The sequence below is a fragment of the Sus scrofa genome, chromosome 7 (assembly GCF_054392235.1).
Source record: "Sus scrofa isolate SSC_HxYL_T2T_F1_AM1 chromosome 7, Sscrofa_HxYL_maternal_Yorkshire_Landrace_v2.0, whole genome shotgun sequence".
NCBI classification, from domain to species: Eukaryota; Metazoa; Chordata; class Mammalia; order Artiodactyla; family Suidae; genus Sus; species Sus scrofa.
Genome location: NC_139389.1, coordinates 118,873,058 through 119,017,236, shown reverse-complemented (window position 1 = coordinate 119,017,236; position 144,179 = coordinate 118,873,058). Strand labels below are relative to the sequence as shown.

The 144,179-nt window shown below is 40.9% G+C and overlaps 2 protein-coding genes and 1 long non-coding RNA gene across 5 annotated transcripts; 2 read left to right on the top strand and 1 right to left on the bottom strand.

The window, feature by feature from the left end:
• Nucleotides 1–25,182: 25,182 nt before the first annotated feature.
• On the bottom strand, nt 25,183–126,736 carry FLRT2 (fibronectin leucine rich transmembrane protein 2). 3 transcript variants are annotated; one of them, XM_084967048.1, is made up of 4 exons: nt 126,350–126,736; nt 79,255–79,413; nt 76,381–77,252; nt 25,183–32,754 (listed from the first exon to the last, which is right to left on the bottom strand). In XM_084967048.1, the coding sequence occupies exon 4, from the start codon at nt 32,357–32,359 to the stop codon at nt 30,377–30,379; it is 1,983 nt and encodes a 660-aa protein (XP_084823174.1). In that variant the 5' UTR covers nt 32,360–32,754; nt 76,381–77,252; nt 79,255–79,413; nt 126,350–126,736; the 3' UTR covers nt 25,183–30,376. The 3 variants fall into 3 exon arrangements, with proteins under 3 accessions (XP_084823174.1, XP_084823175.1, XP_020955246.1); XM_084967049.1 differs by having other exon boundaries at nt 76,381–76,510; XM_021099587.2 differs by lacking the exons at nt 76,381–77,252; nt 79,255–79,413.
• LOC146401875 (uncharacterized) lies at nt 122,408–123,702 on the top strand. The gene is made up of 2 exons (XM_084970574.1): nt 122,408–122,514; nt 122,848–123,702. Exons 1-2 carry the CDS (start codon nt 122,408–122,410, stop codon nt 123,479–123,481), a joined length of 741 nt encoding a protein of 246 aa, XP_084826700.1. The 3' UTR covers nt 123,482–123,702.
• On the top strand, nt 123,817–128,531 carry LOC146401874 (uncharacterized). The gene is made up of 2 exons (XR_014809334.1): nt 123,817–124,786; nt 124,929–128,531. It is a non-coding gene; the product is annotated as an uncharacterized LOC146401874 (long non-coding RNA).
• The last annotated feature ends 15,648 nt before the right edge of the window (nt 128,532–144,179 follow it).

Below are 144,179 nucleotides of genomic sequence, written 5' to 3'. Positions count from 1 at the left end.
ATATAGAATCCTGTAGACAAATTAGAAAACAAACACTTATTGTAAGCAACTGACCAAATTACATAGTCATAAAACAAGTCACGATAAATACTAAAGAACCGATATTTTCCAGGTCATATTCCCCAACTTAAATGAAAATAAATTAAGAATAAGTAATTAAAGATATACATAAAGCAAAAAAAAAAAAAATTGAAACATTCCAGATAATGTATGGGTCAAAGAAGATATATCAGTCAAAGTAGAAAAGTTTAAGAGCTGAATATTAATTTAAAATTGCATACTAAAAATTGAGAGAGGCAGCTAAATTAGTACTTAGAGGGAAATACATTGCTTACAAAGGAAAAAAAATTAAAAATTACTGGAGATATTATAGCAAGCTATTGTTTCCTATTTAGCATGTATAGAGAACTTGAACCAATGAAAAAAAAGAAACAAAATTCATGAACAGATAATAAATAAATAAAAAGAAGCTCAAACACACTAGGAATCGGGGAAATGCAAATTAAAATCAAAAGGAGAGACCATTTCCATTCCTAAGATAGACAACATTTAAATGTTTTACAACAGGAAATAGCAAGGATGTGGAAATGAGAACTCTTATACAATACCGGTGGTAATTAAAATTTGTATAAACACTTTGGAGAGCAATTTGGTAGTATCTACTAAACCTAAAGATGAAAATTGAGTGTTTCATCTAGCAATTCGAATCCTAGATATATATGCTTAAGGAATTCTCATACATGATAAAAGAGATTAACAGAATGTTCACTGAAAGAGGTTTTATGATACTGAGAAATCTAAAACAGCTAAAATGTTCATCAATATGCTAAAGTAAAATTTGAATTTTTATATATTTGTTAAATGTTATATTTGCACAGTAAAATACTATCCTGTATCGAAAATAAGGAAATGAAAACAACACGGAGACATTTCACAAATATGGTATAGGGCATAAAAAAGCAAAGTGCAGACTGATTCAGAGACTATAAAACCACTTAGGTATAAATTTAAAATGTAAAAAACACTACATCTGGTTTAGTTGTACATGTGAACAAGGTAAATACTTGAGAAAGGAAAGGGGCTAGTGTGATAGGTAAGGGACACAAGGCTTCAACTACATTTGTAATTTTGTTAGTGAATAAAAGATCCGATCACTTATATATGGCATCTAAAATAAGGCATAAATGAACCTATCTACAAAAGAGAAATAGACTCACAGACGTGGAGGAAAGACTTGTGGTTGCCAAGGGGGTAGGAGGAGGGAGTGGGATGGACTGGGAGCTTGGGGTAAGTAGATGCAAATTGTTACATTTACAATGGATGAGCAATGAGGTCCTACTCTATAGCACAGGGAACTCTATCCAGTCCCTTGGGATAAATCATGGTGGAAGATAATGAAAGAAAGGGAATGTATATATACATATGTATAGATGTGTGACTGGGTCACTCTGTTGTACAGCAGAAATTGGCACAACATTGTAAATCAATTATAATTTAAAAATGTAAAATAATTTTTAAAAATCTGAGTCAAATTTAGAATACTATTTATTTTTTTCAGCCTTATTTAATTAGAGCACATATGCCACTTTTGAACCAGACTTAAAGTAGAATCAACATGCTACACAAATACCTTCTTTTATTTATATATATATATATATAAATATATAATTTTTTTTCCCATTATAGCTGGTTTATGGTGTTCTGTTACTTTTCCACCATACAGCATGGGGAGCCAGTTACACATACATATATATATTCTTTTTCTCATATTATCATGCTCCATCATAAGAGGCTAGACATTGTTCCCAATGCTACACAGCAGGATCTCATTGTTAATCCATTCCAAAGGCAAGAGTCCTCATCTATTCACCCCAAATTCCCAGTCCATCCCATTCCCTCCCCCTCCTCCTTGGCAACCACAAGTCTATTCTCCAAGTCCTTGAGTTACTTTTCTATGGAAAGGTTCATTTGTGCTGTATATTAGATTCCAGGTATAAGTGATATCATATGGTGTTTGTCCTTCTGTTTCTGACTTACTTCACTCAGGATGAGAGTCTGAAGTAAGTCAGAAACAAATTTAGAATACTCTTTACATCACATGCAGCTGATGAGTACATGAATGTTCTATCACTCCCTTTACTTTCCTGTGTGGTTCAACAGGAATATTTTTCTAATAAAAAATAAAATAGTGAAGCAATAAGGATATAAAGCAACACACTGTATGATAAGCTAGTACAGAAATACTACATTCTTCCACAGAATATGAGAAAATATTCCACATGTGTGTGAGGTATATATTTTAAAATAAATGAATTATGGCTTCTACCCAAAATGTGATCTCTTCTTTGAAATTGTTGACACAATTTAAGTCAATGAAGAACTCAAAGTTGACACAAGAAAAATGATATAATTCATTAAATTTCATAATGAAGGAAAGTGTAGACAATACGAGAAATTTCATTGTGAAAGAATTCATCTTAAAATCTTTCATCTAAAACCAGTGTGTTAGAAACAGAATTCAGTTTCTGATGTTGAGCTTTCTGTTTGCTAAGATCAATCTGACACCATCCTTGCACATTATTCAAACACTTAATCCAATTATATTTTGTGGCACTGATAACAAATGTGGTTAAGGAGTTCATCTGACAAAACATTTTGTACAATTTTGAATTAAGTTCTGCCTTCGAGACATACATATCTGTCTTGGTTCCTGATTATCTTCTTGTTTTTCAAATTATTAAAGCACATAAACCAAAGGACCAATGGATGCAAATAGGAGTTACAGCATCTACAACAGATTTTGTCATCTGCTTCAGGCTAATTCTTCTGATATGAGCTATTAAATCATCAAAATTTGGGTCAAGTGATTTTTGCTCAAGTAAATTGTTACCCAAAATAAATACATTGGGGCTTTCTGGAGGAAAGAGAAGAATAGAAAATTAATAATTGGTACATTTTCAGAATCTTACATTATGTCTAAAATGTATACTTTTACATGTATGAGTCTGTAGCCAGACTTCAGGGCCATCCTGTCACATTGAGGTGATGGGGATGTGGGCAGGGACAGTAGGACACGCCCCCAGAGATACAGGAGTTCGGTCCACATCAATTGTGGAACATTGTCTGTGGGCCAGATATACTGCATAGGTGCTCTAAGTTCAAAGGAACTGCTAAGTCCCAAAAGAGAAATGCAAATTCTCTACCTGCTTGCACATGGAAATCTATTCATTCAAAAAAATTAATCATTTTTTTCAAAGTATAGAGTATATTTGTGATGGTATTTCTCCTTGATTAAAATTTAGATTGCGTTCTCTGTGTCCTTTTTTTCTTCTTCTTCTTCTTTTTAAGGCCACACCTGTGGCATATGGAAATTCCTAGGCTTGAGGTCGAATTGGAGCTGCAGCTACGGCCTACTCTGCAACTTACTGCCATGTCGGATCCTTAACCCCCTGAGCCAGGCCAGGGATTGAACCTGCATCCTCACAGCATCCTCACAGAGACCTCAGATCCTTAACCCACTGAGCCACAACAGGAACTCCTAATCTCTTTTTGCTAACAGATGCTAGAAAAGGCCAAACCTAACCACTGGACCCTCAAGTGGTCACGCAACCATGATTATCATGTTTTCTTTTTTATAAACCGACCATAAAGTTGAGCTTGGGCAACAAAATACCCAAGTAGAAGTTGAATATAAAAAGTGGCTGAATGCTAACATTTGTAATTTTTTACCATTTCAATGGACTTTATTTTACTGCATTGACACTTCAATTATACCTAGTTTCCAGGATAGAGCTAAAATTGGTGCTGCAGCTGCATGCCTATGCCACAGCAATGCTGGATCTGAGCTGTACCTGAGACCTACACTGCATCTTGTGGCGATACCAGATCTTTAACCTTCTGAGCAAGGCCAGAGATTGGTTCCTCATCCTCATGGACACTATGTACGGTTCTTAACCTACTGAGTCACAGTGGGAACTCTCAAGACCTCTTTTCAAATAAGTCTCATCCTTAAGTCTGGTCCTTCAGCCTACATATTCCAGTTGTAGGAAGAATCCAGCTCCACTGTCTCCACTGCTTTTGTTTTTTTTTTTTTTTTCATTGTTTGTTTGTTTGGTTTTTTGTCTTGTTTTGTTTTGTTTTGTTTTGTTGTCTTTTTAGGGCCACACCCATGGCACATGGAGGTTCCCAGGCTAGGGGTCAAATCAGAGCTACAGCCTACACCACAGCCACAGCAAAGCAGGATCTGAGCTGCATCTGAGACCTACACCACAGCTCATAGCAGATCCTTAACCTACTGAGCGAGGCCAGGGATCAAACCCTCAACCTCATGGTTCCCAGTCAAGTTTGTTTCCACTGCACCATGACGGGAACTCCAGAAAAGCATTTTAAGCTTATAGTTTCTTTAGTACAAGATGGAACCCAATAGGATATGGGAATGAATACTGAGTGTCAATTAGCTATATCGGTACAATGCATCTTTCAGCTACTCAAGACTATAACTTTAAAAAAAAGAGGAATTGCAACATGCAGCTGTCTAACATGTAGAAATTACCCCCTAGGCAAATAACATAGGTTTATCCTCTCCCCAAATGTTATCAGTCACTGTCACTGTAGCTCAGCTACCATCATCCCTCAGCTCCAGTGAAATTTCTAACCTGATTGTCTGCAATTTGAGGAGCAAATTATAAACCTCACAATTTATATAAAATTGTAGGGGAAAAATATAAAAAGGAAAGATAATAAACACACGACAGAACAAGGAAGCAAAGGCAAGTGGTTATCAACTCCCTGTTCTGCAGCTGGTCACAAAATCACAATTGTTGTTTATAGTACCTTTTATCCTCTTCCCACTCCACGTACTTCCCATTCCTCTGCTTCACACCAGCATTGTGACTGGTCAGTGTTCTTTGCTCAGTAGGCGACCCAAATACTCATTCCTGAGGGTTCTTTCCTCTTAATGTTTCTGCCTGTATTGGGTTGTTATTATTCCCTACTTAACTTTTGACAAAAGGGTATGGAAGTAGTAAGAAGTAATCCTAGAGTGCTTTGCGTTCACCTGTACATCTCTCTGCTTTGTAGAACAAGTCTATTTTTCTTTGATAATCAGAATCAATCATCTCAGTCAATGCAGTTAAGTGCCTATTGGCTCGGTGTCATGGAAACAGCAAGTTATCCAATAGTAACCTAATGGGAATCACTATTATGTCATCTTGAAGGGGAGGTGCTCCTCCTTTGAGAATTAAGTGCTCTGATCCATCATAGTCCAAAGTCATATGGAGGTAGAGATTAATATTGTGAATGATCTCTAGGTGAAAGATAAATGTCTCCTCTCCCAGTTCCATCTCCTGGTTTTTAGACATACATGTTGGCATGATTTGCATATGCCATATTGCTAGACAATATTCAATTCTGCTATAAGAAATGCAAAAACCCATAAGATGTGCAAGTTAGTAACCTATGAGACACATTAAGCATAGATAAGGCAAGTATGTCTTGTGTGTACTAAACATAAACATAAAAGGATGGGAAGACCAAGAGCCACCAAACATTTATAGTATACTGAATATACATGAGACACCTGAGGCACCAAGTATTCTCACCACATGATATGCACATAAAACATGTGAAGTATTCAAAATTTATGAGGTTGTGGATCAACTAAACATTAGTGACACTCATGTCAAACCCATGTTTCCTGTGCCCCATAAATTCCAATGAAATCCACAGCTTCTCTTTCAGTAATTGGCAAGCTATGGATTCAGCCAGGTGTACATGTTTTTTTGTATCCTAAATGGAGTATGTGGGCTCTGGACAACTTCCAAACCTTAAGAGCCCTTCCTTAACCTCAACTCTGATCTTTATAACCATGTCATCAGATGGGAAGGCTGAAGGCCAATCCATCCATTCAAGAGGCAGAATCTACAAATATGTTTGACTGAAGATTAAATACTATATCCCATCCAGCCCACTTGTACCTGATTCTAGGAAGAGTATTATCTGACCCCAGCTCTTTCCCCTTACTTCTCTTCATTTGTTTCCAGTTGAATAAGCCACCTGATTTGAACTTCTTAATTTGATTTGTAAACCTCTTTGTCCAAAGACCTCTGGGAAACTTAAGGTAATCTCCCCCATGATATTTAACAATAGAATGGGAGTTCCTATCATGGCTCAGTGTAAAGAACCCAACTAGTATCTATGAGGATGTGGGTTTGATTCCTGGCCTTGCTCAGTGGGTTAAGGATCCAGCATTGGTGTAAGCTGTGGTGTAGGTCGCGGACATGGCTCGGATCCCACATTGCTGCAGTTGTGTTGTAGGCATTGGCTATAGCTTCTATTCGACTTCTAGCCTGGGAACATCCATATGCCCTGGTTGTGGCCCTAAAGAAAAGACAAAAAGAAAAAAGCAAAAAGTGCCGTGTATTGGTCATGAATTCAGATCATATATCTTACTACAAAGGACAGTGCCTTCAACCTTCAGGTGAATCTTCTCCCAAGTGGTGCTATAACTGAGTCTTCTTTGGTTTACCACACTGTCTTAAAAGACCGATTGTTATAGGTAGCTTGTACCACATGATACGCAAGTGAATCCTATTGACTTGAGTCCATTTTTTAAAGTCTTCGTCCTGTGAAAGAATTCACTGTTCAAAAACAGTGTCACATGGGTCAATTTGATGATATCCCATTAAGTAAATCAACAGATGCAGAGGCATGGTCAGTCACAAAAAAGGCAAATCTATATGCAGAATAATTGTCTATTGTAAATGAATGGTGGCCCTTTCCATGGAAGGAATCTCATGACATCACCTGTCATCAGATAGATCCCCAGCGACTAGTGCAATGTGAGTATCAGCATTTATCCCTGAAGCTGGCAGTTTGGGTTCTCAAAATTGGCCATACCAAATAAGCCGTGTTGTTAAATGTGTGTTTAACTTACATTTTTGCTGTCACAAACTCTTTATTCATGACTCCATTGAGCAAGCAAAGGAAGGTAGCTGGTGGGGAAAATAATAATAATAATTGACGTTCATATAATAGGTCATTGTATTCATGCTATCATTGAGAGATTCCTCAACTACGAATGTCTTCTAAAGAGAAATCACTTGGGCCATTAACATTTACAAGGTTCTGACAGTCCTAAAAGGCCCTCCTAAATACCTCTTCCACATACTTCCATATTATCAATCCTCCAAACTGCACCCACACTTCGGGCAACATTTGTTTCCAAGCAAAGGGAGCAAGCAAATGTGCCACTCAAAGATCTGTGCATTGGAAGTTTTCTCTTCAAAACAGTTTTTCTGGGAAATAGGTATGACTGAAGTGGTAATGCAGCAAAATAAAATCCATTGAAAGGGTAAAAAATGTTCAAGTAAAAAATTTGAGCATTCAGCCAATCTTTTTTTTTTTTTTTTTTTTTTTTTGTCTTTTCTAGGGCCACTCCTGCAGCATATGGAGGTTCCCAGGCTAGCGGTCTAATTGGAGCTGCTGCTGCTGGCCTACACCAGAGCCACAGCAACGCCAGATCCAAGCTGCATCTTTGACCTACACCATAGCTAACAGCTCAACCCACTGATCGAGGCCGGGAATCAAACACGCAACCTCATTGTTCTTAGTCTGATTCGTTAACCACTGAGCCACGACAGGAACTCCCATTCAGCCAATCTTATATATTCAGTTTCCATTTGATGTAGGTGTTCTGTTGCCCAAGCTCAACTTTACGGTTTATTGAATAAAAAAGGAAAACAAAAAACACGATAATCATGGTTGCCTGACCATTTGGGGGTCCAGTGGTCAAGTGTTTGGCCTTCCTCAGCATCTATTAGTAAAAGGATCTTTTCATCAAAAAGAGATTGATAATTTCAAGAAGAAGACATGATTTTGCTTTAAAACCCCAAAGGTCTACATTATTAATCTCCTATCAGATTTGCAAGATTTTCCCCCCTGCACGGCCATCTGCCTCTACCGCCTTAGGCACTACTGAAATTGCTGAATCTTTATGACCAAGAGGCAGAAAGAACTGCTTGCACTACAGTCTGGATAAGCTGAAGAGTCTACTCTTGTTCTGAAACAAACTGAAGCCTCACAGTCATAGTGATTACTTGGTAAAAGAATTGGAGAAGCACATTCCAAAAGAGTACATGTTGCTTTCAAACATGCAAGAAACCTACCCCAAAACACTGGGCCTATTTCTTTGGATGAGATATCAAGATATGTCCCACTGAACTCCCAGAAATGTGAAAAAGATGGCAGGTCATCATGGGCAGGGGGTGGGGTGAGTTCTTCTATTTTCTGGAATTTATATGAATTACCAACCTGTCTAGGATATAATTTACTCCCCTCTTTCTAAAAGACTGAAAAATCATTTGATGTCATGAAATAACAGACCTGTGTGACATCTGGTATGGTGAGAAAATCAAGGGCCCTAGGAGTTATTTATAATATTGCAATGAAAAATATTAAGGTGAAAGCAGTCCATTTTGGTGTTCTTTGCCTAGTAAGATAAAAAAAAAATCTAGATTAATAGCTATGAGATATCACAGCCCAGTTGATATTGTTCCAGTAGAGACAACATCTTCCACAACAGTAGCATCGAAGTCACCACCTGGTTATGCTTACATTAATCTTCTCTTTCCCAAAACATAGTCAGTCACCTTCTTCATGCCTGAAAGAGGCAAGTTGAGTGGGCATATCATAGAAATAACTGCCCTGACACCTTAAGTCTGGGAATTGGGTAAGTGGCTGTGACACTCCATTGTGATAATTTGAGCCAGACTTCCTTTTGACACACATGGGCCATTTTTTTCAGTTGTACAATTTAATGCAAGTTAATCTAATTGAGCATCTATTTTATTCATAAAGTTATGATGAGTAATTATCCAGTCCTTGAAAATGGGTTAAACCATTTTCCTATTACTATCCTCTTGATGCTTATCATTATGTCCACCTATACCAGGTAACAAATGCTGTTGTTTGCTCTTCACTCTAGGATTCCATCATTTCTAATTAAACATGGAACCCATTTCAAGGGCAACATCTACACCTTCATCTGTTTCCAAGAGAGGAAAGTCCTCATCCACCTACTGCTAAATGCCTTGGTAAAAGAAATACACTCCAGACTAGCTTAGGTGATATAATTGGAAGGTAATGTGAGTCACAGGATAAATCGCTCCTATGTTCTGATCCCTTCAAGTCTCAGATTCTACAAATATGCCAAGGAATGTATTTCGTCTTAACTTCACTCGGAGTGAACTGCCACAGAGTCCAGGTTTCAGTCAACCAATCTAGCAAACAGGTATAAGCACTCTTGGCTTCTTGAGCAAGCACATTAGATGCAGACACTGGTACGTGCAGCCATATCGATTCATTTGGCCCAATATGTTGATGATTTTTCCTATTTAGTGCAGCCATACATGTTTCCCAGGTTTCTGCTGATAAAAATGAATAAACTATTGTCATTTTTTCTTAATGTTTAAGGTTTTTTTTCCTTCTGTTCCACACTTGGTGTTTGACCTCTATTCATACCCTAGGAACCAATTCTCAATCTAGAGGCAGTGAAGTGGTAAAGTCAGACTATGAGGAGAAATTGTACTTGAGTTATGTCTAGTGAGTTAGCTCTCCAACCTAATAAAATGGGGACTAAGGGGCCTCTGCTGGCAAGGAAGGCTCAGTGAAGGTGGACATTCAGCATGGTTACATAATCTAAATTCACCAAATGTTTCTATTCAAATTCTCTGGGCTCTCGATCTTTCTCAACCACATCTGTAACTTACACAGAGGAGGACTGATGAGGCTGTAATTCGGCCTGCATTACAATTCAGCAACAAACCAGATCGAATGCTGTGTACCTTCTTTTTTTTTTTCCAACTGCCACCCTAAAGCTACGAGATATGAAAGATCGTTGAGACGTAGTCATGGATGTTCCCTGAGCACCTGACTTGCCTTGAGCAAAGTATTTAAAACTCTGAGTTTGTTGTTTTCTTTCTCTGCTATCCTAAGGCCCGTCAGAGAGAGCCAGCCTACCCTACAATTATTATATTTATATTCCTACCATAAAATTCTATTGGAGAAATTACAGAACCTTGGTTTTAATAGGTACTTCTTTCCAGGTCAGGTAATAATTTATGTAGCTGGTTTTTTTCACTGCAAGCCAAGAATTAGCAATGCTTTGTTATGAAATAAAAAGTCTCCTCTTTCATACTCATCCAGGTTAGGCAGCCAAAACCAAATTTATATTCTATTCTTTTTTATTTCTTCTTTTAGGGCCACACTTGTGGCTGATGGAAGTTCCCAGGATAGGGGTCTAATCGGAGCTGTAGCTGCTGGCCTATACCACAGCCACAGCAACACTGGATCGGAGCCACATCTGCGACCTACCCTGCAGATTGTGGCAATGCCAGATCCTAAACCCACTGAGCAGGCCAGGGATGGTACCCTCATCCTCATGGAGATGATTTCAGGTTCGTAACCCTATGATCCACAGCAGAAACTCCCAAATGTATATTATTGAGTTAAATAGATCTGCAACTGGTTTTGGAATCAAATAGTTCATCCAACAGGATAAAATACAAGAAATGGAAATGATTTCTGTTAGTTTAAGCAGGAGAGGATTTGATACACATATGCGTTATGTACAAAACAGTGAAAGAGCCTAGGGATGAGGGGCTGGGGAAAGAAATCCAGGGCCATTACTTAAACTGTGTTATTCAAGGACATTCCAGCATGGCCTTTATCCAAAAAGCAGGGCTCTCCTGATGCTGCCTCTTGATCTCAGTGAAGTTAATGAGCAGACACTGGAACACTGATTATGGTTACCTTGCCTGACTTACAAGTAAGCCCAGACATCAAAAGACAGATAATTTCCACTTCACTGAGGCCTTGAAAATGTTATATAAGTGCACACAAAACTCGCAGAGCCTCATTCGCCTATAGAACCCTAGATACAAAGGCGTCCAGTAAATAGGATTGACTCCTTCCAGAAAGAAAGGTATCTAATAAATTGAGAATGACAACTACCAAACCAATCAGCCACATTTAGGTCTTTGTCTAAAAAATTTGACCCTCACAGCTTGCCACCCCTGAGTGAAACTCTATTTTTCTCTTCTTTTATCCTTGGAGATTGTTATGTTTTTTAAGAAGCCTTCTTTAGTATTAGTTTTACTTCAGTGGGTTTTAGCAGAAATAAATCATAGACTAAATAGATTATGGGAAGGATTAGAAGGTTGCCACATAGGTTGTGGAGAACTGCAGTCGATGTCATACATGCTTTCTATGTATTTAAACTCATCCAGTACTTACACGAAATCTGCAAGGAAATCGTGACTGGGATTTGAGCAACTTGCCTCGGGTCACATGACTGGTAAAAATCCAGGTCAGGATTTCCACACAGGCACCTCGGCTGTGCTGCAGAAGAGCCTCAGGTGGGATCTACGCTTTAGAAATATTCGCACTGGTTCTCTCAAGCTATTTGCGAGAGGGAGTAGGAGGCAGCTTCTATGGAAGTGTTTACCAAGTGGCTTACCTTTCTTTGCAGAGATGCTACACTCTAATAGAAAAGACGGAGCCTGACCAGTTAGAATCTGGAACGTGTGTATCGACATAGTAGTATTCACAAGGCACTTTTATTAAAAAGTAGGAAATTTATGGTAGCAAGGGATGCTGTAATGGCAAAGACTTTATGAGAGAACTTAGTCTTTATTATTACTATTATTAATGAATTCTGCCTCTTCTAATTTACTTCTGGAGAAAGAGCGCTCAGTAGCTTTCCTAAGGATTAAACAAAAAAAATTTCTCAAGATAGCTAATATTTGCTCTATATACTTTGGTGACTAAATTTTACTTCCCCAGGGAATGTGGATCATGATCTGCATTAAAAATCGTAATTGCATGACGCTAAATATAGCCAGCAGGACGTGCTTTGCTATCCTGATAAAACACAAGTTTTGGAAATAAAGTACTCAGATTGGTCATTTCTAGATTTCCTTGACTTTATGTGCAGAATAGTCCACCCCAAACCCATTTTGAAGGGCTTCATTTATCTCGTCTTTAAAACGGCTGAAGTACTCAATGATACCAACTGTCTAAAAATATGAATTCTCTCAATACACACTCTAATTTGAGCAAACACTCTCCAATAAGGTTGAAACAAACCTTTCATTACTATCATTCTTTGGGTGCATTAAAAAGTAAGTAGCCAAAAGTCTCAGAATTACTGGTGGGACTCCTTCATCTACTTACTATGGTTTTTTGTTTCTTGTTTTTTTTTTTTTTTTTTTTTTTTTTTGCTTTTTAGGGTCACACCCATGGCACATGGAGGTTCCCAGGCTAGGGGTTGAATTGGAGCTGTAGCTGCTGGCCTACACCACAGCCACAGCAACTCGGGATCCGAGCCACATCTGTGACCTATACCACTCTCACGGCAATGCCAGATCCTTAACCCACTGAGTGAGGCCAGGGATCGAACCCATAACTTCATGGTTCCTAGTCGGATTCCTTTCCGCTGCATCACAATGGAAACACCTACTTAATATTGCTGTGGAAAGTAAATGTGGTGCCTTGACTACTTGATGGTCTTTGATACCCATCCTCTTTTTGCCCATGTGGGTAAACTGTTTTGAAGAAGGGTTGCTTGCTTTAAAAGTATAAGCCACTTCATAAAAAGGGAATTCAACTTGCTCTTACTCCTGTCAAGATTTTGTCACCTTAATGAGAAGGCGTGCTCATAAACAACTTGCCATCCAGTTAACTGAATTTGCCAAGGAGTATTATGACTGGAAAAATGAAACAGGGCAGTGGTGAATGAGAGGCACCACTTTCCCAGCTTCTAGCCAAAATCTGGGGGATCCAGCTGGGATAGTTAGAATAAAAGGATCATAAGAGAAAAATGTTGCAGAGTAGAGACTGCCTGGTCTGGAAATTCTTTTGGTTTCAGTTTGGTTTTTATCTCTCCATAGGAGACATTTGTCTTAACAAAACAATCATTTTCATTGTCTTTTTCTGAGACATTTTTATTTTCAAAAAGAATTGATAAACTTGGTATCACTTGGCTTCAAAGAATTGAATATTAACTACTTTTGGGTTTTGTACTTTGTGTTTTTTAATGTTCATTTTTAGGGTGTATTAGGGTTATTCCTTTAACACTTGGCAATCATCGGAGAAGGTGAAAGGTTAAATAATTATTAACAAAAATAATTTAACCACAAACATGTAGCAAATTGTGGGCCTCATATATGTTTATGTATGCATCATTTAAATGCACAGAATTAAATCGTCAGAGGTTATAACATGAAGTTAATTTTACTTTACATTGTCCAACAGGTAGGGAACTGCTTTAAGCTTGGTCTCACACCCTCATAAAATTATAGTCCTCTCTGCAGTGAAAGTTAAACCTTGAGCAGAACTATGAAGTAGCTATGGCAGGTTGGGTTTCCAGGGAAGCATGGCAGATTAGCATGCAAGAAGCTTATTTGGAAGGGTTCTTGAGATTAACACCTGTGGAAGGAATGGGAAAGAAAGAGGGACAAGGTAGAGGGAGAAGTGAAGCCCTTATGAAATCTTAGCTGAAGCCCCTAAACTGAGCCAGCAGCCAATTTGCAAGATGGTGAATCTTTTAGAGCTGATCCAAATTGGAATAAGATGCTCAGACGTCCTACCTCCATGGTCATCAGTCATCAGGTAAGGGTGGCCTGGAGAAGATGATAGAGGTGAATACTTTCTCTTCAGCCTCAAGCTTTTGACCAATAGCATGAGAGCACTTTTTGGAATTCCAACCACACAGACATAGCTTGCTTTCTGTAATGTTGCTCCTACATTTGGGATTTCTCCTGGTAGCTGTCTATCCTAATGGCCTGTGCTCCAAACGCTTCCATTTCTCCACTCTCCGTCCACATTCAGTTGTCTCTTGTCCTATCCTTTACAAATATTCCCAACCCCCTTCATAATGGCTAGTAAACCCTTCACTTCTTAAAACTCTAGGTTACAGGTACTCATTTTGGTAATGATGCCTGGAATCAAAGGCATGAAGACACTGATGGCAATTCCAAGTAGAGAGGATGATGATAGAACAAAGACTAAGAACAACAGAGAATTTAAGCTTCTTTGAAATGACATAGCCATGGGGATGCTTATAGTTAACCTTATTGTCATGAGATTACATCATGAAAAATTTGCAAAAAGATATGCTTCACCATGAAAAAGTTGCAAAAGGATGTGCTTCACCAGCTCTCCAGACACATCCACAGAAGCACCAAAGGAAACCACTATATTTTAAATTTTAATTTAATTGAAGCAATAGATTCGCACACCCAAAATATGGCAGGATTGATGGGTCCTCACTCAAAGCTACCTCACTCCTGGACACCTGAGATAGCATCTCTTTGTCAGAGGATCTCGAGGAAGGGAAGACTGAGATATATATATTTATCACAGGAGTACAGGAAAGCACTTAGTTCTACCAGAATTGACAGCAAAGGAAAGAAAAGAGGCTGAAAATAACAACGAAGAAGGAGTTCCCGTCATGGCTCAGTGGTTAACGAATCCAACTAGGAACCATGAGGTTTTGGGTTTGATCCCTGGCCTTACTCAGTGGGTTAAGGATCCAGCCGTGAACTGTGTGCTGTGGTGTAGGCCTGTGGCTACAGCTCAGATTCGATCCCTAGCCTGGGACCCTCCATATGCCGCAGTAGTGGCCCAAGGAATGGCAAAAAGGCAAAAAGATGACCAAAAAAAAAAAACAAAAAAGCTAAGAAATTGGATGTCCTTACAGCTAAGCAACTGCAATGAACTAGGCACTCTGTTGGTAACTTTAAATAAACTCTCATACCAACACTGTGGTAGATGCTTTCATCATACCATTTAAAGATAAAAAACTAAATATTAAAGAGGTTAGTTATTTGGCTGGGGAATATAGCTGGTTAATAATGGAAATAATATTTAAACTCCAAAGCCAATGCTATTTCCACCATCTTATGCCATGGGGGTTCTTGAAATAACTTTTAATAATAGCAGTTTAACTTTCTTTTACTTGGAGGGTTAATATTTTAAATTGCATGTTCATGCTGTTAATAAATTCTTGGTCTATATATAATTTTTTCATATTTTCTAAACTAACCCTGATTATTTTAACTTGTACCCATGACACAAATTATTTATATGTTTAAATATATTTATTCCTATGTCCACAAAACGTGTTCCTTCTTTTTCCCTAAAAAAAAAAAAATATGGTGTGTCACACTACAATTTCCTTCCTGCACTTTAATGACATTTTGGTAAAAGTATGTCTTTTCATATTTTAATTTTATTTTTGTGTGTATGTTTTTGCCTGTTCAACTGTTAGCAATGTTGCAGAAACTCTCTTCTCTTCTCTATGCTAGTTTATTTCTTACTTTTCAGGTTACATTAACTTTTTAACAGACTCACTTTATAGTAATTCTTTCACTAGTAAAATCTCCCTTTACTAAAATAAATGATTTCAAAAGCATGTCTCTGAAATTTTGAATTTCTCTCACCATGGAAAATTAGTTAAGATTAATAAGAATTTTTTTTCCCTGAGGTGACTTCATCTTTGATTCTCTTGTATTTAAGCAGTATTGAGGATGTTCGTGAACTGCCAGACAGAATTTTAATGTTTAAAAAAATTTAAATAATATTTTAATATTCACTTGGATAAATTATTTTTAAAAGCTATTTTGGTCCTTTATACAGGGAGCATAGTACTTAGGGAATATAAAAAACTAATTACTTTTCTAATTTGGCTACATTTTATTTAATTCCCTTTCTAGGATTAAAGAAAATTTTTAAATTTCATAATGAAGAGCTAACAAGTGAGAATCAAAAATAAGAGGTTGTAAGAAAGGTGAATAGAGAGGGATACTTCAATACTTCATTCTGAGTCCTAAGGGTCACTTTTCAACCATTCATTTAAAATGTCAGTCATGGAGTTCCCCTTGTGGCTTGACCTGTTAGGAACCCAACTAGTATCCATGAGGATGTAAGTTGCAACCCTGGCCTCCCTCAGTGGGTTAAGGATCCCACATTGCTACAAGCTATGGTGTCATAAGCCACAGATGCGGCTAGATCTGGGTTGCTGTGGCTGTGGGTAGTCTGGCAGCTGCAGCTCCGGTTCGACCCCTGGCCTAGGAACTTCCATATGCCACAGGTATGGTCTTAAAAAAGAAAAAAATAGGGAGTTCCTGTCATGGCTCAGTGGTTAAGGAATCCGACTAGGGACCATGAGGTTGCAGGTTCGATCCCTGGCCTTGTTCAGTGGGTTAAGGATCCGTCATTGCCGTGAGCAGTGGTGTAGGTTGCAGACTCGGCTTGGATCCCGAGTTGCCGTGTCTCTGGCGTAGGTCAGTGGCTACCAGCTCCGATTCGACCCCTAGCCTGGGAACTTCCATATGCCACGGGAGCAGCCCAAGAAATAGCAAAAAGACAAAAAAATAAATAAATAATAATAACAATAATAAAATGTCAATCACTAGCCTGTTATAAATTATTGGAAGGTCTGTATCATATAAATATCTTTAATAAAACAAGCTATCATTATTAAATTCAGGTGTATGATGCAATCAAATGAAGCTATTATTTCCTGCCAGAGATTCTTAGGCAACCACTTCAAGGCTAAACATTTTGAAATTAACATCTTGTTGTTACCTGTTAAGCAGTGGTTTTATAAGTATATTGAAGGTCCCCAAAAGAAATAATTTCTAATTATTCTAAATGCTCATGCTCTCAAATTTCATTGATTAATGTTTTATAGTTCTCAGCATATAAATCTTTCACCTCCTTGGTCATGTTTATTCCCAGGTATTTGACTTTTTTGGGTGAAATTTTAAAAGGTATTGTATTTTTGTATTCCTTTTCTAATATGTCATTGTTAGTATACAGAAATGAGACTGATTTCTGAATGTTAATCTTATATCCTGCTATTTTGCTGAATTTGTTGATCAGTTCAAGTGGTTTTTGGGTTGTGTCATTAGGGTTTTCTATATATAGTATGTCATCTGCATACAGTGACAATTTTACCTCTTCTCTTCCAATTTGGATATTTATATTTCTTTTGTTTGATTGCGGTGGCTAGGACTTCCAATACTATGTTGAATAAAAGTGGTGAGAGTGGGCATCCTTGTCTTATTCCAGATTTTAGTGGGAAGGCTTTCAGCTTTTCTCCATAGAGAATCATACTTGCTGTGGGTTTGATGTAAATGGCTTTTATTAAGTTAAGGTATGTTCCCTCTCTATACCCACTTTGGTAAGAGTTTTTATCATGAATGGATGTTGGATTTTGCCCAACAAATTCTTTTTTGCATCTATTAAGATGATACTGTGGTTTTTTTTTTAACTTTTCTTTTGTTAATGTGGTGTATGACCTTGATTGATTTGCATATGTTGAACCATCCTTGTGAACCCGGGATTAATCCCACTTGGTCGTGGCGTATGACCTTTTTTATATGTTGTTGGATTAAGTTGGCTAAAATTTTGCTGAGAATTTTTGCGTCTATATTCATCAAAGATGTTGGTCTATAGTTTTCTTTTTTTTTGGTGGTATCTTTGTCTGGTTTTGGTGTTAGGGTGATGGTGGCCTCATAGAATGTCTTTGGGAGTGTTCCTCCTTCTTCAACCTTTTGAAAAAGTTTAAGGAGGATGGGTATAAATTCCTCTTTGTATATTTGGTAGAATTCACCTGTGAGGCCATCTGGTTCTGGACTGTTATTTGTAGGGAGTGTTTTTATGACATATTCAATTTCATTTCCAGTGATCTATCTGTTCAGTTGATCTATTTCTTCTTGATTCAGTTTTGTCAGTCTGTAAGTCCCTAGAAATTTGTCCATTTCTTCTAAGTTGTCAAATTTGTTGGCATACAGTTGTTTATAGTATTCTCTTATGGTTTTTTGTATTTCTGCAGTATCCGTTGTGTTTTCTCCTTTTTCGTTTTTTATTTTGTTTATTTGGGTTTTTTTCTCTCCTCTTCTTGGTGAGTCCAGCCAGAGGTTTGTCAATTTTGTTTACCTTTTCGAAGAACCAGTTCTTGGTTTTATTGATTTTTCTATCGTTTTTTGAATCTCTATTTTATTGATTTCCTCTCTGATCTTTATGATTTCCTTCCTTCTGCTGACTTTAGGTTTTGTTCTTCTTTTTCTAATTCATATAGGTGGTGGGATAAGTTGTCAATTTGAGATCTTTCTTCTTTTTTTGAGGAAGGCCTGTATTGCTGTGAATTTTCCTCTGAGCACTGCTTTTGTGACATTCCATAGATTTTGAGTGGTTGTGTCTTCATTATCATTTGTCTCAAGGTATTTTTTAATTTCCTTCTTGATTTTCTCATTGACCCACTGTTTTTTTAGTAGCATGTTTTTTAGTCTCCATGTAGTTAGTTTTCTCTCATTTGCATTCATGCCTTTTTGGTCAGAGAAGAAACTTGAAATAATTTCTACACTTTTAAATTTGTTGAGGTTAGCTTTGTGCCCCTATATGTGATTGATCCTTGAGAATGTTCTATGTGCATTTGAGAAGAATGTGTATTCTAATTTTTTTGGATGTAATGTCCTGAAAATGTTAAGTCTAGCTTTTCTATTGTGTCATTTAGGATCTCTGTTGCCTTATTGATTTTCTGTCTAGAGGATCTGTCCATTGATGTGAGTGGGGTGATAAAGTCTCCCACTATTATTGTATTCCCATCAATTTCTCATTTTGTGTCTATTAGTATTTGTTAGTACCTGGGTGCTCCTATATTAGGGGCATATATATTGACGATTATAATATCCTCTTCTTGACTGGATCCTTTTACCATTAAATAGTGTCCTTATTTGTCTTTCTTTATGGCCTTCATTTTAATGTCTATTTTGTATGATATGAGTATTGCAACTCTTGCTTTCCTATCTTGTCTATTGGCATGAAATATCTTTTCCCATCCCCTCACTTTTAATCTGTATGGGTCCTTTGCCCTCAGGTGAGTCTCTTATAGGCAGCAGATTGTAGGTTTTTGCTTTATATTCAATCTGCCACTCTGTGTCTTTTGATTGGCGCATTCAGTCCATTGACATTTAAAGCAATTATTTATAGATATGTATTTATTTCCATTTTAAACCTTGTTTTCCAGTTGATTCTGTGTTTCTCCTTTCTTTCTTTCTTTTTTTGGTTGAATGGTTTCCACTTATTTTATGCTTGAGTACTTTTCTTTTTAGTTTTTGTGAATGTAATGTTTGGTTTTGATTTACGGTTGCCCTGTTTTTTTAAGTATGTTAACCCGTTCCTGTAACTCCTTGCTTTAGCCTGATCATCATATGATGGAAAAAATAAAAATCATTATAAAATAAAAATAAATAAATAAATAAATGCTCATCCTTTTTTTTAAGACAATAACTATATACTTTTTCAAAGTTTAAAGATAAGAAATAGCAGAGTCAGTATTAACATCTGTTCTATGTCATCTAAAATAAATCATATTTATCAGTTATTGTTTTCCTGGGTAGTCATTCCATAATTCATTTTCTGTTGGATATTTAAAGTTTAATAGCTATTACATAGGCTATTTATTCAATATTTTAAGAAACAACCTGCTTTGTGCAATTATTTATTATAGGGAAATTTATCTTTGATACTTTTTATTGAAATAAAGTATTTTGTTTTTATGTTTGCTTAGTAATATTGCTTGAATTTCCCTGTTTTGAAGGCAAGGTAATTGAACTAATGAGTTTTGTTCCATTTGCTTCTCTTTTTATGTATTTGTAATTTTTCAGTCTTAATGGGTTTGAATGAATCCCAGTCACTGCGCTGAACACTGGAGACAAATTATCTCATTGACCACTCATAAGTTTTAGTACCCTATGTCATATATGAAAAAACTGAGGTTCAGGGACATGAAATAATATCACACAGGTGCAAACTGGGAGTTCTTTGAAATTCTGCAACTTCTGCTTTTAATGATGGTGCCTGTTGTTTCTCAAATATATCAAATTTACTATTTTTGTAACTAATGGGGGGACATGTCAGTCTTTACGACAAAGTTAACAAATCTAAGGGTTTGAATGCTTCCTGTTTTACAGTCCATACACATCTTTCTAAAAGGCATAAGATCATAGAACATAAAGCAGCTCAATTAAATAAAACTAAACTTCATGAAAAATTAACAAGGATGAGACCTAGAATTTTAAGTTTAAGAGAACTTAAGACATCAACAAAGCTGTGATGCTTTCAAACCTAAGAAAAAGACAGAGAGATGAATGGTCTTACTTGAGACCCAGGGGAGACACAGATCCCAACTTTTATACATTAATCCATGTATTTTCAAAAAATTACTGACATTTATTGATCAATTGGTATGTATCAGACATGATGCTATATTGTTACTGAGTGAGGTAAGTTTTGTATAACCCTTTGTACTGATGAGAACAATGAAGTATAACCTGTCCAAAGCCCAAGGTTAATATAGGTTTGAGCAAGGATGAATCTAGCTCTAAATAGTTTTCAACTAAGAATGAAAGGGATCCAGCATGTTGCAATAATTTAGCTCCTCATCCAATGAAAAGGCTGTATGGAAACTGCTGGTCTCTATCAGTTGTGATTGGCCTCCATTATACTTGTTCCCTTACTTCAGATGTACTAGAGGAGCATACTGTATTCCAACTAACAAGGGCCACTATGTAAAATATTTAACAATAGAAAGAGCTGGGACCAATCTATCAAAATAGGCAATGGCCCAAACAGAATAGAAATTGGCTATAGATCATGGGAATGGTAGTACTGACTTATGTCTGTCAAAGAATTGCCCTGAAACCAATTAAGCTCTGCAGCCAAGGACTAGAATAGAAAATATGTTTTTCCCTTAGCATCTGAATATCTGACCTTCTGTATTTATTGATTAAGGATAGATAATAGTACAAGGAAAATAATGCTAATATAGATCCCAGTGAGTAAACTGCTTTGAGACTATTTTAACTACCATGAGTAGAAACATACAGAAGGAAAAACAAAACAAAACAAAACACAACCCAGCTGAAGAGGATGCTTGTTTCTTAATTACAACCAGATTACAAAATCAAGAATGGTATTGATTTTAAGAAGTACCTCTGTGATAGCTGGTAGACTATCACGTCTGCATTGCAGAGCCATTAAAAGACTCTTCCATTGGGTTGCTACCATCCCCGCCAACAGTCAAGTGTGGATATAGATGCTGGGGTTTGCAATATAATAGAATGAAATAAAACTATGTCATTTAACATTACATACTTCTGAAACAGAAAGTTATTTCTTTATTTTTTTAAGTGTTTCAATTTCGCAATTTCTTCTGAACATTCATTCTGATACTCACCCATTTGATATATTTCCTGAATTAATTTTCAGCAAAAACCATGCCTACTGGTGCTCTCTGGCTGAGAGAGGCAATACACTATATTACAAAGAAGTCTATTCTCTTTCCATTCAACAGTGCTCTTCAGTGGCTCCCATGCACCAAGAGACAGAGAACCTGTTATCATTCTATGTTATCCTAGGGATCTCATGTTCCTTAACTGTTCCAGAGAAAAAGAATAGAGGAAATGGAAAATTCCCTGTCAAACTTGTCCTGATAACAGCTGCACACAGTTATGTGGAATTTTGGATGCTAACTACCTCTACATTGATGATTCCTACATATAATTCTGATCTTAATACTGACAAAGCTTGGTTTCATCATATAAAGTTGCAATATGTCACCGCATGCTTGTGAATTGTGTTTGCCTAAAACATACGTGGTGCTTGATTCATTTGCTCAGTCCCACCCAAATAATGTGTTAACTGCTGTACATGCCTTCAATTCTGACAGCCACCATATGTGTTAGTCTTCACTGTCTGTCTTTAGGGTAAAAGAAAATGATGATCCTAAAGTGTGAATTATTAACAAGGCAGGCTTGTGGACAAGTCAGGGGCTGAGGTAGGTTTCCACAATAAGTCAACTTGATTCAAGTCTGAGTTCTGAATAAACACCATTCTCCATTGCATCTTTCTTTATGGGAATACCATTTCTGGGAGAGGCTATTTATTCTTACAGTAATAATCAAGATAATACAATGTGAACCTTTAAATGATAGATGCTAAATTTTTGATATAGGATATGACACAGTGAATAATGACTGTGCTTTTTGATGTTGCTGATGGAAACAAACAAGAAAGCTACCTCTGCTTTTTACCTGTGAAGAATTCCTTTGGACTAGCAAACTGTCAGAATGTTTGACTTTGACTTTGTGTCTACCCATACTTAGCGCACTTTGCATGATGGTGACATTTTGTTGCAAGATCCCTTTTTATCTGCCTTTTGCAAGCTGGCTCAGATTGAAAGTTGTGTGTCAACTATAAAAAAGGATATTCTTCAAATCACTTTAATAGTTTCCTCAGTGTTTCCTGTGGGGGGAAACATATCTTGAGTCCATCTTGAGCTTTCAAATCAGATAAATGTGTGACTATCAGATAATCACAAATGCCAAATTTTCTGTAAAAAGCAGTAATGGGTAACCAAGAGATTTTAAAGAAAGTGTATGTTTTGTTTTCCATCGTGGCATTTGAACAAAGCTTATTCTGCGTAATTTACAATTCTACAGCTTTTTCTGAGGCTTAAAACAAAAATCATCCAGCCACAGATTGACAGGGTAGCTATTATCTGAGGTGCTGCTATGCATCAAGGGCTGATTCCACAGGGAGCCTGTTGTCACCACAGGGCTATACTCCAATCACTCTTTCCCAGAGAGCATGTATGGGGCACATGCCAGGGGCTGCACACCGTACCCAGCATGGGATGAGATATAACAGTTGACAGGATACATGTTCGTCTCCAGGGACCCAGAGTACAGACATGAAACAATTACAGTATGCAGGTGGCACAAATAAAAATAAACTTAGATTTACTTCAGAGAGGGGTCAGTTCATGGACAGGTGTGATTTAAGAAGTTTTCCAAGTGTTGGAGGGAGGGGCATTTGATTTGTATCTTGAAGGAGGCTCATCTCACCAGACAAGGAGCTTGAGATCTCTTGGAGACATGCTGAAAGATTTTCATTCGTTAGTTCATTTAAAATATATGTCTAATCTAGAGTACATAATGATTGAGGAAGAAATACTGGTCAGGAGTACCAGGGAATAATATGTGGAAAGACATATGCATCACACAGGAGTTTGATTTATCTCTCAAAGGAATGGTCATGGAATATTTTGAAATTGAGAAAGCATCACGTCAGGTATTCTTTATAGATTATCCTTTGTACGTAAGCAAGGTTGAAGTGGGAGCAGATTAGAGGAAGGATCTTAACCATGTTCAGAAACTGAGAGAAGAAAACACTTTTGAGGAAGCATGTAACTGCTGCAACTAGGATGGTTAGCTGATGATTTAAATATAGGTTCCTGAGAGCTCCAAGAAGTCAAAGAGGTGGGAAGAGGCGGGGCCATGTGTTGAATACCAGCAGCTGCCAGGAAAGATTTCTGATGATGCAAAGTTAAGTCTCCTGGAAAACTGTCTCACTCAGCACCCAAACTTATCAGGCCTCAGCAAATATTTGTTGAATGAAAACAAAACTAAACTAACAGAAGCTCATACTATCCAAACCAGTGAGTTCAGCAGACTCTGTGATTGATCACACTTTTCTATTTGATTAGAAAAAAAATGGCAATTTTTTTTTCCTGACCCTCTGCTTTCCTTTGGGTTTGGAAAGCATTATGGAGGTTTATTATGTCAAATGCTAAGAATCCCCCTAAGAGTAAATTGAAATCTTCATTTAGTTCAGGCTTCATACAAAGGAAATGGACAAGTGGGATCATCTCTTGGTGTGTGTGCTAAAATGACATCTGGTTTGGAGTTTAACACTAAAAATTGTCTGTCCTTAATTATCTGTATAACTAATGAAATAGAGCTTGTAGAATACCCTTTCAAGCACACTATCTCTATTTGTTTGAGAAAAAAAGGCGTAAACCAAGAAACCAGTTTGCTAACACCCTAATAGATTCTGACATATGAGCATCTTCAGCAGGATTTACAAAATACTTAGAGCAACCTCTCAAGTATGAAGCAAATTCATTACTAAAAATAACCTGACCGAAGCCTTTTTCATCATTCTCTCGGCTCTGGAGATGTGGACATACTTGATTCCATCTGAAGCTTTCAAATCAAATCGATGTGTAGGCATCAAGTAATCAAAAAAATTATTTAAACTACTATTAAAATGTAGGAATGAATGACCAAGGGAGTTCAAAGACATGGACATTTTGTAAAAATTGTAAAAATATGCACTTTCTTTGTCACCAACAACAATCCATGTATGCCTCCAGTGAGTGAAGCTGTGGTATCTCTATCTTTGAAAATCTTCAGCACTAAAAATTTGTCCTGAAGGGTAGTCAGTTTTAAGTCTAGTCTAATTATTAAGAGGCAAGAAAACATTTCAGAAGAGTCCCTAGAGTCAGGTGCTATTATCACCATTATTTTGGACTGACTTCCATGCTGGGTCTCAATGGGAATTTAAGATGTTGTCCCCAAATTTTCAATTATGTGGTGAAAATTTGAAAATTTAATTCTGTTGAGTTCTGATTTTATCAAGGCACTCTCACTTTGTTTCATCTATTAAACATCAAGATCATCTAATATCTCTCTCTAATATATAAATTTGATGCATTATCAAATTTACCAACATTTATGTACATCTCTTTTGTCATTTCAGACACTCTGTGGAATTTAACGAGGGAATGTAAGGTTATTATATGGGTTCTGAGACACTGAAATGCAGTAGAAAGACATTTATTACCCAATCTGTGGGCTTCTTAGCAGCAGAGCCATATTTTTTCTCTGAATCCCAATAGAACCTCAGAAAGTACTTTGTCAAAAATAGATGAGGAGTAAATACATTGGAGCAACAATCTTTAGGAACATGGTGGGGTAGAAGATACATTTGATTTAGCTGGGACTGTATTTTTTTCTTCTTCTTCTTCTTCTGTGAAATCTTTGAATTCAGACCAGTGCTTGGAACTGAGTCGAAAGAGTTTCATAAAACTTTTTGAATGAAATTTATTCCTTGACTAAGGGTCTGGTCTCCATAAAGTTTGTAACTTTTGGCAAAAGTAGCCAAGAACACATAGATACTATTTTACATAAGATCTCCCAAAGGTACTATGAATCCCCTGTTACCACTGTCTTTCATAGTTAATTCTCCAACAGACATTCTGCAAATCATTAATACTGGTAACTGAAGTGTCATGATTTTATTTCCTGATTCAGTTTCTGTCAAATACATTGTAAGTGAAATGGCCAAGAGGAGTTAGAGAAAGGGGTTCTGGAAAATCAGGAGGTTAATCTCAAGTTGAACTTGAGCATATGAATAAATACATTATCATGAGTGCTCATTGAAAGTATGAGTGGGTGAGCTATAAACAATTCTGAAATAGAAAGTACCATGAGAATTCTTAAGGAAAATTGACATTTAAAGCCAAGAATTTATATTATGAAATAGGGAAAAACATTATTCTGATGAGATAACTACATTGATATTTATCTATATTCTAAACAACACAGGTTTCACAAACACAAAATAATATGCTCAATGTATGTGTGCATATTCAAAAGATATTCAGGAACACACAATTGAGTCAGGAAATAGAAAAGAACATGAAGATTTCATATAAACCCTTCCCACAAAAAGGGTCCAATGGCTTTAAAACACAGACGTCATCTCCCAGGTAAGAGAAAATGAAAAATCCCATTACCTCCTTCATTCTTACCATCGTCCTCCATCAGGAAACGGCCCTCATTTCGCTTTGACATGAACAAAACAAGGATTGGCAGTGTCCCAAGGAACTTACTCAGATAAACACAATGTGGTTTCTTTTTAAAATAAGCCTTTACTGAATATATCAACAAAGTACTGTATAGTGTAGAGTGAAGTTTGTAGTCAACAAAGTGTGTGATCACGGTGGGTCTCAGAGGATGTGTGATGCAGAATCTTCCAGCCCCTTGCTGTCCCCCGCCAGTGAGAACACACTACACATAAACCAGAAGCAAGTCAACATATAGCTCAAACAATAAAAAAATCAAGATTTACTTTCGGTGAATGCATACTGGTCCTAGGAAGGACACAAAGTGGCAACGCCTTCCCCTTGTAAGTTCTAAATCTTACATTCTACGCATGTCTTTACAAATGCCCCAGTATGGTGCGTGCGTGCGTGCGTGCGTGTGTGTGTGTGTGTGTGTGTGTATGCAAGTGTGTGTTTTACGCTAGCTTAAAAATACCTATTGTGATGGTCTTGCTTTGTGCTCTTCTGGTGTGTGTGCGGCTAGAAAAAGAAAACACAAAAACTAGAGCCAAAGAATCTGATTTTTTTTGTTATAATGACTGTATCCCACATGCACAAAACTTTCTCCCCACCATCAGTAATAAGCATTCTTCATTATCAGCAAGTGTCTTTCAACCCCACTGAAGAAATTGGAGAAGGAGGTAAGCTACTGATTCCTACGTGAATATTTTTATTTTAAAAAAAGAGTATCAGGCAAAGTTGGACAAGACTAACAATGAAAGGAGTTGGGGGGTATCTTGTGCATGGATCTCTTTCCTTGGGGGGGTGCTCTTCTCTGCTTCACTTTGCCATAAAGTTGGAGAAGTCACAAGGAACACCATCATTCTCCCGTTCTCCAGTGAAAGTCAATGTCTTCCCTTTATAGAGTAGAGAAAAATGCTATAAATAAAGTAGTAATGGAAATGGATCACTTCACTGTTGAAAGTTGCAATGGATTCTGCAGGTGAGGTTTGCTAATCAAGCCACCTGCTCCCTGGGGCTAGCAACCACACTGCCTTGTGTTTGGAGTGGAGGCTCTGCTCACAACACGAAAAGCTGTTCCTCCTCAGTGGGGAAGGAAGTTCTGACTCCTGTGGAATGACCAAGACCATTCACATCTGCAGCAGTAGGAAACGGAGCCATAATACTAGCTGTTTTATTCAACCCTTTTAACCAGACTGGTCATGTTATACTGTTTTTTGTTTTGTTTTTTTAAATCTCAGGGAATATATCTAATGTATTTTCAACAAACATCCAGATAACTAGAAACTGTATTATTTCTCACCAGGTAGAATGTTTTCTACTTCATATACAAGAAAAATATGCAGGGGAACATCCTTTTTGTTTCTACCTTTGATTGTCCCATGTGATGGGCTCTTAATGCATTCTACAGTTTTGAGGGAAGTGCAGGGCTTCTGCATGCTCAAACACATCTCTCCAAATAAGTAAGTTATTAATGACAACCCCGGGTATTAAGAATGCTCAATAATATCTGTGTGATGGCAGCTGTGCCTTTTCCTTTTGGAATTTCCTCTGCACAGTGACAGTTACCTCGCTCTGAAAGTGGTCACATATGACCTGAAGTCACCTCATTTGGTCAGGCAGCATCAATTTCATGATAAACCAATAAGTATTGTTCATGGTATTGTCCTGCACCTTCAACTCTGACTCTTAACTAATCTCAAAAAACATAATCATGACAGCCAGAGAGGTCCAAAATAGACAGCTGAGTCGATATATCAGCAAAATACATTCTCATGACAAAAATGCCGATCAAAGCATAATCCACCACTGATGGTTGTTCAGCAGTTTTCCTAAGACACACAAGACATTTACAAATTTCATGATGTGCTTTCTATCCTGGTGTAGGTAAGAGCCCCAGATATGCTATTACAAATGGGAGACTGATCTTAATTTTAGCAGTCTTTGCCATGTGGTGCACAAGATCAGAATTAAGCCTAAACTAGGTTCTATCTCCTCAGGAATGCCTTCTAGCAAAGGAACTATTTCAGATCATCCTAAACATTTCACTTGACTAGGTCTCCATTATAGGACTTAAGCCCCAGATAATTCTGTGAATCCTATAAGACATTATAGAAACCTCTCCAACCTTGGTCTTCTTGGCTTAAAGCAAAGATGTTTGTTTTCAGCAGCCAAATAGCCTGCTGGAGGTTAAACACACAACACAAATAAATGAGAATGGTTATTTTGTGGATAAAAGGAAAGAACCCTCAAAAATCAAAGTCAAAGTACCATCATTTGAACACATAATTTTATCTACACAGCCAAGGAGAAAAGGACAGTGGAAAGGAACTATCCAGTTAAATACATAAAGCCCCATGTCATTGTCCTGCATTTGGATTGCTTACTGCTATGCTGATCACCTTCACAGATTGTCTCATTTCTTCACGGCGTGGACCTCGCTTTAAAAAAGCAACAACCCAAACAAACCCAGCTCACAGACTAAAATGGAAACCAAAGTCACTTTAGAATTAACTCAAATGAATTCGTAGCTAATTTCAGCTTGACTGCACAGTTTTGATTCTTGTGTCTATAACATTATAACTTCAGTTATATGTTCTGTTTATTCTGAGGGACAAGGGAGATTAAAACATATGAGCAGGGGATATATTATTGAAGAAAATAAATCTCTTACTATAAAGTAAAACTTGCATAGCATTTTATACCTAAACTTTTACAAAGAAGACACATCACAGTTCTATTTTGTTAAAAGTAAGAGGGACAGAGAAAAACAAAGCAAAAGGACTGTGACATTAACTTCATAGGTCCCTAAAATAATGACCAGTGACTCAGGAAATATGTAACACAGAATGAAGTGCTTAAATTTGATTTTAAAAAGAATTTTCCAAGGGTGTATTTTTTAAATGTATGTATGTATGTGATCGATAGCCCTTCTACATCTAAGAGACAGAAAGGAGTAAATGATACATGTTTTCTGAAGACAGACATTGCTTCGAAAATATCTAGAATTAAGCCTGGATGCCCCTTTTCTCTGTGCCCTCTGCTCTATGCCTTGCCCTGCCGAGATTAGGGGAACAGGCCTTCACTCTCTGACTTGTTCATTTTCATCTGTTATCCTGTTAATATATGATTGATTATCCCTCCACCATTCCCAAAAAAAGAGGAACATCCACAATTGAAAAGGAATAAATGAAATTTAAAACATGGAAGGGGATCAAAGACAGTTCAAGGTGGAAACTTGGTATTGCTTTTTTTAAAAAAATAATCATTTTGCCAGCTTTGATGTGTCCTTACAGAATTGTTAGCAGGGAAAATTAGTATACATCTTAAAGTGTGTGTGGACATTTTGTGCAACCAAGACTGGCGTCCATCATTTTCTTTTGAATTTTGAGCAGAGGGGGAAAAAAAACAAATGGAGCATAAACAGCTAATTATGAAAATATACGTGAGGTGATTGGAAGACAAGAATTTCCAAGGGGATAAAGGTATTAATTCAAGCTATTTCAACATGATGCTAAAAAAGTTAGTTGATAGAATATAGCAGAACCACTGGTCACTTGCTTATGTCTAAATGGTATCAATAATTTCTCGATAACAGGTTTAGTATATTCCAAACATGGATCCCTTGTTGGTGTAAATATCATGTTGATATAGCTGCAGTGAATCTACTCAAATAATTCTCATTATCAAAAATAATTCCATTCAATATAATTCTTCCCATTATTTTATTAGCCTCTTCTAAAAAAAGTATTCTAGAATATATCTCTGTTGAATGTGATTCAACCTGATGTATAATTTGAAGGGTAATGCTTTTAAAGGGACTTTTCTTGCTGGGACATCCTACCTGCCCCCAAAGATGACTGAAATCAGTCTCTGGTCTCTGTTTCACATAGGGTCGGGGAGCATGAAGCGTGATTCTTCAAGTTCCCAGTTAGAAAGCCAACCCCTGGGTGTTAAGGTCTTTTCAGATCTCATCTCATGTTCTTGATTCTGCCAGCCTGGGTTAACTTATCTCACAGGAACTGATTTCCTCGAGATGCTTCCTACATTTCCTGTCGTGGGTCAGATCAGGGTGACTGCTTCCTTTCCTAATATATTCTAGAAGTTTTCACTTTTCTTCCAGACCAGGAAGAATAGAAATAGCATGAAGAGATCTGGGGGCATTTATTTTTTTTTTTACACATATTACTTATCCCACCCTGATGAGTCTATCTTAACCTGCCCTTTCATCTGACCGCCAACTCGAGGAAAGGAATTTATTCTGAAGCTTCAACAGCAAAGTTGTGAATACATATCAAGAGGAAGAATCACTTGTTCTTTCACCTTGGCATTGGGTTCTCATCGTACAACCCTGTACAGTACTTCAGCAACTATTTTTTTTTTTTAAGATTTAAAAAGCAAAGAGTTACAAAACTGTTTGTAATTAACTTGGAATAGAAAAGATAGCACTTTTTTTTTAAATCCCATTATATAGTACACCGTATAAATTACAGAGTATTCAAATGCACAAATGCATCTGTGTAACATTTATCAAATGTAATTCGCGTGTCTTTATGTGCACACACGTGTGTGTTCTCGAGAGTCTTACTGTCCGCCTTTGGAACGCTGGCCCTCTGGCTGTCACGTATGGCAGTGCTCCAGGTCTGGCACACTGCTGTTGCAGTATCGCATGTTGTTGGGGATATGGCAGTCTGTGTAATTAATGCCCCCATTTGGGGTGTAAATGGGCTGCAGTCTGAAATCTCCTTTAAGGAGCTGATCGTTATTTAAGGAGACGATCTGAAAGCTGGTTTCTGTCATCTCCAGGATGGAGTTGTCCTTCTTGGTGCCTGCCTCACAATAGTCATCTTTCCGCCGGCCTCGGTTGTATTTCCACTTCTGGGAAGTGTAGCGCCCCTTCTTGTGCATGTGCCAGCAAAAGACGCTGAGCAGGACCACAAGCACAAAGATCACGGCGCCCCCGATCAGGCCTGCCAGCAGAAAAGGGGAGCCCATGCTGTGGGAAGTCGTCTGCTCGTGGCTGGAAGCAGTGTTGCTGCCATTGTTCAGGTAGGAGGCATGGGTGGTGGCCTCCGAACAAATGGTGTCTTCCACGGCTCGGTAGTTAAAAGCATCCAGCGGCACTAAACAAATCCGATACGTGGATCTGGGCTCTAGGTTCACCAGGCTCAAATGCTGCTTCTCACCACTGACGATGCGTTCCTGAACGATGCCCCCTACCAAACTGTGGCCCATTTTCACCCACGTGAGTTTGTACGCCATCACCGTAAAGACAGAGAGCCAGCTGACTTGAATGGAAGTGTCATTCACGAAATGGATAGACAGCTGAACCCGGTCAGAAAGGGGTGGCGTCACTCGATCTCTGCCATCCCAGTCAGGATGCGTGGGGACTTTTGACGCCGTTGGAGTCACCGGCGTAGAGCTTCTGCTCAGGGTGGGGACAGAGAGCGTGGGAGGCTGAGTGGGGGGAGAAGCTGGACTTGGGGCCAGGGTGACGCGAGGCAGGCCGGGGGTGGTGGTGGGACAGGACAAGAGATTCAGATTCAACTCCCGGACCGCCATCCCCCGGACCTGCTCAGGACCTTGGCACATGAAGCCTCGCACGTTGAGAGATGCCGGGATGTGTTTGAGCCATTCCGTGACCCATTTGATGCTGCAGTCACAGAACCAAGGGTTATTCCGAGCCGTGAGCTGCTTCAGGTTGGAGAGGTTGTCAAAGACCCCTTGAGTCAACACGCGCAGCTGGTTGTTGGATATGTCCAGCCGTTCCAGCTTCCGGAGGTTGGAGAAGGCCGTCAAGGGGATGTGGTTGATCTGGTTGTCCTGCAGGTAGAGCCTGATCAGATGCGTCCCCGGGAGGTCGGGAGGCGGGTGGGAGAGCGAATTCCGCACGATGGAAAACTCCTTGAGCTTGGTGAGATGGCTGAAGGTGCCCTCGGCGATGCCCTTGTTGGTCAGGAGGTTTCCGTCCACGATCAGCCGCTCCAGGCTCGTGAGGTTCTGAAAGGCCATGTCCGATATGACAGCAATGCGGTTCTCATCCACTCTCAGCTCCTGTAAGTCCACCGGAAGCCCAACAGGCACGCTGCTCAGGTGATTCTTGGACAGAAATAACAGTTTGAGGCTAATGGCCTCCCGGAAGGCCCCGTCTTCCACCCCCACGGTGGAGATGGAGTTGTCATCCAGGTGGAGCTCCTCCAGCTTCAAGAGCTGGGCCAGGGCCGCCCGTGAAATGGTCTGAATGTTGTTTTCCTGCAGGTGGAGGACTCGGACGTTCTTGGGGAGGTTCATAGGGAATTCATCCAGCTGGTTGCCGTACAGGTAGACGGTGTGCACCGACTGGACACTGTGCAGCTCGGCAGGAAACCCAGCATTATTAATTTGGTTGTTGTGGAGGTAGAGTACAGTGACGCCCTCCGGGATTCCAAGAGGCACTGAGGTCAAGCTTCGCTCGTTACAGTAGACAAAGTTCCTGTCGCAGCGGCACACGCTGGGGCACGCCAGCAGTTGCGACACTTGTGAGGAGAGCCCCAGGGAAAGGAGAAGCCAAGCTTTCAGGAAGAAAGCCCCCTGGCTGGGCCCCCGGGTGGTCTGTCGGCCCATTTTCTGAAGTACACCAATGAAATGCAAGGTGGTGGGGAAAAGGCAAAGCAAGAAAAAACAAAACCAAAAAACCCCAGAGAGAACCACCAAGATGACCGAACGGGGTTCCGTCAAAGTCCAGAACTCCACCTAGAGGCAAAGTCTCCAAGGCCCACGGTCACCGAATCTTCCTGTGGTCTCTGGTCTTTATCAGCCTGTGTGGCCCTCTTTGCTAGTGTCCTCCATGTGCAAAAAAAAATTTCAACAGAGAAGAGTTTTCCACCCAGGCAACAAGTGAAGCCAAGTTAGCTGCGGTCAACGGGGGCACAACTGGACAGGCCGAATCTCTTCTTCGGTGCTCGGTCAGGTCAGTGCGGATCAGCCTATGAACTTTGTGGTTAAGCTTAAGCTGCAATCTGTGGTAGGAAAGTAGAGAGAAAGAAGTCAGTTAAGGGTGGCGAATGGATCAAATGCTGATCTGACCGTAAGCCTTTCAAGAATGCTGGGACAGGGACTAAATGCCCAGAGGTAGGGAGTTAGCATTAGGTTATATGTGAAATAACAATCATTCAGTGGAAAGGGTATTCAAGAAATGAAAATGATTCCATGATCTTTATCATCAAAAGAAAATCTTATTGTGATCTCTCACTATCAGTGATTATATTGTGACTTTCACATGCCAGTCAGTACCTTCTCTTTCAGATGGATTTGCATCTCCAAACAGAGAGGCACACAGGGCACAGGGCTGAAGCCACTGAATCAATGCTGACCTGCAAAAGCAGCCGGTCACAGATTTCAAGATGACATGAGTGCCTGAGCAATGAGTCCAATGTAAGGCGGAAAAAAGGTGACATTCTTTCCAGTTATCAACAAATGCAAAATGGGGACTGGGAAAGTTATAGAGAAAGATGCACCCTTTTGATCTGACACCGTGATGAAGCAGTTGAAAGGTCATGCACAGAAGTGCAGGTGAAGGCAGAGAGAAGACTTCTCTTTTCTTCCCCACTCCCTGCCTCCTCATCTTTGTCTGCCGCCCAAGTAGCTCCAACTGGAGTCATCAATGAGAATGACCAAACTTTGGTCCATGACACATCACCACTGATGCCCTCTTTTGAGACCTCCAGAAATAGGTGAGAAACATCCCTGTGATTCCTTTGAGAGGTGACAACACAAGCTCATGACTGGGAATAAATTATTTTTCAACAACTCAACCTTCCTCCCATCGGCATGTGCTTTTCTACTTCAAAAAAAAAAAAAAGAAAAGAAAAGGACTTTCAGCAAATTTCAAAATGAGAGAAGACACCATTGGGGAAGTCAAGGCAATCTGCAGATAGTAATCAAACCTTTTTGCTCCAAAACTACTTCATCTATTTTTAGATTAGAGAAGTAAAGAAGTTAATTGAAAGGTGCCACATTTGATTTCCCTACAAAATAAGCTAACATGACAGGACACGGCAAGCTGGGCAACTCTTAATTCTCACCAATACATAGTGATGGAAACAACATATCTAAAAGCACAGAGGAGCTATTTGAGATTGTTCCCTAAGCTATCTTGAGAAACGTAATTTAAAAAGAAAAAAAGATTGTAATTGCTATTTAAGTGTCCAGAATATTGTAAATTTGTTCTTCAAATTAAAAGATTGTGAGCCATCTGAAAAATCCCTTAGATGACCAGAAATGGTAATATTCATTTTTTTTTTATTGTTCGGAAACCTTAAAAAAAGAGAAGGGAGTGTAGGGAGTCTCTTTCTAGGCAAAACAGATGGATGCAATACTTTATTAAAAATCGAACATTACTTAATTTGTTGAAATTTACAAATTTATGTTTTGTCATTGAACGGGAGCCATCCCCTCTAGCAAAAATCTCCCTATACGCTGAAAGAATAATTTATAATGATATGTAGGGTAGTGCAGGAAAAGTGAGATAATTGCACCAGCTCGATGCCATCCCTAGCTCAGGTTTCAAATTTTCAACATTCCCTAACTGCCTGCGACTCAAGTGTGATCTTTGGTCCAATAGCATGAACCTGACCTGGGAAGTTGTTGGAAGCACAAAATTTGCATATTAACAAGAGCCTATGGGGTGCACTTTAAAATTTGAGAGAAGCACAGCCCTAAACACAGTTCCGTCCAAGTTAATCATTCAAATGTTTTCATTTATTAAATGTAAAATCAATGCAAGAGCATGTGAAATGACTCATTTGAGAAGAGTAAAAGCATAAGCCATAGGAATCACTTTTGTCCCCAGGAAATGGTCTCAAATCACATCTTAGGTAAGTGACATCTTATAGGTAGAGTAACACAATGGCTAACTACGTCACTTGGCCTCAACAGACCCTTGAAAATGTATGTCTGAATGACAAGCACGAATGTCCAGTAGGAGCTTAAAGAGTTATTTGTAATGAAAAGGGCCCACTTTGGAGTTCCTGTCATGGCTCAGTGGAAAGGAATCTGACTAGGATCCATGAGGACGAAGGTTTGATCTCAGGCCTTGCTCAGTTTCTTTGTGCTCCTTGGGAACCCCACACAATAACAGTGCCATTAGCATGTACTCTTCAAAGCATGTAGGAAAGTGAGACTGAAAGAATAGAATCTAGCACATTTCTGAGTTTTCCACAGGAATCTTCAAAGTGTGATAGCAGCACATAAAGAAAAGAATTTCCCAAGGGTGATAAACAGCTGCCCCAGAGTCTTTGAGTTCCTTTGTAAAAAGGATAGATGCTTCTTAACTGCATTTACAAGCCGAGGTTTTTTTGTTTGTTTGTTTTATTTTTTCCCTTTCTTTTTCTTTTCCTTTTTATTTCACTATTTGGAAGTTCCCTGGCTAGGGGTCAAATTGGAGTGCAGCTGCAGGCCTATGCCACAGCCACAGCAACACCTAATCTGAGCCACATCTGTGACCTCCTCTGCAGCCACATCAAGGCCAGATCTTTAACCTACTGAGTGAGGCCAGGGATTGAACCTGCATCCTCACAGACAGTATGTTGGGTTCTTCACCTATGGAGCCACAATGGGAACTCCACAAGCTGAGTTTTAAGGCCCCAGAAACAACTAGCCAATGCTTAAGGATGGCAGCACATATTTAGAGAGTTTTTCAGGGAACAGCCTCAAGGCAATAACGACGGGGTGCTAACAAAGTACCCAAGGATGGACCTGGAGACTCACTGTGCATCAAATTACAAAGCTTCCACTTGCCTCCGCTGTGTCCTCTATAAGGAGAGCAGCAGCCCTATCAGCCAAGTCTTTGCCTGAGGCCTTGCTCTCCGGCAGGTGTATTTTACTTATGAGTGGCTCTTGTATAATTACATAAGAAGAGGATGTGATCCCGAAGAAAGCGCCTAATAGGATTACATGGGGCGAACTGTCACTGTTTATCCTCCTCAATAGGAGAAAAACCCCAGCTAGAGCACGTTGTGTTGATCAGCTATGACAAGTTCGATTTCGAATGAAAACAAACTCTCAGGGTTTCTTTGTGCTTCTTGGGAACCCCGCAAAATAACAGCACAGCGTAGACTTGTTCTAATCCTTGGATAGACAACAGCCTACCTATTACATCAGCCAATAGACTGTATCTTTGTTCAAATTAGAGCAAGTGTAAAACTGCAACCATCTAGGCAATAATGATTTTTCAAATTTTAAGTCGGCTAAAATCTCCTCCATGTTTGCAGCTGTAATTCCTACTAAATACAAAAGGGAGAAATCCTTTTAGGCCCTAAAATAGAGGCTGTACTTACACAGAGAGTAGTATAGTATAATAGCCAAAAGCTGAACCCCTGAGTTTTCATCCCAACTCCGGCACTTCAGAGCTGTGGGGCTATGGAAAAATTACTTAACCTCTTAAGTCTTAGCCTCCTTAGGTGACAAATGAGGAGACAATAGCTCCTAACTCAACAGCCCTGTTGAGAGGATTAAATAGGCTAACATTTGTGAAAAGCTTATATAGTGCCTGACACATGCCAAAAATGTACTAAATATAAGCCGCTATTCTCTGTGTACTTATTGTTAATGATCTCCAAAAAGGTGAACTCCAAAATGTAGAGTAAAATAAAGTCACCTTTGACCTGCTGAGCTCTCTGTTCTTACGCTTAGTCCAGGATTTCTCCCCATCAGCACTATCCAAATTTTGAGCCACATCATTCTTTTGCTGTGGAGCTGCCGTGAGCATCCAAAGACGTCTTCAGACACTGCCATGTGCATGTCCCCTGAGGAGGCAGAATGTCCCCAGTTGAGAACCACTGACCTATGTCATCTCATGAGTTCCTTTGAAGGTCAGTATTTTTATCCTGATTTTACAGAGGAAATTGAAGACATCTTTTTAATCAACAGAGCCTAAAAATGCTTTGTGCCACAGACATAAAAAAAAGCATGAAAATGCGGTATGTTTTCAGTCATTTATTCAGCCAACATCTATTGGGTACTAGAATGAAGATACCATCATGCACAACTGAGGTGGCTTTTGCCTTTGTGAGTCTTAGAAGTACAATGAGGGGAAGAAATGAATAAGCGGGGAATTGCGGTACTGTGTAAAGAATTCCAAACTCGGGGTGTCAGGGATTTAGGGACCCCTGTAAAAGTGCTAAACTAGTCCATAGTGTTTCAGGAAAAACACAGCAGGGGAAGGATTAGCTCTGTGAGGATTTGAAGGATGGGAAGGTGCAAGCCTGGGAAGAGATTCTAGAAGTTCTACTCATGGACAGTTGTCATGTGGATCAGGAGGTGAGCGCCAGCCTGGCTCAGAAAAGGGACAAAACATTGACTGCAAAGCACTTTCCCCCAACTCTGTGTTTCCCACTCAGGTAACCCGGTCTCTGGAAGATAACAAACAACCCATCAAAATCATTAGCTATTTCATTTATGTCTTTAAAAGTTGGGAATAAGAAGGTTTTGCTGTAATTTCAAGATGAATTTCAAATATGGAAAACAACAGTTGTGTTTTTCTTCTTCTTTCTTTCCTATTTGTTTGAATACTGCACCGAATATGCCTCCCCTTTAGGAAATGAGAGATCATGAAGAATGGCTTAAGGGAAGGTGCTAGGTAAAAGCAGAAATTTTCATTTAAAGGAGAAAACAGAGTTTCAAAAGCCTGAGTGCAAATCAACATGCAGCGAATGCTCTTTGGAGACAGCAAGAGCCTGGCCCTGCCTGTCTGTTAAAGATGACAGTAAGAGGAGCAGTTATGCCAGGCTACTTTAATTTAACTCTTTTCACAGGAACTGAGACTCAAAGGACATAAATCATGGAAAAGCTTTCTGCAAAGTGTTTCTCTCCTAGAGCTACCTAAAAAGTTTTTTGTTTTTGTTTTTTTTTAAATTAATTCCAGTAGCCTGTATTTCAGGAGAGCTTAATAAACTCAGACTTTCAAAATCATAATATAGGGAGTTCCCACTGTGGCTCAGCGGTAACAAATCCGAATAGGATCCATGAGGACACAGGTTTGATCCCCGACCTAGCTCAGTTGAGTTAAGGATCTGGCATTGCTGTGAGCTGCAGTGTAGGTTGCAGACTCAGCTAGAATCTGGCGTTGCTGTGGCATAGGTGTAGGCTATAGCTCCAATTCAACCCCTAGCCTGGGAACTTCCATATGTCACGGATGCAGCCCTAAAAAAATTTAAAAAAAAATTTCATAGTACAGAAAATAGAAATTGTCAATAAGCATTGCTAATTGCATAATATGACATTAGGACAAACTTAATCGAATCTTAATGGTTTTGGCTTTGGCTGGATTATGCCAGGACAGCATATCATGAGAAGTGATAGAAGTGAGAAAGCTAACCTGAAGAGGGAGTCCACTAGAAAAGTTTCCCTAAATACAGCAGATTTAGAGCTTCTGGAGACACAGAGGTGCAGAATTCATAGGCCCAACTACCCTACAAATGTCTTTGTTACAATCTGGAAACAGTAAAGCAATTTATAGATCTTGTGCACATTTCCACATCCCTCAAGATAGGTTATAAATACTGTTCCTACAACAATCAGGAGAGGTCTATAGTTAGCTGGCCAAGACATGGGGATTAGCAGAGGAATTTGGGGGAAAAGATAGCAATAGCTACCCCCTAACTTGAAACCATTTTACCATCCCCTTCCCTGAAGCTCTACCAAGGCCCTTGAAGTTTCTCATAAGACAAATATTTTTCTTTGCTAAATCAGAGAGAGAGAAAGAAGAGAAGCGGGAGAGAAGGAGGGAAGGAAAGAAAGGAACACATTATTTAAACAGGTGAATCTTCTGGCTCTAGTCAGTCTAGAATTGAAAACATTAAAATTGGACCAAAAAAGAAAAAGAAGAAAAAGAAGAAGAGGAAGAAGAAAAAGCTATTCTCCTGACAAGCACAAAATTCTCTAACACATTTGAAGCATCATCTTCACGAGGTTTCCAGTGAAGATGTTTTAAATAATAGGGGTAAGTTTAGAAGAAGCAACTGAAGTTATAAAGTCAATGTCATAAACATTGAGGACACCTTATTATTGCCTTATGCTGCTCTCAATCCATGAGGGAGCTCCCACTGACCATTCCCTGGGTTCATATAAATCTGCATAATCTAGGACTGCAAGCCTGAGTCTTCAGGGTATTTAGTAAGCCCAGTGGTGAACAGAGAGTAATAGAGAAGAATTTTATTGAGATAGCACCAATAATATATATGTATATGTATGTATGTATGTATTCCATAAAGGATCAAACCCCTACAGGCCATGTCTATACACTTTTTAAACAACTTCAAAGGGAGGTAGTTCAACCATTCATACATTCATTCATTTGCTCAACCAGATTGTGACCACATCTTGGCTCAGGCATTAAAAAATAGCTGATTTCTTAGACTCTGACCTTTGGAAGACATTTTCCCATCATCTTATCCAGTAATTCCCCATCCCCAAGGGTCATCAAAAACCCCTAGGGAAGATGATGAAAAATTAAGGTTTCTGGGTCCCATCCCTGCAGATTCTGGTTAGAGAGGTCTTTAAAGAATGTCAAGCAGGTACATTTTGTCAATTTTCCCAGGGTGTGTCTGATGATCAGTCACTTCAGGGTTTGACTATCCAGACACTCACTCTCAGGAGATCCTTGCAGGACATGGATACAGCTGGTCCTTCTCTCTTCTGATCAAACCAGGAAAGGAAAGGTAGAGATCAGGGGCCATGGAAAGAGCCAAGGGTTCGGAGTCAGAATTTGGTCTGGGCTTAGCTCACACCCATTAACAGCTTGACAAAGGGAGCTTGGCTTAACCTCTCAGAACTTCACTTTTTTCATCTCAAGAGGGGATAATAAGCCATGCTTGCAAAATTGCTGAGAAGACTAGATGTAGTGCTTGACTAGATGTAGTGTAATATAAGGTAACTAAAAGCGCCAAGTAGGCATGTGATAAGTTGTGATTTTAAGACAAAGTAGAGAGGGTGTAACGAGCAAGAGCCAGAGTCTGGGGACAGTTGGCCTGGACAGCTTCCCCACTCACTAGCTGTGTTGACTTGGGCACATTACTCATCTCCCTATGCCCCAGTTAACTCAGGTGCAAAATGGGGAAAATGAGAGCATTGATTTCCTATGGTTGTTGCAGGACTACACATCACACAAAAATCACTTAAAATGTTACCTAACACATGGAAAACATACACTCATCATGTGTTGGTCATTCCTATTATTAGCATTAAAATAATACTTTTAAAAAGTCCCCCATTCCAGGGAGCTTTTGTGATTAACTTAGTACGGAGGTGGTTCTTTTGAACTCATCAAATTTTATTTTCCTTCCACTTTCGTTCCCTATGTTTTTCCACTGGAAATGCACACATACAACTTTCCATCCATCAACCCTGGCAAATATGTGGAGATATTCACTGAGTCTCTGAGACCTTCTCCTTTCCTGTGTAAATGTCTCTTTTCTTTTTTTGCTCCAGAATCTTAGCAATGCCGATGCCTTCGTTGGTAATGCTTTTCTTGATATGCGTTGCCCAGAATCGAAACTAAGACTCACAGTGATCTGACCAGCATGAAGTACAGCTGGGCAAATAGGTGAGAAATAGTGGAAAATGCCCATTCCCAACCAGGCATGGAGCTGGTTCCTAGAAAGATAACTAGGACATGGCCCTTGGTATTGAGTCAAGGTTCATGCCAGATCAAAAAACTATTTGCATAAGGCTCTTTGTAATTCCAAAGCATGTTAATATGTTTCATTTCATCTAATCCCACAACAACCCACAGGCAAGATTTATATCAACCTCAAATGAAGACCATAGAGATAAAGTAATTTGCCCAAAGCCACTGACACGGTATGGACAGACACTGGTATTACGCATTTTCAGCATGAAAATGAAAGCTTCATGTATAATTTTATGAATGGTATTAGTTATAATGGCATTAAGGCCAATACCCACTTCCCTGCAGAAACTAAAGCTCCACCTCACTGTTCAAATTTACAAAATTAGCCTGGCGTTTAAAGTAGGTAATGAGGAGTTCCCATTGTGGCTCAGCAGGTTAAGGACCTGATGTTGTCTCTTTGAGGATTCACTCCCTGGCCTCTCTCAGTGGATTAAGGATCTGGTGCTGCTGCAAGATGCAGTATAGGACGCAGATGCATCTTGGATCTAGCACTGCTATGGCTGTGGCATAGGCTGTAGCTGCAGCTCCCTGTTCAACCCCTAGCCTTGGAACTTCCATACACTGTAGGTGTGGCTGTAAAAAGAAAAACAAAAAGGTGGGTTAACACTTCCAAGCTGGACTGGTGCATAAGTAAAGAGTAATTACATCACAGAACCCGTTATCTGCTCTCCTCACATACTCCAGGGCTCAGCAGCAATAGGCCATGGAGGGCTGCCCAGCAGATGGGCAGCCGCAAGCTGCCAAGGAATGGAGGCGTCTAAAGGACTTGATAGCTACTGATAAGTTGGTAGCAAGACAGACAACAAAGTCTCCTGGCCTCTTTCACGTAAAGAGCCCCAAGTTTGCTGCCACCACGTTCTCCACCTTGGGGAGGTCTTTATGTGGGGCCACTGGAAGAAAAGCTGTTGGAGGGATAAAACTAAATGCCAGCTGTCCAGGATTTGGCACCCTTGTGTATTCTAATTAAATGAGATGCTGAAGGTGTCATGAGTTCCTTAAACTCTGAGTAGAAAAAAAAATGTGTAGAAAGTGGGATCAGTAAGCCCCCAAACTGTAATTTGGGGGAAAACTGGCTACATCTGCTTTTTCTCTGCAAGAGACTGTGGCCAGGCAACCCCATAAGAGCACCTGACACCTGAAAGTCTGAAAGGTTCCTCCTTCCCTTTTCCACCCTATAACTCAAACAGGCAGTGCTCATTCTGAATATTTATGTCCCTTTCCATTCTGTCCCCCAACCAGCCATGTGCCCAAGTGCAACCTGCCAGCATCGACCTGGAGTCGATGAATGAGAATTCATCCTGTTTCCACACCCCTCCCCTCTCTTCCTTTTCAGGAAGGCAAGCTATGCAGGGCTAGAACAAAAGGTCTGGCTTAATGTTTAAACAGTTCTTGATCATTCAAGAGAAGGAGTAAACCAATAACTATACTCACATTATTCCCCACCAGGCTTCTGTACATTTCCACCCTGAGTTGAGATTCAGCCAAATAGTCAACCACCTACTGAGTGCTAGCCACGGCTAGTCTTGTGGACTGCCTACAGAGCTATGAGAAATAAGTCCTTATTAGCCCTAATTGACAAATGAGGAAACTCGCTTGGGGAAATCTGTGACTTATACCAGTTCAAACGGTAGTTTATCCTAGAGACAGAATTGCAACTCAGTTTTCATGGATGAAAAACAGCGCTCTGCCCGCAACATCACATTTCTCCCCTTGTCAGTTTAGGGTATACAATCTACCATTTCAAAAGTTCTGCCAACACCTCAGGGTCCCTTACCCCCTATTCTTTCACTGCATCAATCAAACAAATACTTCCCAATCCAATCAAGCAAATACTTCCCAATCTCACCCCACCTGAGATTCAGATTCCCAAAGAGAAAGTCACCTAACAGCATAGACTAGGTCCGCCTTAAGTACGCAAGCCCCTAAAGTGAGACCTCACCCCATCTAGCAGTCCTATTACACTCCTCTGGAAAGTGTCCTCTCCCTTCCCCTCAAAGGTGACATCAATCTTCCTCCTAGATCTCCAAGCCTTTTCCTTTTACTCTGCAGACAACCTGACTTTAGTCTGAAGATAAACAGAAGGCATCAGACAGGATCTCCCTTCTTGTTTTGTTTGTTTGTTTTTGCTTTTTTAGGGCTGCACCTGCGGCATTTGGAAGTTCCCAGGCTAGGGTCAAATTGGAGCTGTAGCCACAGGCCTACACCACAGCCACAGCAACGCAAGATCCAAGCAACCTATCCTACAGCTCACCATAACGCCAGATCCTTAACCCACTGAGGGAGGCCAGGGATTGAACCCACATCTTCATGGATCCTGGTCAGGTTTGTTAACCACTGAGCTATGAAGGGAACTCCCTCCCACCTCTTGCTGCTGCCAAATATTCACGTCTACCTTCATCTGCAAGCACTCTCTCTTCTTTACAGGTTAATCACATCGTCTCCTCCTCAGAGCCCTTGCTCTATAGGCCTCTGAGAAGACAACAACCTCCCCCTTCCGAGTGTGCATGATCCCTCTGCCTCAAACTGGATCCACTTTTAAACAGTCCCCAATATTTTCCACTAGAAAAAATCCCTTTGACCCCCAAGTCCTCCCTCCAACTATTCCCATGTTTCTCTCCCTTTAGCCAAATTACTGGAAAGAATTGTCCATCATCGACATCCCTATTTTCTCACCCCACATCCATCCCACTTTACCACACGCCACACTAGTTTCTGACCCTTCCCCTCCCCACATGCTTCTCTCACTTTTAACACTCAGCCCTGGACTGGAAAATCCATCGGGCTTCCTTTTGCCCGTCTTCCTCCTATTTAAGCTCACGACCTCATTTAGACTTGGGCATGCCTTTCTTGAAACATTCTCCTTCCTTGCTATGACATCAGTCTGCTGGTTTTCTGCCTACTCCTCTTGCCATTTCCTCTTTGGTAAGAGAAAGAGGAAGCTCTCCCTCTTCGATGCAGTCATTCAATGTGAGTTCACTAAGGTTGGGTGCAGAAACCCTTCTCCACTTCCCTTTGTAAGAAATGGCATCCAAGCCTCAAGCTTACGTGATCCTACATGCAAATGGACCTCCAACCTCTCAGCTCCTTCCCTGTACATTCAAGCCCCCATGTGACTTGATCACTTCGGTGTTTCAAGAGCAATTCCAACTTAGCATTTATAGTTTTAGATACTCCAGAAGAACCTTACATACACTGACTCATAATAAAACCATGCATTTTATATGATCATTACCTCCACAGAGGGAACGGAGGATCCAAGTTAAGGAGCTTCTCCAAGGCGGATCAGCAGAGAAGTGACAGGGATGGATTTGAACTCAAGCCTGGGCTGCAGGGCTTTGCTTCTAACCTGTGTTCTGCCACCCTGTGAACTCCACACAGCCAGAGGCTGCTCTGCTTTCACTCACTGTTGTCTCCCCAGAGCCTGGACAGCACGTGGCAGGCATTCAAGAAGTGTGTGTGGAATAAATGGACAAATCAAAGAACGACCTTCGGATGATTACTTTGTTTGAAGAGGCAGTCTGTAAAAACCCTTCAACATCTTCCATCTGAGGTCCCACAAGGAATCACCGGGATAATATTTCAGAACAGGCTTTAAGGGTTTTCTGCTACACTAACCTAACTGGAGAGATTGATGGGTAAACAGTCCCCAAGCACAACGAAATGAGATGACCTTAGTAAAAGACACAGAACACGCACAGAGGAAATAATTGTAATTACTACCGCACTGTTCTTGCTTTACAAACTAACTTCCAACTCTCTGCTCTTCTTCGGCAAGAATACTATTGAAAGAAGGTCAGTCTGATCTATTACTACAAACTCTGTTTGATGAAAGGCATGCCTGATCGCACTAGGTGCCTAACGCCTCAGTTCTAAAGTGGTTATGACCTGAATTCAGGTAAGTCTTTAGGGTTTGCCGCAGCAAAAACTGTGTTTGCACTCATAGATACTAACAGCTTATAAATATTTACATACATTCAACATGACAGTTCAACTGGGTTTTAATTTAATTGCACATCACTTTACCACTCCACATAGTTAGAATTCCCACAAAATAGGCCAGTATCGTTGAGAGCTGTAAAAATGCTTATGAAAAAAAAATAAACAAAATCCAAAACTACAAACATGGCCTTTTTTCCCACCAAAATACTGTACCCCATAGGTAATATACATAATGAAACAGAAAATCTTGTGTCTCCTTCACAAGGAGGATACAGATTTCAGGCAGCGATATTGATTAGGCGCGTGAAATGAAATTACATAGTGTGTATTTCCAGGTGAGTTATCTGGTTTTGAGTCTTAAAAAATGAAAACTTCATTGCTTAGGCCTATTTCGGTACAATAGGGATGGCTCTGAATGTAAATGGTATAAAATTTCCTCACCGAATAAATAAGTTTTTACAATGTACCTTCTCATCTTCAGAACACCTGTCATGCAGAAGTGTCAGGCTATGTTCAAGGGACTATTTCTGGATTGTAGGGGATGAGAAGGGACAAGAAACAGAAGAAAGATGATTATTTCTCATCCTTGACCCTCTCCTCCTCCCAAGGACGTTCTTCCCCCAACCCCTGCCCTAGAACATGACCAGATGTGAGTTAAGATTAAATCAAGTGATTTCTAAGACATAAAATAAGACCCAGATGAGAGGCATCGGTGCCGTATCCAGTGTGGTTACACACTGCACAGAAGGAACAAGCCAAAGGAAAATAATTTAAACACACACACACACACACACACACACACACACACACACACCAGATTTTCAAAAGTACCTTTAAAGAAATCTATATTGGTGGCTTTTCTCACTTGAATGAATTTGGAAATTTCCCCAAATACTGATGAATTTAAACATATGAGCCATTCCTTTTATAGGTTTAAACACAGTCAGAGCCTGGGTTTCATTTATGAACACTGTGGGTTTCCAACTTTACCCCACATGCAAAAAGTTTATTTTCTCAAGTTCCCATTGTGGCGCAGTAGAAACGAATCTGACTAGTATCCATGAGGGTGTGGGTTCGATCCCTGGCCTCACTCAGTGGGTTGGGAATCTGGCGTTGCCATGAGACGTGGCTTGGATACTGAGTTGCTGTGGCTGTGCTATAGGCTGACAGCGACAGCTCCTGATTTGACCCCTAGCCTGGGAACTTCCACAGTAAAAAAGGCAAAAAAAAAAAAAAAAAAAAAAAAAGAAAGAAAGAAAGAAAGAAAAAAAAAGTTTATATTCTCTTAGATACACACTGCCAATCAATTTCAAACACTTAATTCTTTGTTTCAAAAAGAAAGAGCTTCCATCAAAAAAAGAAAAATCAGGAGAATATGATAACTTCTTTCCTTCCTCCCTCCCTCTCTTCCTCTTTCCCTCCCTCCTCCTTTCTTTCTTTTTCAGTAAGGAAAGTAAAGCTACAGTCTGATTCAGTCTATGTCACCAGACCCGTGTGCACATAGCTGGCACCAGAGGGAGGCACCACAGCTGTAAGATGATCCCAGTAAAACACACACACACACACACACACAGAAGTCACATGAGAAGAAAATTTTGAATGGCTTTTAATCTTTGTCTCGGCTACTTTAATGGTTGTTCAGAAAAGATTTCCTATCTCCACTTGTAAAATAAAACTAGAAACTCAAGCTTTAGAGAGGAATGTGAAGTTTGGGATGATAGAGCCGATTTTAAAGACTGAGATTGATGAGGGGAGCATCGTATGTTTGAAATCAGATCAGATTACTAATTCCTTCCTTAGCTATATTTTCACGCTTGATTGAAAGGCAGAGCCCCCTGGTCCTTGGAAGTATCAGAGTGGGTCGAAGAAGGTTTACATAATAAATCATTACATCTAAATGGCAGGCCTGTTTTCTCTTATTAGACAAAACACTCAAGTAATAGAACAAGGAAAAGAACACGTGGGGGGGCAGCCATTTACTTAATGGGACATGGTTTCCCAACAGATCTCTGTTTCCTTAAAAACCCCTTTTTCCACCAGTTCCCTGACACTTCTAATTTTATAATTATAAACTAATTTCTTTGGACTAGAATGCTACCCTGTCCAGAAATCCAAAGAATCTTGGCAGACATTCTAAATCAAGTTAAGTATATCAGACTTTTCCCTAAAGCTAGTATTTCTCATGCATTGATCCGTCCAACAAGTATTGAGCAGCTACTCTGCGCCTGACACCGTGCAAGGCCCTTGGGAGGTGGAGATGACAAGACAAAGTCCCCCCAGTCCGGAAGGTGATTATGTTTCCACAGCACGACAGAAATGAAACGTCAAACAAAAACTACAAACTTGAGACGGGAAATGATAAAATTATGAGCAATGTCATGAGAGACACAAAGAAGTGTGAGAGAAAATATGGGGAGGCTGCACACGTGTTGGTTTAGATATGGGGGCAAGAACTGAAGAATGGGATTCCCAAAGGATAAGCCGCTGCTATCCGTGGGGCAGCCAGGACAAGGGGAGGATGGTGCATGGGAGGAAAGAGGCTAATGCAACAGTCCAGGTCTTGGCAAGAGCAGGTGCAAAGGCAGAAAGGAAGAAGAGTCTGATCTCTTCCAGGAACTAAAAGACCAAGGGGGCTGGGGACATTTTGCGAGGAATGACGTGAGTGGGGGTCAAGGGTTCTGATAGGCCTGGCCATGCGGGGCCTTAAGGCTTTCACCAGCCACTTGGGTTTTATTCTGAAGACAATGGGCAAGAGAGCCTGCAGTTAAATGGACTCGGGCAGGGAGGGTACCATGACGGATGGGAAAGATGGAAAGGGACAGCCTGGGTCTCTGCAGCAAAAAAAATGGAAAGATGTTCGGGGGAGAGGGAGTAATGATAAAGTAGAAGAGGACATTTTATCCAGAAGAGGAGCTGGGGAAGGAAAAGCAAGTACCACACTCCCAGCAGAATTTCCTCTTCAAATGTCCCGTTTCAGAGAGCCTCTCAAATACCGTCCCCTCACCCCCAACTCCCTTGTCGTCATCTGTCTTAAATTCTCTTTGGAAATAGCTGCTGTATAAATAATAAAGAAATACAGCTTCGAGTAAAGAACCTCGAGGACAAAGTGAGGTACCCACGCTGCATAAAGACAACTGTGTAATTAATGAGGAGGCTCTCCCCCCTTCTAGGTCGAGAGTGCTGAAGCCTGTCACCTTGCTCTGTGTCGTGTCCCTTCCACTGGGAAAGGCGCAGACCACCTGCTGTTCCCTAGCAGGTACACTGGTCCCTACCTATAGATTATTCTATGTAGTGAAGAAAAGCTTTGGCTTTTTTTTTTTTTTTTTTTTTTTTTTTGAGGCTATGAGCATAGCCTGGCAAACCACCATAGGTAATTTTGAAAAAGTGGCTTTTTGTGACCCTAGTGACAGAGGCATTGCTAGGTCCTTCCAGGGTTTGTCAAGGCTGTGTCATTTATGAGATGCTGTGCTGTCTCACCTGAGCATGCGGTGGTGGCATCTCTGCCCTGCTCTCTGCAGGTGAGCCTGTGCATTCTCTGCTGTTACCTGAAATCTGTTCACACGCTTTCAGACCTAAGTCTACTCACAAGGAGAGCAGTTGCTAAGTTGGGGGATTTACAGGGGCAGAAACTGTCGCTATTTAGGGTCAGGACTTAGTGAAGTGAATTTCCAGGTGAAACAGTCACTTCCATTGGCTACCTTTGAATGTGGCTGATCCTGGCCCCCCATGTTTTCTCAGAAGGTTCTGTCCCCCTGACCCTCTTGCCTACTCTTCAAGGAAATCAGAGTAAGGGGGTCATTTCAAAATGAAGGGGAGTTCCTGAAGGAGCTGAAACTGACCACAGGGGCACCCTCAGGCTGAGACCTGCACCCCCACTCCTACCCCATCGAGGCAAGAAGCACACAGGTCCAAACAGCATGACCATCTGAAGACTGTACAGCTTCTTTTGGGCTATGCTTTTTGTAGCCAGGGTCCAGAATTTCCTGCCCCAAACCTTCTCCTGGGTTCTGAGTGGGCTTCTTTCCTGGGTCTGTCCTATTGACATTCTGACATCTCTAGGCCCACTTATCTGGGTGAGGGTGCAGAGCTGGCATGTGTGGGAAAAGCCCCTATGGTCTGGAGTGAAACCCCTGTGGTTTGAGAGCAGTTCTCTCTATACTGCTTTCTATGCAGAGCCGGTGGACTTGGAGTTTTGGTTTTTTGGTTTTTTTGTTTGTTTGTTTTTTAGAGCCAAACCCATGGCATGGAAATTCCCAGGTTAAGGGTCAAACTGGAGCTGAAGCTGCCAGCCACAGCCACAGCCACAGCCACAGCAACACCGCATCGGAGCCACGTCTGAGACCTACATTGCAACTCATGACAACGCAGGATCCTTAACCCACTAAGTAAGGCCAGGGATTGAACCCTTGTCCTCATGGATGCTAGTTGGGTTTATAACCCTCTGAGCCACAAGAGGAACCCCTGGAGTTTGAGACTTTTAAAGTCAAATTTGCTCGGCCTTCCATGACATCCTGAAAGGCAGATCAGTCAGGGGTAGGACAACTGTCCACACTTTATAAACAATCTGTTAAGAAGACTGAGAGCTTGTCAAAGATTAGCTCTATGGCTGTCCTCTCACTAACTCTGGCTCAGGGGGCTGCAAATGTTTTGGGGGCACACCTGCTGATGGCAGGGGCTCTTCACATGATGAGAGGACCTTCCTCCATGAAGAGAAAACAGGTGCATCGTTTCCAAATAGCTATGAACATCCTCTTGGTATTTTATCCCCTAAGCATAACTTTGGGGTGATGGAAATACAAAAATTTTAAGAAACTTATTAATAACTCACAAGTCTTGCTAGAATTGCTAATTCTACAAAGAGCGAAATATATAAATAAAAATCCATTCAGTCATTTGTCATTTGAAAACTCAGTACTCAAAACCCAGGTCATGGATTGTTAAGAACTGAATCGCATCTCCTCAAACTCAAATGTCAAAGATCTAATTCCCAGTACCTGGGAATGTGGCTGTCTTTGGACGCAGGGTCTTTAAAGAAGCATTAAGTTTAAATGAGGTCATCGTGGTAGGCTCTAATCTAATGTGACTGGTGTCCTTGTGAGAAGAGGAGATTTACAGGACACAGACACACCCGGCGGGAAGACCGTATGGTGACCCGGGGAGAAAACAACCCCTTACAAGCCAGGAAGGGAGGCCTCCCTACTCTGATGACATCTTGATTTTGATCTTCTAGCCTCCAGAACCGTGAAAACATAAATGTCCATTGTTTAAGCCACTCGGGATGTGGTATTTTGTTATGGCAGCCCAAGCAGGCGAATACAGAAATAGACTCAGTTCAATAACTCATCATACAGTGGAAAACGAAGATACGTTAAGACAGGTGACTAAGAACAGCTCACCTAGGAGTTCCTGTGGTGGCACATGGGTAATGAACCCGACGAGTCTCCATGAAGAAATGGGTTCGATCCCTGGCCTCGCTCGCTCAGTAGGTTAAGGATCTGGGGTTGCCATGAGCCATGAGCTGTAGTGTAGCTCGAACACATGGCTCAGATCCTGCATGGTTGTGGCTGTGACATAGGCTGGCAGTTGCAGCTCAGACTCGACTCCCAGCCTGGGAATTTTTGTGTCACAGGTGCGGCCATAAAAAGCAAAAACATAAATAAAAATGAAAACTGGGAGCTCCTGTCACGGCACAGTGTAAATGAATCTGACTCGTATCTGTGAGGATACAGGTTCGATCCCTGGCCTTGTTCAGTGGGTTGGCGATCTGGCGTCACCTTGTAGCTCGAAGATGAGGCTCAGATCCCGAGTTGCTGTGGCTGTGGTGTAGGCCGGCAGCTGTAGCTCTGATTCAACCCCTAGCCTGAGAACTTCCATATGCCCTGAGAACTTCCATATGCCGAGGGTGAGGCTGTAAAAAGCGAAGCAAAACAAAACAAAAACAGAAACAAAAAACAGCTCACTTACAACCCATTCTCTGAACAAAATTACAAAGCAGACTTGTTTGTACACTGAGGGCAAGTCTTTCTTCAAATGTCCACTTTAAACCTCATTTCAGCTTCTGGGCCTCCCCGTAGGATTTCTCATTCTTGGATCTGAAAGTTTTCTTTTCCCAGGGGCTATGGTCATGCTCCTGGTAGTTCCAGGAACCCACTCACCTCCCACTTTTCAGGCCAACAAATAATGACTCCATACCTTTAATTCATTAACAAAGTACTTGTCTCAGGACAGAAATATCCACGGGGTAAGGGGACATCACTCTCGGGTTGAAACTTGCTCAATCCCATATTATAAAGAGCCAACCCCATTCTTACACAGTACCCTGATGCTTTGGGTTGGGGAGAAACACAATCATGTGAAATACAACAGGTCATGCACTCAACCAGGGCAATGCTCTCCCCAAAGGAGTGAAAAGTGAGCCCTTAGGGAAAGGAGAGGACAGCCATAGCTATTATGATAGCTTATGACCCTCCAAGTGGCCACAGTCCATAAATACAGAATACCTATGGTATTAAAATGAGGGAATAAGATCTTTAGGGAAAAAAGATCTAAGCAATCTCCCTAGGGGGACGATAATGACAAAAAGTATGAGAGACACTGTCACAGACTACCAAACAAGGAAATGAGAATAAGAGTTCACAGGTACTGAGTGTCATGTGAAACTGAAATGGACAACCATGTGCTTAAGAGTTACCAACTCATCAAATACTTATGGCAAGCCTGTGACACATGTTTTCTTATTCTTATTCTTATCATATTACCACTGTAAGTGACACAGAAACTGAGGCCTGACAGTTTAAGTAATTTTCCCAGGATGACATAGCTCAAACACACGGTAGCTGGGATATCTGTGACAGAAGGTTTCTTCCCAATATTCCATGTCATCCACATACCAGAAAGTTCCATGGTCTCATGTCCTCATGAAAGGCACTGACTGCCACCCAGCACATCGTGGGCATTTGCAGCTGCTCAGATAATCTTCTGGCATCTCCACACATGCTTTTGACTGTCGCGCTCTTACCAAGAGTTCCAAACTATTACTCCAACTATATTTTTGTGTCGTATCGCTTCTCGGCCTTTTGGCTAAGATCAAGGGGAGTATATTTTTGTACAGCAATTTTATAAGAAGAAACACTATGGTAATGCAGTGAAATAGGGGAACAAAAAGGAATTATTGTATGAAATGAGTACCTGAATGGCCAAGAAAAAAATCATTAAAGACAAGGCAGTTAAAGCTGCTGGCAAGTCAGGGCACATGTGGGTAAGGAGAGGACAGCAACTGAGAAATCTGGAACGATTCTTCACTCAGATTACGCTCCAGGTGCCCGAATAACTGTATTCCAATATAAGAAAGCAAACTGGAAATCAAAGTTGATGCATTTGGGGAGGGAAAACAGTATTAATACAATCAGTGGTTCCACATGCAGGCAATAATCTGGAACTTACATCCAAGGATTGGCAAATTAGTGTCTTTTTTTTTTTTTTAATTTTTCGGGCCACATTGTGGCATACGGAGGTTCCCAGGCTAGGGGTCCAATCAGAGCTGCAGTGGCCGGCCTACACCACAGCCACAGCACCTCGGGATCCAAGCTTCATATGCAACCTACACCACAGTTCATGGCAATGCCAGATCCTTAACCCACTGAGCATAGTCAGGGATCGAACCCGTGTCCTCGTGGATGCTAGTCGGGTTTGTTAACCGGTGAGCCATGACAGGAACTCCTAGTGTCCTTTTAAATGGTTGTGTATGTATGTATCAGTTCTTAAGTATTTTTATGACTTCTTAATTTAACTGAAATTACTATCCCAATTAAGTCTGATATTAGATAACGCTTATGTTATATACATTTTCAAATGCCTAATGTGTTTCTTTCAGCCCTAAAGCCTGGAACATGTGTAACTTATTGGGAGGTAACACATTAAGCCCAAGTGCAGAGCACCACCCAGTGAGAGAGTTACCATTATCAAAATACACGAATCTCCCTACTTCCAGCACTATCTGTAAGTTATCAGATGCGTAAAACAAAACCCAGGGCTTCCTAAATGGTCCTTCTTGAGGAAAAAGAGCTACAGATAGAGAGAGTGGTACAGGGTTAGAGACAGAGAGGTGCGACAGAGAGAAGGAAGCAGACGGAGAGGGAGGGAGAGACTGAGATTTTAATCAGATGGAAAGGAGGGCCTGGGTGATATTAAAGGAAAAGATGAAAAAGCAGAGTTAAAGTCTTCCATACCCAAGCACTTCTGACTCCTTGAATTATTTATCAAGTGCACTGCAGTTAGGCCCCCAAAGGGCTATGAATTCTTAGCGGTGTCGTCTTTGTGACCTGGGGTGATTCTGAACCTTCTGCGTCAAAAAGCCCCGGCTTTGCTAACCAGGAGAGGCTGAGAGGCCGCTGTGGGCTTCCTATTTCCTCTCCTACCCACCCCCATCTCACCCCCTCTATGCACACACCGCAGGAAGGACTAATTTCTTCCCCTTTCCTAAGCCCTCTCTGAAGGTATTTCTCTGGGACTGCTCTGAACTGCCACTATTCAGAGCAATTTAGTGTATCCCATCCTTTTCTTCCCTCTACCATTAGTCCAATTTCAAAAACAGGAAGGACAACAAAAAAAATTCTTCACAGTTTTAAAAAAACAATCCTTAGGCTTCTTCATCTTGCTGCTGCTTTTTTTTTTTTTTTTTTTTCTTTTGGTGGAGTTTTCCATCTCTCTCTCTATTTCTTTGCCCACAGCAATTTGTGCAAACAAATGCTGCCCACAGCAATCATTAATCCTTAAAGGGTGACCCACTGTGAATACTAATGTTCAAAGACTGGGCCTGGTGGTGAGAGGTCAAAAGAAGTCAAAGTTATGATCTGCCTCCTTAAAAAATGTACAATATGGTTGCATAAATAAAATGTGCACATTAGAGAAGATTTCCAGGGAACAGATAAATATGTGGAAAACACACAAGATAAGGGGCAAGTGAAGGAGGATCTGGGTAAGAGTTAGGAAATCAGGACTTTCCCCCTGAATGTGGCTTTAATACAGGCATTTCACTTCTCTTCTTGGGTATCCCATCACACATCCTTAACTCCCTTCCCACCCATCCCACCCCACCCCCAAATATCGGCCGAAAAACTCCACAAAAGTGTTTTTAAAAACTAAGAACACAGGACAGGATGAATTTAGTAGGATTGGCTTTGAAAGCCTTGAGTTAATGGAAATAATATTAAAGAAAGCAACAGATGCCGGTTTCAACCAAAGCGGTATGTTTTCGTATTGTTAAATGGGCCCATCGAAACACAATGAAAAGTCATCTTTTGTTACCCAGAAATATGAACAATTTTAATCTCTGATCCCTTCTTCATTCTTTATCCAGGTTTCAATTACCTGCCAAGATTTGACAACAAAAAAAAAGAAAAGAGAAGAAAAATAAAGAGTAGATGCTTCGTTTTCTATCAGAAGTCATTTATCTGTCCTTATCTTGTCCTCAGCAGAAAGCATCACTCATCAAGGAACAATAAGAGGGACATTTTTTTTTATATGCTGGTTTTGAGCTTATCAGTTATTCAGTCAATGCCGGTATTCTAGAAAGAATTATGATACAAGTCTCCCCCCACCCCTTCCTAATAATCAATGCCTAGAACCTCAACTTGACGCTTCCCAACAGATACAAGCAAAGTTGCCTCTATTTACTGTTCTCTGGCGTTTAACTTACTGGACCAACTACAGCAGATTCTAAATAACCACATACTAAGTGAAGGGCTCATACTAAGTGCCCTCAGGGAATTCAGAAATAAATCAGTTCAAGTCTTTGCCTGCATGTTATGTAGGCGACAGGAAGACAAGGAAGATGGACAAATGAAAAATTGAAGGCAGAAGGTCATAAATGCCATGACTAGAGGTAGCAATAAAATTATATCTGAGCAGAACAGCAAGGGAATATTTGATTGGAAATAAAAGGAAAGCGGCATCTGAGATTAGTTCCCTTTCTATCTCCCCAGGGAGTTGTAAAGAAGAAAACCACCTCACAACCCCCCCACTCCCCAAAATAAACCCAAGCACAGAAATGATCACTGATCTAGAGTTACAATAAATTTCCTCTGCAATATATCTTAAAAGTGGTTATTCGTTTTATTTTAAACCAGAATGAAGGGTCCCCACACAGAATTCACAAGCATCAACTGATACGTCATCCACTTAGGACATTCTAGCAACTTGTTTTCCTAATAAATAAGTTGCCAGATGGATTCAGCTACAGAGCAAATAATGTGATGTGAAAGTAAGGTTCTTAAAGCAAACTTATGCCCACCTTTTCCATTTCACTTTCTGTAATAACTGGAGCTTTTGCCAAATCAGAGTTTTCTGTACTGAATATAGAGCCCCCTTAAGCTACTCTCGCTTTGAAAACTCTAACTTGGTTTGGAGAAAACCCTGATGAAGACAAAGAGAGCCCAGAAAATAATCAATCCTGATTTCTCCAATTTATTCTCTGAGCTACAGGTGCTGTAATGAAATCGGAAACGTCATCCCCCTTCCAGGGGAGAAGGTGGGCGGGAAGAAAAGTCAGGAGTAGACCAGGAATGATTCTGCAATGGTAACTCTAGATGCAAGCCTGGAGACTACGCCAAGGTAGTTTTAGCCAGATGGTTACTTAGAGAAACTGGAATGGATGTATCATTGTTTGAAAAGACAGCTTTGTAGGAAAGAGCAGAGAAAGTGATGTAGTTATGTATGTATCATACAACACATGTGAATTTTTACATGCATTACAGAATTGTGTGTGTGTATATATATACACAAAATACATTTGTACTCACAAAACACACTTCACTACCATTTACTATAAACAAGTATGTAATAACAAACTTCAGAATTTTTTTTCTTTTTAGGGGCACACCTGAGACATATGTAAGTTCCCAGGGTAGGAGTCAAATCAGAGCTATACACCATAGCCACAGCAATGCCAGCCTATACCATAGCCACAGCAATGCCAGGTCCGAGCTGTGTCTGCGACCTATACCACGGCTCACAGCAACACCTGATCCTTAACCCACTGAGCGAGGCCAGGGATAGAACCTGCATTGGCGTGGTTACTAGTGAGGTTTATTACCACCAAGCCCCAACAGGAACTCCTTTTTTTTTTAAGTCTCTATTGCAGAAAGGGCCTTCCTCCGTCACTGACAATGAACTCTTCTACCTGACTTCCCAGAGCAATGTCTGCACAGCCTGGTATTCAAAACACTCCTTGGTGGACTCAAAGACACATCTCCCATTTCTGAGTACTGTGTGCCAGATACAATACTGGCAGTCCTTCTGCTAGTACTCTTTCTTAGCCATTCACATATCTGTGGCTTTACCAAGATAATTAAAAAAAAAAACTAATATTTGCATAGAATTTAAAATTTACAAAGTCCTCTCCCATGCAATTCATATGCTCTTCACTATGACAGACTAAAAAAAGTCTGTCATTGGCCCCATTTTGCAAAAAAACTAAAGCTCAGGCAGTTCCAGAGATTTACTCAAGCTTATGTAGACAGCAGGTAGCCAGGCTGGGGTCTAAGTCCTGGCGTTCTGATCTCAGAGTTGTGCTCTTCCCTGTGGGGTGGGAAGAGCTTTAGGGCTTTTCTCCCCAGGCCATTCATTCACTGCAGCCTAACGTTCTCCAGAATGGCAGGCTAGAGCAGCCTGCTGGCTTCTATTACCCAGAGGCCACGGTCTCTCTGGGGAATTGGTGATGTTGGGCATAATTTTAGTCCTGGCAGCCTGGCTGTGCTCTGGGACCTCTTTATTAGGATCACGCTGTGTCATTGAAAGTTCAAAAGGGCTTGTAAGCAATGCTGACAAAAATGGCTCAACAATGGTCCCTGAGCCAATGGCAAGTTCAAACCAGCCCCGATGGTTCTGGGCTGGCAGTTCACCGCCACAACCTGTCAGTGGGTCTCTCCCACCTTTTGCTTCCCTCCAATCTCATCCTGAACTCCCTTCGGCGCTTCTGACTCTGTACCTGCATTCTCAACACCTTGCTGAGCCCTGACTCCTGCCTGACCGTCAGCCGAAACGTCTTCTTTCCGAAGTTAACCTTATGCCCTTCCTCCAACCTCCTCCCCATCCTCCTCTCTGCTACAGAACCGTTCCCATTGAAGTGAGAGAACACTTTTCTTTTTCTCCCCGAAGGAGGAAAAGATAGATTTATTGCTTTGCCAGGCAAAGGGGACCACGGCAGGCTAATGCCTTAAAGACTATGCCCCCTGAGAGCATGCTTTTTGAATAGATAAAGTGAGGGTCATATCTATATTCCTGGTTTGATAAAATTGGTCATTCAACAAACATTTAATAAGGACCCAGGGTGGATGAGGCAATGTACAGCATGATGCAGGACTTGACCTCAAACTAGATCTTCTCTGATGACAAAGACGAGCAGGTCCCCACTACTCCGAACGCTTGTTCCCAGCACTGGGAGTCCACCAAACGTCCCTCCATCTTTCTCCGTGAATTCTAATAAGTTCTATTATCTCTATTTCTTACTCTCTGGCTCCTTAGAATCCAGCCTACACTATCTGAAATACTTTTGAAATTTCTCTCTAAAAAGTCCACTTTATGATCTCATAATCCAAAATCGAATGGTCTTTTTCAATGTTCCTTAACTTCTCTGCAAGTAATGATACTCATGGCCACTTTTCCTTTCCCTAAACTCTCCCCTACATCGTTTCTCTGACATCCTGGCAGTCTTCCTCTTGCTTTTCTAACCTCATTCTTTTTTTCTTTTTTTCATTTCTTCAGGTTTTATTCAAGTATAGTGGATTTACAATGTTGTGATAATTTTAGCTGTACAACAAAGTGACTCAGCTATACATCAACCCACATCCATTCTTTTTCATATTCTTTTCCAATCATAGAATCTTCGGTAGGATTCCCTGTGCTATACAGCAGGTCCCTGTTGGCCAGTCATTCCATATAACACAGTGTGCAGATGCCAACCTCAACCCTCAATCCACCCCTCTCCGGACCTGTCCCCTTTGGTAACCAGACCCCATCCGTTTTCTTCCTGACCCCTAAACGTAGACACTCCTTGCAGTTCTGTTCTCATGCACCTTCTCTTTGATGCAAGATGAAATGTTACTGCTTTAATCTTATAAAGCTGGATCCCACATCTTCAGCCCAGTTCTAACACCTGATTAGAGACCACATCTCTATACCCAGGGACATGAACAATCATTTCTCCATCTGGAACTTCGAACCAAATCTCTCAGGATCTTCTTCTGACTTCTTCATTTTGACCAGTGGCAGCAGCCTCCTCACAGTTACCCACAGCGAAGAGGTCACCACTGTTTCCTACTTCCTCCTCACTAACCGCCCAAGTGAGTCCCTGTTTGAGGTCACATCTTACTCTAAACCTCCCTCGTCACACATTTACTGCTAATCCCACGAAGACGCTTAAGTGAACTTGCCTCATGTCTCTCCTTGCCTCCCATCCCGTCTCTCTTTTCTTGCTGCTCTCACTACTTACAGATGAATATCTTGAAAGTATCATTCTATTACCCTACTCCAAACTTTATTTCTACTGCCTGCGAGGATAATGTCATTTAAACTTTTCCATAGCTGGATGCAGTCTAACTTTTTACTTGAGTCTTTGATTTAAATCCCAGATTTACCACGTCCTGGCTTATGACCTTGAGGAAGTTACTTCGACTTCCTGTAACCTGGTTTCCTCATTTGTAAAATATTCATTCATTTGTTAACTCGCTGATGAAAGAAAGCAAAGATGAATGAATGATTAAATTGAATGTCTACGGGGCAATTTAAGAAGGAGGGATTAATTTTGTTTTGCATGGAATTAAAGAGGGCATTAAAAACCTCCTTGATAATTCTTCAAGTGTTAAAACTGAATCATTAATCTTTAATTTTAATTTTGTTGGTCCAATGTGGTATGGAAAGGAAGATATAAACTTTACAGTTAGTGAAACCAGAGTTCAATTCCTAAATATTCTCTTGGGTAGCTGTATGACATTGTGAAAGCCATTTAACTTTACTGAGTCCTGGTTTTCTCCTGTGAATAGGAACAATAGTATCAACCTACAGAATAACTTTCAGAATTAGGAATAGCAATGCATTGTATCTATGGTAACCATCAATTTGATGGTAGTTATTAAGACTAGTCTTGAGATAGTCTAAGGAAAAGTATCCAGAATATGGTCATCTATGACCCTGGAAAATATTTTTAGTCCATGGAGTCAGGAGTATTTCATGGAGTCAAAAGCTCTTTGCATTTGTCATCTGAATATAAAACAAACATAAAATATTTCTTTATTTTAGCCTAATGCATAGCTGCATAAAACTTGTATATGATTAAATCTATTACTCAGCACTACTTTTTAACAAGAAGCTGTCTAAATAGTTGAAAGAAGTAAATCCATGGATTTGAGACCTGGGTCTTTGTCTTGGTTTTGTCTTTAACTGGATGTGTGGCCTTGGAGAAAGTTATTTCATTTTCTGGGTCTTCCTATTAAAACCACAACAGGAAGCATGTTTTTATAAAGCCTATGGTCTCTTTCAGCATGAAAACCCCATGAGTCTCAGGGATGGAGGGCTACCCATTGGGTCCAATTGAGAAGTGGCTTTAAGATTGGAGGGAACTTCTCAGAACATCTGAACATTGCCAGCAGATGCCAAGCCCTATGGTGAACAGAGTTGAAATAAAGTATTGATGAGGATGACAAAGACTTGGTTTCTTGATTCTGGTTCCAGTACCTGGTTTCTTGTAACTAACATCTGTGCACTGCAAGCAAAAATCACCTGAAAAATCTAAGGAGATTCAGAATTTCAGTAGAATATCTTCATTCAATTAAGAAACCTGCTCAATTCCAGGATGAATAAAGGCAGTCAGACAGACTTGTGTGTCTGAACACTCTCTTTGCCATTAATGAGCTGTGGCCAATATTCAGTAAATCAATTAACTTCTCTAATCCAAAACTCCCTAACAACATGGTTGTAAAGATTAAAAGAGAGCATTTAGGCAAAGCTTTTACTTAGTAAATGGCCTGAATGGAGTAAACGCTCAATAAATGGTGATCATTATTTTCATTATTCGACTTGGGCTGTGTCTATATGAAGTAACTAAGTTAACAGTTTTGAATGAAACAACTGAACTGAAATAGTGTCATATGTAGAGAAGCCAATAAAGAGAGTCTAAAACTCAGGAGATCAAGGGTTCATTTCCCAACTGTAGACAATTATGTTTATGACTGCAAATAAGTCAATTTTACTGGTGTAAAAGTCGTCCCACTCAGCAGTAACACTCTATCAGGAGATAATTTAAAGCCACACATCTTACTGTATAAATTCACCAATGTCTTTTAATTTCTGCAGAAGTAACTGAAGTGCAGAAGAACCAGGATGTCTTTGAGAACACACTGGACTTCTCACAAGCTCTTTTTAAATCCTCTAAATATCCTAAAGTCAACTGCATTTTGGTATCCCCAGCTTTCACTTCTAGCTATGAAAATAGTGCAAAAAAAAATAACCCCATAGGCTTTTGTCATTTAGCAGGGAATGGCAGCCAGCAAAATCCAGTAGAACAAATAAAGAAAACAAATGAGGGATGGCACCTCCAAGTCTTTTCCCATAAAGAGATCAAATATCTCCAAATGACTCACCTCATTTACTCACATATTTATATCGGTTAATAAGAGACTATGTACTGAGTACTATATATACATAAATGTAGTTCATGCCTAAATAGCTAATATTTCTTTTCATCTTTCTTTCATGCCCTGACACATTTTCTCTCATTTTCCAGCTCCTTGAACTACATTTTTCCTTATTATATTTTAATTGACTTTTCATATTAAATTTTGCTGGCAAGGATGACTGGAGTGCAAAAGCACCAAAAGTCATACCTTTCGAGCAAAGCCTTATGTCATAGTTAATTTGATATGAACTTCCATAGCCAATTCTGGTTTTCCTCTTTACTTCTTTGCCCTATAAACACAACACAATATAGTAAAGGCATAGCCAATAATAATAGCGAGGGGAGAAATAGTTTCTGTCATTCAACTGCTCTGGTTTCACCTTGAGTTTCACTCTCATGAAACTCTATCATTTTAAATGTTTGCTTGCTTTCTGAGAATCAAATTGTTAAAGCCATATGCCATCTCCCAGCTCAGAGTTCTCATTACCATTTAAAGTGTGCTTAAAATCAATTGAAAGTCAATACATCGCATAACAAGGCCCTGCTAGCATGTTCTGATCTGTGCAGCTGCATGGTAACTACTCACCTATGAAACAGCTGAATCCTCCCAGGTACTATGGTGATAGGCAGAAAGAGCTTAAAAGAAAAAAAAAAAAAAAAAAAAAAAAAAAAAGGCTTCCAAAAGATGATGGGCTCAGTTACTTTGGTTTCTAAAATCTGAAGTTCTTTTATCTATTTGCACATTGGACAAATCCAGAAAATATATTCTCACATGAAAGACCTATTCCCACTTTAAAAAAAAAAAAAAAAAGTTGCTTCCAAAAAAAAGAAAAAAAAAGCCTGTCTTGTGTTCCTGTCTAATCTTTGTTTTGGTCCATGGTTCTACAAGGTATAAACATGACAAACAGCAAACAAATGTGCTGGAGCAACTCAAAAAACAAAAAAAGAAAAAGAAAAAACAAAAAAAAGACATGAAAAGTGTGTGTTCAACTGTTTTAACATTTGCAGAAACGTCTGATGCATTTTAGGCTCCTTGCGAAGATGAGGGCTGGTGATTATTTAACTGACCCCACCTAAATCCATGAGGACAGGTTCTATGTCAGTCTCCAGATCTGGAGGAGAAGATAACGTGTGAAAACAAACGCGGTGAAAGTTCAGAGGCGTCTGTTTCCTGGCCCCTGGGTGAGAGGCAGCCTCACTGCCCTGTGCAGGCAGAGATTGTTTGTTTGTTGGACGCCAGTATTTGAAAAGGCCCTTCCTGAAGAGTCAAAAAAATGAACTGTAATTTCCTGAGAGAGGCAGCCACAAGCCTGTCGGAAGATGAATGAGCAAAAGCCCAGATCCGACAGCAGAAATCTCCAAGCCCTCCAAACCCTCCCTGGGGGACAGAGAGAAGTGGGATCCAGGCGACAGGGCACACAAGGCGCATGCTCACCTCTGGCCTGTCCACCGAACCGTTCTAAACCTGCTTCACGACACCATGGGAATATACAGGTGAATACAAGAAAATACAGCAAGTCAGATATGGCCTAGTTGTCCCACCAGGCCGGTTACCTGATATTGAGAACTTATCCCCCTATGCAAATAGCTATGGATTGCACTTCCAGGCCTTTCTGTATTAGGACTTCAAAGAAAATTCTGAATATTAATCCTATTGACGCTATTTGAACATGGAAGGCACTTATACCTCAGATAACAGCAGGACAGTAATTCCTAAGCTCTTTTCATATGGACATCAAAAGGTTCTTTCTTCCCTATCTTTGAAAGAAATCCCTGATTTCTCATAGCGAGGTGCATATACACATACAGAAATAAACAAGCATGGCTATGCATTTGAAATGTGTCTGCTGACTACGAAGGCGTTCTCAAGGCTGAGCACCTTGTCAGGCATTGCGCTACATCTTACCACGAATCCTCATAAACCCATGTAGGTCACCACGACTAACTCAATTTTGAGATTTTTTTAAAAAATCTAAATGCATGAAAAGTGAAATAATTTGTTCCAATTCACACAGACTGTAAACATCGGCTCTTGAACCAAGGATGATGCGATTCCCAAAACCCAGGGTCATTCTGACACACCCTCTGTCTCCCCTACCAGGGATGTGTATGGAACTATCAAGAAAAATTTAGATCTTATCAGGATTCTGTGAAAACTGAACAGGAAGACTTAGAATCAAACATGCCAAAAGATAAAAGCCTCCTGAAAAGGACTGAGATGGGGACAACTCTTAATGTCCAACTTCTTTTAGAGCTCAGGGCGGACATTCCCACATGTTTAGGGGGTGAGGTGAAGGACAGAGTGGATGCAATTTTACATAAGGCATTTGTGCTGAGACTTGCAGGAGGGAAGGGGCAGGACATAGGGGTACCCTGGGGGAAGTGATTCACAGAAACTCTGCTCACACACGTGCACACACACATCGCCACACTGGAAAGATAGGCATGCACGCACTCTCCAAACCATACACAACAAAGCCTGAATCCTCCTCAGTTGTAGTGGGCACAGTCCCATTTTTCCTTTTCTCCCTTCGTGGAGGGCAAACTTGAAATACAGACCAGACCTGAGCAAGACCCTTGCACCCACGCATAGTCACTCCACCACCACCTGCGTTTCCAATCTCCTGCAAAAGCGTGACTTTCACGAACAGACCTGTAACTTTCCTTAGGGTGAAGTTTTGACCTGGTGACATACAGAGGGTAGTTTGTGGGATTTTTTTTTCTCCTATTATTCCTTTGCTATCTCCTTTTAAAGACACCTCCTCTGCACTTATTCTAAATTAGACATCAACATCATTGTCCCATTTTCAGAGCTTATTAGTATTCGAAGGCCCCTTCCAATCAAGATAAACTTTTATTGTAAAATATATTCTTATCTGAAGAAAAGCCCTGGGGATCCAAAGGAAGGAAGCCACACTGACGGGGAACAGACAGTGGGCTGGTGCTGGGGGCAGGGCATCCAGCTGCTGCATCTCCTCTCATCAGTTCAGGTTTGATGTTCTCATCCAGAGGAAGAGGCTCATCTTGGTCACATCAAGACAGAACCTAGTCTATTTTTCATGTGACTGCTGAATTGTCTAGCTCTACCAGAGGCAATTTGATTTTTTTTTTTTTTTTTAGAGAAACTACTTTTTTAGAGGAGCTTAAAGCTAGAATTGGCTCATTAAAATATTCAGAAGACCAAAATTTGAGCAGACGGAAAACCTCATTATTGTTCAAAAGTTTAAACTTTAGCTTAGGTAAATTATTTTAGGTTAAAAACAATTGTGATCATCTACTTACTGTTAAAAAGTGTCATTACTTGTTTGCTTAAGACTGTTTAAGTATTAATATTTAACTAGTATATACATAATATTAAATGATATTGTTTTTAGATGATTTTGAAAACCCATTATTAACAGATACTTGTGACTGGAAAGTTCTAAATAAGCAGACAAATGATAGGATCCACAGTATATAAGGTGAATAGAAATTTTTAAAATGTTATTTTTAAAAATCCAGTGTTGAGACATCTTAAGATTTTGAACCAGGTGTAAAATTCTTTCAAGGAACTTTTAAAATATTATTTTTAAAACTCAAATGTTGAGATGCTTTAACGCCAGGTGTAAAATTCTTTCGATTCAAAACAAACAAACAAATCAGGTAACTAAGCTGTGTAAATAATGCTAAATAACCAAAAAGAAACAGTTAAGGGTTGGCAATGATGTAAACAGCTCATAATCTATAAAACATTATTAACTGGTTCCTAGTTAAACTATAAATATTCCTTGGTTCCAATCCCCAGAAAATACATGGCATATTGAAAACCCACTGGCACCTACTGATTTTGACTGAATACATTTTTATCTTGTCACATCAACAGTGTTTCAGTTGTATTTAAAAATATGAAAGGTATGGCAAGCCTTAAATTAACCTACTGGCCATGCAGTCAGAAGAGGTAAAAAAGAGTTTGAATATCACAAGTATGCGATGCATGCACTGGCCATGCTTCATGGAATTTCAAAAGAAGCACAGCATGGGGCCACACAGACACCATAGAAAAATTTAGAAATTTCAGGTAAAGTCTAAAAACTCACTAATTAAGCATTCAAAAGCCATACTCAGAAAATGAAAAATTAATCTAGAGATAGAATATAGACATCAAGGCAAATATCTTTTTTTTCCTTTCTTCTGAAGAAACATTTATCCTAAGTACTTAAAAGAACAGAATGTAACCCCGTGGCAATTATGCAGCATAAGAGGAAAAGAAAATGTTACCCATATCCAGATGTGAATTGAGATTTAGTGTAGAGTAGATAAAGTTGTATTTTGGGTATTTTCCACCCACTGATTTGAAAATATTATGCAAAATATTTACGTAATTTGCAAATAGCATGGAATAACTACAAAGAAAGCTTTGTGCTCATGGGACAGCCGAGGTAGCGAGTTCTGCAGGACGGGATCTCCCACAGCATTTGGCATGACATCCTGCATGAACAGGTGCAGAATTTCGTGGTTAGTTTTTGATCGAGCAAGTCATGCCAGTATTTCTTTTTATACACCAGATTCCATTTATTTTCAGAGCTGATGCCCTTTTATCACCAAAAGGGGAAAGGGTGTACTGATTCCTCTTACCTGATAAAGAAAGAATCAGGAAGATGGAAGTCTCCATTTACTGTGTGTCCTATAATTTGCTGCCCAATTGCTTTATGACTGGGTGAGACACCAGGGATGTGGTTACTGAGAGGTAGAGGGAAGGAAAAAAGGAGAAGCTACCTCTCTCCTTCTCTAGGGCCCTCTCCTTCCTTTTCTGTTTTGTCTTCCATCATCACACGCTATATCAAGTATCGCTAAGAAATAAGAAAGCCGTCTTTGTCTTTATCCTATCGTTGTTGCTGTTGTCGTTAAAAACAACACTTATTTTTGTTCTCTCTGAGTCGTATCTATTTTGATTGACCCCTCCAGACAGGATGAAATCAACTACTACAAAGAGAAATATTTAATTTGACACTTTAAAAAATCCATTTGCAATTCACTCGGTTATTTCAATTTATTGGAATGAATCATTCATTTCTTGACTGTTACATGTGTTTAAAACACTAAGATAAATGTGCATTAAATTTATATAGCTTTCTATGTAAACATAATGCCCCTTTATTTTCCACATCCATAAGAATCAGGGCTTAGCTCATGAGATATTTATTAAGCAATAAAAATGCTATATATTCAGCAAACAAAACTCTACCTCTTTTATAAATTAGGTACTCGTGTACACTTGTCACTCAATAAATCAAAAGCAATTAAAAAGAACCACTTACTTGCCTGCTAACCTAGATTTATAAAGATTTGTCTCAGGTATTTGATGTGCTCCTTGGCAAAAACAATTTGATGGGTCTTTTGGAGGTCCAAGGTGATAGGATTTCTGATCACCTAAGCGTTCACCTAAATTACCTTCCCAGAGCTACTGAAACCTGGCCTATGACTTGTTCAAGCAAAGGGGAGGGTTGTGGTCTGTCCCTTTCCTGTGTAACTGTGTGGTTTCAGCTCCTCAGAGTCCCAACACCTTTCTATGGCAGACTTTCTAACCTAGGAAATGAACTCCCACGGACAAAAATGCACTTCAAACACAGTGACAGAGGGCAAGATGTGTCCTCAGCTTCTGTGAAACAAAGAGATGACACCACCCCTGACTGTGTGCTTTGATTACCTTTCTCCAGAATGGTTTCGTATTTATCCAGATCCTCAGCTATGAAGCCTGAGAAAGTGTCTAAGCCTGAGAAAACCAAAACCAATGTCAGCTTAGGAAAGGTATATGTGGCTACCTCTTGGCTTTCTTCGTATAGTATTTTATACATCGATGGCTGACAAATGAACTATTTCATCTTGAAGGTTATCTCAGTGAATGATACTTTTATTTTTCAAAAATTACATTTATTTTTCAATGACCTGGATGTCTCAGAATTTTCCCTTTCAAAGTGTTCTGCAGTTAACACACCACTCTCCAAAGTGAAAGGTAAGAGGCATTGTCATAGAATGATGGTTCTCATTTTTTCAAAAAGGAAAAAAAAAAAAAAAAGAGGAAACATGACTCAGTGATTTGCTCAAGCCTGCTCAGCAATTCAGAGGAAACAGCAAGAGTCTGACTCAATGAACACATGATGGCTGCATATCTCAAACACACACTCAGCAAGGGAAGAGAGATGAGCAATTAAACACCAAATGGTTCTTCATCCAGGCTGTTATACGTACGCTATTGCCTTCAGGATGTGTAGACCCTATACCATTTTAGCTGACTACACCCACAAAGAGAATAGAAAGGTGTCTGTCAATGCACTTAGCCCATCACTGAGATGAACAAGCAACATTAATGATCACTCTCTAAGGGCTAAAACTACGTTCAGAAGAAAGAGAGAGGGAGAGAAAGAGACAAGAGCTTACAGCTGTAGCTATGTGCTGTATGAACAGGAAGAGGCAACGTGCAGTCAGAGTTAAGAGGAAAAGAATTAGTCTAAGACTTTCCCAAGTTCTGCCATATAAGTAGTGCAGTGGTTTTCAGAAGGGCCATTTTGCCTCCCCTGCCTAGGGATATTTGGCAATATTGGAGACTTTTTAATAGTCACGGCTGGGGGTGCAACTGGCATTTAGTAGGGAGGGACCACGGATGAGACCATAAATGCTGCTCAATTTCCTACAGAGTACAGCGTCCCACAAAAAAAAGAGCTATTCAGTTCGCGCTGACGGTAGTGCTACAGCTGAGAAACCCTGAACTAGGGATACAACTTTGAGCAAGTTATTGAAACTTCTGGAAATCCAAGTCTTCTTATTGTGTAATACTATTATTAATAATACAACAGTACCTATCTTGAAAGATGAATGGGTGGGGGTACCGCAAGAGATAATTCCAGCAAAGGACTTCATCGTGTTACTGGAAGCTTATAGAAGTGGAAGTATTTTTATGATTTTTATTAAAAAAATAAAGCCATGTCTTGCACTTAGCACATACAGAAAGGAAAATACATAAGAGGGCCCAATAATAATCATGTTAGTATGATAGTATTAAAAAATAAAATTCAGGAGTTCCCGTCGTGGCGCAGTGGTTAACGAATCCGACTAGGAACCATGAGGTTTTGGGTTCAATCCCTGCCCTTGCTCAGTGGGTTAACGATCCGGCGTTACCGTGAGCTGTGGTGTAGGTTGCAGACGCGGCTCGGATCCCGCGTTGCTGTGGCTGTGGCGTAGGCCGGCGGCTGCAGCTCCAATTCAACCCCTAGCCTGGGAACCTCCATATGCTGAGGGAGTGGCCCAAAGAAATAGCAAAAAGACAAAATAAATAAATAAATAAATAAATAAATAAATAAAATAAAATTCAGAATCAGTCACATTTGATTCCTTCTGGAATAATTTAATCTAATCCCATCACCACCTATAAAAAAGGAAGCTAAAACCAACAACCTCCCAAAACATTCCTCATCATTTATCTTATGAGAATTCCACAGATCTCCCTAAAAGGATGATTGAGACAATACAGCCTTATAGTTTTGTGGATAGAGTTATTAGTAAGGAGACATTTATGCTAAAAGGAATGTTTAAAATTATTGTTACTTTAATAGCATCTTTGAAATACGAGCTCTTATTCCAAGAATGATTTTTTATTTCAAGTCTTAAGGGTTTTGATTTCATTCTTTTGAACTGTCAACTGTGACCACATCTAAAGAGAGAGTTTGCATTTGTCTGCTGAACCTGTGGTTGGGTTGATAACACCAAAGTGCTCACTTAAAAAAAAAAAAAAATTCCACAGTCAGGTCCTCTAATTTGTTGAAATAGTTAGAACCTAAAAAAGCAAGTTCTAGTTAAAATGACCTAAGAATTGAATATGTTTTCCTACTTTAGGTGGTGAAAAGAGCCAGAAACCACAAGATTATATATCAAATGAGCAAACAAAACAAATCTGGAAAATCTCGGACAGCAGAAGTAGCTCAGCTCCTCCTTGGGAGTTCTTTGGAAATGTTGGCACATTGGTGTCTGCTGTCTGGGTCAATTAGACTGACCAAGATAAGCTCTGCTTCTTTTTCATTCCTTAGCCAGCTACAAACTAGATGACAAAGCAGTTTCAAGGATAAGATCTACTCGTGCCCATTTCCTGAAGTGCTGAGACAATGTAAATGCGTTTTTTTTTAAATATCATTTTGAAAACAAAGCAAAACTGAGCTTCCTCATTTGATGATAAAACTGAAAATTACAACACCTTTTCTGAGACAACCAAGGCCGAATAGCAAGTGAGATAAGGTTTATACAAAATAGTGTAGATTTCCCTATGGCCACACTGGAGAATATTGATCTATGAAAGAAAGCTGATTACAAAAATAAAAAACAAAAAACAAAATCCTTTACTTCTTTTAACACTCACATGCCACCTGGGAGTTTCCTTGATTTACCTCAACTCCAAGAGAACCAGCTTACCTTCCTTTGCTGATCTTTTGGATTTGAACATTTTTCCTCTGACTTCGAGAAATATCAGAGGCCCACTGTGCAAATGATGGGCCATTACTAAATTGATTCCATGTCCACCATGCTCATGAGAATTTGCCTGATTAGTGTTCTAACATCAACTGTTTAAAAAAAAATGTTAAACAAAGACCCCTTTTTACTTTGATATATTATATATAAAATGAAACACATATAGTTTCAATTTTTATACTGAAGAAGGATGGGCACATAAAGGTGAGCTTTACCGGGATTGTAAAACACTGATTTGGGGCATCATTTCATTTATTTTTTAAAACTGTATTTTATTGTGGTAAGAACACTTAGCGAGACTACTCTCAACAAATTTTTTAGTGTATAACACAGAATTGTTAATATGGGCACAATATTGTACAACAGATCTCTTACTCATTTTGCATAACTGAAACTCTAGGCTCCTTCATTAACATCAGTGTTATCAATACAGTAGGCAGAACAGATAAACGCAAGCTCCACAGCCTCTGGAGTTGAAGCTGGGCTCCACTGTTAAAGGCTGTGTGATGTGTGGGCAAGTTACTTGACCTCTCTGTGCTTCATCTTCCTCTTCTGTAAAAAGAATCAAATCATATACGTACATATATATAGGTACACACATACATATATAGGTATACATTTATATATATATATATATGTTAACTAGCACATATGTGTATACACGTATTAACTACGTATGTGTGTATGGCATGTAGAACCCATGCAAAGAAGATAAACAACGTAAAAATATTTGTAATCATTATCACTGACTACCAGTGGGGCTGAAGCACTGGCACCCTGAAGAACATCAAGAAAGGAAAATGAATTTCATTCATATTTGTCAGTTATTCCTCAATAAAAGTGTGTGTGGGGGGGAAATGTACCCACCCATCATCCTTGGTTTGCCAGCTCTTCACCTAGACCTTGCGGCAGGTTCCAGAACAAGATGGAATTGTCAAATTTCTTACAATTTAGATAAATCTAGAATGAAGAAAATAAACTTCATCCATCCTCAATCTCAACAAACTTTTATGTTTCAGAATCCAGAGGCTTATAACATATTAATCTGACACTTAATAAAATACCCACCATACATACTCTCATGCATTTATCTCTCACACGCGCACACACATACACACACACACACACACACACACACACGCAATGATTCTCTCTGTGTACTGAGATTATAACTGATGGCTATTTTACTCTTTACTTTTGGAGTTTCCAAATTGTCTACAAATAAGCTCACCTTGCACCTGTAATCAGAAATAAAAAGGTTCTCATTTTCCAGATGGGGATAATTTTAGGATTCTCATTTTAACTGAACATGGTTGAGCCTCCTTTGAGTGGGGAGGGCAGTGTTAACAGACTGATAATACAAATATTGCCCTGAAAAATGACCATCTGCATAAACCAAGAAGTAAAAAGAGTAAGAGAAATGGAACATTTGAGTAACATCTTGCGCTTTCAACTCAGTCAGGCCTGAGGAGGGTGTCTTGGAAAGGCTGACAGGCTGAAGATGCTTATTGAGTGTTGATGACAGATAACTTGACAAGCATTATCCCCCTCAATCGCATCTCCACTTGGAGCTAGATATTGGACCACCATTTTACAAATATGGAAACCAGGGTTCAAGGTCACACCCGCCATCGGCGGCCATGGTTAGAAGGCTAACCACATTACCTGGCTCTAAGTTACATACCCTTCCACCTCGCACAGAGGCCCTCATTTGCCTCTGGCCTTTCCTCAGCCCTCTCAAATCTTCACTCATTGCCTCTACCAAGCTCCCCCTTAAGCCCAGCCCCTGCCCTGCTTTATTGGATGCTGCCCTATTTGCAAGGACAAGTTAGCAGGAGTACAAAAGCCTCATATAGCTCCCACACAGAAGGCCTGCCTAAGGTAGGGCCAGGGAGGGCTGAACTGCTCCCCGCCCCCACCCCCACCCTCCATATCCTCTCCCAGACGTGCAGCTGCAGGCATGCACACCGACTTTGCAAAGCTCATAAAGCAGCTTTCAGCACCACTCAGAGCCCTGGGTCAGCAGGCATCTGCGGCGGAGGCCAGCTCCCACACAGTAAGTGATTCTCTGCTGAACCCAGGCAGGACTGCACGGGAGCCCAGAGAAGAATGTCTGTCCCCTGTGGCTCTGGAGGGCATATTGTCCTGCCTTGAAAGACAGGAAGGAGAGAGAGAGCTGCAGAAACGTCTAAGGAAGAACCTCCAAGTCTGACTGTGTCCAGTCAACCTAGGCACAGAATGGCTGCTGCTTGGCAGAAATACAAAATTAAGACATCATAAAAAAGGCCTTTCATGACTTTAATTGGCCCCCACATTTTTCTCATTGATACCTTCAGCTTATTTTTTCGAGTAATTTCTCCTACTTATTATTTAAAGAAGGCAATGAGTGCTGTGCCCTAAGTCAATACACCATAAGGCCTGGTACATCGTTCCTAAAAGCCATTTCCTAGTTCTATGCAAATACTAATCAAGGCTTGAATTTTGTGAGGCAAGTAGCTGAAGAGCCCTAGTTCACCAGTGCTTAAATACAGAGGTTAACACAATGGAGCAATTTAATCAGAGTCTTCCTAAGACTGAAAGCTTGCAGGTAAAGAGGAAGGACAGCCCACATTCCTGGAGTGATAAATAAATAAATCCTTATTGCAGGGATAAAGACAAACCAGGGCACTCCAGGAGCCCATCCATCACAAAAAAAAAAAAAAAAAAAAAAAAAAAAAAAAAATGCCAATCACCTCCTGTTCTTAAAACATCCAGAGAGCCTTTGTCACATTCTGATTAGCTTAGAAAAGGCTCATTTTTCTCTTCCTTCTCCCTGATTCTTCAGGAGGTGGCTGGGACCAGAGGAGTACAATCAACATGCCTCGTGCCTGTTTTATAAAGTAAGTTATGTTTTCCTCCTTGAACAATGCCTTCAGGAAATAGTCTTTAAGTGAGCCAGGAGCTCAGATCCTGACTTTATTCTGGAGGCCCCCTGGGATGTGTTTGGAGCTTCTCCCCTCAGCATTTACTGCCCGATACTGGGTGTACAGAGGGCTTCAAGCTGAAGTTGCCAAAATGGGGGTGTTCCACTCCCCCAAATTCATTGCTTTAGCCCACATTTGAATCCTCTTCCTGGGACAGAGTGCCCCTCCATTGCTCCATGGGTTAACTCCTTGAGGGCCACTATCGGAGAACTCTGCCCACTCCAGTCTTCGCACAGCAAGGATTTCAAATGGTGTATTTCTTTAGCAGTTACTGTTGTGGCCCAGAGGAAGTGAATCCTACTCGACTCGTATCCACGAGGATGTGGGTTCAAACTCTGGCCTTGCTCGGTGGGTCAGGGATCTGGCATTGTGCTGTGAGCTGTGGTATAGGTCACAGACGCAGCTCAGATCCCACGTTGCTGTGGCTGTGGTGCAGGCCAGCAATTGTTGCTCTGATTGGACTCCTAACCTGGAAACTTCCACATGCTGTGGGTGTGGCCCTAAAAAGGAAAAAAAAAAAAGTATTTGAGTTTTGATTTAACACAATGGACAGATTCTTTCTCACTACCTCTGCTTCTTTAAGTAGTAAGACAAACAAAATGAAACGAATTAAAATTAATTTCCAATAAATAAACATCCCTGAAGTATTTCCTCCTGGAATTACTGGGACAGTCTAACCTTCAGAGCTGATCCCTCCCAGCAATTTTCAGAATCTTAGAGAGATTATCGTTCAATGATTTTCTGCACACAGTTCCTAGAGCCTGAACCCTTCACAAGGACAACTTCATTCCTCACGTGGGCGTTTTCTCTGGGTTTTCTTTCAGATGGTTCCCTACTTTCAATAAGGTAGGGAGAGGGGAGGAGGGAAGAAGCTTAGCTTTTTTGACATCCGAGGTTGGGCACTGAAACAATGTGCAACTGTTATTGTGACAAAGTATGCAGAATATGATGGAAATATACACTAAAGCAATAAAATGTATCTAACATACACAGACCCCTATAAAAGGATGTCCTTTTTCATAGCTATTACTTAACTTCTCTCAGAATTAGGTGCTTTCACCCCATGTTCATAAAAACATCTATGAAATTAACACAACTTTGTAAGTCAACTATATTCCAATAAAACTAAAAAAAAAAATAGGAGTTCCTGTTGTGGTGCAGTGGAAATGAATCCGACTAAGAACCATGAGGTTGTGGGTTCGACCCCTGGCCTTGCTCAGTGGGTTAAGGCTCCGGCATTGCCGTGAGCTGTGGTGTGGGTCACAGGCATGGCTCGGATCCAGCGTTGCTGTGGCTGTGGCACAGGCTGGCAGCCGCAGATCCAGTTGAACCCCTAGCCTGGGACTCTCCATATGACACGAGAGGGCCCTAAAAAATAAATAAATAAATAGAAATAAATAAAAATTAAAAAATAAAAACAGCTAGACTGCATTGAGCACTTTCTTTGAAGGACAAATTTAGGCAGAACTCTCACATGTAATGCCCACGAGGACAGCATAAGATAGGACTAAGTATCATCTCCTTTCTACGTATCCTAGTAATGATTATAACAACAGCTATGATTTATCTGCTGAGTGCCGAACTACGTGTTAGACATCTTACTTAAGATATTTTCATTTAATTTGTGCAGTAGCATTACAACTTGGTTCTCTTGTCACTCGCATTGCACCGAGGAAGGAACTGAGCCCACGGAGGTTAGATAATTAACCAAGATCAATACTAATAAGTGCCAACATTTCAATCCAGGTTGAGCTTATTCTGTACTTCTCAACCACTTCGCTACGCTGCCTCAAACAACATAAAGGCCACTGAAAATGGAGCGGGGCTAAGACGACCTCTCTAAGTCTGTCTCCCTCCTCCTTATCTCCCCAACTCAAGCTTTCTTCACCTTCATAGAGGTTCTTAAATCAAAACAAACTGTGATGACCCTGGACACACGCACGTCACATAACCATAAGGCCAGGTTGTATATGTATTCAAAAAAGGCTCATCTTGCTGTTGAACAGAATTTCAAAACTCATTTTTTCGCTTTATCACCGCTAGCCTGTAGATCTTCATCAGAGCCTAAGCAGCATATCCTAAATCTGGCACCTCACATAGAGCATGGGATGGTAGCTGTCACTAAGTAAATATACTCCATTGTTAGAGTTACTGAGTTACAGTGCCCTCTTTTATTTTTTTTATTTTTTATTTTTTTAGTGGCCGCACCCATGGGATATGGAAATTCCCAAGTGCCAGGGACTGATCTGAACAGCGGTGGCTCCTCTAACCCACTGCACCAGCTGGGGATCAAACCTGTGCCTCCGCAGTGACCCAAGCCATTACAATCGGATTTATTATTATCATCATCATCATCATTAAAATATAGCTGATTTAACAATGCTGTGCCAATTTCTGCTGTAAAGTGACCCAGTCATACAGATACATCCATATTTTAACTCATAGTATATTCCTTCATGTTCTATACTAAGTGATTGGATATAGTTCGGGAGGACCTCATTGCTTATCCATTCTACATCTACTCACCCCAAACTCCCAGTCCATCCCACTTCCTCCTCCCTCCCCGCTGGCAACCACAAGTCTGTTTTCTATGCCTGTGAGTCTGTTCCTTAACCCACTATGCTGCAGTGGGAACTCCAAATAGCTTCTTCTTTAAGATGGCAGAGAAATTTCTTTTTGTACAATTTAGAAACATGAAAGCTTAGATTCATAAAAAGAATGATCAAACAAATATCTAAGATTAGTCTTTCCTCCAGTGCTGGTGCTCTTTCCACTATCGGATTGGATCAATACTGCTTCCCACTTGCCATATTTCCCCCCCCGCGCCGCCCCAAGAAAAAGCAGGCAATGTACATGACGAATGCCATGGAAAGAAAAGCATGCCCCTCACAAGGAAACACTTCGGTTAAAGCCAAAGTGCCTCTGTGTCCACAGGTATAGCTGTCCTCCTTAACCAAGGCCTCATCCCTTCAAAGGCTATGACCCCAAATTGAAATGAAATGACAGGAACTTATTTGTCACACATCCTAATTGGAGACAAGATATGGGCAAACAACACTGCAGACTGACCCCAAATACAAGTTTTTTGTTTTGTTTTTTTTTTGTCTTTTTGCCTTTTCCAGGGCCGCTTCCCATGGCATATGGAGGTTCCCAGGCTAGGGGTCGTATCGGGGCTGTAGTCTCCAGCCTACACCACAGCCACAACAACGCCAGATCCGAGCCGCGTCTGCAACCTACACCACAGCTCACGGCAACGCCGGATCATTAACCCACTGAGCAAGGCGTTAACCCACTGAGCAAGGCCAGGGATCGAACCTGCAACCTCATGGTTCCTAGTCGGATTCGGTAACCACTGTGCCACGACGGGAACTCCCCAAATACAAGATCTTTTCTCCTTCAAGGGAAATGTGGCAATGGAACTTTTGGACACTATCCTCAAACCTGCACCCTCCCAAACACACACATTTTTTTTCTGAATAAAAATCAAGAATTTCATTATTTTTAAAATCTATTTCTATAAATTTAAAAATAATGGCTATTGTAAAGCAAACTTTATAAAATATATGTAATGTCACCACTGCACAAGGAGACTCCTCAACCTTTCGCTGGAGAAGAAAATGAAGCCTTCATCCTGGGGTCAATCTTCAAGGCTAACGTTACCATGAATGCCCACTCTAAACCAAGGGTGAGAACAACCGCCATGTTGTTCCAAGAAGTGGAGACGTGGTAGAATTTTCTAAACCCTTTGAACTAGGATTCAATGGTACTGTCAAACTATTGTTTTCCTTTCTTTGACCACAAAATATAGAGGCCAGTCTTCCCTGGGGGTAAGTGGCATCCTATAATGAGCCAAGTGAAGCCACGAGCTTGTCATTCAAAGCACTGCCTGCTCTGTTCTAGAATCCTGGAATAATCCATGACGGCTGCAGCGGCCTCCGGACCATCTCCAAACAAATGGAAAGCTGATTTGCATAAGCCTCATTTCCATTTTATTCATCCCCTGCCCAAATCTAGATCAGAATGGTTAACATCATCCCCACTGTGGGAGGTCTCCTGAATTTAAAGGGCACTTGTGGTCAAGGATTAGAAGGCCTGGGTTCCAGAGTTTATATTTGAAATGAAAAGCAGAAACAGGAGAAAGCCTGTTGCAAGATACAGGGTGTGAAAAACAAAAGCAGCTGAAGCAGAAACGTGGAAGAAAGCAGAACCATTGCTATGGTCTTCCATTTCTACTGGTGAGCTGGCAAGTACCACTTAGGGACGCATAAGACGTACACCAGAAACTTTCCCTGCCTTTCCGCATGTAATTGTGTTTTACTCCAGAGGAAAAAGAAAATCAAAAGGCAGGAGGTTTGCTCAATGCTAAACATCCTCTAAGCAGCAGAAGCAAAATTCAAATGTAGTGTCTGACCACACAGCCCCATTTCTTCCCCCACCACCTCAGGTGACCTCCTTCTGTGGACCTACTGTTTTCAGACATTAGCCCCAAATACAACAGGAATGGATCCTAACAAGCATAAACAAAAACTTCAGTGATTCACTTGGTATTTGAATGTGTTCTTCTCCTGGATCATGAAACAGACAGAAACACACTGTTAACTTAAACAAAATTCTATTTAGGTACATGAGCCAGATTTTTCGGGCTGTGTAGATATTATTTTCCAAGAATAAATCAGTTCCATGTTATAATAAACATACACACACACATACAAAGATGAATGCACATATTTCTGCCGTAAACACAACCCATTAGAAGGAGAAAATGAAATTACTTTTGAAAACCCTGCACAAATCCTGCCACTCCAACACTATCTTCCTCGGCTCATTAATTCTGGCCTAAATTTGCTACTGTCAGGCAAAGCAGGCACACTGTCCAGCAGACACCCACCTGCTATTAGGCTGAATGTGCCTGGCATCTTGACATTCTATTGATTCCAATCCAAAGCTTATGTAAAAAAGGCAGCGCAGAGTCCAAAAAGGAATTTTAGCCACAAATACTTTGGGAGAAATCCAAACAACTAAAAACAGAAAGAAAGACAAGATGCAAATCTGAGTGATGAAACGGAGACAACCCAGACCAGACTGGTGGATGTTCAAGGACGAATCTACAGGGGACCCAGGCATCCTTTTCAATGCCTACTGGTTTTAGGAAATCCCAACGGGAGACATATACATTGAATAACCACCCTCCACTAATCCGGCATGTCGCTATTGATGCATATTTACACAACAAGATTCATTATTACTCCAGTGGTGTTACTTTCAAAGAGAACTCTGTCCATTTTTATCCTCTACAGCCCTATCTATACATATTCAACAGAAATGTACTGTGCCATAAATAGGATCCTGATAACGACAAAGGTTCGATGAACTGAAAACTACATAAAGGGCTTAAGAATACTACATCCTTCAGTCTTCCAAACAACCTCGTGAGCTAAGAGTTTCATTTCCATTTTACAGATAAGGAAAATTGAGGTTCTGAGAGGTAACTTTCTCCAAGGAGCTGGAAAATGAGATACGAGGGAAGAGCGAGCCTCAGGATTCATTTATACACTTTCTGATACCTCCCAGCTTTCCTCCCCTCCTGAAAAAACCTAAGCCTACATGGAATGGGTGTCCTTCCAATTTCCAAGTCCTGGCACGAGTGGCTTGGGTGGCAGCTGCTGGTTACAGTCAACTCTGCATAAACAGGCTGACTCTGGTGGTGTTCTTCAAACCCAGGAATAATTCTGTCTTTGCTTTCGCCAAGAGAAGATACGCCTTTCAAAATAAAAGTAAATATGTATTTTAGAAAGACAGAGAAGGAGAAACCTGGAATTGCAGGGAGCAACATGGATTTCAGCCGGCCCTCATTCCTCCCCTCCACCTCCCTGCTCCCATCAGCCACTGTATAGCATCCTCTGACTTCAAAGGCGGCTGGGGTGGGAGGGGGAAGCAAGAGGTTCACTCAGGCCAGCTGGAAGGGGGACCTTATTCCTCGGGAAGGTGGAGGAGTGGAGAGTCACTTCAGAGGTTGGTCAGCTCAAAAAAAAAAAAAAAAAAAAAAAAGAAAAGAAAAAGAAAAAAAAAGAATTCAAAGTGTTTCCAAAAGTTGATTTCTATCAAGGCTGCCAGGGCAGATCAAAAGGGAAGAGATTCCAACTGGGAGGGATGTGTTTCTGCTATTCAGATTCCAGGTTTGCAAGAAGATCCCAGGTATCGGAGAGCGAGACTGGATTTAGGGGGCAAGGATGGCTGTCCAGATGTCACTGAGACTCAATTTATTCCCGCAATGGCAAGGCAGCCGTAGGTCACCCTCCAATAAAGCTGTCTGTGATTTTGAGCATGTCAATAACCTGAAGTGATACTTGCAAAAGAATGCTCCTGTATTGCTGTATTGAGCTATATAAACTAAAGAGGTGAAAGAGCCAAAAACTTTCTTAAAACAGTTTGCTACATTCCTCAACCCTCACGTTCCCCGACTTTGCTGCAGCATCTATTTTCTTTGTTCCTGACCGGGGCTGGAGGCTCTGCCTGGAAGTCAGGCCAATGCCTCCCTCCTTCCCTTCAGCTCTGCCTCTGATTTACAAGGTGACTTCTTAGAGACAGCCACTTAGCCATCCATTCTTGGTTTATCATCCATCGGTTATCCTTGTTACTGCTGCCATTATTATTCAAAATGATTATGGACTTATAAAGATGTTCTCATCTGATAATAATGTTTGCAATATGCTTTTACACTGCCTAGTTAACACGGCGTGCCTGTGGATTTTTTTTTTTTTTTTTCCTGGCATAAATCACAAAAGCTGCTGTAGTGGAATGTTTTAGGAGCTTTCTGGTTACACATAGAATGGAAGGGAAAAAGAAATAGATGCCCATGTATATATATTTTTTTTAATGAACAAATTGGTGTGCTTTTGTGTATAGATAAAATAGGCAACACCACAAGCGATATTCAAACTCTCTGGCCCTTTCCTCCTCAACTCACAGTGTGACAAACTCTCTCAGGGCAGTGGTTGCCATTTTTGCTGAGAAAAGGCACAAGTCTGTCCTTGACCATCTCAGCCAAGTCCTGTTGACAGCAGTCGATATAGAACATGCATACTGAAGGCAGGGCACGGTCCTCAGAGGCTAATAAACTGAAAAATGGTACCCTGGCTAGAAAGCAGAATCTCAACGGGGAGCGCGGCTGCAGAGAATTAATAAAAATCTGTACATCTCTTTTTAAAGACAGCAGCACTGGGCTTGTGACTAGAATTCTCCTCTCCATGCACTGACTCCCCTTAATGTCAACAGGAGTTCTGTAAGAGCATTGCAGGAGAAAATGGATTCATACGTCATTTAAAATGAATCATTTCACTTCCTCTCCTCCCTTTTTATACCTATTGACAAAATATAAAAATACATTTTAAAAGAATCGATTCAGCTTTGTAGTTTTCTACACCAACAGCAAAAGGAGACAGCAGATTCAAGAGCCTTTGAATAATTATTTAAATGGGGTCACCCACAACGGCATTCCACAGGCCTCAGATTTGCCAGACCCAAATGAAAAACAGGCAATGTGTTACAAATCGCTCCTTATTTATTTTGAGATTTGAGTTTCCATTTTATTTTTAACAAGAGCTTCGCAGTTCACTGACAAATGTCCTGAGCTATATTTAGAGGCATAACTGTATTTAAGATCAGGAGCTCACATGGACAGAGCTGGCTTTTCATTTTTTCTAGACAGACATATAAAACATGCGGGCATTGTGTGAATTTCGTGTCAAGGATTCGGACTGACCGTCAGCAGCTCTCTCTGAGCAGTGTGTCAGTGCTCCTGGAGGTATATCTGGAACATTCTGGAAGGCTGTCGATGATGCCCTTTCTCAGATGCAAAAGTATTTCTACCATCAAGCAAGCAATTAGTTTGAATATGGAGAGCTGCAAATCTGAAATGCATCTGGAAACAAAACCAATACATGACTTGTTAGCGTACTTGCAAAAGGTACAAGCTGTTTGTGCTGCCATTGCTTTAGGAATTTGGTTTTCAGAAGTTAGAAAACACAGTCTTTGGTCTTCCTGGAAAGAATGCTAGAGGCTATATGCTGATTATTTTTCAAAGAAAGAAAAGAAGGTGTTGAAAGCTTTTAATAACATGGAATATTCTGAGTTTGCAAGCACTGAACCCAAAACAATGATAATGTTTTAGCACTTTCTAAATGTAAGGCACTCTCTCTGCTGTTGGGAAACAGTAAATACTTTTAGACAAATTATAACATCCCTGCCTCTATGCCCAAATAGAGGAAAACAGCCAAATACTTTGAGGCATTCGAAGCCACGGTGAGGAAAATACATGCTTTTGTCCCCAAAGGAAAAGAAGAAAATACAGATAATTCACACAGCAGCAAATCTGAAAGCAATCCGGATGACTGAGGGTTTGGTCATGAGTTTCTGAGACTGCCTCTCACAGCCAGAGTTTCAAATACAGCCCAGATTGCAAGAAAAAAGATCAGTTTAGCTCAAGATTGGTCACTGGTGACCTCAGTGGTAGATTATTAATCAGAGGAAGCTCAGAGTATAAATACACAGGGTCGTGAATAATCACTTAAAGCCTCGGTGCAATAAGCGTTCTTGCCAAGTCTCGAATATGCCCTCGCAAATAGTTTTCCAGGCAAGAGAGAATTAAGGTTTGCTGAACTCCTTGAAAGCCATGTCCCTCCCAGACACTGTGCTAAGCCCTTAACATATATTACTGGCTTTAATCTTCTGGCTAGCCCCGCCAAGTAGTGGTATTATCACTGCTTTACAGATGAACAATTTGACGCTCCAAAGTACAGGCGCTTAGCAGCGGAACTATGACTAGAAGGTGGCTCACGTGGAACAAAGGAGGCCTCATTCTGTCTTCCCTCCTGCACCCGCTCGCTCTCTGCAGCTCTTAGAGAGGCTTGAAATTGCTGCTGCAAGTCGTTCATTCATTAGCCCGTCTGCCCTGTGGGAAGAAGTATAGTCTGGGGTATGGTTTTCCATACAGGCTGTAAACTCTGGTTCAAAGCCTCAGGAATCCAAAGTGTTCATCTCTCTTTGCTCCATTTAGCTACCCTTTGCAGGGGATTTGCCATGCTGGAGCCGGAGGTGTCTGTCCCATCCCAGGGCGGAGAACTTTCATTTCCCCACCTGTGGCCTAACTTACACATGCTTAACAAAAAAAAGGTGAATCAATCTGAAGACACATTCCTTTCTTAAGCTGCAGAACCCTTCTGTCCATTCTGAAATAATGTTTTGAGGGGGACACAGAGATATTGGCATATATTTGTTGAACTTGAAGAAGTACTTCAATAAGAATAAATGGTTGGAGCTCCCGTTGTGGCTCAGTGGGTGAAGGACCCGATGTTGTCTATATGAGGAGGCGGGTTTGATCCCTGGCCTCACTCAGTGGGTTAGGGAAGCAGTGTTGCTGCGAGCTGTGGGGCAGGTCACAGATGCGGCTCGGATCCGGTGTTGGTGGTGCTGTGGCTGTGGCGAAGCCTGCAGCTACAGCTCTGTCTTGACCCCTGGCCTGCTTTCTTCCATATGCCATGGGTTTGGCTATAAAAAGAAAAAGAATAAACTGTCATCAATCCCAGAAAGTGGGAAATGGGGTTCTAAATCACAGAATCCCTGGTTCTACCCACGCGCACTCTGCTCCAAGGTACCCAGAAATAGCAGATGTACCCACTCAATATGGACCTCAGGCTGTTTAGACCCAAGGACTGTGTAGGATCATTTGAGTCCAGGTTTCTAGAACTCATTGAGATGGTAAAAATGCCCCAGATCAAAGGTTGGGAATAAACAACCTTCAGATGATGAAAAGCTTGGGTCCAGTCAGCTGAACTGTTTCCTTGGCAATCACAACCACCTATTAGGGGCTCTGTGCTAGTAATGCCATATTCACAAGACAAGTGTGCCCATTAAGAGCACAGAAAAACCACATCTGATAACTTATTCAATAAAAGCCAAAGTGAAAATATGTGCTGACCTAATGGCCACAGGTCTTTTCTGCTGTGTCAGCCTATACTAAGTGTGGGTGGTACCTGGAGATCAATTGCAGTGAAAGTGAAACTTGTGGTGTTGGCCACGACCTGGTCTGCTCTTGAACAGGGTCAAGGGTTTCATTTCCTACCTTAGCTGGTATGTCTTGGGTAATTTCAGAGGCACAATTCAGAGGCAGTGGAAAATATTCCATTTGGAAGAATAACTATTTGGGAAGACAACAAAGTAGTCAATGGGGAGGTCTTAGATTCCTCGCAAGTCTCATCAAAATAAAGTTCTGCAATTTAGGAGAAGGTAGCTGTAGCCACAAGAGAAACGTTGGAACAAATTTCCTCATGAAGTGATGGTTTAATAGGAGCTGTGTGGCTAGATTCCTTGGCACTTAAAAATAAAAGGGCTTCAATTTATTTTAGGGATAAAAGTGAATGCAGCATTGGCAAAATGCAGCATAAAGGGACAAAAAAATGAATGAAAGATAAAAAAGGCATATTCAAATTTCTTTCTAACATAATGTCCTCGAAAGTTTCAAGACAAAGTTAACGAGCAGTATCAAAGCCTCCACGAACCTCTTGTTGTCTCAGGATCCTTTTTGACCCCGTGGTATTAACACTCGTGACGGAACCAAGACTATTCTGGCTTTTTACAGCACAAAAGGCTGCCACGTAAAATAAAATCAGATATGAATAGTGCATGGGACCTATGCTGGCAAACAAATATTCACTATTTATCAGAAATTCAAATTTAACCTAACCTGGCATCCTGCATTTTTGTTTTATCTATTAATCCTATAATAGAACAATCAAGCAGGTATGAGCAAATTTCCAATGAACTACTGTTGCACTGGTCAAGGGTACAACCAGAGGTCCTTAATCTCTAGTGTCTTTCATGGTCTCCTGTGGAGCTCTTAGAAAATGCAGATTCCTGAGCCCCTCCCTGAGCGATCAGGTCTCCTGTGGGCCAGGTATCACTGTATTTACAAGTTTTCAGATGCATCTAGATGCATACACACTTGAGAACGTCTATTTTAACCTAGACTAATAAAAATATTGAGGAAGACACAGGAAGCCAGGCTTCTTTGATGGTTCAAATCACTCCATTAGGGCTTTAGAGGGGGCTCAGATGTCTTAAATCTTAAGATAGGGTTAACTTGAGAATGTCAAAAGGAGATAACATAAACCGAAATCCTGGTTAAGAAAATACCGTCACGGACCACTTCCTCATTACCCACATGAGGACACAGGGAAAATCATTCACTCTGAATAAGCAATCCAAAGGCGCAAGCAAGAATAGAATCTCTGACACCTGATGCCAGAATTCACCCCAGGCTGTCATGTCTAAACAATTCCTCCTTACATCCTGTTTCTTGAACAGCTGAAAGTGTTGGCACACCCAACAGAAGGAGCTGAGACATTCCTCTACCCTTAGCTAATGTGTAAACTCCTTTGCTACCATGTAACGGTCCAATCACAATCTACATCAAGAAATCTACATTTGAATCAAGAATTATCTCAACAAGTGTAAGCTGCTTCTTCACTGTATCAATAAATGCTAGCAAAGCCTTAAAAGCAAGTAAAGGAAAATCCAATCGTTCTTCACCAAAAAGAAAGCTCAATTACTGTTTGCTTCCAAGGATATGCTGTGTGTGTGTGTGTGTGTGTGTGTGTGTGTGTGTGTGTGTTGTCTGTGAATGCACAGGAATGATGGAGGAGGAAGTGTTTCCTTTACTTACCATCAGCAGAATTTCTTCTCGGCAATACACTAGCCAGTTACAATAACTCCCCACCCATCCTTCCATGTACAATTCATAATGACTGCCCTTGCACGGAAGCTATGTTTGACAATCCTGGGTCACTAACTATGAGGTCCAAACAACCAAAAGGATGACTCAGCCAAAGAAAGGCTTTACCATAAAAACTGTGGCTAATCAGTGATTAGGAAGGTCAGGAACTGGAAAGCTAGCATGGAAGCATGGATCTGCATGCAGCAGAAATTCAGTAAGGTGGAAAGTAGGGATGAGAGCTCTCTCTTGAGACTTACTCAGACCTACATTCAAATCCAAGTTCCATCTTGACTGGCCCTGAGACCTAGAGCAGGTTATTCAAACTCTCTGAGCTCTTTAGGCATCTGGCAAATGTAACACAGCTAACTCAGAAAGGGCCTGTAAGGATTCAATAAATGAATGTGTGTGAAGCACATAGCATAGGGCACAGCATCTGCTCACTACATGGGAAAAAGGAGAAGCAAGAGTGTGCATTTCTGTGGGTGCAATGGGTCAGACCATCTGCATATATTTGCCAATACTCAGCCACAAACTCTGTGCCTAGCCACATGCAGGAGAAATGAACTAGAAAAGAGTATCAAAACCTACTTACGGTCTGCACATAACTGTGTTATAATCAATGAACCAATATATACTTAAAAAGAACCCCAGCATGAACAAGGGACTCAATTAATTGATGCAGATAATACGAAACATTCTAAGACCTTCTGCCCTGATCACCATGTCTTAGTTGGGGATAGAGCACATATCTGCTTGAGAAAGAAGCTAATGGAAATGATGGTGAATAAGGCTGAATAACAACAACAAAAGGACAACATAAAATACAAAGGCAGTTGATGAATAGCTGATGAACAGTCAGACACGTTCTGGAACTGATAACAATGAGGATGAGCTCAGAGGAAGAGGGAACTGCCTGGGTTAAAAGAGGCTGGGAATTCTTCATGGAAGATAAGCCAGTTGAGATTGGCCTTGAAAGTAGGATTTAGATAAGCAGAGAAGAGGAAATCCTAGGTTTAAGATACAAGGATAGCCACAGAAATGAGAAAACATAGGGCTAAGTGATGACTTTGGGATTATATAGCACAGGATCCATGTTGTTTGCAGTACTGAATGTCAGGCACAAAAATTGGACCATTGCTTTTTAGGCCTGTGATTCTCAACATTTTATTGGGTGCTTCAGGACTAAACCACTGTCCTATAATAAAATAATCATTCTCAAGACTCCACTCAAAAAAGATTTGGGATTGCATAGATTAGATAAAATTGATTGTAGATTATATAAAGTCCTAAGAAATTGGCACTAGCATGCCCTGCTCCGCACACACACAAACACACACACACATATATTTCCATTTTACTGACTGCAAAACAATGGCATCTCTGGACATGTGGTTTACCTGGCTGCCTTGAGAAACAGAAGGCTCTAAGAACTTTGGCAAGCCAAATCAAGAGTCACTACGAAACAGAAACAGACGCATGGACACAGAGAACAGACTTGTGGTTGCCAAGGGGGAGAAGGGGAAGGAGTGGGATGGACTGGGAGTTTGGGGTTAATAAATGACACTATTACATTTAGAATGGATAATGAATGAGGTCCTACTGTATAGCACAGGGAACTATGTTCAATCTTTTGGGATGGAACACGATGGAAGACAGTATGAGAAAAAGAATGACTGGGTCACTGTGCTATACAGCAGAAATTGACACAATACTGTAAATCAACTGCACTCTAATAAAAATAAAATTTAAAAAAAGAGACACTTGATAAGGAAAGAAGATGCCAACTGTGGTCTTTGACTATCAAATGCACTGAGTCAGAGGAGAGCCCCTCCAAGGCTCTGCCCCAGTGGACTCACCCCAGTCAGCCTTGTCATAATTCTTCCCACTCCACGATGCTAAGAAAGTCAAGGAAATAGTCAATACCAGATGATTAATGACTACCTTTGATTCTCTTTTTTTAACCAATCTGTGATATAAGCTTTTCACATGTCAATGAAAGGGAAGAGCCCAGAGATTAGATAAACCATCCTTCCTCATGTCCCCATCAATCACCCCATCCACAGGGTTATACTTTTTAAACTGCCAAACATGTACCACTGAAGTAAAATCTCATACTAGGCACTATTTGGCCTCCTAATATTTCTTTTTCTTTCTTCTTTTTAGGGCTGCACCCACAGCATATGGAAGTTCCCAGGTAGGGGTCAAATTGGAGCTGCGGCTGCTGGCCTACACCACAGCCAGAGCAATGCCAGATCCGAGCTGCATCTGCCACCTACACCACAGCTCATGGCAACCACAGATCCTTAACCCAGTGAGCAAGGCCAAGGATCGAACTCACATCCTCATGGATACAAGTCAGGTTTGTTACCACTGAGCCATAACAGAAATTCCCTTTTTGTTAAAAATGTATATTTATAAGTGTGTTAAAGTTTGTGAAACTAATATATATGAAGAGGGTGATAGTTTCCATTTTAAAAGAGATTTTAGAATAGAAATACATTATAGTCAACCCTAAGCTAACATCCTGCTGTCTTTTAAAATTACGTACTCTTCTAGAGAAAAACCTTAGCAGACAGCATCCTGTGATGAAATAAAAGCGTATCTACTTTAAATAATTTCAGCCTTGAACAAATTAGATGAAGAAAAGCCCTGGGTTCCAAATCCTTAGAATGTCACCAGAGCCCAAGATACACTGTAACTACTTCATACCACCCAATCACAGTACTACTGAGAGCCATAAACAGATACTTGCCTAAGAGATGGGTCTTGCACACATTTGAAGCAACAAATGCTTCAAAAATCTAAACTCTTCACTCATTGCAGAGTGCAATGAAAATAAGCATAATGGACTACGTGAAGATACCAGAGCTGTTTTCAAGGAAATAATGAAAAGTGAAGGGAAAACAGAAGCATAAAGAATTCCTTAAAACCTTGCCCTTCACTCTCTGCTCTTTCATTAAATGCACTACATCAAAGCACATCTCTGCAATGTTTTAGAAAACAATTAACCTCTAAATGTGAATTCATTGTGCTCTTTCACTACTGTGGTTAGGTTGAGGTAAGAAAGTAAAACTATGAATCCTAATGCCTACAATGGAAAGCGTTCAGTTATTACACATTCAATGTTCTATGTATCTACCACATGGTTTACAACAGCCGCACATGGATTCCAACCTGCAGTTGGAGTTTGAAACCTAGGAGAACTAAAGGCTTTCACCTTCAATATTCAATGCAAACTTGGCATTGGAACAAGAGAATACCTTTAAAGGTGCCAAGGTATAATTTAGGTCAAAATGACAACTCTACTGTCCTGGGTGATGGCTGTCAATATCGGAAGCTAAGAACAGGGCTGGTAGTGATACATGGTCTTATTTGGTGTGAAAGCTTGTCATTTCCTGTTCTTGATTTTTTTCTAAGGTTGAAAGATGATATGCCCATTTGGAGAAAGCCTGTTTAAAGAATACAGTAGCAGATGAAATGGACATACCAACATCCTATAAATGCCACTAAGACTCTCTGTCACATTTAATTAGCATGATCTCAAAATTGAACCAGCCCAAACTTTTAAAAGAAGACATCTTGGTAACGACAGCACTCGTGAGGATTTTTATTGCTAATGCGAAATCTTTCCAAAGGCATGGGGGGGGGGATGCTTTAATAACATTATTGCAAGATTGGTATTCTGGCGTTGCCTCATTGGTGTTCAGCAAGATAAATGTATTTTTTTAGTAGCTCTGATAAAATCCAAACAAACTGTGGCAACCAAAGGGCTCAGAGACAAAATACACTTCGTGAAATTCTTCAAACACCCTCCTTTCTGTGTCTGTCTACAGAATTTTATTAGAAGTCCATGGTACACGCGCAACGTCCTGATTCCTACTCAATCTTTGTTTCTACTGTTTTTCTTTCTGGCTTGCTTGCTTTCTGAATAATATATTTTTATTTTTAATTTTATTTTTAATATATTTTTTTTTATTTTTATTTTTTTGTCTTTTGTCTTTTGTTGTTGTTGTTGTTGCTATCTCTTGGGCCGCTTCCACGGCATATGGAGGTTCCCAGGCTAGGGGTTGAATCGGAGCTGTAGCCACCAGCCTACACCAGAGCCACAGCAACGCGGGATCCGAGCCACGTCTGCAACCTACACCACAGCTCACGGCAACGCCGGATCGTTAACCCACTGAGCAAGGGCAGGGACCGAACCCGCGACCTCATGGTTCCTAGTCAGATTCGTTAACCACTGCGCCACGACGGGAACTCCCCTATTTTTAATATATTTTTAAATTATAGTTGATTTACAATGTTGTGCCAATTTCTGCTGGAGATGCAAATTATTACATTTGGAATGGATAAGCAAGGAGGTCCTACTGGGTACAGCACAGGGATCTATATCCAATCTCTTGGGATAGAACATGATGGAAGACAGTCTGAGAAAAAGCATATACGTGTATACACATACGCGCACACACACACACACGCACACACTCATATAAGACTGGGTCACTATGCTGTAATGTTTCTTTCTAAGAACTAAGTTAAATGTGTTCAGGGTGGTTTTGGCTACAGGAAATTATCTCATCCTCCTGCTGCCCTTGCCCTGCTCTGGTCTGCCATCTAGCACAGAGGACACCACAGTGGGTTCCACATTCCTTATTGCCCCTGATGCCATTTCGTAGTCAGTCCAGGAAACCAGAAGACCTTGGTTGGGCCCCAGTCTCCTTCCAGCCTAGAAAAGGGAAACCTGCCTTGACAGGGGTCATCTTAACAGAGGGTCTGCTGCTAAGGATGGGGGGTAATGACAGAGTGCTTTGGGCAGACGTAGTTCCTCTTTTCTTTCCAGAGGAAATCCAAGAACACGGCTCAAAGGCAAAAGGATTATCCCCTCTAGTGGTTGAAGTGCCCTCCTTTTTCCCCACAGAGCCCTCAATGGTTTGCCACAATGTCCAAAAGGCCCGCCACGAGTACAGTCCTTCCTTTTCATGATGTCCATAAAGCCCACCATGGATACAGCCCTTCTTTTCAGCGATGGGTTATTTCTGCTGGGAAGTTATTGTCACAATGTTACTATTTATTGCGATAAGATTTAGTCATCAATTAGTATCACAGCTGGAATTTCTAAGATAAAAAGATGGACCCGAAAATCCTTAAAACAACAGGCTGAGAGGATGGGAGGGGATGGAAAGAACGAGAAACAGAGAGAGGCCATTAGTACATACCAGGCACTGTGCTAGACACTTCCATCACATGCCCACTAACCTCGGAAGTCATCAGAGGCTTCTCCACTCTACAGACCATGAAAATGGATGTCAAAAGGTCAACTAACTAAAAGGAGAAAGGTAAAGAGCCCAAAACTAGGAGGAGGGAGCAGCCAAGGAGCGTCTCCACAGTGAGTCACCCTCATTAATGGAGGGGGGAGGGAGGGCAGGATCAGGACCCTGGATCCCTCAGGAAGTTCATGGAAACAAAGAAAAGACAAAAGAAGTGGCAGGTAAGCTACTGTGGAGCTCAATCACTGTCTTTTATGCCATTTGATGCAGAACTGCTCCAGGCTTCCTGAATGTGAGCATTATTTGTAAGGAAAATCTCAGTCTATACTATACAGGAAGGAAAATTAAATTCAGTTGGACACAGACCTAGCAATGACCATGGTCTGGGTACCACTGCCTCCCTCACACCTTTTTAATTACAGCATTCAGCCACCTCACAGTAAGCCCTTCCATTGTCCGAGCAGGGCAGAGAAACTCCATTCAGTAAGAAACTGAGTGACCTGCTGCGGGCAGGCCTGGAACAAAAACCAGGTGCTCTGCCTCAAAGGCCCACAGTCCTCCCCCAGCGCCCTCCTTCCCCAGGTCAACGAGGTTCTACAAATAGAGGCAGCACCTACTGCTTTTTCATTTCCTTGTCCCCCTGTAAAGAAAGGAAAGGGGTACCTTCTCGAAGGACCCACCACGAGGAGGACAGAGATGGCTAATCTCTGAGTAAGGAGTAAGACCCCTTGCTCTACAGAGAAACGGCACAAGCCTTCTGCAATCCACCTGTGAAGAGGAGGGTAAGTTGGGCTGTTCACAGACCTTAACTGAACCTTCCCCTGATCTTTGCAGGAAAACAAAATGTATTCAGTCATTTGCCCTGTGCTAGGCTCCCTTCCCAGCGCTGTACAGATATTAAGTCATTCGATTCTCACCACAACCCTACAAGCAGATAACATCATTGTCTGCATTGCATAGAGAAAGATACTGAGGCAGAGTGATAACGGACCTTGCCCAGGCTCCTAGGCAAGTAAGTGACAAGCCTGAGTTATGAACTCAGACAGTGGGTCTGGCTCCAGAATCCACGCTCTTAATCCACATAACGTGGCAACAGGGCAAACACACATATGACATATGGACAGCGTGCGTCTTCTTGGAAAGTTCTGTTTTGGTCTAAGAGACGAAGTATGTGGAAGGAAGCTCTGGGCTTCCAAATACCTTTGGCGTTTCTACTACGTGCAGGCATCAAACCAACCATGGGAGTACCATGATGCTCAAGACACTGCCCAGGTATTCATGGCAGTTCTGAGGGGACCTGGCACATGCGGCAGTTGAACTGGGCTGGGTCCAACCACTTCCGAAAAGTTCAAATCCACTATCCGGCTCCCAATTTATGGCTGTGTTTGCACACACCTTCTCTTGCTCCCTTAAAAAAGACTGCCACGGAGTGCAGGCATCCACACATTTTTTCGTTTAAATAGGTTCCAATAGATGTGTCCTTCCTCCAACTTCCAACGACGATGGTTGAATCATGAGAAATGCTGGTGACCTGTGGACACTCTTTTCACTTTTTGGTCACAATACAAATATTAATACTGCTAAAGTGCTGCACTGTGCGACCCTTCATCTGGCAGAAATGGACTGTTTTTTCCTTATGACTAATTCACAAACGACCAAACTGAAAAATGTTTACACTTGGCTCATGCCTGGAAAGCTGATACATTGAAGGGATCTGTTCCTTTTCAGTCATGCCAAAGATTTGATAGGATGCCACGTTGCAACTATTTCTCAGCCACCAGATGACATTTTTTTCTCCTTACAACTAGGCTAGGAATATAAACTCTGAATAGCCTACCATGCATATGGAACAACACTAAAGACTGAATTTTCCCAAAATAACGAAGACATACCCATCTTAAACACACACACACATACACACACACATCATGGAAGCGGTGGGGGCAGTTCCTTTAGGCTGAGACTTGAGAATTTACCAAGCGTTATCCTAAAGGCTGAAAAATCAAAATGATTCTCTTGAACGTGGTGATAATAATAACAACAACAACAATAATAATAATTCATGCAGTGAATACTGTCCTCCTTGACCCATGATGGCTCCTCAGAGTACTTGGGCCACAATACTTTGATTTTTGTTCCCTGTGATAAATCTAGAGACTGTTGCTTGTTGACGCACGTGCACTCTTTAGCGCACTCAACCGGAGTGAACTGGGCAAGTGCCAACAGGAAAGTGGATTTCTGTCCGGGTACATCCTATTTTGTCCTCTAGTCTCTATCGTATGAATCATTGGGATAATTCATGAGAAAACTACTGCTAGTACAGGAGCATTTGCAAATTTCCCTAAACTTAACATTTTCCTATCCTGATTAATTTGTCAGCACAGCCTAGAAGATCTGGCAGAAAGCAGAGACCCATCGTTCTTATTCTAGTGATTAGGGGTGGGGGAGCATCTTCCAAAAACTGGTGCATTTTGCTTATTCATCCTCTACTGAAAGTAGTAAAGTCTTTGTCTGGAGGACTAACAAAGCAATGGTTTTTCTCCCTTAAGATATGGCAGGTTGGTAGGCATTGTGTAATAAATTCCATTAGAGGTTCTAAACCTTCCCAAGGCCCCATGGATTCAATAGGTACGAATACATCAGTGTCACATGTCAAGTACATTTTCCTTCATGATCTGCAATGGCTCTTTCAATCTAGGAGTCTTGTGATGCTATTTCCAAGTGTCTTTTGAGCATGACAACCTCAAACAGCAAGCCTTTTAAAAAAGCTAACAGCCTGTGTTTAAAACCAATAACCTGAGCACAAGGACTCTCAAGCATCTATATCTTAATCTATCTCTGTGGGGTTGGTTCCTGAAATTATCTGAAAATTTAAAAAATAAACAAATTCAGTCGCTGGCTAGGCATGTACTGCAGAGGTGGTAATATTCCTGTTCATCAGATTAAGAAACTATTGGCATTTTAGATGCTATATGACCCTCTGAAGCGCTCCATCAAGGTCGTTGTTTTACACCCAGCCCATTAAAACAACTGCAGAAGCCACTTGTCTCATAGCCACATTTTAACTGCAAATGAATGTGACAGAGTTCTTACGAGAAAAGTAATAGCACACAAGTGATATTATGACAAAAGCTATTTTTATAACTCCATCCATCCTGCGAATATTAATATCACTTCTCTTATGCAAAAACAATACATGACACTGTGGGCTGCATGACATTTGGTCCAGGAAGAATTTTGTTATCCTCACCTCAATAAAAACACAAACAAACAAAACAATTTTTGAAGTAGGGTATCCCATTTCCTTTTTCCTAAGATCCCTGAAAGACATGGAAATGACAGTAGGGGAAGTCTAGTTTAAAATAAGACTTTTGGATTTCTGTGGCTTCGTACCTTGAATGTTCTATATAAAATCTTGTAAATTCTGTTCCTAAGACTGGCATAGTTCATAACTCCACTACTCTTTACTTCCTGTCATAGAAATGGTAAGAGAGAAACAAGATAAAACAGGAGATCATAAGATACATATATTATCTCCACTATGAAACAACCAGTGCATATTCAACCATTTCCCTTTTTACATCATATAAATTTGGTAGATCTGAACAATTCCAGAATTTGAATTCTCTTTAATATTGAGAAAGCAATATTTTTAAATGCCAAAGACTTGCTTGAATTATAAAATTAAATTGTTTGTTTTCTGGTAAGACCAGGAATGCAATTGAGAACTAATTCATGGCTATTCAGGAAATAGGAGAACAATTTTATTTAAACAAAAGGAAATAAATTTCAATGCATATTATTGTACGAACTTAAGACAAGACAGGATAAGCCACGTGAAATATGTCGTAATGTATGAACCACTTCACACAATCAGAATAACAGTCACCACTAGGACTTATACATGAATAACTGTCTTCAACTTGCAAATCACTTTTAGATAGAATCTCAAGCCTGATCACTACAAAAACCCTTGAGATCAGCACTATTATAATGCTCATCATATAGATGAAGAAGCTGATTTTGCACAGCTGCCCAGTTTAAGAACTATTACATTAAATTGCGTATCATTTGTGTCCATCATGATAGCTACAGGAGTATTTTTCTGCAGTAGTGTTACTCATGTCTACAAAAAGACACGGAAAATGGTTCCTATGACAAAACTTTACTTCCATATACTTTCTTTTTGTGTTACCTATGAGTCTAATGGCACACTCAGAAAACCAGCCACTTTTGCCAAAGTTAACATGTCTTCAAACAGATCTTCCATAAACACATTTGGCCCAACAGACATGTAGCGATTTGGGCTCTTAATTATCTAAACATGGAGTGATGGCTTTTGTTTGTTTCATTTTTTATTATTTTGTATATCTCTAAGGTAATCGATTTGTACCAAAATAAGGAAAACCAGAGTTCCTGTTAACACTCCCAAATTGGTACTCACCAAAGGGTTAAAAAAAAAAACAAAAAACAAAAAACCACTAAAGCTTCTAAACCTATCCCTCCAAACTCAAGCAATACATAATCAACAGCCAAATCAATCCATGAGACATGAAAAAAAAAGTCATGTGGCCATAACAGTCTTCATGATCAGGTAAAGAAGAACAGGTTGCCAACTACCACTTTGGCTTTCTGCCATGTAAACATGAGCCCAATTCACTGAAGAGTGAACCCTCCTGCCTGCCCTATACTTCCCATGATAACATCATGCCCTTACATCCAGCTGTCCATTCAAACATAGGAAATCCTTTTTTTAAAGACCTTTTCATGCTGGGATTATTATCTGTGTCAACCCCATCTTCCTTTTAACCCTACTATCTTCCTGGAGATTTAGAGTCAACTACCACCTATGCAGTCATATACAAATATCAGACACACCCTCCATCCAGGACAAAATGTAAGCACTATTTCATACCTTTTGAGAGAAAAGCCCGACTCTGTTCTTGTTTTTCTTTCCCAAAATCACATAAGGTACTAGGGTTTGGAGGTAACCGAAGATCTGAAACATGTCAGTCACAAATGAAGTAGTGACGGGGGCATTCAATGCATCTGGCATTTGTGAAAAGCATAGACTTTGGAAGCACACAGAACTGGTCCCATTCCAATCAAATAGCCTCCTGGTTGTATGACCCTGGTGACAAAGGCAACTGCTATGATACCTGGGCACAACTGTAATAGTTCATATTTCACAAGGCTTCTGTAATCATTAGGCGTTCCCTGGTGGTTCAGTGAGTTAAGGGCACAGCATTGTCATTGCAATGGCTTGGGTTGCCACTATGGCACAGGTTCGATCCCTGGCCCAGGAACGTCTGGGGGTGCAGCAAAAAAAAAAAAAAAAAAAAGGAACATGAACATATACATATACAATGATTAAATTGAACAACATTGTCTAAAAAACCATAATTCTTAAAAAAAAAAAAAAACAGCAAATGTTTCTCTTAAGGACTAGATGTTCTACCAGATGTTTCTGGCTAACTTTAAGTAAGAAAAAAACACATTTAAAAATGTTTTTTTATTATTTATCCTCATACTTAACACAGTTGAGAGTCTTTAAAAAGCAAACCAAGGAGTCCAGATTCTAGTCCACACAGCTTTTCAGTCACCTCTGGGTCTCTGGGACTCAAGAGCTTTCTCTCTTCTTGCAGGGTTCTGTTACAGTCCATTGATTTTCTCTCACGGTATAAAATTTCCTTGGTTTAATTTCATTGGGCCATTTCCCCTGGGTCTCTCTGACCGATTATCTTCCTTGTTGTTTATACTGTTCAACCATCAATAGATTTCATTTTGAAGAACATGATGCAATCATGTGATGGCATTCTTTCCTGTTATTGAACTGTTTTTGCCTAAAGAATGCCCTAAAGAACAGGGAAATAATTGATGCCCCAAAGCATCACAACCTTTAAGACAATTATGAAATAAATTAGAAAGCTCGCATCTTGATTTTTAAGAAATGGGTGGAATAGGGATGAGCTTTGAGCGTTGGGAATTAGCCTCAAGTCGCTGACATCATACCCCCATCTACTTTCTCCCCCTCTTCCATGTTTCTATCACCTCATCTGATTCCCTGGACAGAGCCATGAGTTGGTATTGTTCACCTTACTTTACAGAGGAGGAGACTATGTTTCCAAAAACTCAAATAAACTGCCTTACAGCCAAAAAAAAAATGGTAGAGACTGTTCTCAGACGTGGTCTTGATGCCAACTGCCACACGTCCTGCATGAACATCCAGGAATCACACAACACAATGCACACTGTTTACATAACATTCCAATCACTCTGGGTTTGAATTTCGGAAATATCCATGTCTATATGAAATGCAATGTTCCTTGAGAAACCTAAGTCAGATGGACTCCAGAAGCTGCCCGGGGGAGGGATAATTCTCAGAAGGAAATGACGCCTTTCTATTCTTGAATATTCTTCCCGGCTGTTCAGTAGCTGTTCCAAGCATTCACTGCAGAAAGGATTTGCCTTTAGGTCAAGGCTCTACTTACTGTTTTAAAATATAAAAACTTTCAAAAAACAAATATTGAGTATTGGTGTCAGTCATATTCACTAGAGCGGGAATGAGTTCCAACTTATCTTGAAACCAGTTTTCTTGGAAAGAGCTTGAGGACAGAATAGAAATATGGCCACGGAAGTGTCCCACGGAAGTGAGGATAGGTGTCTCTGGGATTGGAGGAGCACTAAGGCTGAATGACAACAACATACAAAGACAGTAAGAACCACAACTGACACAATTTTGTAATTTTACTCAAGGCTGGGGCTGTCAAAAGAACTGATGATTTTCAGGATTACATTATTATACATTGTAAAATAAGAGAAATTTACCATTCTACCTGGAAAGGCTTCCGACGTGAGGCTACGTGATCTCCCTCCAACATTTTCATCATATACTAGGTCGCCTTTCCCCAACTTTATTCGCTGTCAACAGTATCATCTGCTGTAATAACTGGAGAAAGAATTTCCATGCAGGCGAGACCCATGTATCAGGAAGCCTGTCTTCTACCTGCTGGGATTCTGGGAATGTTCTAGTATATTCCTAGCACTCATTCTGCACAATCTATAACCTAACAGATGGCTCCATGAAACAAGTGTCCCTGTAGTCAGTCTCATTGAAAATGAGGGCAAAGCAATGCAGAATGAAATTAAGTTGACAAGAATACTACGCATCCTTATTCCTTACAGTATGTTGACAATGGCTGACAAATTCCTCTCGGATATAATCTCACAGAACATGCACAGTAACGTTTTACAACAACAGAAACTGAGATGGGAAGATACCTTGATAAACAGCTACTTTCTCACCCCAGGCTGTGCGCTGCCTTCTCCAGACACTCACAGCTCCTATTACCATCAAAGAGCCAGGGGAGAATTACATACTGCTCAGGAGATCGCTTCTGAAACTGAGGAGATGTTAAAAAGCGGCACGGAAATCACGGGTGGTGAGGCACACACGTTAGACAGAATGTACTATCAGCTTCTGAGGCAAAGAAGTATCTATCGTGCAACAGAGAAGTCATGCGGAAAAAAAAAAAAATGTACTTGTTCTCTGCATCAACAGCAAGCCATGAACAAGGTAAAATTACCAAATATTGGTGCAGTTTGGAGCTTGCATTTTCTGTGTGGGGAATTATGATAATGTGACAAGGTTATCATTATAATTAGGAGAGTAATTAAGTCAGCAGCATAATTGCTCTTCTGCATTTTTTTTTCATAGACAAAAAAGATCTAATTGTAGAAGAAAAGGAGAGAAAAGAACATTCTTCATTTACTTTTTAAAATGTCTCGCAAGCATCTCAGAGCCCAAGAGCAGGCTGACTAGTCACACTGCATCTAGCACCTTTCAATTTTCTTCTCTTGAACCACTTTTTTTTTTTTTTTTAGCTGCTACAAATTACTTGTCACATAGCATAGAGTTGATGTGTGAAGACTGTCTTTATTAGGAGTCAGTTTTTGGTGTGTGTGATATCATCTCTAATTCTGATGGGTTAAGATGCTTTTCTCCTTCGTGCTTCCTGATCCTGGATATTGTTTCAAGGAACTGTCTGTTCACACTGTCTCACCTCTAAAAATGAGGGAAAACAAAGTCGTTACACTCAGGCGGGTACAGACCCACATTCGGTAGAGATGTAAAACCCAAAATAGAAATGGATAAACCTACCCATCCTCTGAGGAGTCAGAGCTGGGACAGACAAAACTGGCTGTCCAGCAGAAGCACTTTGGGGTACAGAAATGAGGAAGCAACACAAAGAGATCTGTTTAAATCCCTGTGGAGAGAAGGGGGCAGCTCTGGCCAAGCTGCAAGAAAGTCAACATTTCTGCTCAAAGCATTAAGGGCTTCCTGAGACAATTGGAAAGATTCACATCATTCAACATGAAGCGAGAGCGATGGAGACAGGAAAGCCACTATATGCTGCTGACGCTGGGGAGGGGAGCCTAGGATCTCAGATCTAGCCTGTCACCTGCCCTCTAACCTCACAGTGGCAATGGGCAGCATGGACCTGGGGATGCAGCGAGTCCCAAGACATCCCTGGAGGGAAAAGGAATCACATGATCCTATGCAAGTGACAGCACTTTGTGAGCCTCCCATTCCTTACCTGAAAACTAAAGATCCTATCCCTCTAACTCGCTGAGCTGCTAAGACGTTAAAAAGAAAAAAACAAAAGGTGTAAAATGATTTTATAAATAATGTATTTATTATTTGCACTTGAATGTACAAATATTTTGCACATATATGTATACATACACAAGTATTAAATATCACATATACTCTTTACTATCTGCAACTATGGTTTAGCTCCCTGGCTCCCCTTCCTCCGGGCAGTGCATTCCAAGGACAGCTGAACTATTTGGAAACAAAAGAATAAAACTCATATTCCATTTTGGTGTAAATTTTAGCCTCAAAGTAATTCCTTACTTCTCCTGGTAGACCTGAACTGCTTATCTGCTTGGCTGATTCCTGTGCCTTCATCGAAGATCAGCTCAAAGGTGACATCCTTGTGGAGCCTTCCCAGGTTCCCAGAGGTGAAATGAGCCCAATTTCTAATCTGCTTCAGACCCCCCCCCACTATCACAGCTTGCCCTTTTGTCCATCTATCAACAGATCCTGAAAACTTGAGGCAGAGGCTGTGTCCCCTGCACCTCTGTACTGCTAGGCTGAGCTCCTATTCAAAAAGCATGTGTCAGCTGGGCTGGGAACCAAATCTTCAGCAGGAGAAACTATGACATTATATGTGGGTGTATATGTGTAGGCATAGGCATGTGTACCTGTCTGTGTGTACGCCTATGTGTGTACTTATCTGGCCACATAAATATGCTTTAATATATTTAACACAATATAGGTTTCTTCGATGAAGACACTAAACTCTTAGGAAGCCACTAGCCACCCACATTACCAGATCCATAAAATGTGATGGGAAGGACTAGTTCCCTTAGTTCAGATTACATTATTTCCCAAAGGCTGTTAACTGCTCTGGCAATAGCAGCATCACAGCAATCACTCTGAAGAAACACTCCAATATACAAGATACAAAAGTATTTGCAAAACAAAATGTTGATCTAGAGGGGAATCAGGTAGCAGGAACTCCCTGGTGAATAAACACCTCAACACTGATGCCTGCTGCTCATCTGAGCAATTGCATCTTCCCTCTCTTTTGCGATGTGATTTTAAACTGAAAGGAGGAGGTAGCAAGGAGCACTGTAATTAAAGCTTCAAACAGAAAATGATTGAAGAAACGCTGAAAAAGACTTCTCCTTTGAAAGTGCATTTCAATTCTCCCTGTGTCTCTAGGAGAGAAATGCTTCTGACAGTCTATATTTTACCACTGTTTCATTTAATAATGCATATCGACATTTATCCAGGAACATCGGCCATTGTTTTACTTCTCCTTTTAAATCAGCTGATCACCTGCCCCTTGCCATGACTCCAGTTCTCTCTTTCTACCTACTCAGTTTGTTTTGTTTGTTTTCATTTACTTATTTTTATTTTATTTATTTTATTTTATTTTATTTTAATTTTGCTTTGTAGGGCCGCACCTACGGCATATGGAGGTTCCCAGGCTAGGGGTCTACTGGGAGCTGTAGCCACCAGCCTACGCCAGAGCCACAGCAATGCTGGATCCAAGAGCATCTGTGATCTACACCACAGCTCATGGCAACGCTGGATCCTTAACTCACTGAGTGAGGCCCGGGATCAAACCGGCAACCTCATGGTTCCTAGCCAGTTCATTTCTGCTGCACCACAATGGGAACTCCTCATTTACTTATTTTTAAAATTCACTTTTGAAGTAAGGGTATGTAAGCTGCAGGGTGAAAATACAAATTCCCTGAAAGACTTGAGTATAATCCTTGGGGCAAAGAGAGCTCCGAGCCTCTTGTTCTGCTTACAAAATGACGTCATAACCTAACTGAAAACACACACATACACACACAAAGGACATACACACTCCAAGAGCAAAACACACTACCAGACTACATGGAGTCTTTAGTCTTATGGTCTGTGCTTAGAACACAGGAAGAGAGAGTTCCTACAAAAGTCAGTGATATCCTTTATTCCCCAAAAAAAAATTCCAGGTCAACTATTTCTACAACCGTCATTTTCCTTCTAATATGAACTAGTGATATGCACAAGTTATTCTGAGAAGTGTCTTTTATGTTCTGTTTTTACTTGTATACTTTCTGGGTCTGTGTAGGGACAGTAACCAGCCCATCTCCTGTTTGAATACCTAGGTACCTTACTAATAATACCTCATCTTCATAATGATATAAACTGAAGGACAAACTCATTTAAGCAAATTTATTCATCAGTTCATTTAATACTTGGTTAAGAGTTGTGGAGCTATTTTAAGATGGATATGATATGAACTCTGCATTCAAGGAATCATCAAGCTAGTAATTGAGTATTTGCAAAACAAAATGTTGATCTATTCTTTTTCAAAGCATTTTTTAAAATGCTTTGAAAAAGAACACTAAGTTAGGTTTTATGATTCCAAATGAATAAGAGGCTCAGTGGGGCTTTTCAGGGGGAGTATCACTTAGGAAACAAGAAGAGTTCACAAAGTCATTTACTCGGTCAGTTATAAATGATAGAGAACTTGTGCTAGTAAAACATCATTTATAACTAAGAGTAATGACTAACACTCAATGAGCACACACCACATGCCAGGCACTGTCCCAAGCACACTGTTCATATTAATTCGTTTAATCCTTCCAACAACTTTATTCAGTAGACATTATCTTCGTGCTCTCGGTGAGAAAACTAAGGGACAGAGAGACAAGTAATATATTTAGGGCCACCAAGTACAAGGAAGAGACGGGATGTCTGAACCCTAAGGAGTGCAGGCTCCAGGACTAGGTGAATCACTTTCTACAACTGCCTCTAAGCATCAGTGCACCCCTGCAGAGCAGAGCATATGCAACATACTGGGCTGAAAATGGATCCTCTCCAAGGAACATGTGTGGTCCCTAGACCAAGCTGCAGCTCTGAACCCGTCTTTAAAGCTACAATATTTTTAGCCATAGAATTTTATCACTAACATTTTAAAATTAATAGAGCACCACTTGAAGGCCAATTTAAAGGAAAAAAAGCAGGGTATTTGGGATATAGGTTAGAGCTCACCAAAAGGTAAGCAAAATACCTAAATTAAGCTCTTACCAATAAAATTACTAAGCCATGCCCACACCCATGTACACATAATTTCCGACAGCCCCGTGGGCATTCTCTTAGAATGCAAATACTGCAGGTGACATCCATACAGTTGTTTCTAGGATGCCAATTAAAAACAACAACAACAACAAAGTAAATGTCCAGGACAGAACTGCCTATTATTGCTTCAATTTAATTTTGAGAGAATCATCTGTATATTCCAGATGTTTTTACGCAAGTACAAAGCATCTATATTCACAAGACTGAACTGATGGACTTAAGAATAAATTTCTTAACTACATGCCTTCTATCTATAGTGTATTAACATTTCACTGCTAGAAAGTTTTTTTAAAAAAGCATACACCTTTCTATTTATTTCTTCCTCTAATTATTTAAAGTGTTATACTCATCACCTTGCTGATGTCTCATAGTTGGGTTTCTCCCCATTTTCTTCTCTCCTTAACAGTCATTCTAAGATTTTAGATAGGAAAGAAATAGTTAGGTTGCTGACCTGTAGCATCTCACAGTAATCTGAGCATATTCTGATGTACAGATTGGTTCATTTCTGAAGGTACAGCAAGCTTATTAGGGACACTACCCCTCTTTGGCCTCTGAGGTCAAGATCAGAATCTACTGTGAAATGTGGTAAGAAAAGTCTTCAATACCTGGTCACTCTTAGACTTTCCCTCTCTCTCTCTCTCCTTCAATAAAGACAGCTTTTACACAAAGAGTAAAATCAAATTTCTGAGTTGCATACCAAGTCTCTAAGGACCAAAATTACATTACGAGAATGATGCCTATCTCCATCAGAAAGGCATTATTAGATGATGTTATAGGTATTTAATCTGCATCAGTGCATTCTTCGGGCGTGATGTATACCCAAGGCGTGAGGGTATGAGAAGCTGACCAGGTACAGAGAACCCCCTCTGACTCCACCGGACAGCAACCCACCTTCAGGAGAAAAGGACCTCAGAGTCAGGTCTTACTTAGCATCCAGTAGTGATGCAGAACTGTTCTTTTAACCGGGCCGAGGTGATGGAAATCTGTAGCAGCAGCTCCCCCCCCCTTTTTTATTTTTTATTTTTATTTTTGTCTTTTTTGCCTTTTCTAGGGCCACTCCCTCGGCATAGGGAGGTTCCCAGGCTTGGGGTCGAATCGGAGCTGTTGCCGTCGGCCTACACCAGAGCCACAGCAACACGGGATTCAAGCCACATCTGCGAGCTACACCACAGCTCACAACAACGCTGGATCCTTAACCCACTGAGCAAGGCCAAGGATCGAACCCGCAACCTCGTGGCTCCTAGTCGGATTCATTAACCACTGCACCACGATGGAAACTCCAAGCAGCTCCCTTTTTAAAAAAAAATTCAGAAAGGATTGGCTGAAGAAACATAACCATTCTTTGATTAGGTTAAATGCCACACTCATATTCACAATGCTGACTGCTTGATCAAAATCAGTGAACTAAAGTTTACAAATAGAAATATCACACTTTTAACACAGAGAGTCTCAGCCTGATTAGGTGGGTTGAATTCATTGTCAGCTCCACTGGAAAGTCAGGATTCAGTTAAGGAAAGAAGTGGAAGATTAGAAATAGGTATTCAAACCACACAGAAGTGGTCTGATAAAACCTCAGCATCTTCCGTATGCCACTGGCGAGCCTTGAAAAAAAAATGAAAACGTGGTACATCCGGGACTGTATTTCTTAGGTGCACTGATATATCAGGAAATGAAGCCCATAATACTTCCACTCTGTAGGAAGGGCGTCTGCACCCTGTAATCGCTCACTGACAAATGTTTGTCTTCCGAAATGCCTTCTTTTGCAAGATGACAGTTTATTAAATCTCCCAGGAAGAACACTAAACTAGTACTTAGAACTCGGGTATTTGGGTCTCCAATAAATACTTTTTGATTGCTGGCTCAATCATGCATCTTTTTTTTAACTTAAGTATATGTGGGGTCTTGCAGAATATAACAAATCCCTCTAATAAGTTCAGCTCTTTGAGGAAGGAAAAAAAAAATGTTTCACCCTTTCTTCTACAGGAGAAGGAAAACAAGAAAGGAGACTTGTCTTCTTGTTCCTGATGAGATTTCCCTTTCAATTAGAACCCTCAAAATTACACTTGAAAATATCTGCCCTACTATTTTTTTTTTCTTTTTTAGGGTCATACCTGCAGCTTACAGAAGTTCCCAGGCTAGGGATCGAATCAGAGCTATAGCTGCTGGCCTACACCACAGCCACAACAATGCCAGATCTGAGCTGTGTCTGTGACCTACACCATAGCTCACAGCAATGCCGGATCCTTAACCCACTGAGTGAGGTCAGGGATTGAACCTGCGTCCTCATGGATGCTAGTCGACTCGTTTCTGCTGAGCTACATCAGGAACTCCCTCCGCCCTACCTCTTAAGCTGATGAATATAAAACTGAATCAATCTATGCTGTCTTTATGGTAGTTAGGACAAGTATGTGAAGCAGATAGGCAGAGCTGTGATAACGCACCCCAAAAGTCATCTGTTACCCTGTGTCTTCAATGGGACCCAAAAGCTCTTTTTCCAAAACTACAATGCTGGACTGCCACCATCACTGACAAAACTTCTTATAATCACCTGTTGGAGGTTAAGCTGAAATCGCCTTCCTTTTTACTTTCTCCCTCAATCTTTCCTTCCTTCCTCCTCCCACACTCCTTTCCGCCACAAATATTGGTTGAATCCCTATGATATCACTGATCAGTGCTGGAATCTGAGGATAAATACATGATTCAGAAGCTGTCATCCCCAGGGGTTCAACGAGCAGAAATGACCCTTCAGGGACCCCAGTGGCAGAGCCCACTGAGGAAAATGAAGAGACAGCTTCATGGGTCTTGGGGAGCATGTGTTCAAAAGTTGGCCACTACTACCTACACTCTCTGCATCCTTCAGAAGATCTTACCATCACATCTTATCTTGACCCCATGTTTTGTGGCCAATAAACCTTCAGCGCTGCACTATCCACTGCATCCTTTTGCCCTGTCTGAATGCTGCCAAGGAGAGCAGGTGTGTATTTCATAATGGTGACCCATGCAGGCACCTGTACAATTTTACCTGAATCAAAAGAAAAGAGCCAACAGGTGAAAGATGGCCGCTTCTCACGATCCCCTGCCTTATTCACTATTTGTGGTGCCTGAAAGTATTAAATTTACCAAAAATAAAAAATCAAAAATCCCATAGTTAAAACTTAATGGGAGCATCCTGGACTGAGCACTGCATCAGAAATGCCACTTCCCCCAACAGTCTAGAGGTCAGGCGGATACATTTTTCAGAGACTTAATGCAGGAGGAGAAGCATCCACCAGATGCAAGACTCATCAGTTACAGCAACGCAGGCCTCCTGGAAGGATTTCTGGAATAGGTCCCTCACATCAAAGATTTCATGATCAGCCATCCAACTGCACCATAAACCGCAAGGTCTTCATGTCTTATCTGCCTACACCAGGAAACTCCACCCCATGGCAGAATCATCAATAGTATCGTTGTCGGACATGGGCTGAGCTCCTAGAGGGAGCTGGAGGGACCATATCTCTCACTGAAGAGGCCTGAGGGACGTTCCTCCATGATCTTCTGACCTTAGTCACTTTGAAGGGCATGACTGGGGCTGCTGGGTCAGTAACACAGGGACATCTTAATGTCTACTGCTTTTCAAAAACTTCAGTGGTACTTGCCATCCCGTTTTTTGAAAAAGCCACATTGTTCATCTTTATTGAACACATAACTGCATCAGGTACTATGCTAAATGCTCTATGTGTATTAGGTTATTTAATCCTCATGGTAACTTTTTAAAGGTTTTAATTTTGCTATTCCCACTGCACAGATGAGAAAAGTGAGGCTTGTATCGATGAAGCACCTTGTCTAGGCAGCAGGGCTGTGAGGCAGTGAAGGCAGCTGCACACCCAAGCAGACAAGGAGCCTAACTCCTAACCACCAATGCTAGGTTCCTAACTTCCAAGAAATTGAAATTTACTGAAACTGCTCAGTCTTAAACAAATGAATCAACTCAAGGTCAAGAAAGTCGAATAATCTGACAGAAATCAGAGGTTTTTTTGGGGGGGTTGGGGGAGACTGCACAAAAACGAGAATTCAGACCTTCTTCTCACCAGCCTGTTGATCTTTTGATTACTCCACACTGCTTATCCAGTCCAATCCAAGGCACCAACTGCTGAAAAGATGATTCTTTGGTACATAGGGACACAAAACAGAAAGGGACATGACCTTCACCATTTCAATCTCCTCTCTGGGACTCTAGGAGGTATTGATAATGGCACATACCCCACCTACTAAGGGAGACAGGAAAGTCATATGATATAACCAAACTGAAAGCTTTAAGAAATAAGAGAAATGTGAATTACAAAAAAAAAAAATACAAAGGATTATGGAAAATGGTTCCCTTCTTCAGGTTTCCATTTCATGCCACACTTTCTCCCTGGTAATAATTACATTAAATCTTTACTTATTCCATTTGGGCCCACTGCAATCTAAAATAAAAGGAAACTTTTAGGGATTTGAAGGCAGAACATACATACGCATCTATCCATGTATATGTACTCACCCAACCATTCCTTCCAGAACTTAGGAAACAGTGGAAATTAGCCAAACACACATAAAACTAACAACATACTAAGATCCTACTATGCATAGTATTTTGCATAACTTACTTCACTTAATCTTTATAGCAACTCTATAAACTATGAATGTCTTCATTTTATACCAGAGGTGGAGATGAAATGTATAATTTGCCCCAAGTTTCACTGTCAGGTAAAAATAGAGTTGGGATTCAAACTCAGACTCAGCTGATTCTCACACTGAGCCACCATGCTGTACTTGACATCCTCTCCACCTGCAGTCATGTTTGGATGTGCCTATGACCGACACTTCCCACTCCTTCCCGCTACACACGACAGGTGGAGGGGACACTGGAGCATCTGCTGCTACCACTTTGGCTCTATAGAGGTAAGTCAGAGAATGACAGGCACAGAGCAAACTGCTCTTTTTAAAAATGAGTTCTCAGGAGGAGTTCCCGTCGTGGCGCAGTGGTTAACAAATCCGACTAGGAACCATGAGGTGGTAGGTTCGATCCCTGGCCTTGCTCAGTGGATTAAGGATCTGGCGTAGCCGTGAGCTGTGGTGTAGGTTGCAGACGCGGCTTGGATCCCGTGTTGCTGTGGCTCTGGCGTAGGCTGGCGGCTACAGCTCTGATTCAACCCCTAGCCTGGGAACCTCCATATGCCATGGGAGCGGCCCTAGAAAAGGCAAAAAGACAAATTAAATAAATAAAATGACTTCTCAATAACTACCCACTGGAGAAGGCTAAGAGTCACTGTGCACAGAAAAGTAGATTCTAGAAGGTGATGTCTGCCAGGGACACACTGTGCTCTTAAACTTCTGCCCCACCTCTGTTTCCGAATTTTTCCACACACTCCCACTCTTTATATATCTCTTCAATTATGGTCGAAAGGTCCTGTTCACCACATCTCACAGATGCCAACTCCCAGTCCCCCGTCAGCACTGTGCTCCACATTTTGAAGAAAGAAAGAAATGGGAGTTGCAGTGTCAGATCCTTTCATCTTCTTCTTAGGGGTCCTGGTGAAAAAGTGGCATCACGCTCACCCAGAGTACCATTAAATAAAATGAGGGGTTTCTCTCAACATTTCATTACTTATAAGTCTATCATTAAGGAAGAACAATCATCTGAATACTCATTACTTCATAAAAATATCTGCTATGTATTTGCCTAGAAATCCCACTAATTATCTAGAAATAAAGAATCTTGAAACAAGAGGGGGGCAGTGACAAGCCAGCTTGTTTTCACACCCGTCATAGAAGGCCAAATTTAGGCTAAACTACCACGATAATGATTCACGTTATTTGAAAAATCACTAATAAAGAAAATGCTACCATGTCGCCATGAAACCCCTGCCAAATTTCCAAACTAGTTTATAGAGGAAGATCAATACTTCCCCACAAAGAAAAGTGTAATCAAAGGTAAGCTCTAATATTGGTTTGTTAAGAGGAAAAAAAAAAATCATGTAAATTCCTTCTTTACCTTCTAACATGTGTTTCCAAACTGCAGACAAGTCTTGACACCGAAATCTAGGCGAAGCTGAAACAACATTGACTTTTTACCAGAAAATAAGTCTGCAAATATAATTGTGCATGGCTGTGGGGTTTGGATATGAAAAACAGCTTCATAACTTGGGGTGACACTAATATCAGGAAGAAAAGGCAAACATATTCATTAGCCAATTCTAATTACATTGGTCATTCATGCTCAGTGAAAGGTGTCCCACAAACCACTCTATTTTCCACAACGTGGTCTGCAATAAAATGACGTGCTTGATTGGCCTTTTTGCTTCCTCTTTGTAACAGCTTTCATTTTGTTGCTTACCTGTTTCCTAAGAGACATTCCCTAGGGTTCTTGAAGAGTTAATGTTCATTCTTAGAAGCTCCTACTTGAGAATTTCAACTAGTGGGAACACTCACAGCCTCGTCCCCACAGAATATATTATGAGCTTTGCTATTTTCACGTTTAGTGACAAGCTGAAATTGAGTCAAAAAATTCTTTTTTTCTGCCTATTGATAAGCCAGACTCCTCTGCAGGCAGTTTTAAGAGCATTCCCTTTGGGTAATTCCTTTCTAATAATCCATGATACCCACTGTTTTTGAGGCTGTAAGACTGTTGGAAAGATTTCTTTTTTTTTTTTTTCCCAGAAAGCAAAGGGATTTTAAGAGTGCTTCAATGGGAAGTATCCTAACTGAAATAAAGTGATGACTATTTCTAAGGTATTGTATCCTCTTTTGGACCCCAGAAATACTGTTATGGAGAATCTGAGGAAGAGGTACCGTGGGCCCACAGAGGGATCCTTTGGGGAAACAGTGACACACTATTATAGAACTGCCTTATCTAGGCAGGAAAAAAATAGCAGAAAAACCACAGCATTCATGTTCTTCCAAGCTGGAGTGCAAAAGGGAAGAGAACTAAAGCTTACGAGTACTCACTGTGTGTCAGGCACCACCTAATCTATTAGTCACAGTGATCCTATGAGATATGAGTTATTTTTCCTTTATTTAAAAATGGAGGAAGTAAACACTAAGATGAAAAAACATGTTCAGGTTACCCTAGCTGGCTGAGGCAGAACCAGATTCAAATTCACCCATCTGGATCCAAATACCACAGCCTTCCCATCTACCCCCATCCCCTGTCCTTACACAGCTCGCTTTTCAAAAGAATACAATTATGGAGATAAGAAAAAGCATGTGATTGTTGTATTTTTCAAAATATCCAGATGCCTTTAAAGATTCCAGCAAGCTGGAGTCTATGGTTTTGCAATATTGCAAGCGTCTCTTTCAGTATAAACTAGCACACCACTAATTTTGGCGATCAAGCCTCAGTTATAAGAATCCAATTCAACATAATCAAGTCTAATGCCTCTGATTATTTTGATTTGCTCTTGCCTAGAGGCCTGGAAAGACTACAGATTTTACAAATATAAACAGAGGGCTCATGATGCTGTTGGAATGTTCTACCTTCCTGTTTTCAAAGCAAGAGTGCACTGCTTTGACAAAGTGTTCCACAGAGGGAACAAAGGAAGCTTCTATTAGATGACAAAATTTGAATACATTAAGAGTTATCTATGCAGACTTTGTTCATTTGAATTTGCTCAAATGATGAGAAGTAGTATATGCAGAGGGAGATACAGACTTTTGCTATATGTATGTATGTAGAGGGAGTTACACACTCACACCAAAAGTGTCAGAAGTAGGTTGTGGTCAGTTCAGTTTAGCTCCTCGAACATTTATTGGGCACAGCCTTTGCCCTAAATGAACTTACATTGGACACAAAGCACCAGGTAACATTTTACACCACAATGAGACTCATATAAAGATAAAAGTAAACTTAATTCAGAAGAGAAGGTTAAGTCTCTTTAGGAAGATAAGAGAAAGCTACAGAAAGAATGACCTTGAGTGTCAGGCTGAGAAGTTGAGACTTGACCTGTGAGTGATGGAAAGTCGTATCATCAGCACAGCAATGAGGAAGAGCAGCCGCCGGGGTGCAGGCCAGTGGGGGAGAGAGGTACTTGGGTTTAACTACAACAGAGCCAAAGTGAACGGGCAAAGAGGACAGAATTTTTAAAAGATGCATAAAACTAGTGTTAGATATAAATGAAGGAAAGGAAGTCATCAAAGATAACTCAAACAAGTGGTCCTAAACAGCATACCACTTTGTTTCATTAAAAAAAAAAAATATGAATTCAACAGAATAGGACTTGCTTAGAATGACTATTCATTATAAAACATACCAACACTGAAGCCCCTGCAGAAAATCCAAGTGAGCTCAGTGCTCAGAGTGGAGAGAGAAGAGCGACCCTGGGTCCCAGGCCACGCTTTGAGAAATGCACGTGGTCCAGGCAGAGCAGGCAGCCATTTCCAGCAAGACCAACACAGGTATGTTTCAGTCTCTTTCCTGTGCCCTGATCACGTCTCAGGTGCAAACAGCAGATGGTAAGTGTTTTTGGTTCCACCCAATTCAGCTAGATCCCACTGTCACAGACAGAAATAACACAGAATTCATTGGAAAGCCAAACAGAGCTGGTGCTTTCACGTGGTCATGGAGCTGACTGGCTGGAGAGCTGCTCACCACGCTGCCACCACACCTGAGCATAAACAACCCCATCAAGGAGCCCATCCAGACTGATCCAACTTTGAAATCATCTTATGCTGCCCCATCCACCGTAATTTCATGACTGATAATGGGCACACAGTGATAAAAGAACATAGCCACGGTCTGCTGCCTCTAGGGAAATGGAAGAATGAAGCAAGGGATCATTTGATTTAGGCAGAATAATATTTATACAGAACCGGGAAGGACAAATAAATGAAGGGCCTTAATTACAATCCCTGGATTCATAAAGCACACCTCGGGTGCATGCAGCAAGGAATGCATCAGCAGAAAGGGTGAAAAGGGAGGGATTGTCAAAAATCAAATTCAGCTGGGTGAAGACTTGCAAGCACTGTGCTCACGTTCACATTAGCAACGTGAAACAGCCCACCTCTGGTTCGTTTTTTCACCCAACGGGGTCTACTGCCTGAGCAATTACATAGATTTAGGAAAGGAGAGTATCTGACCTATTTATAACACAGTCAATTCTCCATCATTTCCAGGCTCTCAGAAGCCTCTCATTCTAGGCTATTATCTGCCCTCTGGCCACTCCATTGTCCATTATCACCTCCACAGGGAAAAAGAGGTGAATCTCAGATAAATGCATTTAACTATTTATTAGTAGTGCTGGTAAAAGGGTAAAGACAAGAAATGGTGCTTTCCAAAAACTGACTCCTTAATCACTAGCTACTTCCCCAGGGACTTTCTTTGGTTCTGAAAACACATTAAAGTTGTCACACTTATTTCCCAATTTACGATATTTTTCTCTCTCTTCCCATTTACCAGAAATACACAAACAGACCCAGGAATTGTTTCCAATCAAAAATGGCTAAGAGCAACAATGACGTCTTAGGGAGTTCTCTCTTAAACCGTCAAGCATGGAAAGCTGGACCACAGGGTGCCCAGCAGACAGTGAACAATGACCCCAGAACTTGATTTTATTATGTATTTATGTATTGGCCACACCCATGACATAATGGAAGTTCCTGGGCCAGGCACTGAATCCCACCTACAGCTGTGACCAATGCCACAGCTGCAGCGGCAACGTCAGGTTCTTAACTCTCTGCACCACAGGAGGACCTTCTCAGAATTTGATTTTAAGGCTTGGAAAAATAAATTTAGAGTGGATTTTGGAAATCACCCAGTGCTCCCTGACCCTATAAAACTAATTAACAGCAGCTACAAAGGTAAAATAAGCAACCTGAGGAATTCTCTACTTCAGTTTCCCTGGGTGTAAAATGGGTTTATTAGCAATATTACTAACCAAGACCTCCTACCAAGGGTTTCTGTGAATACTCAAAGATGATAAAATACATGAACGGCATAAGCAGCACTCTAAGTAGAACTTACCTACAATCAACACAATTACTGTTAATTATTATTACTATTATTACTGATCCCTGGCCTTACTAATACTTGGTGTGACTCAAGAATTAGGAAAGCAGGAGTTCCCGTCATGGCTCAGTGGTTAACGAACCCGACTAGCATCCATGAGGACGTGGGTTCGATCCCTGGCCTTGCCGAGTGGGTTAAGGATCTGGCGTTGCCGTGAGCTGTGGTGTAGGTCACAGATGTGGCTCAGATCCTGTGTTGCTGTGGCTGTGGTGCAGGACAGCAGCTACAGCTCCAACTTGACCCCTAGCCTGGGAACCTCCATATGCCACGGGTGGGGCCCTGAAAAGTAAAAAGAACAGAAAAAAAAAATTAGGAAAGTATATTGTTTCTAAACAGCCCCATAAATTAACCCTATAAGATCCTAAGGGCGGAGTTAGGATCCCCTAGAATTCAAGCAGAGCAGCTGATCAAAAGTCGCCTCAGCTGTTACCCCATGGGTCACGCAAAGTGCCACCAATGTACAGACAGCCCAGAGCGGGCCAAGGGTGGAGGTGGGGACACATCAAATGTGTTCCACCATCTTCCACTCCTTTTAGCCACTGAAAACTCTGCCTAGAAAGGGGAGGAGGGACCAGAGTGTGTTTGTATGTGGGCACACATCCCCCACCTGCAAGCCAGCCCCCTCTGTCCATCAACTGACAATCCAGCAGGAAAGCATCAAGGTGTTAGAATCATTTCTTGGCCACCTTAAAGGCCCTTACTTAAGTCCAGCATCGGTCACCATCATGATGACATTTAAACCACGCAAGTTCAGAATTTACTGTAACCTTCTCCTTGCTGTATTCAATGTGCAAACCCTAAGGACAAGGGTGGATCTGCTTTGTGGAGACTGATTAAGGATCTAGGATTTCTAGTCTTCTTTTCTCCTTTCTGGGGGGCCCTCATTCGTCTCAGAGATCTCCGTCAGGGACTGATGTGCCTAAGATAAAATAAACAAAATGAAAACGAAGAGCACCAAAAAGAAAAAAAAGAGCGCAAATATACAAATGTCACAAGTTCTTTGTTTCGCTCGCTCGCTTTAACTCTGCCAGGAACGATACGGAAAGTGAACACTATGACTTAAATTTCTCATTTTATGGAAACCACATCTGCGTGAACATCTACTTAACTGATGGTCTCACCCGGTGCCAAGACAGATATTTCATCAAGCGAAGTTATGTCTTCTTTAAACAGATCTTCCCGTGTGGCGTGTGAAAGCGCCTGACGTGTGGTTTGGAGAGCTTGATGCTGATCAGAGTTGGGTTAACCAGCAGGCTTTTGCCTGACAAACCTGCTTAGAGGAAGGCAGAGTGGTGCTGGCTGGAGTTTTACCCCATGGGGCAACCAATCTATAGGAAAGAAAAGGTGCTCAAGAGGAAAGAGCCCCTCTCTCCAGATTATGAATCTTCCTGTTTTCCAGGATTGTCCAGCACATTTATGTCCTTATTCATTTGCTTACATTTATGCAGAACCTGGAGCCCTGAGCACATTATTAGCCATGGGGAGATGGGATGACTGAGCCAAGGTTCTTGGAGTCCATTGGGAGAGGACGGACAAGTGAACAGGTGCCTTACAACACAACAGCAACAAGGGACTAACAAAGGGACAAACAAATGGCCATGGAAACCCAGAGAAAGGAATGCTTCATTCTGACTGGGAGGGAATGTGCCATTACTGGGAGTCTTCAGGGAAAAGCATTTGTCAAAGGGAGAGTGAGCAGATGATGGTCTACGTAAGGGGTAAAGAGTACGGCAAAGGCTAAGTATCAAGAAGCCAGGCCTTGCCATCATTGAACATGGTGCGGTGGGGGAGGTATGCTGGAGAAGGATGCCTGAGTGACAGTTTGAGACCCAGGTTGTCATGACACCAAGTGTGAATGGGCTTTATCCAGGGGAGCAGGGAATCCAAGCATCAGGGGACTGGTACTATGGTGTGATTTGCCTTTTGAGGGAATTAACACTGGGGATGCCAAGAATGATATAGCACCATGGTTTCATGGGGACTGATAGACTGTGGGAGAAGCACCCAGGAGGCCATGGCGACCAAGGGTGAAACCAGCCCTGACATCTGGTCCCTCTCCATGTTCTTCTAGAAGAGCTGGGCTAAATGGAGCAATATTTCCTATGTGGCAAAATACAGAGAAAAAATACTTTCAGAGATTAATAAATGACTCTAAACCAGACAAGTATAAAATCACTGAGTGTCTAGGTCAAACGAAATTCTAAAAATGATCAGTTGGTGATCCCTAATCCTGGGAACTTTTGAACACCCTCATTCCCAGGCTTCATCACAGACTTAACAAATCAAGATCTCCAGGCCACAGGCCCAGGAACCTGGATTTATTGCCAGCTTCTCCAGTTACTTCAGATGGATGAGTCAAGTTTGGAAAAGGGCGACTCTGGGTCAATCCATCCGATTTCTTGGTGAGTAGGGAGGAGGTCTCCTCTGAAAGACTATCCCAAATGCTCAGCATAAAACTTAGCATGGTGCCTGGCACATGGTAAAAAAATCAACCTTTGTAAAACCCCCAGTTACAAGCTTGTGACTTGAACGGATGTCTGCCTTGCATTCCTCTGGGACTCAGAGATTATTAGAATTGAGCTTTAAATTCCATTGCTGTCAGCACTATTGGACTTGTTCCTTACCTATTTGGGTAAAAAAAAAAAAAATTATTTTAAATCATTTCCCAAAGAATTTTAATCTCTCCTACATGTTCTAAAGCAGAAAAACAAAGTCTTATTGTTTCATGTTGGGTAGATTGTTCAGAAGCTACTTACTAGGATATTAAGAGCTTGCAAAGTTCACTCTAGTACCTGCTTCTCTCTGCTTCAATAAATATACTGATTAATGCATATATTGATACATGTGTATATTAATCAATGTATGTATTGATTTTATACACATATGTATGTATGTGTGTGTGTATATATATATATATATATATATGGCATATGTATTATGTTATTTTAACAGAAAAAGCCTTTGTGTTTCTGAACTTGGAAGTTGAGGGTATCTAACATCTTGTTAAATACAACTTTCCTTCATCAATTTACAGACTCAGCATGTCAAAAAAAAATAAAAGAGAGAAACAAACCTCAGGTGTTGAGTAGAATGCAAAAAATATACTAGGGGTACAAGCAATCAAAATAATAAATGAAAATGAACCCAGTATTGTGTATTTCGACCAGTGCTTCTGAGTGCTGTTCAGAAGTGTGTGACAAAGAAGCAGTAAGACGCTCCCTAACTTCAATGAACTGAAAATGCCTTTCTGAAAGAAGTACTGCCACACAGAAATGATAACCCAAGAGCATCGTTTTCTGATTTGAACATCTATTCTTATACAAGCAAGGCCTGATCATTCTATAAGCACAGAAGCAGCATTACAGAAATGTAACAACAATTTACATGTTAATCTTCTACAATGAAATATTTTCTTGACTCTGCCAAGAATCACGTGTGAGATGAATTGTGTGAAGCAAGTGCTTAAAATTCACCCTGATAAAAATCTCTGTAGCTCGGCAGAGACATCATAACCACAGCTCACTATGTCCAGTGGCACTGTCCAGACATGGGATTTGCTGCAAGTGGCAGGTGCTGTCCCCGTGGAAGGGTGCACAGATCTGAGTAGGGGTGGTGGTGTGTGTGTTTGGGGGGGGCAAGGCTCTGTTTTCCATGACCGAAAAAACTACAAGTTAGGCAGGATCCAGCTGACACCACCTTCTGATTCCCCAAATTGAGATGAGTCCTCTCTTCTGTCCTCTGTCCCTTCTCTCTGTGCCCTCTCACACCAAGGGCCCACACTAAACCCCACTACTCCTCACTCCACCACTGCGTGGGGTGCCCAGTTCCTCTGGTGGCCTCTTCATGCTTGGGTATGTGCATGAATAACAAAATGTCATTTTTTTCGGAAGAGGCTGTATCTTGTTAGTGAACAGGATCAAGGGGTCAAAAGCCTTCTTTGGGATTCCAGAGAAATGCGAAGGTATTTGTAGATGGGGAGAGTAACATAATGAAATCATTATCATTTCAGAGAGAGAAGGCTCTGCAGTCAGCATTTATTAAACCTCTACTGTGTGCCAGACAGGCAGACGTTTTAAGTAATTATCTCAATCCTCAGAAGAACAGCTCTGTGAGTAGAATTTCCTCCCCATTTTTCAACTTGAGGAGGCAAAGACTACAAGACATTTTAAAGTGTGCCCAAGTTTACAAAACTAGCAAGTGACAGAGCCAGCATCAAAACCCAAGACCATCTCTCTTCAAACGCAAAGCTCTTTTCATTAATACTATGTATTCCTGGCCCAGTCATCAGGGCTGACTGCACTGTCTTCCATCACTTATGAAACTGCCATGCAGGGAGTTCCTGCTGTGGCACAGTGGGTTAAGAATCCAACTGCAGTTGGTCAGGTCACTGCGGAGACATGGGTTCTATCTCCAGCCCCGCATACTGGGTTAAAGGACCTGGCATTGCAGCAGCTGTGTAAGTAGGTCGCAGCTGCGGTTCTGATTCCATCCACGGCCTGGGAACTTCCATATGCCTTGCGTGCAGCTGTTAAAAAAAGAAAAGAAAAAGAATAGCAACTGCCATGAGGTTAGGACTTCTGTCTTCTCTCTCCTCCCCAGCCTGGGTGGGCTCAGCAGGGGGAGCCTGCCTCACCTCTGTTTGCCTCCTTGGTCTTCCTCCATGTGTGGTACCTGGTAATCGGTCAAAATATCTCCTGAATGAATGAAAAAGCTCATCATCTGCTGGATGCCTTCTGCCTCTACAAGAACAATATCTCCTTCATGAGTACAAAAGTATAGCTGCCTCCTAGTCCATTCACACAAAAGCAGAGTCACCTCGTAGCAATGTGCGTTTTTAACTATTTAGAGCTTCCCTAACACCTATTTGGAAAAGAAACTTTCCAATTAAAAATAAGTTGGGTTATCTCATCACTCTATTCAACTGGGGACATAAGGCCTGTATTTGCAGCACCTAGCAGAAGGCTACAGCTGTACTCCCATGCCACAGTATCTAAGACAGATATATTTGCATGTTTCAAAGATGCACACAAACATATACTAAGTCTCTACATTTCTATCTACAGAGTCTTCTCATTTTGTTAGCAGAACTCTTTGGGATAGTTGCCAACATTCTCTTTCTCAAATATTATATCATTCAGCACTGCCGGAACAAAACGTATTCAGATTAATTTCTCCGAACGATGAAAGTAATTTGTCATGTAAAAATATAGTTCTGACTGGGTCAGTCTGCTGTACAGTAGAAACTGACAGAACACTGTCAACCATGATGGAAAAAATAAAATCATTAATGAAAACATACAGCTCTGTGGCCTGATCCTTTACACTGTACCATTAACATACCAAACAGCTTTAAATTTTCTTTTTTAACACGGGCAAAGAGTAAATACAGAATTGAAAAGAATAACCATACATTCAAATCACTGATAGGAAGATTCTCTTCTGATCAAAAAGCAGGACCCAAATATCTGTTTTATAAATACACACTTCACGTATGCATATGCATACATCAAGTAACTTTAAAACAATTAAAAATTAATCTTTACAATGGGCCTATGTGTACACAAATCAGGGAAGTGAAATAAATGTGCTCACTCTCAGAACATTTAAAATTAGAAGTAGCTCAGGTTCGACAACCACAAAAATACAACTGAACAAACCATGGAAAAATAAGTTGTCAAGAACTGTTCCAGGGAGTACCCCTGTGGCTCAGTGGGTTAAGATCCAGTGTTGTCACTGCTGTGGTTCAGATTCCATCCTTGGCCCAGGAATGAATGAGGAATGAATGAAATCCTGTAGGTGTGACTTTGGCCTGAGGTACAGCCAAAAAAAAAAAAAAAAAAACTGTTCCACAAGGGTTTTGTGACACTAATGAGTCAAAATAAGGCCGAGATTTGGCAATTATGTTGTTTCTTAATAAATGAGGCCATTTATTGGTAACGGGCTCAGGAGGTTCCCAAACTACTGAGAAGATAGACTTTTGCACTGACCTGCATTATTGTGCAAAATGAAAAGTCTGAAAAATCATCACAGAGTCTAGTAATGACTGTGTTTTTGCAAAAGGTTAACGTGGCTGGCTAAGGTAGAAAAGCCAGCCAAAAAGAAACAACCTGACTTCAGGGAACTCAGGGAACATTGATGGTTTTCCTCCCGAATGATCCTCCGTGGAACGATTTGTGATAAATTCTGTTTCCAACATCAAGGCAAACCAAACCACGAAGAAAGGAAGGTGTGGCCCCTTGCACCCAATTCACCTAATCAGAATACCTGCATGAACACAGAGCCAACCTACACAAAAAGAGATAATGCACCAGTCAATGAGGGGGGGAAGTGACGCAGAGCCACAGACACTTTACTGGTTGGGTGGTAACCCAGGGCACCTACGAAAAGCAAAAGCTCCTGGAGGGCAGGACGCTGTGTTTGGTTACCCTTCTCTTTATATAAAACTGAGACGTATCCTGGCACATGACAGTCCTGCAGTGATAAATGTTATCAATTTGAATAATGCCTCTGTATGGGAATAGAAGACTGAATTGTTATCAAGGTATTTTCACACACATTCATCTTATCTGACCCCACGACAACCCTGTTGAACTCTGCACAGAGGAAATTAAGTCTCCAGAAGATGGAGTAATTTGTCCAAGGTCATCAGTGTAGAAGGGAGGGTGCTGACATGAGAATGTAGGGTTTCTTTACAAAAATACATCTTTTCTTCCCTCCAAAACAACTTCATTCTCAACCCATTTCTCATTCCCCATCACCGAACAGTCCCAAATCACAGTCTGTCTCATAAAATTACCCTCATTGTAACTGGCAGAAATGCATTTAGTAAAACGTGGGTGAGAGAGTGAAATGCTATCAATGCTAAATATTTACAAGATTTCAATACTTTTTATTTTTTATTAAAGTATAGTTGATTTATAGTGTTCTATCAATGTCTTCTGTACAGCATGGTGACCCGGTCACCCAGTGACCCCCCGACACACACGCACATGTATATATTCTTTTTTTTTACATCATCTCCCATTATATTCTAAGAGATGGGATGTGGTTTCCCATGCTATACATTAGAACCCCATTGCTTACCCATTCTAAATGTTACAGTTTACATCTGCCAACCCCAAACTCCCCGTTCATCTCATTCCTCCCCTCACCTCCCACGTGGTAACCACACGTCTGTTCTCTATGTCTGTGAATCTGTTTCTGTTTTGTAGATGGGTTCATTTGGGCCATATTTTAGATTTCAGTGTTTTAATGGTTTTAATTTTAAAAATCTGACTCTGATCGTTTTGGGTGAATCTGCAAAGAAGGAAACTTCTAAACTGTATCAGAATTTGCCATCTGGGTAAATAAAATGTCATGTTCATTACTTTCTCCAAAGCCAGGTGGTTTAAAGGAGGACTCGGTGCAGGCTCAGGTAGGCTTCGACTTGTTTCTGGCTCCCGTTACCCACTGAGAAGCGAGGTGAGTGTGGCTTTCTCAGAAGGCTCAGCTCACCTAAGAGGCCCTTGTGAGGAATGAATGAAATCCTGTAGGTGAGACTTAGGACACTTAAAGGACGAGGGGCATGAATGAGGGAGATGAACTTGTTTTAACATCAATGGCCTCCCAGAGGCCCTTGATGCCCAATGCTCATCCACTCTACTCCCCCAAACTTCACCTCCCCTTTATCTTCTATCTCCATGGAATATGACAAGTCCCTGCAGTATTTCCTTCTTCAAAATATTTGAGTCCAAGCTCTGGAGCAAAAGGGGAGAGGAGACGATCGCAGAGGCTATTTTGGCCCTGGATTTTCAAGAAAGAGACACCCACAGGCAGCTGGGCGAAGAGTGACACCAGCACGTGGGCCTATTTAGGGACTGACAGGAGTCTAATGTTTTCCATTCAGCCACATGACCTCTGTTGACTTCCACGGACCCTCTATTTGTGAACCAATTTTAGGAGCTGCTGTTCTTTTACTCCCTGTGGAAAAGGTTTCAATGTTCTGAGGCCTAAAAGCATCGATGAACTTGGAGACCTGATATTTTTTGGTGGGTTTCAATCCAAAAGCCCTCAGGTTCTTAAAAGGGTCAGATGGAAGATTCTTTTATCGGTGTCTTGAAAGCTCTAATAAAGGGAACTGAAATATAACAGGTGACCTGTGAACTGAGGGGAAGAGCGAACCTTTTGCCAAGCTTCTTGCACATTTCCCTTAAAGACAACCTGGAAAGAAAGGGAGAAAAACTGCCCAGTTCTAATGAGCGAGGAATGGGTAAGAACACCGAAGATTTATTTTGTGAATGCTACCAAAAAATGGCTGAGGTCTTCAAGCACTGAACTGCAGAGAAAAAAACTGGGTGCCCTTTTTGAGTATCTGCAGAACAACTGATTGGTGTTTAAGAATCATGAATGTGGCCTTTTGACTTCCCAAATTATACAAGGATATTTTCTTTGACCTTCCCTTATGACGGATCCCTAAAAAAAAAAAAAAACGACACGGCTTTGTGCAGGCAACACATGGTGCTCTAGACCTCTGCAGAAACACATCCCACATTAAATTAAGTTAAAGGTGGTATTTGAAAAATAAATAAATAACGGAGTTCCAATTCACTGCAAATGGTACAGGAGGCCAGTAAGTGGGAAGCCTGCAAGAGAAGGCCTTCTTTTAGAAAGATGTTTTACAGGACTTTTTCTGCATCATTAACTCCTCTGGAATCCTGAACAGAACATGATGAATTTTCCTAAAAAAGTAGCTACTGTTTAATTTTGAATCACTTCAAAGAGCCACAGCAGAAGGAATCAAAGAAAACCAAAAAGACCAGTAGATGCAAAATTCACCAAGGAAAGAAAAAAAAACCATGAAGGTTCTAACAGATTTTGACCCTGTACTGAAAATACCACTGATTATTTTGCTAATACAGTGTTTTACTGTTCCATGTGACTGAAGTAAGTCTCTGTATTCATCGGAACACAGGATATTTTTATTACAATATTTGTGTCATAGCCCTTTAAAAAGAAACATATTGAAAACCTTGAAAAGGATCTCTGTCTTAAAATGGTCCTTGATGTGTATGTGAGTGTGTGTGGTTTACTACAAACAGATATTTAATTGGAGGTCACATGCTGAAAGGAGTAAAATGATAATCCCATCTTCAACATGTACTTTTAGAAGAAAACTATAATTTTTTTAAAAAGCAAAGCAATTTGGAGGGTGGGGAAAAGTAGGAACGTTGGGATATTATAAGAGTTGTATAACTTTAATAATAATAGTAATAATTGGTCTTTTAAAATGTCTTTGGTATAAAACCTGCCCAAGGGAAAAGAAAGAAAGCCTTCTAAAAATTCTATATCCCCAAATACCAGGAGATCAAAAACCATCTGGAAAATGTCAGATAGTGGTATCCGCCCACCTAGCAAAGTCAGTAAACTTTGTCTTCAATTACCATTTAGGATAATCGACTCAAATGGAAATTTCGATTTGAAAACGCTCAGAAGACAAAGCTGGATTAGGAATCAGATTTTAAAAGTCTCCTTAAGAGACCATCTGTTTAAAGATACCCCTCTCAGATCCCTCCTCACCCTTGATCTGTACCATAAGTTCACAGTAGAAGCACAGCTGAATTTAAAGACATATATGCACAGCTACTATGAAGTCTCATTCCCCACATATATGTTCTGGGCATGTCTCGAGTTTCCCTTGTTAGGTAGCACATCAGGGCAATAAAACTTCACTTACATCCAGCAGTATTGTGAGTCTCAAAACATCAGTCTACTTGACTGTACAATCCTTTCATTGGCAGTGGATCGCACTGGTGTTTTATTTATGCTGGATCATATTGTAGATGCTACATGGAATAAGCATTTAGTAGCCTATTAGCCTGTAACATTTTTATTACCACTGTTAAATATCATTACCCATGCTGAAGTCTGTATTAGAAAAAATCAAGTTCGAAAATCTAAATATTCAGAAAGAACTACAGTGCTGTTGGGGTTCCCTTCCACACATATAATGTGTAGATGCTCATGAGAAGAAAGAAAAACAATGTGCTCACTTCTCACAGACAGAGGTCACTAATGGCCTGAATTTGAATCACTGTGGCAGAAACCTCAACGTGAGTAAAGTAATCCAGTGAAAAATGAACTTGAATTGAAATTAAAGATACCAAAAGACAGTTATCCAGAAAGGTCTGACCTGAAGAGAAAGAAAATTACATCACCTTGACCTTTTTTCAATCTTCTAAACAGAGCCAAACCGAGGGCTGCCCATCACCCTTGCTGTTTTTCAACTTGAGACAGTGTGGATCGCAGAAGTGGCCATTCCTCCTTGTAGAGCACAAAGCTGAAGAGTCAGACTAGATCAAATGTTCACACTGGGTCTCTACAGAAGAAGGCTTCTGCACTTGTACATACTTGAGACTTCTTGAAACCGCAGCTTCAAACTGGGAAGATATAAGGTTGCCTTCGGGAGATAGGTCTAAATCCTAAATCAAACTCTCCAGCAGGCCAGAATATAAATGTAACGGGTATCAGAGGAGGTTCAAATTAGATCCAGGCGGTCAAAGTCAAACTTGGATAAGATCACATCATCTGAAACCTAGCATACAGGAAAAACCCCTGCCTGCTCTGGGGACCACAAGGCAGCCCAGCACGGTGTCACTTGGGAATTTATTTTCTTCTGTTAAAAGCATCCCTTGGAATTTCTAAAACTGCAATGAAACTACTGAAGTATTAAGACATGGGCATTAAAAAAAAAAAAAAAAGCATTCCGTCTATGCTAGGTTTCTAATAGGTCTGCTACAGTACAGCTAGCTCAATTCCTTTTACAATTTCTTGTACCTACTGCCAGAGACATAGAATAATGTTTGAAATTTCATCTTCCAACCTCCTCCAGTCACAGATATTTGCAACTCAACATGACAGTATGGTGTTGCACTGTCACCAGAGATTATTAAAAATCCATAAATGGTTTAACCCTATCCTGTTATGGGGCTTCTGCTGCGGGGAGGAAGAAAAGTTGCATTGGAGGGACTAGTGACATTGTGAGGGGAAAAAAAGCAACTTTTCAAGGTATGCATATTATCCAAAGATTGAGTCTCATCTAATATGGTGGCCTGTGGATCTTATGTATCTGGTGCATGTTGCTCAGGGATTTAAAAAAAAAAAAAAAAAAAAAAAGTCCGGTTCTGACACTTCAGATACTGACCTAAAATTTTACATTCATACTGCAACAATCAAATACAATTCCTGGACAAATGCCAACCTGTTTCTATTTACCTCAAAATGTTTAGGGGATTCTTTCATTGGTGATTTAATAAGGTCAAACCGCTTAAATCCACAGACAATATTGGCACCGATATGGAGGGTAGCCTTCATATTAGCTTTTGGCTGGGAGAAGTTAGACATAATAAATTTAGCAATAAGCCTGTGAGCCAGTGGACGTGCCCCAAAGCTCCCTGACCCTATGTGATTAAAGAGTCTCCCAGTGGAGTGGGGAGCAATAGCTCCCATTTAGAAGAGGCTTTGCATAGCAAATGCAGCATGTTAAGAAATCTAATCAGCACCTTGCACTCCTGCGCAAGCATTTACACGGATTTGTGCCTAGCACTTGATTAGCTTACTGTAAGCTTTACAAGAGATTCCCTCCACTAAAATTAATCAAAGGCTCTTCGAGGCTGATTTCCATTTATAAGAGAAGGCACGATGAGTTTCCAAGTGAATAAATAATGATCATAATAAAGATGATAGAGCAGCAAACGTTGAGCTGCTTAGAAACTCAAATCCGACTGGGGGGAAGGGAACGTTGGGGAGTTGGGGCTGGAATCCTTTTGCTCTGGAGCGAAAAGCAGGAGCTATTTTACCAGCGTAAGAAAGCCTGCTGTTCAGGAAACCTGACTGTCTTCTCTTGGCTGTGCCTGCCTCGGTGCACACACAAGACCACTCACTGCCCCCCCCCCCCAAAATAACCGTGCGCTAGGCCACGGAGAAAAACTGGCTTCTCAGCAACACCACTAACCCCCACAATTACACAGACATACATACACAGGCAAATGGTCACTGCAAATTCACGCCACCAATGGTTAACACTTTCCAGCTCACTCCTCAATCAAAATGACTCCTAAAGTTCCCATTTTATGACGCCAGAAGGTGAATGGAAGGGGTGGGGGGAGGGCTCCGGGGATGTTAAAAAAGGGAAAGGATAAATTTTCCCTTTTGTTTGAAATGTTCACAACTCCCCTCCCCATCTGCTTTCCTGCACCAGCTAAACTGAGTGGGCGAAAGAGTGGGTTCGTATCATTTTTTTTTTTTTTTAAAGATACTAAATAAGGGTGAGAGAGCGGAAGGGTGAAGGTGGGAATGAGTGAAATCTAGGTATTATTCCCCTTGACTGAAGAATACTAAAAGCTACTGAATAAACAGTCAAAATTTCCTGAGAGCTACAAGAGGAGGCACCAGCTGGGGCCGAGGGTTCTCACCCATTCCCGGGGGAGATGCGCCTCCCTGCACAGCTGCCCACCCGGCGCACAGACGCGCCTCGGATCCCCTAACGATACCATAGATCTCCCTGTGCTAGACGCCCTTCCGCGGGATCTTGAACTTCGCCTCCCTCTTACTTTCAGCGGGATCGGGCGAGCGTCCGGAAAGGCTCTGGGAGGGAGCAGGAGCCCAGCAGAGGAGCAGAGAAGGAGAGGGTTGGGGGTGCGAGTTACCTGCGAAGGTTCTCGAGGTCTCCTTCGAGCCCTGGCGGTAAGCCCTCTCAGCGCCGCGTCCTCCCCCAGATCCAAACTTTTGCTCGGTCCTCCGGGTGGTGGCGGCGGGGACGGTGGCTGCTGCCGGAGCCCGGGCCTGTCGCCCGCAGCGTCGGGGCGCAGGGGAGCGGAGGCCGGAGCCTCAGAGCGGCACGCGCCTCCCCGCAGCCGGCCGGCGCCCGGGCGCCCCGCTCGCCTAGCTCGCTCTCTCCTTCCTCCCCTACTGAGCCGCGGCATCGTCTTCCCCCTTCCTCCGCCACCTCCGCCTCCAGGGCTCGGGCATGCCACTTCCTCGCGGCTCCGGCCGCCGCGGCCCCCGCCTCCTCTCCTCCTCTGCCTCCCCCTCTCCGCCTCCACTGAGCCCACGAGTCCCGAAAGAAGGCTGGCGGGCGGGGAAGGCGGCGGAAAGCAGCCCCGCGGTGCCGGGGCCCCTCGGAGACGGAGGACCCCGGGGGGCTGCGAGAGAGCCGGGCGGGCGCGACTCCGACGCCTGTGCGCCAACTGAGCGGAGCCGGGCTTGGGGCGCTGCGCGGGGTACGCGGGGGCGGCCGCGGGGCTCTCTCCAAGTGCAGAGCCCGCCCAGCGTGGGTCCGGAGGCGGCTCCGACTTCACTGCTGCCTCAGTCCAACCCGGCCGGGCTAATGTAGACGCCGCGGCTCCCACCCCACCCTCCTGACACCCCCAGGAGGTGTTTACAGTAATGAATTCGCGGGATCGCCTCCGCCGCTCCCGCGCTCCTTCTCTGCCTCCGTCCCACCCGCTCTGGCGCGCTCCCCTCCTCGAGTCCTCTTTCTCTCCCTCCCTCCCCTACTCCCTCCCTCTCCGAGTCCCTCCCACATTTCTGGTTTAAAGAATGCTTGGGAGGCGCGGCTGCAACCCAAAGCTTTCCAAGAGGCAAAGTGAGACTCGGCTTTTAACCCTGTCCTCCCTGAAGAGAGTTGCTGAGCGGGCGCCGGGGCTAACAGCCCGGATGCCACCCGGACCATGCACGCTTTCCGCTCTCTCTTGACTCTGCACCCTCCCACCCCCAACTCCAAAGGGTAGTGCTACCGTCAGAGCGCCAAAAGTTGATATCCCCCTGAACGCCCGGGGTCGTACTTCTAAACCAGAAAATCTATTACTGAGACACTGAGATGTGATCGAAACCTGAGATTAGAGGGTCAAAATATAACAAGTCTCTCAACCAAGATGGCGTTATTTCAAACGCAGGCAACCTTGGTGATTTTCCCCCCATCCCCACCCCATCACTACTTTCCTCATCCCGAACCTTCGTAAATAACTTAAAAGGGAAAATAATCTGAAGTTTAATATAACTATTATATTAAACATCCCATTTTCTCCCTTCACGCTGGCACTGAAAGGAGAGAGAGCGTTGTTCACTTTCCCTATTGATTAGGAGGAACAACCAAATTCAGCCTCAGATTCAGGAAACAGGTTTGACAGCGGGGGCGGGTGGGGAAGAGCCTGATTTGCATAACAGGCTACCTTTCCACTTCACAATCTCTTTGCAAAGGTTAAAGAGCAAGGTAAGAAAACCAGGTGCACGTTTCTTTCTTGGGAAAAAAATTTTTTTAAGCTTCTGGTTTTCTCCTCTCATTTCATTGCCGCTCCTCCTGCCTCCAGTAAAATGCTGTCATGTTTTAACAAGTCTGGAGAGAGGCTGAATCTGAACAGAAGAGGGAGAGCGAGTTCGCGTCGAGCGCTGCGCTGAGAAGCGCCGTCGGTGGGGCCATGCGGGAAGCAACCCGAGAGCTTGAAACTAGCTCAGGACCAACTCCCTAAGGATCCACTCGGCTATCGCAGCAGAATAGTAAGGCAGGGGCGGTGTCCACAACTGGCTAGGGATAATTTCCCTGTCCTCAGTTTAAAGTCTGAGTCACTTGGCGCCACTTTCCTAATTGTTTTTATTTCCTTCGCATCCCTGTTGTGTCTATCGCCTTCACGTTTTTGAGCGCCTAAGACGCGTTAAGCAGACTTGGAGAAATGCCCAATTTGCCTCCCGAGCACAAAACACGCATGGATCCACCCAGACGCAAGCCCGAGACGCACGCTGGCACACGCGTGCACACAGGCGCCTACGCGCCCCTGGGGTCGTGCCCACCGGTCGCTGTTCCTGTTGCATTTTGAGAAGCTTGCTGGGGAAATGCTTTGACTTAAAGGTAACATGCCGCTCTTCTCCCCACATGTAGCGTGTGACTAATAAATATCCAGAGGAGGCGGCGGAAGGTTGGGGGAGTTAATTGGACCGGGACAGACTGTGAATGCCATCTTGATGGGAGGTTCCAAGAGCAAAGCGCCAGCGACGACAGCAGCGGTGCCCTCCTTCTCCACCAGCAGCTGCCGTGGCAGGAGCCCCAAGAGCTCCAGGAGTTTCCCTGGCATCGAGTGCGGGTTAAACCCGCCCCAGTCCCTCTGTTCCCTGATGTTCCCTTTCCCTGATTAGTGCCCCGACCTCAACTAGATCTTGGGCTTGATTACAAAACAGAAGTGATCGCGCTGGCGCTGAAATCGCGGGGACAAGACCCGAAACGATCAGCGTGGCAGAGGGATTTTTCCAGGCATCTCAGAGCCCTCGCTGGGACGCGGTGGCAGCTGACGAGGCGAGGCTCCTGCGCTCCTCGCTGTGGCCTAGCTCCTACACTTACTGCTGGACGGCGTAATCCGCCCCCTCCTGCATCCCATGCTCGCGGAGCGCAGAACGCAACCCCAGTTCAGCCTGGTGGGTTTCTCCAGCAGTCACCGCTGGGGCGCTTAGAAGACGCGCTGGTAGGAGCTTAGTGCCAGGCCACTAAAGAACAGCAGGACTGGAGAAAGACTTGGTCTAGGGAGAAATAACCCCTTCCCCTACTCGAAGGAAAACGAACCGGCACCCGCTGCATCTTCTTAGCCACTAATGGACCCCAGCTTGCGGGCAGGGGGCGGGCTGAGGGCTTTAGACGCAACTGCTTGACAATAACGCTGGTGACATTAACAGCAGATGGAGTGGGCGCAGGAGGGGATTGCTACTCGTAGAAGTTACTCATTCTGGGAGATTGAGACGTTGGATTCAGGCAAGCTTAGTGTATCTAGAAACCCCAATTTAGGATCGATGTTCCAGGGGGCTAGCTAATTTGCATTTTGACCCAGAGCTCAGTTACAAAACTCCTTAGAAGAGGTATATTCGGCTTGCAAATGACTTCCTCCAAATCGAGGGAGGTTAAGCAGTCTTTTTTTTCTTTTTTTTTTTCCCCTGGATGTAAGATAAAGCCTATCCTTCCACCCCCAACGACCTGATTTTAAAAAAAAATCCCCCTTAAAAAACCGCGTGGTGCTCGCTGAGCGGCAGCCAGGGCGGTTCCTGGAAACTCCACCTGGTACCTCAGCCCCTTTTTACCTGGCGAGCGCGGCTCCTCTCAGTGGGCTCATCCGAATCCGACAGGGTCGGGGAGGTGGAAAGGGAAGAAGCTGGCTCGGCAGTAGCGGGGCTCCCGGGGCATGGTATTATTTTAGGGGTCGCCGCCAAGGTCCCTCTTGCCCATCGTTGAAAACTGCCAACCTGATCCCGGGGCTTAGTGGACAAGGCGGCGGGCGCAGAGCTCCCTCCCTGCTCCTTGACACAGGGGGCCGAAGGCCAGAGACGCACCCGGGGCGGGAGTCGCGGAGCTTCTAGCGCCGAGATTGCAGCCACTGGTGTTATCTCCGAGCCCTCCTCGTTCCTCTGAGGAGACGGTGGAAGATGCCAAACTCACAAGTGACGGCGACAGGTTTCGAACGTACAACTAACTACAAGGTACCCACCCTGAGACAGTAAGCTGCTTTTCCCCTCCCCCGCCTCTCCCTCCTACCGGGGAGGGAACTGACTTAACCCTGTGTGCGCCCTGCACTCCCTGGAGAAGCTGTAATCGACTAGGAAACCGCAGGCGGCGGCTCCCGGGGCGAGAGCTTTGTTCACGTGCGTTTCCAGTGGGTGTGTTGCTGTCTGGGGGCACTCGCGTGGCAAGACGCCAGTGGCAGGCTTCCAGCGCCAGACTCCGGCATGGGAAGGAGCCCTAGCGTTTCATCCGGACCAGACCCAGCCTTCGGAATCTATTTTTTGCCTACAGTTACCACATTTATTGGAGTTGCCAGCGAAGTTAGGTTTTATTCCTTTTTTTTTTTTTTTTCCTTTTCCCTCCCCTGCCCCTCCGGACCCCTGGATTATTTCCTTTCCTAGAGGGTGCTTTGAAGTCATGGAACTCTCTGCTCATTCTAACTCTAGCTTGTAATTGTTTTGCGTGTGCAAGACGAATTGTGGAAGGCACCCACCCACTCACGCCAAATTTAAATGAAACCGCAAGGAAAGTTGCCTCCCAGCCACCCACCCACCCCATGTCTGCAGAAGCCAAAGGACCACATATTCAAATAAGATTTAAAAAACGGAAGATGGAGGGCGAGGGATATTAAGATGTGAAAGAGGAGGTAGACGTGGAGGGTATGGAAGGGGGTGGAGGTGGGGGGGGGAGAGAGCGAGAGCCTTAGAACGGAAATAAACAGGTTAAAGACAAACAAGAATGACGATGCAGAAAATATATCTGAGTCCCAACGTTGAAAGCATCAGGTCAGCTTTAAGCCCCTGGATTTTAATCAGCAATATTTCCCCAGTTTCTTTGGAAGCTGTTTAAAAAAAAAAAAAAAATAGCGCCTTGGCCACCCAGATGCTTTGCATTTTGTAAATATCTTCGACCAAGTCTCTGGACTCCCAAGAAGTTAACTGGAGTTGGAGGCAGCGAGTCATCTCTCAGACGCAGAAGGAAAGCTAAGACAGGAGAAAACTGACAGCAGGGCTCCTCTGCTGTCACCGTCACACCCAAAAGAGCGAGAACAGTGCCCAGAGCGCAAAAGCAGAAGTCTTCCAAGGATTCCTTCTTTCTCCCTCTCCATTTCGGACTAAAGAAAGAAAGACGGAGCCTTTAAAAATCATTCACTTGAATCTTGCAGAAATTGAGTTATTTTAAATAGAGAAAATGTCTAAATAGAGAAAATCCACCGGATAGATGATGTTCTAATTTCTCTCTGCTACATAATAGCCATTTAAAACGCATCTCTGAGCCAGGCCAGCCCACCGAGTCAATGGGAACGCTGTTTCCAGCCCTCTGGGTGCAGAATTCCGTTGTAAATCCTTCTGGTTTGTCAAGGTGGCAGCAAAGCATAGGAATAGCTCCTCAAGCTGCAGAATCAACACAGGAGACCACATTTTAGGGCAAATACTCATCTACCTGCTTTTAAACTTCCACTTTTGTATGTGTAAGTGTACATAGGGATCCAGGTGAGATGCTTCCTTTGAAATCTTGATCTGAGATAACAATATAATTACTTCATCTTTAAGAATACATTTTTGTGTAATGGCAAAATGGAACCCTGTACAGATTTTGCTTTCTGATTTATGCTCCAGGAAATGTAATAAGACTGAGAAAGGGAGAGGGCTTGGTTGCAGATGTACAGAATTTGTATATAACACTATTGCTCTTTCTAATTATAAGAAAACAATGTCATGTGGATGCACTCCCTATTAAAGACAATTTGTGCAACTACTGAAATCAGGACAAGGAAATTTAAGTATGGAAAATATTGGACTAAAGGTGTGAACAGAATCACTGGCACAAATTTATTAGGCATATGACCCATGAGTCAGCTTTAGAAATGTGTAATGGTGGGGTCAGAGGAAGCAAAAGGATAGTAAATGTGGTTCAGGGGCTCCAGAGGATAATGATTTTGCAAACTCACAAAACTGTGATAATTAGATTACTTTATTTTTATAGGAAAACTATCACTAGCACATAAGAAAAGAGAACTAGAGAAACAAAGAGCAAATCTGTGAGCTTCAAACACCAGAAAATCAGTTTATTCTTAGGATGTAGATCTTCAATGGAATTTTTGCTTCAGTTGAAGTTTGCCTTCTCAAATATTTTAGCGTTCCCCCCCAGCTCCTGCCTCCAGTTTCCTGTCCAGTTCCCTATCTATACGTACATATGTACCTTGGCTTTCTAATACTTTGTGAAAGTGAAAAATAACATTGGATTTGGATTCATCAGATTGCAGTTTAAACCCAAGGCACTGAAAATTTTGATTCTGGGTAAGTTCAGCGTCAAGCCACCATTCACTCTTCTATGAAATGGACATAAAAATACTTGTTCTACCAGCCTTATAATATATAGAATCATAAATCAGTATTTATAAAGGTGCTTTAGAAATTTTAGTTGTTGTCATTGCTAATACTATTATCATTACATCACACAGTCCCAGCCTTCAAAACATAGGAAAATGACATCATACTAAATGTAGCCTGTTTCCCCTAATGTTAACATTTTACATGACCTTGGAGCATTTATCAAAAGGAAGAAAACAACACTGTTACATTGCTATTAACAAAACTCCAGACTTTATTCCTATTTTGTCAGTTTTCCCACTAATGTCCTTTTCCTGTTTCAAGATTCCATCTAAGGTACTGTGTTGCCTTTAGCCATCATATGTCCTATGTTCTGTGACCATTCCTCAGTCTTATACATTTTTCATGACCCTGAGAGTGTTGAATGAGCCATGGTCAGGTGTTTTGTCTCTCGGTTTGGGTTTGGTTGATGTTGTCTCAGACTGGACTCCAGATTCGACTCTAATTATGGGTTGGGGGAAAGAACACCGTGGAGGTGGAGTGTCATTCTCATCACATCCTATCAGGTGGTCTGAGATATCAGCACGATATCACTGATGCTAAAGTCATCACTGTTTAAGGTATTGTGTGCGAAGTTTCTTCCACTATAGATTTATTTGTCCATTTCCATACCCTGTTGTTTGGAAGTGACTCAGTAGTTCCTGATCACCCTCGTGAATTCAGAATTTTAAGATGGGCAAAATAAGTATTTAAGGTGGCTTGTAAACACCCCAAATATGAAATTTATCCAGGAATAACTTCCAAGGAAAATCCTCCTATAGTCTATATCCTTAGGAAAGTGTTCAATGATCTCCTCTTGGGTATGTATTTATTTTCCCCTTTCTTCCCAACCCTTATTGCCCCAGGTACCTGGTAGCAGGTGGCAGATTCCAACTCCACTATGGTAAGGTGACATCCATGACTTCTTCTCTCTCCTCTTCTGATCATGTCATGTTGACTTAGTTCTCCCTCAAAGCGATAGTAGCTATTTTCATCTTTCTCTCTGGACTAGATCTAAGGGCATCAAAGAATTGAAATGGTCTTATTTTTCTATTCTTCTAGTAAATATTCAAAAAAAAACACCTGTGGATTTCATGAACAAGCTCCTCCAGCAGGTAGAGAGACATGCATTCTGTCTCCTAAGATGAGAACCACCTTAAGGAAACCCGTGGTTAACAGAGTGTGGAGAAGTGGTGTCACACATTAGGGCAGGGAGTACAAAATACTCCCTGCCCTAATGTGTGACACCCTTTCTGTGCATGTGGCTCAGTTTATGTGATTCGGTGACACTGAAATGAATACCCTTCTGATTGTGAAACACCTGCTACCGTATGTGGTCCATCCATTCATCCAACAGACATTTGTAGAAAGCACAAAACAGGTAGCAGGTCTGTGATGAACCTGCTCTCAGTCTAATAGAGACACATAGGTAAGTAATTATACATTCATTTGGTAAAAATAACAGTTTAGATGTATGCAAAGTTTTTCACTACTTCGAAATCAGATTCTCTCCAGAAGAAAGTCTTCATCCAAGTGATGAAGAGGATTTTTTGATCATATGTTGATTTTAGAGGGCACTTTGCTGCCTTGTTTTATATCCAGCTTTCTGCATATATCAGCCATAGGTACCAACTAGAGTCCCTTGTCTCATGGGAAGCTCTGGGGGCCAAGAATGGGGAAGTCAGCATGGAAATAGTTGCTTAAATATCCATTCCCCCAAGCTTCAGTTTCTTTGACTTTCCATGAGGGTTACAAGATGATTATGCGTGAACAAAAACAGAAGGTACATACTGACAGGAAACAAAAGCACGTTAAACCATGGAGATTTCCTCTTACATGAACCTGCCATTTGTTAAGCAGTGGTTCTCTATTCCAAAGGGAAGCTGGCAAAAAACTTGAAGCAAACATTCTCCAACAGCACTGGGAAGAATAAGTGAGGGAAATGCCTCTTTAACAGGTAGGGGGGCAATGTAATGACATAAGTTATTTTAAGAAGAGACGAAAGATCTACCCAGGGACTTATTTGAACCTGGTCACAAGCACCATAGAAAATATTACTAAACCTTCTATATCTGACTGAAGTACTGATGAGGAGAGAAGTGCCATTTTAACCTTAAAATACAAACAGCTGAATGAGTATATATGATTCTGAATTGGAATGTGTGTATATATATTTATATATATATATTTATACACACACACAAAAAAAACTTCCCAATACACTATACATATACATATATACACACACACATATATATGTACAAGTCTTACAATCTATTAATATATTAGAAAAATAAAATTGCATTCTTTAGAAACACAAAGACAGTTTTTGAGACTGACTCTTTTTATGAGAACAAATATACTATGTTAAATTTTGTATAATTGCAAAAGCCCTGAACTTGGACTAAGATGGTACTTCAAGCCACTCCAGTGTTATCATGGAAATCACTAACTGCCTGAAGCCTCAGTTTCTCTTCTCTCAAATAAGTAAAACCAAAGACCCCCTGCTGTGGTGCGGTGGCTTAAGAATCTGACTGCGGAGGCTTATTAGGTCACTGAGGAGGCAAGAGTTTGATCCCTAGGCCCGGTGTGGTGGGTTAAAGTTTCCAGCATTGCTGCAGCTTTGGAACTTCCATATGTCACTGTGGGTGGGACCATTAAAAAAACAAACAAAAACAACAACAAAAACAAAAACCTCCAAGGATAGCTATATAAAGAATAAATTAGATGTTATAAATAGCTCCAAAATAAAAACACATTCTCATTATTTATACAATTATTGTGTTTTCCAGGACATAATTTAATTTAATGTGAGATGCGTTTTACTCTGTATAACCTTAAGCCATGGACTTTACTTTTGTTGTAGTGTTTGCTTGTCTAGTAACTTTGTCTCAGAACTTCAAAGATTCAAAGCTACTGAGTTTCTGCAAAGTTGCTCTGAACAATGCTTTCTGGTACTACTGTTTGCTACTAAGTGTTGAACTTCTCAAAAAAAAACTTTCTCAAACTAGGGAATTCTTGGCTTATCTTCTTACTATAGCATTACAAAATTCCCATAAAATTCTGTTGGCTAATTTAAAAAAAAAATTATTGGAGTATAGTGGATTTACAATGTTGTGTTGTTTCAGGTGTAGAGTAAAGTGAATCACTGATAGATAGATAGATAGATAGACAGACAGATAGATAGATAGATAGATATAGATACAGATATAGATATATATCTCTATTCTTTTTTTTTTTTTTTTTGTCTTTAGTCTTTATTAGGGCCACACCGGCAGCATATGGAGGTTCCCAGGCTAGGGGTCTAATCTGAGCTGTTGCTGCTGGCCTACACCAGAGCCACAGCAACGCCAGATCCTTAACCCACTGAGTAAGGCCAGGGATCAAACCTGCAACCTCATGGTTCCGAGTCGGATTCATTTCCACTGCGCCATGATGGGAAATCCATATATCTCTATTCTTTTTCAGATTTTTTCCCATACAGGTTACTACAGAATATTGGGTGTAGTTCCCTGTGCTATACAGCAGGTCCTTGTTGGTTATGTTATATATAGTAATGCATAGATGTCAATCCCAAACTCCTCATTTATCCCCTCCCCCCTCATGTTTCCCCTTTGGAAATCACAAATTCAATTTTGAAATTTGCAAGTCTGTTTCTGTTTTGTAAATAATCTCATTTGTATCTTTTTAAAAATCAGATTTCACATATAAGCGATATCCTATGATATTTGTCTTTCTCTATCTGACTATTGTTGGCTAAGTTTCTTCCAAAGTTCCTCAACTTAGCTAATAGAAGTAAAGTTTTTCAAGAGATCTATTTATTTAGTTTTTTTTTCTTTTTTCATCTTATGGTTGGATTATTTTAGTGCTAGAGTTTTCTAGATTTAGTCATCTAATTTGTTCACTCAGTTAGAACAACTAGGATTTCATGTTCCTCCTTTTCCACTTGAAAAATTTTTGAAAGGTAAAATTAACAATAAAATTTGACAATACAAAATTTTAAAGAAACACTTCCTCACTAGAGCTGAAAAATCATGTATCATGAATGTGAGTTTACCAGCATTTGGTGTTTACTCTTTATCAGTGGTTAAATTCTACTTCCTAAAAACTGAAGAGCCATTGTGGTTCCCAGTTTATTTGTAGACTGACAAAGGCCATAGGGCTCATTTCTCTAAAGAAGTCATTAAGAGTCTGATTTTGAAAGGTCTTCCCATTCCTTGGTATTTTGTAGAGATGTCTAGTGAATCCCACATGCAATGTCAAGCCATAGACAGACCTAAATTTCTATTCTTGGATTATGTATTTTTTTTTTAATTTTATGGCCACACCCATGGCATATGGAAGTTCCCGGGCCAGGGATTGGATCCACGCTGCAGCTGTGACCTATGCCTACAATGCTGGATCCTTTAACCCACTGTGCCAGGTGCAGGATCAAAAGGCACCTCTGCAGTCACCCAAGCCACAGAAGTCAGATTCTTAACATACTGCACCACAGGGGGAAGTCCAAATTATGTATTAATTTTTATTTTTAGGGATTCTGCTTTATTTTCATGTTTACCTAGTGGGATTTCCTCTCCCTTTCACCTTAATGCTTTATAAAAGGTTTAGTGTTAGATTATTAAGTACAGCAGATATAAGAATATGGATTATAGATCTGAGTTGGTGAAAGGCAAGCAGTCAACATAAAGAATACCTTCATTTGTAGAGCCTTGATCCCTCACCAACTTCTAAATTAATCATTTGACCTGAGAGCACCCCAGCCCTCACATATGTCCCAGAACCAGTGGGACCAGTTCTCCTGAAGCCTGTCTAGAATTTAGCTCACTGACCTACTGTACATTTTAGTCTCTTATCAGCGGGAATTTTTTTTTCTTGTCTCTTTGAATAAAACCTAAGGTTATTTAATTTTTTTCTAAATGCCTGTGAATTAAAAGTCACATTCCTTTAAAGATATGGATATTCCTTATATGTCTGTCCTAAGCAGATGGACTTAAAGATTATAGAAGGAAGCTTATAAAAGTTCAAGGAGCCTCAGAGTTCTCGCTGTGGCACAGTAGGTTAAGAACCCAACTGCAGTGGTTTGGGTGGCTGCTGTGGAGGTGCAGATTTGATCCCTGGCAGCACAGGGCATTAAGTGATCTGGATACAACCCCTGCCCCAGGAACTTCTATATGCCACAGGTATGACCATTAAAATAAATAATAATAATTAATAACAATAATAATAAGCTAAAGGAGACTTGGGATCATTAAGAAAATGCAAATCAAAACTACAGTGAGACTACTTGACTCTCACTATAATGGCAGCCACCCCCCCAAAAAAAAATGTAATAAAACCTTAAAACATTAACCAGTGTTGGTGAGAAAGTAAATAATTTGGAAGCCTCATCCATTGCTGAGGGGAATGTAAAATTAACAGCCAATTTGGAGAACAGTTTGATATAAAGGTTTCTTTCAAAGTTAAATAAAAATTTATCCTATGACCTAGAAATCCCACTCTTAGATATATCTACCCAAGAGAAAGGAAAATATGTTTTCTCACAAATATTTTCACATAAATGTCCTTAGAAGCATTATTTGTAATAATCCTAAATTGGAAGCAATCTAAATGTCTATCAACTGATGAATGGTAGACAAATTGTGGCATATCCATGCAATGAAACACTATTTGGGGATAAAAAGGAACGAAGTAGGCATATATGCTAAGGCATGGATGAACCTCAAAAATAGCTCATTCAGTGAAATAAGCCATATTCAAGATACTTTCTACTCTAGGATTTAATTTATAGAAATATATAAAAAAGACAAAGTTTATTAACACAAAAATCAGAATAGTAGTTGCCAGGGTGAAGAGGAACTGTGGGAGAGAAGAAGGAATGGAGATTGGCAGTAAATGTACATGAAAGGTCACGATGCAGTAACAAAAATGTTCTGAAATTGATTCACGGTGAAGGGATTCATAACTTGGTAAATTTATTTAAAATAATCCTTGAATCATACACTTGAAAAGAGTGAATTATGTAGTATGCAAATACATCTCAATAAAATTATTTTTTAAAAGTTAAGAGGATTGATGTTAACATTGAATATTTAATCTTGTAAATATTCATGTTAGATCTTCGTACATCACCAGTAAACAGGACTTGAAATATCTTAGGAGTGATAAATAAAGAACAGGAGAGTATTAGAAACAGTAAACTAATATGCAAGCCTCAACAATTCTTTCTTCCCACTTCTTCAAAACAGCAGGTCATTTAGCAAATCTACCCACATGATCTGTAAAATTCCAAAGTAAAATAAACAAAATACCGAGTGATATCTCCGGGAAAAAAATTTAAGAAGGTCTATGAATCACTATGGGCAAATGAATTTTCTGCTTCTGTGTTAAGTTCTCTGCTTACCAGATTCCTCTGCAAAAGATTCTTCTCTTTTTACAATCCATAGTACATTTGTTTACTATGGCTCAAGGAAATATGATATTTTATTAATAAAAATCTATGTTTCATAATAGGATTACCAGTTCTTTTAACATAGCCCTTGAACGGTTTAATTCTTTCAGATATTCATCAATCAGGAAACTTCTTTCTTTCTGTCCAGTTAAGGCAATATAAATATCATTTTGTGTGGATGTCAAATTTTTCTTTTTTCTGGCAAAACAAGAAAGCACAAGACAGATGGGTTAAGAAGAAAGTCAGAGACAGTATCAGTTGCCAAAGGGAAAAAAAAAAGTAAAATAAAGACAACATCTTGTCCATCAAGTAGCTCAGATCAAGAGTCTTTCTTTTCTCAAATGATGACAGCTCCAGAGCTGTGAGCAACCGGAAAATAAATAAGCCCACTAAGGATGTTTCTCCATGATTTCTACTCTAATGTCCGGAATAGACAAATATGTCATTTTAATAGGAAGATTATCTGAAAAAAAGTTAGTGTGCCAAGAAAAGAAAAGAGAAATGAATAAGGGCCTGCCATGTCTCTTACAATGGGATAAACTGTCAACACAGTTTTCTGGGTACCACTGATGAACATGCTCCAGAAAAATACTCTACCCTCAAAATAGAAAAGGATCCAAAGGACAGGTTTATAATCCTCCTATGAGGTGCTTCAGCACAAGTGACATGGTTGCTCCCAGTGGAAAATGGGCCCTGACTGGTATTTCTGTGTTCATTTTTCTCAAACAGGAGTTTGCCCACTGGAGGTGGTGAAATGGAGTTTGTGTGCTCTCTAATGGCCTTTTTACGGCCAGGCAGACCTTGTTTTTCAGGCCTTGGGAAGCTGTTGATAGAATGAAGGAGGTTAGAACTGTGACTAGATCTACAGGGCCCTGGGTCATCCATCACCCGTTTACAAGAGTATTCCAGACGGCAGAGAGATGGGGATGAGCGCATCTAATGAGGTGTGAGCTTTGAATGGACAGAAAAACACAAGCCTGAAGGTGTGGAGTTCAGCTTCTTGAAGTGATACAATGAAAAATATTTAAAATATTTTATCATGGCTATATAGCACATGTATTTTTCATTTTTCACATCATGTACTCTCAGACTTTAGGAAAAGACTAGGTTTTGTAGGGCATTGGGAGAATTTCTTAATTGGGCAAGTTCTTTATCAATGCCTCCTAGACGTGTTTAAATGTAAGAGCATGTTGCATGTCTATTTGGAGTAGAATCAGGCTGAGTTCTGGTATCAAATATGTTCCTAAGTAGCTGAGGATTTAGGAAAGCCGCTCAACTTTCATAGGCCCCGGGTGTCTCATCACATAGGTAATAATAATTTCTATGTATCATTTTGTAAGCAGAGAATTAAGTGGTAAATGCAAGAGTATCGAAGAGAAAAGCATGTCCCTAAGCGAAGGTGTCATTCTTATTAAAAATGAGACTGTCTCCTCTTTAACCCTTTAGTTTGCTTGAGGATGAAAGCCAGGGTAACTCCTTGAGGAAATGATCAGCTTTTGGCTTACATTTTTTATATTAGGAGGGGGATGCAGGACTGATCTTCAGATGTGACAAGTACAAAGTCCCATGCTTGGCCTCAAGTTTGGAGAGCCTCATTAATCATGCTCCATTGTGTTATAGGTCCTGTAAACATTGCAAAAGCCTAAAGCACAGTCCCTTCATTGGTGACATCTTCCCAACCTAACTCCAGGAAGCCTTTGAGATTTCCTCAAATGACTGGATTTCATTTCAGTCATTAGTTAACCCTGCCTGGTGGGTGACTGTGAATCCCACCAGGCAGGAGTAAGGGATATGTATTCAAACAGTCCAAACGTGGCTTGTCCTAGTCACATCACCATTAAGAACGGTAGGGGGGTTTCCTTTCTCAGGAGAAGTCAAATCCTTTATGTGAATCCCATAATAGTCCACATTATATTTGCCTTTGGAAACTCATGCCGTGAAGTTATAGTTAGAATATAAAAATGCTGACGATCCTTCTTACGGATATTTTGGGTGAGATTAAAAGGCCAGTGTTACTTCTTACAGATTTATACATTCTATTGGCAAAGTCTTTTCACATATGAATGTGCTACTAAGAGACAATGGAGAAAGCCAGGCCATCTCAGGAACTAAGAATCAGAGAGTATTGGTCATTCACGAGGATTAATCTGTTCAACGTTCCTTGTTATATTTTGATAACACTTAGCTTCCAAAGTCTCTAAAATCCTCTTGTGTGTAAATATTTTATTATTTACTTAATAATTAATATTTTCTTTCATGGAAATGTTTTAAAGCACATCTAGCCATTGGACTGTAGATCTTTTTAGCTATAATAGCAAATACCTCAGCAGAATGAATGCAAACAATGCCATTTTAAATAGCTCTGTGGGTGAAACTGGTATAAAAACCTATCAATGCATATTTTAATAATTAATTTTACAATTTAGTTGAAGAAAAGGATAGTAAGTCCCAGTTTCCAAGTTGTTATGCAAGGTTCAGATACAGTAAATTTAGTACAAATTTCATTTCTTGCCTTTTGCCTCCTCCTTTCATTTATACTTCAGGAAAAGCCATGGCTTTGGTGGCCAGATGTTGGCCAAATAAGGCAAATGTTGGAGTTTATATAATAAGCAAGATATCTTCTCTTTTTATCGACAACATGGAACACTTTATATCTTACAGTAGAATCATAATTTTTCACAAGGAAAGAGGGTATAGCTGGATCCAAGATAATGCATAACCACAGCTTAAGATAGAGGGCATTCCAATAATAGGTCACAATTAATATTACATTTACGAAAAATGAAGCATGTATTTCCAAAACCTATAAGAGTGATTTTGTTCATTTTCATCAGTGATCCTATTATTGCTCCTCTATCTTCTAAATGTTTCTCCTCTTTCATACTAACAAAGACATTGCATGTATTTCAAAGTAGTGCGATTCAAACTAAACAATTGCTAACAAGAAGAATAATTAGTCAAAATGTATATCTAAATATTTGCAGTGGGGGGTCAGTTAGAATCATTAATAACAAGATTAATGGATATTTATAATGTCAATGTGTTTTGAATAATGGACTGAGCATTGTGAATTGCAGCTATGGAACTGTTTCTTGATCCTTGCGTATTATAATCCAGTAAATATGTCTAGTTATTTTGTCATACTTTCTCATATCTACAGCATATTACCTATTCAAGTTTAGCTAGTTTCCCAACCAAAAACTCCTATATTCTTTCTACCACTCTGCGGCCTTGCTTCCATCTCTCTAAATCTGGTTATTTTCTTTGTACTTTTACAAACTTCGTATGATAGATATGTTTTAAGTGTGTGCATGATATCCTTGTTTTATTGCTTAGATTAGTAAATACTTTTGAAACCCTAGTGGATGCCAGGCACTGTATGTCATGCTTTGATGCTGGCAAAGGTGGCAGCAAGAAACAGATTATTGCAGAGGATTCAGACAAGTGAAATGATAGTGCAGTTGTAGTACATGATAGATTAGGGGAGACGAAGTTATGTGGAAGAGCCTAGAAGAAACACTTAACTCAGTCTTTTGGAGTCAAGCATCCTATCTGGATTTGGAATATGACACAAACTAAAGTGGTTTGCTTTACTTGGAAGATCCATTATCTAGGAGAGGAAAAAGAGAAGAGGCGGAGGTGGTAACAGCGCTTGCAACCTGTGTTTAGAAAGTTGAATTTTATACTGGATGAAACAGGGAGTCATTGGAGGTTTTAAATTAAAAAAGTCATAAGATCCAATTTGTGCTTTTGCCGCTCAACTCTGCCATAGACAATCTGTAAACAAAGGAACATGTGTGTTTCCATAAAATTCTGTTTACAAAACAAGGCAGCTTGCAGATATTGACCCACAGGCCATGTTGCAAAACTAGAGAGCTGCTACTGAGGTAAAATTGCAGGAGTTTGGTCACCAGCCAGAAATAAGGGAAGAAGGAGATGCCACATTTTTGGCTTATTCTACATGTGACAGAGAAGTTCCAATGCACCACCTTGAAACTGGGTAAATGCATATGTAATTATATATCATGTAGAATATTGTATAAGAAGGCAATGACACAGGAAGAGAAATTATTATAATTTGGAGGATATCTTTAAGTGGCCATGCAAACATGAGTTAGATGAAACGTTGTTGCATCAGAGTGCAAGCTGATAATTCTTATCTTTTAAAAAAGTTATGGTACAATTTTATACCTGTAAATGAATAACCATTTTTTTAAAAAAATAACAATGTAGTTAGGAAGACAGTATTTGTTTGAATACCAGTCAGTTTTAAGAATAAAAAGTGCTAGATATAGGCAAAGTATTATGACGTAGTAATGTGTAATATTTTGAAATGCTTAACAAAGAGTCACACATAAGCTGCAGGGAGGTAAATATGGAAGCAGTTAAAGAAAGGATGTGACTCACAGGAAGAGAGCCAATCTGAAAATTCAGAGAAAGGTAGGGAGGAGACCAAGGAGAAATCCAGAGTGAGATGAAATAACTGGGGAGCAGATGGTGCAATATCTCATTCTTAAGAGATAAGATGAGTGAAGAATCTGCCTTTTCTCCTTAAAAAGTTACATTACTTATATTTTGTATTCCATTTCTTTCCTTTTGCAAGTGGTTTCATCTGTAATTTATCTTTATTCGGGATTGGAATTTTACCAATATCCCATACAATATCATTGCCATCACCTTAAAGACCTAGGATTCCCATGCCATTTTTTTTCTTACCCTCTCCAGCTCCATTTTTTGCTTCCATCCTTCATATTCTGCAGATGAACATGAAGTCAGTGAGGCTGCATCATAATGTGCTTTTAAAATATTTTGGCAACTCCTAATTGCTGGTTTCTGCAAGACATTTGGGAGATATTATATATTATGAGTAAAGGAAATCCCTTCACCCCTCCTTTTTGGCATGCTTCTCCTGGGCAATCACAGTTGGACCATCAATGGGAGAAGATGTAGCTTTTAAATTCTTGGCAAATAAAACTTGGAACTTCAGCCTGTCATTGGTTTTAGCATCCAAAATCCAGATATCCTGCCCATACCCCTCCTTCCTGCCACTCCACCAATCCCCATTCTCTGGAAACTTGGTGTCAGTGTCTTCAGCGTCTGGAAACTTTTGGCAGGGAAACCGCAACCAAGCAATGAAACATTTCCTTTTCATGTACATTGAGTCACGTCAATGTGCTTTAGATCTTGAGAACCCCTCCCAGAACTGTCTAAACGCCACCATTTTAAAGGAGGGCATGGATACAAATGTCAAAACCCAATGACAGCAGGGTTGATGCCATCCCAAGTTCTTAATTCCAACATGACAAGTCCTGAGTGTGTCCAGATGTATGTGGATAAGATTTCCTTTAACTTACCCAGGAAGAGGACTTGGAGGAATACATTTGAATGCTGTTTATTTAGAGTACATATACATACATATATATAAGCTTACATCTCCAGAGGGAAAAAAGTTCTGTTGTCCAAAAAAATAAAGAAAAAAAGGCATAGATTCTCTATGTTCCAAAAAGCAGATCCTAAGACTTACTGTTTTTTTTTTTTGTTTGTTTGTTTGTTTTTGTTTTTTTTAACTTTCACCAACTTCAAAAGATCTTCCTAGTAATACTGTCTGTCATGTAGAAACAAGTACACAGGTCTCACAATACATCCTTGAGACTTTTTCTTTAATGATATAGTTCATTTTAATAAAATAGGGCATATGTTTATTTTTTATTTTAGTTGAAATATAGTTGATTTACAATGTTGTATTTGGGCATAGGTTTAAAAAAAAGAAAACAAAAGAAAAAGTGCTAGTATATTGTTAGAATGAGGCTGGGTCTATCCAGGTTTAACTACAAGTTCCTTTGAAGGTGCTTCACTATATTCAAAGTACAAGGAATATTTCTACTCTATCACATAGAAAATACAGCCATAAAGAACATCATATATGTTTAGTTGAAAATTTCTGAAGATTCATGTATAATGTTGTTTTATTGTCTTAAATTATACTAAAATATCCATTACTCTGATTAAGTAATGAGGGTTAATATGGCTTAATCCTAATTTAATTTTCTCACAGCTAAGTGCCTGCAGAGAGCAGGCAAATTACCATCTCTCTTTATTAGGTTCGTTAAAACCTCTGTAAGGCGATATTTACAATTAGTTGTAAAAACTTATTACTTTGGCTGAAACAAATCCGCAGTAGGTGATCATGATTGTAACTCTTCAAAATTTCATAGCCACAGTGTATAGACTACTTTTTAGATAATTCAAAATGCAAAATTGACACTCACGATTTTTTTTTTTTGCAAAGTCTTATCTCAGGAAGTAACTACCCAAGTCATTGCACAATATTGAGGGATTCACTGCTTAAAATATGTTTATTAATCAATATTACAATAGGTTGGAATTTTTAATATAGCAAAAATTACCCCATCCATATCAACTTTGCTACTTACACCAGTGTATAAATGGAAAGGCACTCCTAGGCCTAACCCTTCATAAAACATCAGAAAATGTAGTGTGCATGTGTCCCAGCCTTTCCATCTACTTAAACATAGAACTTGCGGTCTCAAGGAGATCTACAAGTTCTCCAAAGACGAGATTGGAATTGTTCAGTCTCCTTCCAGTTCAAGTCTTTCATTCCTATTGCTCCTGCACGTGATCTATATATTCATAAAGTTATAAATTTACCTAGGCAAATAATAGCTGAGAATTCATCACACATGGGCCAGACATCTATGATTGGTACTGAGAATACAAGATAAGGGGAGGAAGCTCTCCTAGGGATCCTTCAGAGATTGATTGAACCTGGAAGGGAGCGTGAAGTTGCTTTAGTTGGCAGGAATGGTATGCAATTATCAGATAAAACCCATCAATGAAGGTCCAACTCCAAATTATCAGTTTGCTTTTGTTCTACATCTAACTTTTTTTTTTTATAAATGGGTATCTTTAATTTCATTAGCTATCTAGAGTTTGTCAAAGTGACACATTATTTTTGTAGCCCTTTTCTATTGATTCCAAAACAAACCATGGTTTTAAAATATGTTGTCCCAGTGCTTTGCACCTCATTGTGAGTGTACTGGATAAACCATTACATTAACAACTGAAGCTGCAAAGAAATCATTCCCCAGTAATTTAATAAATCTCAAACCCTCTAAGGTTCAGCAAGGGTAATTGTCAGGGAGAGAGGAGACTTACGGCTGAGCCTGCCACAGATATGGTTTTCTCTTGGGTTTTCTCACTTTCAGTTATTGCTGCCAGTTTCCTCCCCTACACCCACTGGGTCCTCAGCTGTAAACTCTAAACTTTACCTTAAAGTCCCCATGGAAACCTAGAGTCCCTCCTTTTGATGGACCACTGGTAAAACTGAATTACTTTGGAAGTTCTCAAATTTTACTGAATATTGCTAGGGAGCAAATAGGAATTCAATATAGAAAAATAAAAGAAAAAGAGAAGCATTTCCCTTGATGAGACAGAAATATTTTTGTCTACCATATCTTGCTTCCTTTAGCATCTGCTAGACTTATTCACCTACTTAATTAGCTCCAGAAACTGTCCTGGGTAATAACCTCAGTGGGGAGACCGGTCCAGAGGGAGGACAGAGTGAGTAGACTTTCTAGGCCTTCCTTAGACAGTTTTCTTTTTATCTATTCTGTTTATTTATGTTTCTAGGTGAGGTTTCCTTTGAAGAAAATTTTCATAATTTAACAATGTTTAAAACCATTACGCAAATTATGCTGAGTTAGCTATTTTCCAGTCCATATTTTCAAACATATGATGACTTATTAGGTCTCTTCCTTCCAGGGAAGTTATCCCTACATTCTTATATTCATTGATTCCTGATGAGCCTCTGAATCCTTCTTAAGCCACCATTTCAGACAGCTATAATAGTTGGTCAGTAATGGCCCATTAGTTTAAACCAAAGCGCCATCATCCCTGATCTAGTCCTTTCTTAGAGTTCCTTACTTCCTAGCTCCAGGTCGATCTTGATGCATGCAAGAATATCTCAGTTTCTAAGAGGTAGGGTATCGTTCTCTGCTCAGCTCTTGAGCTGGAAGTCTAAAAATGAATTTTGGGAGTTCTCTGGTGGTGCAGTGGCATTGTCACCACAGTGGTTCCCGTCGCTGCTGTGGTGTGGGTTCAATCCCTGGTCCAGGGACTTCCAAAACAACAAAAAAAATTCTATCCTCACAATAGCTTATATCTATTGTCATTGATTAATCCTTTTCTGAATAGTACTTTACATTGCTTATGACGTGTTCTTTGGGATATGATTCCTGTTGTAGGAGCCATGGAAAATATTCCTTACATAAACATACCTGAAAAATGGTGCCTACTACAGCCCCTGTGGAGAGCAGTAATGCGTAATGACTGAGAAAAAATTCTAAGGGCTATGTTAGAGAACCCTGACTGATGTAGTTTATCCAAGCATTTCCCAAACTTATTTGACCATAGAAAACTTTTATCCAATGACAGTTTTCTCACATCTGGGAGCACATTTTGGGAAATGCTCCAATAACTTGGTCATTTTCTTCACCTTTTACATTCAAGCCGTCTTCCTTTCTGCCAGCAAAATTATCTTTTTAAAATTATGTGTTTAATCATATTATCCCT

Excerpts from the sequence above, each read along its gene's own strand:
- FLRT2 (XM_084967048.1), bottom strand. The coding sequence starts at position 32,359 with ATGGGCCGACAGACCACCCGGGGGCCCAGCCAGGGGGCTTTCTTCCTG.
- LOC146401875 (XM_084970574.1), top strand. The coding sequence starts at position 122,408 with ATGTTAAAAAAGGGAAAGGATAAATTTTCCCTTTTGTTTGAAATGTTC. Across the intron at positions 122,515-122,847 it reads CTGAGTGGGCGAAAGAGTGG|CGGGATCGGGCGAGCGTCCG; the intron begins GTTCGTATCATT and ends TCTTACTTTCAG.